The sequence below is a fragment of the Pseudorca crassidens genome, chromosome 9, assembly GCF_039906515.1.
Source record: "Pseudorca crassidens isolate mPseCra1 chromosome 9, mPseCra1.hap1, whole genome shotgun sequence".
In the NCBI taxonomy this organism is placed as follows: Eukaryota; Metazoa; Chordata; class Mammalia; order Artiodactyla; family Delphinidae; genus Pseudorca; species Pseudorca crassidens.
Window position 1 is genome coordinate 10,473,415 of NC_090304.1, and position 135,213 is coordinate 10,608,627.

Below are 135,213 nucleotides of genomic sequence, written 5' to 3' on the forward strand. Positions count from 1 at the left end.
GATCAGGGAACTGGAGCCCACATGCATGTCACAACTAAGGAGCCCACATGCCACAACTGAGGATCCTGCCTCACACAACTAAGACCCTGTGCCACCAAATAAATAATAATAAAGATTTAAAAAAAAATAGCCATGAGTTCCAAGTGGTAATATACAACACCTAATTTGTCACTGTGACAGATTGCCAATGCACCAACTCACTATTCTGAACACTGCAAGGGGGAAATAATCATCAATATGTATGCTATTTTTGTATGTAACTACAAAAAGTCGATGAAGGACTATTCATTTTAATCGAAGAATTCCAGTAATTAAATTCAGAAGAAATGGTAGAACCGGGAAACCACTGTTTTGCAACATCCCAATGAAAAAATGGATCTAGGCAAAGATCATCAATGGATGCTAAAACCATAAGGTGAAAGGTCGAAGGGGAAGTTTATAACGGATGGATGAGTTTGGCAACATCAGGACCCACTGATCAATCTCAACGTCTATCAAAGTGGGGCAACTAGAAATTATGAGCCTCTTGATGTGATGCCATAAGAAATATATGGAATTACATAAGAAATATTCGAATAAAAAGTTTTGAACTCAAGTCTAGATTTAACTACCAGTTTTCAGGGAAATACATAGATAAAGGAACAGAGAAGCAATGCTCTAAACCCAATACTTGGGAATTCTATAGGACAAACAACCCCACTTCCTCCTGCTTTTTAAACAAATAAATGGCATAAAAATGGGGGGGGAGAGACTGTTATTTATTAAAAGACTTAAAAGACAACAACCAAATGCAACATGTGTGTACATTCTCTAGATCCTGATTTGATAAATAAACTGTTAAAAGGCATTTTTTTGAGAGGATCGGGGAAATTTTAATATGGACTGATTATTAGACGTTACTTTTGTTTGGAACAAAATAGCATTGTGGTTATATATATTTTGTGACACGGTAATCTCTTCCTTAAAATACTTCAGCAAAAATGAATAAATAGTAAAAAAAAAAATGTTAAAGTGAAGGTTTAGATAAAAAAAAAAAAGATTTGTGTAGTTGCTATGGATTGAATTGTGTCCACCCCCAAATTCATAAGTTGAATCCCTAACTCCCAATGTGATGGAATTAGAAGGTAGGGCCTTTGGGAGGTACTTAGGTTGAGATGGGGTCTTGAGGGTTCGGCCCTCGTGATGGGATTAGCGCCTTTATAAGAAGAACGTAAGGTAGATAGCTAGTGGGAAGCAGCCACATAGCACAGGGAGATCATCTGGGTGCTTTGTGACCACCTAGAGGGGTGGGATAGGGAGGGTGGGAGGGAGGGAGACGCAACAGGGAAGAGATATGGGAACATATGTATATGTATAACTGTTTCACTTTGTTATAAAGCAGAAACTAACACACCATTGTAAAGCAATTATACTCCAATAAAGATGTAAAAAAAAAAAAAAAAAAAAGCTTCCTCTCTCTCTTTCTCTCTCTCATTCTTCCTCCCCCTCCCCTACCACATGTGAGGACGCAGCAAGAAGAGAGCTGTCTGCTAGCCAAGAAGAGGGTCCTCACCAGGAACCCAACTGGCTGGCACCTTGATCTGGACTTCTAGCCTCCAGTCCGTGACAGCCTGGGCCAACTAAGACAGTAATGTAATTCTTGATATCGAGGGATGAAACACAGGGTTCATGATGCTATTCTTTTTTATTTTTATGTTTGAAATCTTTTTGTAATAAGTTTAAAAAACTTCCATTTGGAAGTTTCTGTCTTTAGTGATACCCTGAGGGGCCCAAGAAAAGCAGACTTGGACAGGCCCCCAGTGGCTGAGCGGTGGAAGTCCCACCTGCTCATTACTCCAGCTCTTCTCGTGTGATCTGACCATCGCCAGCCCCCTGCCCCACACTCTGGGCTGCTTGGTCATCCAGCTGGACACTTTGATGAGCCAGGTCAGGACCTGGAGGTAGAAGGAATGAAGACATTTTTAGAAGAAATGGACTGGTCATCTCCCTCCCCGGGGCGGGGGCTGCCATCTGCAGGTGAAGGATAGGGCTTAGGTAAGGAGGGAGGCAAGGAGCGAGGCTGTGGGGTTATTTGGAAGGGAAGGAAGGAGGGATTCACAACCAAGTAACCAAGAGGAAGACAGCTTGCTTAGGACCCAGGAAGGAAGAAGCACTGAGAAAAGAATGGTACCTAGCAGAGGTCCAGATCCACCTGGGTCTTCCGGTAAAACTTGTTGGAGGTCACGATCTTCCTGCTGGAATTCCTGCTGTGGACATGGAGGTGATAGAGCCATACTCCCTGCTGGTGAGCCCCGGGAAGAGGGACAGCCACACCCAGGGGCCCTTTGATTACACTCTAGCTGTTGGCTGGACAGCAAAACGGAAGCTCATGCAAAGCGTTTAAAATGATGTCTAATTTATCTAACCTTCCTGGCATGTCTTGTACCCAGAGTTCCTTTAGGAGAGGTGATTCACCAGCCTAACTTGGGTTTCTACTGAAGTCTACAACCTTCTCATCCCACAGAACCTGAGTGGCAGAATGTTCCAGTGGGCCTGGCCCCTAAGGTCCTCCGGCTCACAGCAGCTGTGTGCCAACTGGTCTGCCACTCCCCGTTCTGAGTCCAGCATTGCCGGACATCGTCAGGCAATCACGGAACCCTGACTACCAGCTGTGGCCTCAGCATCCTCGGAAATGGGCACCTCTCAGTCACTCGTCCACTACTTGGCATTGACCTTCAGTCTGGGACAGCTGCTCTAGAGCAAGTCCAGTCTCCCCAATCCCAGAGAGGAGGAAACTGAAGCCAGGGGTGTATGACTTACCCAAAGGCTGCAGGCAAGTTAGTGAATCGCTGGGACCCAGGGCCTCTGGTTCTCAGGCTGGGAGAGCTCCGAGCAGGGAAAGATCAGAGACAACTCAGCTGCAACCCACTGCTGGGAAGCTCTCAGAAGTCTGCAGGTGCCAGAGAGGAAGCCCTTTCCCCTGCTTCCTCAAGTCTGGCTCCGCTTCTATCACCAGACCTGCCATTGTAGCAGGAGGAAAGCAATGCTGGGAGCTGGCTCTGCTGGGTGCCAGGCAGAGTGGGGGCGCTCCCAGCTGGAGTGGCACCGGCAGGCAGTCGTACAAATAACGCCCAACTCACGCCCCGCTCAGCGGCCCTCGGGCTCCCGCCTCTCGCTCACACAACACAGACCCTCGTGAGATTGGATAACATTGAACTGCGTTCACAGCGAGGAGCATTTTCTGCTCAGCCCTTTGGTAACTTAGACGCAATGTCTTACGCTTTCTTCAGGGAACACCTGGCTGAGCGAGGCTGGGCGTGCTCAGGCAAGCTCGGATTCAAGGGATTTGTTCCCTCTTTGATGCTCAGAAAGACCTTGGAGCTTCGAAGGCCTTGACAGGGGATGAAACCACTCCTGTTCTATGCGGACTTTGCTATATGGATCTGGTTGGGGAAAAAGGACAGATGCACGGGGCAAGGCTAGGCATCCCTGGGTACCAACTGACTGTGAGTTGAGTTCCAGCCACCAGGCTTCAGGGTCAGGTGCTGATTCTGGTCCCCGTGGCCACCTCTCGAGAAGGAATGGAGGAAACAGATTTTGCCCAGAGAGCAGTGTGGTCTGGGGACACCGTGATCACACAGGGGAAGGTTAGACAAGAGCGTTTACTTGCCTCTTGGCTCTCTCAGTGCCCTGGGGATTCCACCAAGGAGGACGAGCAAACGGAGGGGGTCAGAGTCACTGCTGGTACCCCTGGCATCTGATGCCCCTGGTGATAACCATCTCGTCTACACAGCCCCCAGCCCCAGAGCTGACTCAGCCCCACGACAGCTCTGGGGTTTCCCTTCTGGAGAGGAGGGAGAAGGCTTGCTGCTGGTAACTCACAAGTGAAGTGTGTGATGAGGTCATGGTTGGTGACCTGTGGCCTAGGTCCAACCGTGAAGGAAGATTGAAGGTGGAAAAGTAACCATTAATTGAGCTTGGTTACCTTGGGCCTTTGCAGTGACTATTTCCCCCATCTGGAATGTTCTTCTCCCAGCTCTTTTCATGGCTGGCTCCTTCTCAACATCTAGTGTCATTTCATATGTCCCCCCACCACCCCCTCCCGCAGAGAGGCCTTCCCTGGCCACTCCATTCTCCCAGGCACAGAGCCTGATCCGTTCGAGGAGCCCATAGACACTGACTGCATTTCCCGTGTGCTTTACGTGGGCACCTGAGAGCTTGATAGTGTCCCCAATTTACAGATGAGGAAACTGAGGTTGGGAGCGGTTAAGCATCTCCCTGGGGCACACAGGGCCTGTGAGGGGTAGAGCCAAGATTTGAATCCAGGTCTGTCTGACTGCAAATTCCAGCCGCTCTTTAGTCCTGGGCTTGGGGGACCAGGAAGCGATGCAGAGGAGACGAGAGTGTTGGGGATGGAGGGGGTAACTGGGAAAGGCTCTCATCTATTGGGAAATATTCATTCTTTCAGTGAACGCTTCTTCACAGTGCTCTGAGCCAAATCCAGAAAATCCTCGCTGCGTAGGTGCAGCCTGGAGGGCAGGGACAGCGTGTGGACTGTGCCGAGAACACAGACGCTGGGCCCAGGGGGAAGGTAGCCTGAAGCCTAGTTCGTGATCTTTTGCCACGAGCCAGTCCCCTTGGGAGCTTGTCCATCTGGAGGGCCAGCTTTTTCTGAATGGGCTCGCAGGGGCCTTGTGGTTTAGGAAACAAAACTTCAGAAAAGAAATGTGACCAGGCTGTAACGGAGACATGCTCCTGGCGTCCTGGGAAGCGGATGCCTAATGTTGCCTTGGGTGGAAAGTTAGGAAGGCTTCCTGGTGGAGGTAGCAACTGAGCTGTGTCTCGATGGATAAAAGGACTTTGCTGAGTGGGTGTGGGGAGGAGGGAATGCCCATCAAAGAGGGCGGCACTGGCATTGTACTGGACTCCAGGGATTGTCAGTCACCTGGCAAGCTTAGCCCTATGGGATACATTATATTAGTCTGGGCAATATGGGCAGTAACAAGCAATGCCCAATTTAAAAATAATAACTTTTTTTCTCTTACTCTCTCTGTCTGTCCATCATAAGTTGTCTGGGGCTCTGATTGGAGACATCTTCTCTCGGGGATGCAGACCGATGGAGACGTCACCGTCTGCCAGGTCACTGTTTGCTGTGGCAGGAGGAAGGGCGTGTGCCAATTCATGTGCTGACTATCACGAATGAAAAGTGTTGCCTGCCATATCAGCAAACAAAGGATGCTGCAGCCATCCAGCCATCACATTCCAGCTGCCCCCAGTGGTGAGTCTTGAGGGAACTCAGGATGGAAATAGGTTGCCACCATAGAGCCCTCAGCTACTGCAGCCAGCCCCCAGTGGTGCACCTAGAGGGGACTCAGGAGGTGAAAAAACAGCATACTTGCCCTAGATAGCTAAGACGCAGATCAAAGGAATGAATTCAATGAGTCCAGACTCTTGCATCTTCCCGGACATCAAAAAGCACAAAATTCCTTAACTTGAGATGTTTGGCTTCCTTTCATTAACAGTAATCCTTTGATGTTCCAACTACCTGGCTTTTGTTGCAAAAACTCCTGTATGTCCTGGCTCCTCCCGTACCTCTCCAGAGTGGTCCCCCTGAGCCATCTGAGAGGCTGCCTCCTGGGTGTGAAATCCTCAGAAAGTCTGCCAAATAAAACAGAATTCTCAACTTTTAGGCTGTGCTTTTTTTTTCAGTTGACATAAGCAAAGCATTTGCCAGGAGTGACCTGCGTCACTGCTACCTACATTTCACCGGTGTGAACAAGCCACATGGCCACACTGAATTTTGAGGGAGTATGGAAGTGTAATCCAGCATGAGTTTAGGACAAAGACTTGGAAATCTGGACACCGGCACTAATAATGCACTAATAATGCCCAGAAAAGGAGAACAAAGAGCAGGTCCCAGGGTCGGGTGGGGGCTTGGATACCATTGTCGAGAGCATGGGATTTATCCTGTGGACGACGGGGACCTTTGAGTAGGTGGGTGAAATGTTAGACTGCGGAGAATGGAGGAGAAAAAAGGAAAGAGAGGCTAAAACATCAGAAGGATACAAGAGATGAAAGACGTTAAGAGAAAGGAAGTACATTAAAAAAAAAACCCCAGAAGCTGTAGAAATGGGGTAGGGGGAGCATTTGGACACTGAGTGAAGGTCACGGCTGCTGGCTTCCAACCCTCCATTTTGGTGGGAAGAAGGGGTGTAGACAGATACTTCGGAGGGTTGTTTGTGCTGGAGAGTCAAGACTTTGGCGGGGGCATAAGGAACCACCTCAAGACTCTTTAGTGTTTCATGAAAACAAAGGACTAGACTCACTCTATGGTGAACTTTCAGAAAAGAACAAGGACAGAGGTTAAATGGGAAGAAGGCAGATTTAACTTTAATTTGATAACAACTTCTGTCTTTAAGTTACCATTGTTATTCCAACGGTTTGCCAAGCACCTTGCAGAGATAGGCGTGTGTGTGTGTGTGTGTGTGTGTGTGTGTGTGTGTGTGTGATGTTTGGAAATGTTAATTTCCTTCCTGTTCTCACAGGGCAGGAAAGAAGGAATGGAAAGGTAATACTCTAGGCCAGGAGGAGGGTGCTGGTTAAAAGCTTTGTGGTGTTCTAGAACTACACTGAAGGAAGCTCCCACCCCTGCTGGTGTTTGGAAGGCGAAGTTAAATGAAGTTAAAAGGGGAGATAGGCAGAAAGAGTAAGTAGCAGGGTGGAAGGGAGGAGGAAGCTCTCTCTGGGGAAAGAGGGGTGGTCCACCCTGAGGCTCGTTCTCCTCCTGTCACGTCTGCAGGATGGGGCAGAACTTCTGACCAGAGGTCGGTGGGTACTGTAGTCTGATCACTGAGCATGTGGCCTTCAGAGGAGCTGGTGTGATCCCCTAGGACTGGTCCTTGCTCCGGCCCAGGCCTTGGGAGGGGCACCTCTGTGACCTGCCCAGAGACAGAGGGCACTGGTGTGTCATCTTGCGGCTGGGGGATCTGATGGTGACACCACAGTGCCTGCACAAACACACACCCCCTTCATTTTTTCTTCTGACACCACAATAGTCTGGAAATCTCAAAGGATTCTATGGAGGAGTGAAAAGAGTGGGATATAAGTTCTCTCTGGCCTGGAGGGGAGAGAAAATTGAACTTGAGTTAAAGATAAAGGTATATGACATGGCTTACAAAATGAAAATGAGCAGAACATAGCACTTAAGAATGCAGTGCTGGAGCCCGATGGCCTGGGTTTAAGCCCCAGCTTGGCCATCTACTAGCTGTGTGACCTTGACAAGTTACTTACTCTGTCTGTGCCTTACTTTCCCCATATTTAAATAGGGGATAATAACAGAACCAAATGAGTTAATATGTGTAGGGTGCTTCGGTTCATGGTAAGTGCTATATGAGTTTTATATAAAGTTGTCGACTGAAGAAAAGCACGATGTGAGAGCTGTGAGTTAAGTTTTATTGGGGGCGAAGTGAGGGCTACAGCCTGGGAGACAGCCTCTCAGAGAGCTCTGAGGAATTTTGCTGAAGAGGCGTGTGTGGGGAGGAGGTCAACATATACGTGATTTTGGTGAAGGGGGTACGTGCAGTCAAGCACCCATTTTGGCAGAGACTTGCTGCTTGTCACGAGGAGCAGGTGTCTCCGTGAATGATTTTAGTGCTTTTCTAGACATGAGAAGATGCAAGAAATAGGGCTCATAAAATCTTTCCCGAAAAATATTTATCTGAAGGCTTGTTCTGTCAATTTTCCCAGAGCACAGAGTGCCTCATTCCTGAGCTCCACCCTGAACTCCTTTCAGGGTGTGTTGAAGGTCAGCGACTTCAGTGGCTAGTGACGCCATCCTTGTAGTGCCAGATGGCGAGTGACAGTCTTTAGTTGGCAAAGGTAAGCATGTATTTTGGACTCAAATTCATACCTGTTACACCTGCTTTATGTGGGGAGCTTGTCCGGGAGTCAGCAGCTGCCTCAGTGTCATGTAATGATTTCATGTAATGATTTGGAACATCTGGTTCCATCTCTGGCTTTGCAGATGAGGAATCAAGGCCTAGAGAGCAGAAGGAACTTGGCCAAAGTCACTCTAGGCCAAGGAATGTAGTGACAAAACGGGGACTGGAACTCAGGCAAGTTGGAGTCGTGAGTCAGCCTCTTGCCGGCTGTGGGATCGCTGTGCGGGGCGGTCCAGCTATGGGATGAATGGGCTGCTCTGTGGGCCTCCAGGCCTGAGTGGGAGCCGGCGGAGGCTGTCTGACCTCCATCTGGTCTGGAGGCTGCTTGGAGGAAAGGCCGTTTTTTCCTTCTGACGTCTAGCTGGCCTGAGGGGTTGGGGAGCTTTGTCTGTCCTCCTGGAGGCTTATCACAGCTGATGCCAAGGTCAGTGGGGATGAAAGTGGGGGGCAGCTGTGGTGTGGCACGAAAGGGGACCCAAACTAGAGATGGAGCTTGGCCTGTCTTGACTCAGCGCTTTATCAACGATCACACCAGTTCCTGCATCTCGCTCTTAAAAACCTTGTGCGCGTGTGTGTGTTGGGATGGGGTGGGGTGGGCAGGGATTTAAATGCCATGGTGAGATGCTCTCCACTGGGGTGAAATGCACCACTGCTCCAGCTGGTGGCTCACCCTGGTTCATCAGAAATGGTTTCCTCGAAACAGAAACAGATTCACAGTCTTCGAAAACAAATTTATGGTTACCAAAGAGGAAAGGTGGTGGCGGGGGGGGGGGGGATAAATTGAGAGTTTGGGATTAACATATACACACGACTATATATAAAATAGATAATCAACAATGACCTACTGTATAGCACAGGGAACTCTACTCAATATTCTGTAATAACCTATACAGGAAAAGAATCTAAAAAAGAATGGGTACATGTATATGTATAACTGAATCACTTTGCTGTACATCTGAAACTAACACAATATTGTAACTCAACTATACTCCAATATAAAATAAAAATTCAATTTAAGAAAAAGAAAAGGCTTCCCTGGTGGCGCAGTGGTTAAGAATCCGCCTGCCAATGCAGGGGACACGGGTTCAAGCCCTGGTCCGGGAAGATCCCCCATGCCGCGGAGCAACTAACCCCGTGTGCCACAACTACTGAGCCTGCGCTCTAGAGCCCGCGAGCCACAACTACTGAGCCCGTGTGCCACAACTACTGAAGCCCACACGCCCTAGAGCCCGTGCTCTACAACAAGAGAAGCCACCGCAATGAGAAGCCCACGCACTGCAACGAAGAGTAGCCCCCGCTCACTGCAACTAGAGAAAGCCCGCACGCAGCAACGAAGACCCAACGCAGCCAAAAATAAATAAAATTAATTAATTAATTAAAGAAATAAAAAAGTAAAGATTTCCTCTAGCGACCAGAAGGGGCTCTTTCCCCTCGAGGGATTCCTGATGTGATGCTGGAGAGGGCAGAGCGGGTGCAGAACACCTTGACATTATCTGAGATTGCGTTTTCCCCAGCTTTGGTGTGCTTTTGCTTCTAGTGGCCCCTTTGACTTGTCTTTGGAGGATCTAATACAAGGGCCGCTAGACACTGCGTGGCCATTAGTTGAAGGCTGAGAGGTAGGGGCCTGTGGGGGTGGGAGAGCCTTGGGTTAGGGCATTTTGAAGGCACAACTTACATTCTAGAGTTTGCTGGGGGAGCAGGCTGGAGCTTCCCTCTCCAAGACTTGCATGAAATCATATCCAGGCTTGGTTTCATCCCTTTTCCTATTCTTGCCTCCTCTGCGCCCTCACTGGTTTCTCTGGGAGCAACTTTGAAATAAATCACTTGTACGTGAAACCTCGCATCATGCGCTACTTCTGGGGAGGCTGACCTAAGATGGTCCCTTCTTCAGGCAACCCACTGAGACCCCAACTGATATAGGTTCCCCGCCCAACTGTTCCTAGAGCATCTTGAAGCTGTCCCTACCATGTGGCTTTGCCCTTGCTTGATTTTGAAACCCACACTGGACCACGTGTTTCAGAGGGCAGGAATCTCACTTGACTCACTTGTAAGTCCATGTAAGTAGATCTTGTCTCTATCCACCAGACTCCAATTGTCAAAACAAGGCTGACACACAGGGTAGTTATTAGGTTATGGGTGTTAGGTTACAGGTTCAACTGCTGTAATCAAAGTCTAAATAACACTGTCTTAAATATAATTTCATTTCTCCTTCATGTAATAATAGTACAGGTAGCTCCACAGTGATGGGGACCTGGTTCTTTCCTGTTGCTTTGCCATCTTCAACATGTGATGTTCACCTCTGGTCTAATATGGCTGCTCCAACTCCTGTCATTACATCTGCATTCCAGCTAGCAGGACAGAGAAGGGGAAGCAGGATGTGCCCCTTTCCTTAAACGGCATAACCAGAGGTTATAAAATTACTTCCGCTCATTTGTCTTTGGCTACAATGAAGTCACAGTGGCACTTTTAGGTGAAAGAGAGGCTAGTAAATGGACTTTTTAGCTGGGTGGCCCTAGACTAGGGGTTTAATTACCAAATGAAGAAGGAGACAATTAGGAGTGCCTGTTATACCCTCCCGTTTCAGTGAAGATAAGCTGAGTTACACTATGAAGACATAAAACCCCCAAATCTCAATGGCTCAACATAACTAAGGTTTGTTTCTCACTCACATCTCGGGTGGGTGGGCAGAGAATCCTGCTCATCGCAGTCTCTTGGGGAGGAAAGCAGATGGAGACTCCCTCTGGATGCAGGGGAAGGGAGTGTGTGGCAAATTGGACTCTGGTTCTTAAAGGCTTCCACTTGGAAGTGACATATCACCTCTACTCACATTCCATTGGCCAAAGTAAATTCCATGGTCATGGTAAAGCTGGGGGTGGTGGGTACATAGAAGGGCAGGGGCAGTGTGATCAGAATATTTATGATAAGTAACAATGGCCACCACCCTTCATTCTTGTGCCTATATTTTGTTCTTCTTTGCTTCTCCCCACCCTGCTCCTCAGCCTCTTTTGGTCTGTAGATACGGATTTGGATGAGATTATATGAGAGGACATATACTAGGCTGTTAATTAGTGGGAAAACCAAGCCAAGAAAGAAAGAAAGAAAAAGGTCCAAAAACTATAAGAAAGCATGTTTGTAATCACAATTCTGCATTTATACAAGATTAGATGTATGTGTGGTTTATGCATAAATTTAATAAAATAATAAAGGAAAGAAAAATTTAAAATATAAATTCATTTATCAAACCCAACAAAATAATAATAATAAAACTGTACCAGAGTAACCACATAGTAGTATCAGGTTTAAGTTTGGATGCACGTTACAAAAAACCTAAAAGAACCATAACTTTAACGAGATAAAACTTGATTTTTTTTTCTCCCACTTAAACAAATCTGGAGGTGGGCCATCCAGAACTTGACTGGTTTCCACCTCCAAGGTCACTTCATGGTCCAACACAACTGCAGGGGTTCCAGCCATCGCATCTGAAATCCAGACAGCTGTTTAAGAAGAAGGCGGGGAAGTCAAAGAGACTCATCTCCCAGCTGAATCAGCTCCTTTAAAGCAGCCTTCCAAGAAATCCCTCTTATACATCTGCTAATATCACAAAGTCACTAGTCATGACTAACAGCAAAGGAGATTGGGAAGTGCAGTCCTTAAGCTACTGGACACATTGCTATATAACAAAATACATTCGACTCTTGAGGAAAACCAAAAAATGGCTAATTCTGTAAGCAGCTACCAGCCTCTGCCTCAGAGACACAAAACCTTTCTGGATTGATCAGGCCAAACTACTGGGCATAGTGTGGGAGCCAGGAGGAAGGAGTAGGAGTGAGAAGCCAGCCAGATGGATCTGACTTGTGGTCAAAAAAAAAAAAAAAAAAAAGAAAGTCTTCACTGGAGATCTCCTGAAGACTGAATTGGGGGTTATACATACCACATGGCCAAACTTCTTTCGAAAACTGCTTTTCCAACTCAGTTCCCAAATCTCTCTCAATATCTTAGCTTCTTAAATATCTTGTTTTTGTTACCTCACATTCTGACCTACCTGTCTGCCATCCTTACTTTTGTTCACATCACTTCTCCATCCAGTCCACCAGCATAACAAAATCCAGTACTGTGGAGCTAAACAAACACTTTTTAGAAGTGGGTAGAAACACAATGACCATTTCTACTTTAACATTTTTTGTTCCTGATCAAGGTCATCTGAAGGACTGAGATGCCTTGGAATAGTGAGATCCCTTGTTTCCTCTAAAATCCCAACCAAGAATGTAACTTCCTTGATGCTGGAGGTGGTGTGTTTACTTTTGTATCCACAGGTCTTAGCAGTACAGGTATTCAGTGAATGTATGTGGAATGAATGAACAAGAGAAGAGAGTAAGGAGCTGCCTTCTCTTTCTCTCTCTCTCGTTTATTGCATGTATGAGGGCCACTCTGAATTATGAATGACATCGGGTATAATCGAGGCATGGTATATGGGGACATAGGTGCAAGTGATAGGGGACCAGGATCAAAGGGGGTGGGGCTAGAGCCATGGGAAGCTGAAAAGAGCCAGAAGTGGAAAATAGGAAGAAACAAGGTAGGAAAAGCAACTTTTTCTAATGCCACCTGCCTCAGATGACTTGAATCTCCTGGCACATTCCCCCCATCCCCCTCCTTTGCCCTAATTCTCTATCTTTAGTTATTCAGAAGGGCCAGCAACACCCTCCCCCTGCCCCACCCTAAGATGACTTGGCAGTGACCCAGTTGATTCAGAGAGCAGTTTGTCATTTCCTCTCAACACCCTCAGTGGAATCACTGTGTCTATCACATTCACAAGTTATTATTGTCATTGTTTTAGGAGTTTCTAGGATCTGCATAAAGAGGTGTATAAAATAGTCTTTGCCTGTCCTTATAGAAGTTGCTATCTAGAGGGAGTGAATGTTCAATTACAGAAAAATGTAGTAAATACTAAGAGAGGAAAAAAATGTTGGGTGTTTGAAGAACATACAAGGGCGGACACTTACCCAGTCTCGGGGGTACAAGAGAGGCTTTCCAATAGTGGAGTCTAAGACCTAAAGGATGTGAGTGATAGGAAACCTAAAACAACAGTGGCTTACAAAGGTGGTTTATTTCCCTTTCCTATACAAATCCAGAGGTGGGCATCCAGCAGTGTCATGGGGCATGGGGTTCCATGGTGTCAGGACTCAAGCTCCTTCTATTTTGTTGTGTGGTCAGGTATGGCCTCTCGTCTCATGGTTGCCTCATGGTTCAAGATGACTACTCTAGCTCCAGCCATTGCACCCACATTCCATGGTCCAACATAGTACCAGTAAGTGAAAGGACTGCTGAATATAAACTCAAGCTAATCCATCAGCAGGGTCTTCTAATTTTTTACCCACAAAGTAATACAAATACAGGATTAAAAATTATATAGCACAAAAGGGTTTATAACAAAAGGTTAAGGTCATCTGCCCTGGCCCTCCCCATCCTCTAGAAACAGTTTCAGCCCAGCTTTCTGGCAGCTGCTCTCAATGGGAGCCACTCTGACATTATGTTCAAAGTGAAATGTTTGTAAAACCAGCCATGGCATCCCTCAAAAGAGTTATTGGTGTCTCAGAAGGGTTAGTACCTTGAGACTGCTTTCCCCACTGATCCCTTCCGTGGTCTAACAGGTGACCTCTCGTTGGAGAAGGGTGATCACCTGACCCAATGGCCGTTAATTCTTAGCAGGCCTGGCAGCCTATGAAGAGGCAAGAAAGAGTAAACTCTGCCCAATAGGGGCAACGGTGATTATCTTAGCCAATCAGATCCACTCTCTCTAGAATTTGAAATAGAAATTTGAGACTACTGAAAGAGTGTTAACACAAAGAATAAAGAACAGAGTCAAGTAAGAAGAATGAGACCTAGAATATTGCTGTTCCTGGCACTATCACCACCCGTGGATTTTATTGTTATGTGACCCAGTAATTTTCATTTTGCAGAAGCTGTTTGAGTTGGGTTTCTGTTACTAGAGACGATGGTCTTAATTCAACATCCAAATAAGGTTTTGAATTTGGGTGGCACGGTTTCCTTGGTCTAAGAAGCTCTCGTTTTGGGGTCCCATTTTTACAAAGCTGCAATTTATGGACGCTGCTGAGAGGCAAACAGGGAATGGGCTTCATCTCTAGGCCTGGTTGTCCAGTACAAACTGCCTAGAGAAGAGAGCGCTGGCATCAGGGCCTTGCTTCAAGGTGCCACCCTCATGATTCTGCGCAAGTGAGGATGTTTAAGGCCATCTGTTATTTTTAAGGCACTACCCGTACAGAATGGACTAAATGTAACCTAGGGCCTCGGGAAACGGCTTACTTTTCGGGAAGCTACTCAAGTGTTGTTTTGAGGAGCCCACCAGTCAGTTCCAGACTGACAGCCACTGCTGTTTGCCAGGGGACACTTAGGACTGTGATCACTCCAGTCCCGGCGTGGGGGTTCCGCAGTCTGAGCTCAGACCATGTAGGGAGTCCCTCGGTGCTGAGATTCCATTTGTTTCCTTTCGGCTCTCCTTTGGGTCACTTTGAGCAGACCCCCACAAGGCCGAGCTCTGTTAAGAAAGGTGACCCTCTCCCGCCTTCCAGAGGATCAGCAGACGCTTGCGCAGGCGCACTCGCACAGGAGGCTTGGGTTCCGCCCAATGGGCGGTGTCCCTTCTGGGGGCGGGGCAATGGCCTGCGGGGGGCGGGCGTCCACCATGAGCTAGAGGGATCTCGTGGGCCTTCCCGTGGGTGTGGTCCCGGGTGGCAGCTAGAGTGTGTGTGGCGGGGACGGGAGGACGGTGTCGGGGTGAATCAGAGGCCCCCGGCGCGCACAACGTGCTGCGGGACGAGTGGCGTGGGCCCCAGCTCCCAGCGCCCGGACGTTGAAGGGGGGGTCACATCCGGCGGGAGGGGGCGGGCCTCGTGGACCCCGGAAGTGTGGGCTCCGGCTCCGATTTAACCCGCGACAGCTGTGGCGGCGACTGCGGCGGCAGGGGTAGGTGAGAGGGGCCCGGGGAGGGGCAAGGACGGGGATGGGGGCGGCGCTGGCAGTTGCTCCCGGCGCGCCTCCGCCTGCCCGCCTCACCTTGGCAGAGGCTGGTGATTGGGCGCGAGGGGCGCGTGACTCCGGCGGAGGGCCGGCGCCCCTGCCCCTCGCAGTGGGAGGGCGGGAAGGAGGGAGGCATCGCCCGAGCTCCCTGGGCAGGTCGCGCCTCCAGCACCCCACCCCCTCACCGCCACCTTTCACCCTCCACCCCCTACTTGAGCGTCCTGCTGGTCACACATTTGGTGACGTTAGAGCCAGTTTGCCCATTGTATAGGCGGGGAAAAGAAGCCTAAGAATGGGGTTTGACTTGCCAGAGGAAGTCCAGCGGCAGAACGGGGTGTGAGGGACGCTCTCAGGGCTATGCCCTTTCTCCAGGGCAGTGAGGTTGTGGCTTTTCAGCCTAGATTCTGTTCTTATCCTTTATTCCGGACCCGGACTTGGGCTGCCCAGCATCACTGACCACTCCCTATTTATGGGCCTGCTGGGTACAAAGGTCATTGGTGTTTGTGAATCTCCAGTGTGTGCCTGGTTCCTCCTGAATTTAGAGAGCAGTGGTGTGTGTGTGTGTGTGTGTGTGTGTGTGTGAGTGTGACTGGCAGAGTTGACTCCACACCTCAGGGTTTCAGTCCCTGAGACTAGTCAGTGCTCTCTCAGCCACACAATGTCTGGGCTCACTCACCCTTGGGAATGTCCACTCTTAGCTCTGGAAACTTCAAAAACTCACTTCCCTTCACTTCAGCAATATCCCAGTAGTACTGTTGCTGACTCAGGCCTTTTCCACGCTCTTCATTGGCTCCCTGCCTCTTACCCAGGAGTCCCATTTCCTACTGCTGTACCCAAGATGCTGCCACCTGACTGTCAGGCTGTGACTGGCAGCCCTAGAGCTGGAAGTGGTGGTGACCAAGGGATTTGGAAAGGAAAGACTTTCTTTGGCTATTGTCCAAAGCTGCGACCCTGGACAGGCCTGAACTCTGGTTCTGGATGGGAGTGAGGACTTGGAGTGAAATAATGGACCCTGAAGTGAGAGTTCTTGGCAGTCATAATGTCCAGAAAAGCTTTTTTCCTAGATATCTGAGAAATCCGGCTTGGTGCCTTTGTAGTTTCCGTTAGGTAGAAATTTTTCTTTGTAGATTTCATCTGGGCAGCTTCTGATGGCTGTGTTTTGTTGTTGTTTGTTTGTTTTTAAGGTAGCAAAAGCTCTGATTTCTTGCTTGGCTGCCATGTGCTATTGGCAGTGTTCTGGGGGCTTTGTGAACATACTGGATTCTGGGAACACTCAAGGTAGGTGATGAGCCCATTTTGCAGATGAAGTAAGTGGATAGTAGAGATGTTAGGTAGGGTGCTACAGCCAGTAAATGGCCAAGTTGGGATTTAACCCATCAGTCTTATTTCCAAGCTAATGTATTTGCTGGATGTTAAGAATCATCTGTGATGCTTGTTAGAGATACAGAGCCTCACCTCTGGATATTCTTGCTTAGATTCTGGAGAGAGACCCAGGAGTTTGTGTGTTTTTTTTGTTTGTTTTTTTTTTCGGTTCGCGGGCCTCTCACTGCTGTGGCCTCTCCCGCCGCGGAGCACAGGCTTCGGACGCACAGGCCCAGCGGCCATGGCCCACGGGCCCAGCTGCTCCGCGGCACGTGAGATCCTCCCGGACCGGGGCACGAACCCGCGTCCCCTGCATCGGCAGGTGGACTCCCAACCATTGCGCCACCAGGGAAGCCCAGGAGTTTGTATTTTTAACACTTGCACTGGGTGATTCTTACTGTAAGGCAAGTTTGGGAAGCACTGCCTTAAGGAGTTTGTAGATTTGCTGAGCTTGGAAGTGAAATTATTTCTAAGGCTTCTTGTTATTTTTTTGCTTATTGCTGTGTAATTTGCTAATCTGCCGTTAAAAGGGCATTGGGGTAGCTAGCTGTATGAATCATCTCTTGAACACTGTTGGCCAGTCCTAGTAGGGTTTTTCCAGACTGACCTAATCAGATCAGCAAAGACCTTGTTTTAATCCGATTGGATCTCTGTTCGGAAATTCTTTTAGTTTCTCCTCAGAGTCTGGAGTTTTCAGAAGGTTCCAGTTCATTCCTGGATAGTTGCTCCTTGACAGATCTCTGTAAAGGCAAAGGTCTGTGAGCTTTTGGGAGCTTTAAAGGCATGTTTATTTAGCAGGTGTTTCCTCCACTGCATTTCTCTCCCCTTCACTGGTTTATGTCAAAGGCTTGAGCAAATACCAAACAGCTTTGTTTATTGTGATTTAGCTGGGGCTGACAAGTGGAGTCCCTGGGGCTTAGGATGGGCCAGACAGGGGAGGAGAGGGGACCCTGAACCATGGAAGTCAAACGGATAACCCAGGTCAGTTATGCCTAGCCTTGAAGACATGTTAAGTACTGCTAATTTATCTGCTCCCTCCTGGGCAGAATTAGAAGTAGTGAAAGAGGCAAAGTCAGCATTATGCTGTTACTTTATTCTTCCTCTGTCCAGTGAACACTGATTTCTAATTTAATTTCTTTGTAAACAGAGGATGTACTTTGTATGCTTTGAACCGTTTTAATTTACTGTTCCATATATAAACATTTTGGGGTGTTATGTTCTTTTGATGAATTGGCCTCCTTTATCATGAAATGACCCTTTTAATCCCTGATAGTGTTCTTTGCTCTGAAATCTACTTTGTCTTGTTTTAATATAGCCAATCCAACTTAAAAAAAATTTAGTGCTAATGGATTGATATCCAGAATATTTGAAGAATTCCTACAACAGTGAAAATACAAACAACCTGATTAAAGTGGGCAAAGGACTTGAATAGACATTTCTCCAAAGAAGGTATACAGATGGCCAGTAAGCACATGAAGATACTCAACATCACTAGTCATTAGGGAAATGTGAGCCAAAATGACAATGAAATACCACTTCACACCCATTAGAATAACTCTTGTTAAAAAAACCCAAAAAACACCAGAGGTATTGGCAAAGATGTGGAGAAATTGGAACCCTTATTTATATTACTGGTGGGAATGTAAAGTGTGCAGCTGCTGTGGAAAACAGTATGGCAATTCCTCAAAAAATTAAAGATAGAATTACCGTATGATCTAGCAATTCCAGTTCTGGGTGTATACCCTAAAGAAGTATAAGCAGAGACTCAAACATATATTTGTGCACCAATGTTTCTGGCAGCATTATTCACGATAACCAAAAGGTAGAAGCAACCCAAGGGTCCACTGACAGATGAATGGATAAACAAAATGTGATACATGCATACAATAGAATATTATTCAGCTTTAAAAAGGAAGGAAATTTTTGACAACATGGATGAAAATTGAAGAAATAATGCTAAGTGAAACAAGTCAGTCACAAAAGCATAAATATTGCATGATTCCTCTTATATAAGGTTCCTAGAGTAGTTAAATTTATAGAGACAGGAAGAGTGATGGTTGCCCAAGGCTGGTGGAAGGGAGGAACGGAAGTTAATGTTTAATGGGTACAAAGTTTCAGTCTGGGATAATGAAAAAGTTCTGGAGGTGGATGGTGGTGATGGTTGTACAACAGTGTGAAAGTATTTAATGTCACAAAACTGTACACTTAAAATGTTTAAAATGGTAAATTTTATGTATGTTTTACCACAATTAAATTGATAGGGATTTAAAAAAATTAGTGCGGTGTATCTCTTTACATCTATTTACTTTTGGACTATTTGTGTCTTTATTTTTAAAGTGGGTTTCTTGTAGGCAGCATATAGATGAGTTTTGCATTTTGTGAAATCCAGTCTTAAAAATTCTGCCTTTTAATTGGGATGTTTAGACCATTTACATTTAATGTGATTATTAGTGTAGTTGGGTTTAACTCTCAAGGTCCTTCTACTCCACCGTCTTGCTCCAGGTAATATGTTTTAATTTAATATGAGCGTGTCACTTGGGCTGTTTCCTTTACAATTCCCTCTGACAGCTGTGCTCTGAGTCCAAGATGTGCTCTGAGTCTACTTGTTGGGTAGACATCCTGTCAGAGGTTCCTCGGTGGGGTGCAGTGCCTGAGGGGCAGGCCTTGAATCTGAGACACATGGGATGCTGGGCGCTGGGCCCTGGTGGGCTCCATCTCTGCTCTAGAGCGCAGTGTATGGGGGATCTGCTTGCATCCGGGGCCCAGGTTACGTCTCCTACCCAGGTTTGCATCTGAAGGGTTAACGACTCTAGCTGGGTTTAACTTTATCATCTTGCTGCTTGTTTTCAATCTGTTCCATGTTCTTTCTTCCCATGTCCCTTTTTTCCTGACCTCCCTGGGACTGAGCTGTTTTTATGATTCCATTTTATTTCCTTTGTTAGTTTATTAGCTGTAACTGTAACTGTTTTTTTTTTTTTTTAAGTGGTTGCTTGGGAATTCCCTGGCGGTCCAGTGGTTAGGACTCGGCACTTTCACTGCTGTGACTCGGGTTCAATCCCTGGACGGGGAACTAAGATCTGGCAAGCTGTGTGGTGCAGCCAAAAAAATAAATAAATAAAAAGAAAAGAAAAAGAAAAAGAGTGGTTGCTTTAAGATTTGTAGTGCACATCTTTTTTTTCCTTCACTTTATTGCGCTTCACTTTATTGCGCTTTGCAGATACTGTGTTGTTTTTTTTTTTCCCATAAATTAGAGGTCTGTGGCAATCCCACATCAAACAAATCTGTTGGCACCACTTTTCCAACAGCATTTGCTCACTCATTTCATGTCTCTGTGTCACATTTCGGTAGTTCTCGCAATATTTCACAGTTTTCCATTTTTATTATATTTGTCATGGTGATCTGTGGTCAGTGATTTTTGATGTTACTACTGCAAAAGATTATGACTCACTGAAGGCTCAGATGATGGTTAGCATTTTTTTAGCAATAAAGCATTTTTAATTAAAATTATCTATTTGTTATATAATATCAGCCGCTATTCTTGATCACTTCAGGCAAGAGAGGAATTCTTTTTCTTTTAACGTCTTTATTGGAGTATAATTGCTTTACAATGGTGTGTTAGTTTCTGCTGTATAACAAAGTGAATCTGCTATATGTGTACATATATCCCCATATCTCTTCCCTCTTGCATCTCCCTCCCACATAGTATGCATCTTTAACCTGTCACAGTCTATCCTCAAGTGATCTTGTACAGCACTTTACACTAACAATAGTATACTCTCATTTCCTCCCTCCTGGCCTTTATGCTGTTGTTGTCACACGTTTCACTTCTATGTGTGTTATAAATCCTGCAATACATTATTACTGTTTTTGCTTTAAACAGTGAATTATTTTGTAAAGAGATTAAAAAGAAAGGAAAAGCTCTTTTATATTTACTTTTTAATATATATTACAGTTTATCATTTCCAGTGCTCTTTATTCCTCTATGTAGATCCAGATTTCCACTTTGTTTTACATTCCTTCTGAATTGAGGACTTTTAAAAAACATTTCTTATTCTGCTGGTCTGTTGGTAATTAATTCTTTTAGCTTTTGGATGTCTGAGAAAGTCTTTATTTTGTCTTTGTTTTTGAAAGATATTTTTCCTGAATATAGAATTCTAAGTCAGTTATTTTTCTTTCAGCATTCTAAGATGTGGTTCCAGTGTCTTCTGTCTTACATTGTTCTATGAGTAATCTGCTGTTGTTCTTATTTTTTTTTTCTTCTATTCTTATGTGTCTTTTTTCCTTATGGCTACTTTTCTTTTATTACTGGTTTTAAACAATTTAATTATGATGTGCCCTGGTGTAGTTTTCATATTTCTTGTGCTTGGGTTAATTGAGTTTTTGGATCTGTGGGTTTAAAACTTTCATCAAATTTGGAAACTTTTCAGCTAGTAATTTGTCAGGTATTTTCTCTCTTCTCCTCTCTCTCTTCTTTGGGGACTCCAGTTACATGTATTTTAGGATGCTTAAAGTTGCTCCACAGCTCTCTGATTCTCAATTTATTTTTTCCCCCATCTTTTTTTTTTTTTTTTAAATTTGTGGTTTGTTTTGCGTAGTTTCTATTGCTCTGTATTTAAGTTCAATGATCTTTTCTTCTTTAGTGTCTAATCTGTGGTTATTTCCATCTGGTATACTTTTTATCTCAGACATTTGTAGTTTCCATTTCTAGAAGTTTGATTTGGGTCTTTTTTATATTTTCTATGTCTCAACTTAACATTCTCAATCTTCTTTAGCATCTTGAATATATGGAATATGGTTGTAGTAACCATTTTAGTGTCCTTGTCTCCTAATTTTCTTATCTGTATTTTTGAGTTTGTTTTACTGATTGATTTTTTTCCTCATTATGGATCATATTTTCTTGCTTCTTCGTATGTCTGGTAATTTTTGATTGGATGTCAGATGTTGCGAATTTTACCCTGTTGGGTGCTGAATATTTTTGCCTTTTTATAAATATTCTTGGCATTGTTTTGGGACACTGTTAAGTTACTTGGAAACAGTTTGATCCTTTGATGCCTCACTGTTAAGCTTTGTTAGCTGGGACCAGACCAGCCTTTAGACCAGGGTTAATTTTACCCACTACCAAGGCACTACCCTTTTCAGTGCTCTACTGATGTCCTGTGAGTTAGGAAGTATTTCCACTCTGGTGAGTGGGGACACAGATTAGTCTTGGCTCAGTTTGAGGCCCAAGGATTGTTCCCTCTAATCCTGACCAGTACTGTAAACACTCAGAAGAAAACTGGAGGGGGACTCCCTGCAGATTTCCAGAGTTCACGGTGTAGCTCTCTCCTCTCTGGTATTTGACCCTGTGAACTCTGGCTACCTTGGCCTCCCTAGATTCCCAACTCTCTCTTCCCAACTTGGGGAGACTGTCAGGCTCTGCCTTGGGTACCCCCTCCTTGTGCCATGGCCTGAAAACTCTCTCTAGACAGTAAGTTGGGGCAATTGTAGAGCTCACCTCATTTGCTCCCTGCTCCCGTCCCCCGCTCCCACCCAGGAATCCATCCTCTGCTGCTAGATATCCAATGTCTGAAAACTGTTGTTTCATTTATCTTTTCTCGTTTGTAGTTGTTTGAGGCAGGAGAGTAAATCTGGTCCCTGTTGCTCTAAGTTTGCCAAAAAGTGGAGGTTCCCGTGCAGTCAGCACTTGCTGAGCACCTTGTGTGTGCTAGGCATTGACCTCGGTGCTGGGATGCAGACATGAGTGAGACGTGCACTGGGCCCTTGGGGAGCTCCCAGTCTTGCTGGAGAAACATGCTGATTCCTAGGTAGTAATTGCTCTGTGGTACTTACAGGGCACAATGGGAGGGCAGGACGAAGTCTTTGGGAGAAGGAGCAAGGAATGCTTCCCAGAGAGCTGATGGTGAAGGATCAGCAGGCATTTTCAAATTAGAGAAGGTGTAGGAAAGAAATTTTAGGCAGAGGGAATTGTAAGAGCAAAGGCAGGGCAGCAGAGCTGGGAACTCCCAGAGGGCAGGATCCTTGTTGTATTGATCTTTATAGATGTGGAATACTTGTCAGGTGATTGGAAGCATGTTGTTCGTTCTGGGAATAGGTAGAACAGAGAATCAGGATGAAGTCTGCAGCCTGTGGGGGAGAGGAGGGAGGTCTAGCTGGAAGGAGAGGCTCGGGGTCTGCTGGTGCAGGGCCTTGTAGGCCAAGCCAAGGAGCACAAGATTTTGAACATGATCCTAAACACTGGTTTTTTTTTGTTTGTTTGTTTTTTGGCTTCACCAGGTCTTAGTTGCAGCACGCGGGATCTTTCGTTGCGGCATGGGCTCTTCGTTGGGGCGCGCGGGCTCCTCTTTGGTTGTGGTGCGTGGGCTCCAGAGCACATAGGCTCTGTAGTTGAGGCATGTGAGCTCAGTTGCGGTGCGTGGGCTTGGTTGCCCAGTGGCATGTGGGATCTTAGTTCCCTGACCAGGAATTGGACCCGTGTCCCCTGCATTGGAAGGTGGATTCTTAACCACTGGACCGCCAGTGAAGTCCCAAACACTGGGTTTTTTTTAAAAAAAGTTTTCAGCAGGGTGCAAGAGCTCTGATCGACTGCATTCTCTGGAGGTTACTGGGGGATGTGGAAGAGGGCTGGAGAGGGCTGAGTCTGCTAGAACCAGGCAGGCAGCTGCTGGGGAGGCTGGCTTGTGGTGGACGTTCTGCACCAGGATGGAAACGAGTCCAGAGCTGAGTGCGGCCGCTGGTACGGCATTGCCACCTCTAGCCTGTTTGACGATAGCCTTTGTATAGATTCCTGCCTGAGTCCAGAGTAGATCTGAGGAGGCTCAGGCCTGGTTTCTCTTTTTCTGTGGCTACACTGTTGCCCCCAACACACCTGCCTGCCTCTGCTGGAGCCAGAAGTTCGTAGGGTCAGGCATCGCTGGCAGGGGTAGGGTCCGGAGCTGCCCCACTTTATACTAGCCTAGGATGGCCCCAGATCAGCAAGAAAACAGAGTCTCATCATCTCGGACTTTGAACAGACACGCTTGAGTGACCCCGTACAGACTCCTGTTATTTGTCCTGAGTGTGTCTTTGGCTTGACCTTAATCTTGATCCTTCCTTAAGGATGGTTGAACCTATGTGGTCAGCTTGATCTGCAGATTAGAAAGCGTGGGGTGGGGTGGAGGACTGACAGCTGCAGTGTGAGATCCCTTCTGAGTCACCTCAACAGTTGGGATGGAGGAGAAACAGATGGAAGTTCAGTGGGAAGAAGCTGAGGATGGTTTTCTTCTCAAGTCAGAGCCAGGGACCAGACAACGAGGACGCTTCTCTGAGTGGCCGGGTTGTGCTTTACTGTCAGGAAGTTTCAGGAACAGGCTGCTTGTTAGATGACCTGTTTCTTGGCCATCGTCTTGATTGAAGCTGAATGCTGTTGATCAGAGTTACATCCAGCCATCTGAGTTCCGTCGCTCTGTTGACTGATGTGGTCTCTGGAGGAATCTTAAGTTTTCTGTCCTTAGTGTCCACGTGGGAGGGGCTTGAGTTGCAGAGGTAGGAATGGGCTGAGTGTGTGAGCTTAGCCATGGTGATGAGAATCATGACCCTTTATTGAGCCCAGCCTGAGAGCCGGGCATTAGACTTCCTGGGCACTAACTCATTTCATCCTTATAAAAGTCCTCTGTTACTGACGAGACCGACGAATGGAGAGATTAAGTAAGCTGCCTTTGCCCTTTCTTGCTTGTCTCCCAAAGACTCGTCCTGCCCTGTGCTCTGTGAGTCCACGTAGCATTTACTACGCAGAGCCCTCCTTCCCTCCCCCTTCGCCCTGCTGGTGAGGCATCACTGCTGGAGGAGGGGGGCTTGGGCAGGGTGTGGGGCGGGGAGTGTTGGGATTAGCAGGGGTGAGGGGTTAGGGCAGTGATTTTCCAGCTGCCTTCTGGCAAGGTGCCTCGGGGGCCCCCTTGAGGTCAAGGGGAAGACTGAGCTGGGAGAGTAGGGCTCTCCCCCTGCCCCTTCGCCCAGAGCATGGTCTCTGTGATCTGTTCCGTGCGCTGGGCGTTTGAAAAAGTTTCGGAAAACAACAGGAGTGGGCACACCAGGCAAGTGGGAAAAGAGGATGGCGGTGGCACGTCCTGACAGCATGGCAGGCTGTGCTTAGATGGCTCCCAGCTGGAGGGTCAGGGTGGGGGGAGATAAGCAGAAGAGGGAGGGAGGGAAGGAGGGAAGAGATGGCTAGCTTCAGGGAAGGTTGGAGGGAGGTGGAAGCAGTGTTTTAAAAACAATGAATCCAGAGGTGCCTGGCATATTAGAGGTGGGGAGACCCACTTGGAGTTTGTGGAAGGGCCGGGATGGAGGCACCTAAAAGACATTGGAACAGCGACTAGATAAAACCTGGTGGTGGACGTCAGAGGTGAGGAAGACGGCCTGGAGAGTTAGAAGTTAGGGTGAGAAGCTGGAGGATGCTGATGGAAGTGGAGGTTGGGAGGGGAGTCTAGTTTGAGGAGAAAAAAGTGCCCCCTGCACTTGGCCCAGTAAACAGCTCATCATTCCTGGGTCTTCTCACTTGGGGGCCTGCCTCTGGGAAAAGAGGTGTCAGATGGAGTTATTCAGTGAACGCAAGGAGGATTCGCTCATGTAAATATCAATGTAAAGATGATACTTTCCTTCCAAAAACCTTGTCCTGAGAGATTGTACATCCCTCCTGTAGATGGGCCCCCTTTATATTCGTGGACCTTCGTTCGGATTGGTGTGGAGCCCGTTTCAGAAAGCCACACCCTCTGCTTCCCTCTGGGGCCTGTTCTTTCAGTCCTCCCCCACGAGCCTAGCTGGGCGCCTGGCAGGGTTGCCAGGCAGCGTTTTACAACAGTAAGTTTTGTAAAGGTGTGAGAATGTATGAATTGATGCCACCTAGCGCTTGCTTGGTGGTTTTCCTAGCACCTCCAGAAGGTTTCATGTTTATTTCTTGTTAAGTCCTCATAACCAGCCCATGAGGTTGGTAGAGATAGTCCCATTCTACCAATCAGAAGCAGAATTAGGAGGCTGAATAACTTGCCCAAGGTCACTTATCTAGTAAAAGGTCAAGCTGGGGTTTGAATCCAGAATGTTGGACTCTCAAGCCCTGAACTCTTTCCACTGCTTTTCACACTGTCTTAACTGTTCAGCATTGGGGGCTATGGAGGGAGCTCTGACTCCCAACCCCAGAAATTCCTTAGAAAGAATGAAAACTAAAGAAGTCTCCCTCCTGGAGCATACACACCAACTTTTCAGATTGTTGCGGCAGGTTAATTCGACGGTGCTTTGGGCCAGGTGAGAAGCGCATGCTGGTTGGTTTGCTTTTATCAACTCCTGTGGGAAGTTAGGTGACTGAAGGCCTGGTTACTTGATCGCGTGGCTGGAATCATCCTGGGAAAAGAAAAATAGATCAGGTCAACACGTATTTCCTCATTACGCAGCAGGCTTAGAAAGGTTTCTGAGGCAACCACAGGTGTTTCTGACGAGAGGGGTGGGATGGGGCCAGTTCCCTATAACATGTGCAGATTGAACTGTGCAGGTTGCTATGGTAACAGCTTCTTATGCTACCATAGGGAGACGTGGGAAACTTACAAGAAACCAAAGGCCTTTGCAACTCTCCTTGCAGTGTGATTTCAGGCTTGAAGTAGCCGGCAAGGAGAGGTTGGCTGGTAACTGAGAGGAAGGGAGTAATTGGAGCCAGTGCTTTAGCTCCTGGTGGAGTCAGGAAAATGGAAGCGCCTGGCTCAGTCACAGTTCTGTGTCATGGTTCAGAGGTAGCGGTCATTTTGCTTGACTCAGTATTGAGCCCCGGGGGTGTCAGGAGTCGCCTCTAATCATCGGATTGCCCCCCCTCCAGGAGGCAGAATAATTAATACTTGTTTAGGGCGCAGGAGCTTGCAAAGCTCTCTCAGGGCCGTTTGCTCGTCCCAGGCACACACGCGATCCCCAAGGTGGGATTATCATCATGGTGCCCATTTTCCCGATGAGGAAACTGAAGTTAAGGGACTTGATCAAGGTCACACAGCTAAAAAGCTGAGGAGCCAAAACACAAACCCAGGGCGTCAGTCCTCAAATTCTGTGCGTTTCTACTCTGCACCCAGCCAGGAGAGAGCTGGCACTAATTGTTTAGGCAGAAGCAAGGGACAAGGGGCGCTGCAAGGCATCTCTAGGACTGGCACACCTTAACTCTGATCTGAGCACCCTCACACTTAGAAAATGCTGCGTTTTGCTTTCAGTCTTTACTTTCTTTCTTTTTTTTTTTTTTCTGAGTTTATCCTTGCATAGGATCTGATATCAGTTGAAACTATTTGTTGTTGAGCTGAACAGTCCGGGATAGATCCCTGTTGAGCAAGAGCCGTCAGTACCTTGCTTTCTTTTCCACCTGTTGAGGTCAGATCTGGGGGGCTGTCCTGAGGTGAGCGCTCGCCAGCATCCTCTCCCCACCGGGACATTGTGCAGCCTCCCCCTCGGGGAGTGGTGAGGAATGGCACGGCTCTGGCCTGGATCCACTAGGGGTAGTGTAGTCGCCTCTGGGCCTCACTATCTTCCACTAGATCGTGTTCGCCGTGTCCGAGGTATGTGGAGCTCGATTTCGTCAAGATAGGGTAGTGGAAAGAAGTCGAGGCCAAGAGACGCGAGCGGCAGGGGCCGGTGGCTGGAGACTTCGCGTCCCCTCCCAGCGGCGTGTGGCCTCCCAAGGCCCAGGGGCTGCACCTGGAAGCTGCCTCCTTGGCTCTGGCTGGCGCTGCTCTAGCTGTGTCAGGCCCTGCACAGTGCTCTGTGACAGAAGGTGGGCTCCGGGACACCTGCGAAATGTCTGTCCCCTCCCCCGCCCCCCTGTAGAATCTCTCCTCCTCGCATGTGTCTCTCATGGAGGGCGTGGTGTTGATTGCAGGTGAAACCGCAGCCCACCCTGTGTTTGTTACAACGTTGGATTGGTGACTGAAATGTGAAGGTGGGGCGATGTCGCAGTGATCTGGATTTCTAGCCTCCCTTGGAGACCCGGCAGGTCTGGCAACGCTGGACCCCCCCTCCTACCTGCAGGAGGTGCCCGTGCTTTCAGGAGACACGGTGTCTGACATGCCTCCCTGGCCTGTGTGGGCCTCTGGGTTTGTGACCTCTGTGGAGGTGAAAGCTGCAGAGGAGACAAAAGAAAGGTAGGAAGGAAGGAAGAAAAGAAAGAAGAAGAGAAGGAAGGAAAGAAAGAAGGAAAGGAAAAGAAAAAGAAATGGGAAGGAAATCTCAAAAAGAGGGGATATGTGTCTACGTATAACTGATTCGCTTTGCTGTACAGCAGAAACTAACAACATTGTAAAGCAACTATACGCCAGTAAAAATTAATAAATAAAAAAAAAGAAAAGCAAGTTTTTTTCCCAGGGGTTGTTAGGAAACGGTGATGCATTTTCTCTTCTTGGTGGAGGGAATGCAGATTAACACCTGCTCGTTTCCCACCTCGTCCCGGTCTCATCTCCTTAGAGTGGGTGGTGTCGCCCCGCAAAGAGCTGTCGTCGCTATACCTGTGCATGCCGTGCAGCTGCCTCCCCTTCTCAGCTGTCCTCACCCCGTCTCCGGCCTTGAGCATCTGCAGTAGCTCCCACCACGGCCCGGCTGTCACCTGCCCCCGACCTTCTGATTCCTGTCCCAGCACGAATGGCTCCAGCGATGAGGACCTGTGGGCTTCTCACGCCCCCAGCCCTCCGAGCTGACCCGCTTCCCACTTCTCACTCTGCTCTCACCTGGATTCACCATGATTTGTTGTGAAGTGTTTCATTTTTTGAAACCAAACTGAGTTCCTAGAGAGCTAGCATCAGTTTTTACATAAGGCTGTGTCTGGCACATAGTCAGAAGTCAGTAAATATTTATTTCCATCCCTCTGCTCCTATTTACCCTTCCTCCCTTTATCTGGGGCCTTGTCCTGTTCTTGGTATATAGTAATTGCTCATTAAATGTTTATTCAGTGAAGCAGGAAGAAATGAATGAAGGCTGAAACAGTAGAAGCAGCCCTGTCCTCAAGTCCCTGTGTCTTGCCCACCAGCTGACTGCCTCGTTCTCTCCCTGCCTCTGGCTGTTTCTCTGTAAGCATTTCCCTGCGCTGTCTGTGTGCCGGTCTCTGCCGGGCCCTGGAAATACAAAGGTGAACGAGAATTCTCCTTGCCTTCAAGGGGCTTGCCTCTCCTCACTTCAACTCTTCTCCCCTGGGACAGACCTCGGGTACCACCGGAGAAGTACCCATCATCCTCCTGGGCACCGTGGTAACTGGGAGGGGATCTAGCTCAGGGCCTGAGTGCCCAGGGCTGAGGTCGTTGGACTTGTCAGGCCTCCAGAAACAAAAGTGTATGGACTCTGCGTCCCTAAATAGCTTCGCAGTAACCCCCCAGTTCTCTATACTTGGTGGCATCCCTGGTGGTCGTGGCCACTTTTAGAAGCTCTGGTTTGGATTTTTTCTGCCACCTTGGATGATCCAGAAGCAGAACACTGATGGCAACAGATGCCCAGACTTTGGGGGCACCTCCTTTATGGGCCTTGGGCAGAATATTGTCCTGTTCTCACCGCCCCCAGCCCCCCAACCTGTTTTTCAAATTATGAGAAGTGCTTGTTGCTCTCAGCCTCGGGCCTCATCCTTGGGTGACGCAGGATCAGGTGATGTCTGTGAACTTCTGAAAGAAAGGCACCGGTAACGTCCAGGGGTGGACAGTGCTGTGATAAATCTTGTAAGATGGAACTTGCCCGCTCCTCGGGCCTGAGATGTTGTCAGCGGGCACAGATGTGAGCCACCTCCACCCGGGAGGCAGGCGCCGAGGAGGGCCCAGGCGATCCGTGACTTGCACGGGTTTGTAATCTCTGCATCTTGGATGACCTTATAACGAAATTCTACCCTCATCGCTCCCCTGTGTCGTTTGTGAAATCAAAATACCGGAGATGGGAAGGGACGCTGGCCTCCGGTCGTTCGACCCCAGCAGTTTGTAGGACCTTGGGCAATACAGCCGTTTATAGGACCTTGGGCAATACCCTTACTGTTTCTCTCTGGCTTTCATTTCATCGCTGAAGTAGGGGTGATTATGCCCTGTGTTCACTTTACTTACTAGGCTGATTATATAAATTAATGGGAGAGTTTGCAAAGAGGGCTTTGAGCTGTGGGACCATCAGGGTCCCATTTGACAAGTAAGGAAAATTGAGTGGGGCCCATTTGGGTGCGGGATCCTGAGCACACCTATTCCAGAAGAAAGGGGGACGGGTGGCTCTTCCACATGCCAGCAGCCTCTCGTGGAGCGGTGTGAGTGGAGGTGGCTGGGTGGGCAGAGCCTGGCGGAAGGAGCAGTGGCCGGGTCAGGGCTCCTAGCTCTGGTGTTCCCTCTCTTGTCTCCATAGGCAAGTTACATGCCACTCTACCTTAATTTCACCAACTGTGAAATGGGCATCGTAGAATTGAGAGGGATGTTGAGTTAGAAACCAGAAAAGGTGGAATAAGAAGAAAAGCACTACAGCCCACAGCCCACTATGGCCGAGTACATTTCACCTGAAAACTCGCTATATGGAAAGAGGTCCGCTTCCAGTAGTATCGAGGACTTCGGAATATGCAGGCTGACCTCGAGAGTTCATTCTAATGACCTGCATGAAATGAAGGTATTTCATACCTGAAGTTCTTGAGGCATTTCAAACATGCATGGCCTGCTTTGAAGTCTGCAATGAAAGGGAATTGACACAGGAGAGAGGCTTTTTATGACCACAGGGCTGAGATGGTCTTTCTTCTTTCTGTATTTGAGAGTAGCGCTCTTTCCCAATCAGGGAATGGCAGAGATAGTCATCCCCGAAGGGTGAGGAATGCCAGGTTCAAGGCTTTGGCGCATACCAGCAGAATGGAATCCTCTTCCCTGGCCAGGGGGCCTGATCCAGGGAGATCGTGGTCTAATTAGGGGAGCTGTGGGTTTCATTCCTTGCCCTTTTGGGGTGAGTTCTTGCTGTCTAAAAGACACATGATTGTCCAGATCACCAGGTAGATAGATGTTTCAGGGATTTTTGCCGCGAGGAGTTTATTTTTTTCTAAGCAACAGTTTGTTTCTTTTCTTTCTTTTTTTAAAAAAAATATTTATGTATTTATTTATTTTTTGGCTGTGTCTGGTCTTCGTTGCGGCTTGTGGGATCTTTCATTGTGGTGCACGGGCTTAGTTGCCCCGCAGCATGTGGGATCTTAGTTTCCGGACCAGGGATCAAACTGTCATCCCCTGCATTGCAAGACCGATTCTTAACCACTGGACCACCAGGGAAGTCCCACCACGAGAAGTTTAAAGCCATCAAACAGAACCAGGTGTGGGGCTTCAGCTGGCAGAGGAACGTTATCATTTGGGCCGGTGGTTGGAGGGGAAGGCATCTCAGGGGGCCGTGTGTAGTGGTACAGGGGGTCACACACTTCAGGACACCCTGGAATCACCTGGGGTGCTCCCTTGCGTATTTATTTCTTGATTGGCCACCATTCTTTATTGAACACAGGAAAGTCTCCTTTCTTGCTAAATATCTACAGTGACTTATTACCAGACTTTGATGAGTTACATCCTTGCCTCTGCTCCTGTCCTTGTGGAAGCAGCAGCCTCACACAGGTTTCAGCAACATCAGGGACTTTGTGTGACCTGGGACTCTCAGGCCCAGGGGGAAGGCTGGGCGGCTTTGTCTTCTCAGACTCACCTGCGGACGCCCACGTGCACTACAAGTTCAAGAAGGATGGACGTGCACACGGGACACATAGAGGCATCAGTACTACCCTTTGGTCAGCCCCATTAGTACAACAATTCAGTATGTTGTAAAATACTTGAAAGTTTTATAAAGATTTTTTTTTGGTGACTTTAATCAAAACATTTCCCTTTTGCGGGGGCGGGGGGGAAGTGGCTAGTGAAGGCAAGCCCGTCTGGAAGCCAGGCCCCTCGGGGCTGCAGGGTGGGTCCTACATCAGCACCTCCTGTGCAGTCAGATGAGCTCCCTGGGCCTTCTGGGCTGAGAGGCCCAGCGTAGACCCCCTCGGCCTCTCCCTGCCTCGGCCTCTCCCTGCCACGGCCGGCGTGCAGCGCGGCTCTCCTGGTCTGCTCGGAGCCTGACGTGGCGGGTGTGCTCGTCGTACGGATCTCCCTGTGCAGGGGGCAGAGCTTGGGCTGTCCTCTCCAGACCGTAGCCCCCACGTTCTGCTGGTCAGTCTGGACACTGTGATGGCCTCACGTGGTGGCGCTCAATGTCAGGCCGTAGGCATCTGAACGGTAGTGCATGTGGGGTCCTGGCGGAGACTTGGTAGAAACGGCACAGGGGGATTGAGCCCCCGATTCTCATCCTGCCTCTGCAGGGACTCGTTGACAAATCCCTTCCTCTCTGGGGTCTCTGCTTTTCCTCTGTCAGATGAGGCTACACCCGCCCGAGTGTCCTCAGAGAGGAAGGGGCAAGGGGACAACAGATGCTAAGCTAGCTGGACACAGGTAGCTCAGTAAAAAGGAAAACTTCATTAAAAATTAAATTAGTTAAATTATTACGCGGAGTGAAACAAGCCAGGCAGAGAAAGACAAATACTGTATGATTTCACTTATGTGTGGAATCTAAAAAACAAATGAACAGGCATAGCAAAACAGAAACAGAGACATAGATGGAGAACAAACAGGTGGTTACCAGAGGCGGGGGTGTGTTGTGGGGAGGAGAGAAATAGGTGAGGGAGACTAAGAGGTACAGACTTGCAGTTGCAAAATAAATGAGTCAACGAGTATCAGATGTACAGTGTGGGGAATATAGTCAATAACTAAGTAATATCTTTGTATGGTGACTGAGTGTAACTAGACTTACCCTGTTGATCTTTTTGAAATGCACGGAAATGAATTACTATGTTGTGTAATAGGACTAACAGTGTTGTAGGTCAGTTATATTCAAAAACAAACAAACATACAAATAAACTCATAGAAAAAGAGATTCGTGGTTACTAGAGGCAGGGGGTGGGGGAGGGGGAATTGAATGAAGGCAGACACAAAGCACAGACTTCCCATTGAAAGATAAGTAAGTACTAGGGATGATAAATAGATCATGATAAATATAATTTATAACAATTTTATAGATTTTCAGTTATAAAAATGTAATTTATAATAGAGGCAACATAAGTATAATTAGCACTGTATGTTATATATGAAAGTTGTTGAGAGAAAATCCTAAGAGTTCTCATCACACACACAAATTTTTTTCCTATTTTTAAAATTTTATATCTGTAGGAGGTAATGGATGGTCATCGTTTCATGATGTATGCAAGTCAAATCATTACGCTGTACACCTTAAACTCATACAGTGCCGTGTGTCAATTATATCTCAATAAAACTGGAAAGGAAGGAAGGAAGGAAGGAAGCTGAGAAGCTTCCTGGACTAGTTAAGGCACTGCCAATTCCTGGCCTGGTGACCTTGGGCACCTCTCAGGGCCTCGTCTGTGAGGTTGGATAATAGCGAGACTCACTGTGTAATGTGGGTTTGAGGGTCCTGGTAATGGCAAAGACCTACGTAGTGCTCACTGCGTTCCAGGTACTGCCATTTTACAGGTGGAGAAACTGAGGCACAAACAGATTAAATAACACAATTGTAAGTGGCAGAACCAGGCTTCAAATCCAGGCAGTCTGGCTCCAGAGTCCATTCTCCTAACATCTAGGCCAGTGGTTCTCAAAGTGTGTTCCAGGGACCCCTGGGGGTGTATCTCTGAGACCCTGTCTGGCCACCTATGAGGTCAGAACAGTTTCCACAACCTAAGATGTTATTTTCCTTTTTGCTCTCTTTCTCAAATGAGTACAAGGGGAGTTTTCAGAGGGTTCACGACACGACATCCTTCTGATGGCTGGTGTGTGTGCTTTCATACTGTGTTTTAAAAATCTCTCACTTTTAATTTCGATACATATATCAATAGCTAAAATCCACAGAAATGAAAACTCTTTGGGGTCCTCCGTAATGTTAGGAGTGACAGGTGTCCTAAGACCAAAAGGTGTGCCTTTGGCTCTCGAGGTTGCGCTGCCTTAAAGGTGGTCTCATCCAGCATGGATGTGGTAAATGGTTGGGGAGAGTTGGGGCCCGTCCTGGGGAACTGCGGCTCTATGTGGGGCTCTCCCACTGGGTGTGTGGTGGGCACGTCTGGACCTCCTGGGGCCCTCGCGGATGGCACTGCTGATGGTGCCGTTTGTGTGCGGCCAGCCAGCTGCCCACCCTGGAGCTTCCATCCTCAGTCCAGGGGTGTCTCTGTGCTCAGCCCTGACTGTGGGAAGGAGCAGACACCCTTCTGTGGCAGATCCCACTCTGGGTGGAGCCAGGATGGGTGCCGTTGAGGCCCAGCAAGTTTGGGCTGTGTTGGAGGCCTCAGTAACAAATCAGTGACTTCTGTGGTGTTGGATCCTTTTGCCAGCATTGTTCTAGGCCAGGCCTCACGCTGGCCAGAGCTTTGCCTGTGTCGACTGTGGCACGAACCCATTTTACAGATGAGGAGGCTGAGGCTCAGGGTGGGTCCACCGTGCAGGGCCCCACAATGGCAAGTGGCAGGGCCCAGGACTCAGATGAGGTGAGTCTGATCGAGTCCAGGCCCCTGATGTTCCAGGTCTTCAGAATGTTTCTCCGTTCCTCCTGTGTGTCCAACTCGTGGTGGACTCACTGGGTTTGCAGTGTAATAGGGTGGGCCTCCCCATTTCTGCTCCTTCCCCAGGCCCCTGCAGTCTGCCGTGCCTCTGACCCAACCTTTAGCCCAAGGGTTTTGGGAGCAGCAGAGTGAGGTGTAGACAGAGTGCAGAATTTTGACTCTGCCATTTGTAACCTTTCTGATCCCCACCTGCCAGTGGGACGGTGCTGCCCCCTCGCAGGAGTAGGAGAGACAGCACGTGTAAAACTCACGCTGCGATGCTCAGTAACCAGTGGCCTCCGTTTCACATGACTAGCAGCGAGCTGTCGTCTTTCTCAGAATCTGGCCCCGGATCAGCTGCATCGGCGTCTCTGGGAGAGCTTCTGGATTTCTGGGCCCGACTCTGGCCTACGACACAGGGCTCTGAGGGTGGGGCTGGGGCACCTGCATTCTCAGCAAGTGTCCCCCCAGGTTTAGGTGCCCATCGAAGCTTGGCATTCCTTGTCTTGGAGGTTGGGGGCGACATTCAGCCCTCAGTAGGTAAAAGAAAGTGGGGTGACCCTGTTTGGGTAGCTCTTTATCAGTAGGGTGACCGTGGAATTTGTTGTCTAAACCGGGACGCTTTATTTTATCTTTTTGGCCATGCCGTGCGGTAGGTGGGACCTTAGCTCCCCAGCCAGGGATTGAACTCACCCCCAGCAGTGGAAGCGAGGAGTCTTAACCACTGGACCGCCAGGGACGTCCTGGGACACTTTTGAGCGTGAAAAGGGGCACCTTTTATAGCTACACCGGGACATGAGGGGTAAACCCGGACCCTCCTGACAAATGGGGTCGTGTGGTCTCTGTTTATTGGTTTCTCCTTTATCTTTCTGCCGCCCTGGGAGATGCCTTCCCTTACTAGTCCAGACGAGGAAGCAGGCCTGGAGCTCACCTCTGGCTGCACAGTCATAACCCTGGGCCTCGATTCCACGGTGGCCCCTCGGCCCAGTCGTCACTCCCGCTGAGCCCTGGCGCCAGGGGTGGGGGCTCCGGGTTTCTGTAGTGTTGGCATCTTCGGAAGATTGACAGAGCCTCTGTGATGAGAAATGAGGACTATAAGACACACATCTAGAAAAGATAAAAGCATGAGAGGAGAAGATCCTGTCAGTAGAAGGGAAGCGAGTCCTGGTGCTTCCTCTTCTCGCCGGGGCTCCATCCTGGGGCCTGCTTGTGACCCCTGTGTCACACAGACATCAATCGATGTTCCTCTGGGCAGAGCGACAGGGAGAGGACTGCTGAAACCAGGTCTTCTGTCAAAGCAGGCGTCCCATTCAGGTCGGTCGATTTCTTTTCTTTCTGGTGGCTGTAGGGCCAACTTGGTGGTGATTTTTTTGTCCTTCTCTGACAAGGGCACGCATGTGACAGTCTGGTTTTTTAAAAATAAATTTATTTATTTATTTTTGGCTGCATCGGGTCTTCATTGCTGCGCACGGGCCTTTCTCTAGTTGTGGCGAGCGAGGGCTACTCTTTGTTGCGGTGCACGGGCTTCTCATTGCCGTGGCTTCTCTTGTCATGGAGCACGGGCTCTAGGTGCGCAGGCTCAGTAGTTGTGGCGCGCAGGCTTAGTTGCTCTGTGGCATGTGGGATCTTCCTGGACCAGGGTTCGAACCCGTGTCCCCTGCGTTGGCAGGCGGATTCTTAACCACTGCGCCACCAGGGAAGTTTTGACAGTCTGTTTTTGTGGCACGTGGAGTGGATGGCTGTTGCAGAGAATGCTTGAGGGAAACCCAAGGTGGTTGGTGCACGCTAAACATAACCGGCAGGGAGGCTCCTGAGCCTGTGGTGTTAAAGCCAGCAAAGCCCCCATGTGGAGGGTGGGTGTATTTAGGGTTCAGGCAGGAGTGGACACCTCCCAGAGTGTGTGCTGGCCTCAGGGCTCACAGGCGGCCTTGGGCCAAGTTTAGTCTCTGCCCCTGGCTGTCAGCCTCCCTCCTCCTGCCTCTCCTGTCTGCTCCTTGGGGAGCTTCCATCTGGCACTGCCAGGAATCATGGTTTTGCCTCTGACCGCCCAGTGCCTCCGTGTAGCCTGCTGTTCGTGGTCTGGGTGGAGGAGCAGCTTCTCGGTCTCCCTGGGGACGGGGGTGGTTGGGGGGCCGGACTCTGACCCTCCTTGGTCCTCCCTGTGGACTGGAGGCATCATTGGGAAACTCCAGTTGGTCCTTTGACAGACGATGAATATGGGCTTGGGGGTCCCTTCCCCCTGAGCAGTCCCTTCCTCACTTCAGTGTCGTTCTGTGCTCCCAGGGAAAGATGGAGACCCTGAAAGACAAGACCCTGGAGGAGCTGGAGGAGATGCAGAATGACCCGGCGGCCATCGAGCGGCTGGCCCAAGACTTCCCTGAGGTAGAGGAGGGCTGTCACGGGGCCAAGGATACAGATGGGACTGAGGCCCTTCTTTTTTAATTTAATTTTATTAATTTTTATTGGAGTATAGTTTTTACAATGCTTTACAATGTTGTGTTAGTTTCTGCTATACAGCAAAGTGAATCAGCTATACATAGACATATATCCCATCTTTTTTGGATTTCCTTCCCGTTTAGGTCACCACAAAGCATTGAGTAGAATTCCCTGTGATATACAGTAGGTTCTCATTAGTTATCTTTTTTTTTTTTTTACGGTACGCGGGCCTCTCACCGTTGCAGCCTCTCCCGTTGCGGAGCACAGGCTCCGGACGCGCAGGCTCAGCGGCCATGGCTCACGGGCCCAGCCGCTCCACGGCATGTGGGATCTTCCCGGACCGGGGCACGAACCCATGTCCCCTGCATCGGCAGGCGGACTCTCAACCACTGCGCCACCAGGAAAGCCCCTAGTTATCTATTTTATACATAGTGGTGTGTATACGTCAGTCCCAGTCTCCCAATTCGTCCCAGCCCTGAGGCCCTTCTTAAGGACACTGGCTTGTTGGGGGTTTGGGCCAAGTTTATCTGCCTGTTCTGTGGCCTTCACCCTGGCCAGGCAGAGGAGCCCCTGGGGTCTCAGTCTAGTTCCTGGGCCCTCTGGGAGTTGCGGGGGTGCAGTGCCAGGAAGTCCAGGGCCCCCGCGCCAACTCTGGCACCTGGTGCCTTCCGGGACCCGCGTGCCCCAGGAGCCCCCACACTGTGGCTCCAGCCTGGATTTGGAGGTGGTTCTAAAAGCACTGGTACCGTTTTGTAACCGCCTTTCCCCAACCGCCTGGCCGGGCCCTGCGTCTGCAGGAGGAGCCGTTCTGGGGCTGGGATTAGGCTCATCTCCTGTTTAATCCCTTCCCTATCATAACAGACACCAAACCGTCTCACTTCCTAATCGTGGTCCTCACGGGAATAAAACAACCCTTCTGAACGTGCAGAGGTTTACACTTTATAAAGGGCTCTCCCCGCCTTTTCCGGCGCCTTGACCCTGTGACTCCCCTGCGAGGTCGGAAAGGTCAGGTGACCAGACGTGGCCACAGAGCTGGACGTGCCCACGGTCCAGCCTGTCCGCGGCTCTGCACGCTGCCGCCTCCGCCCCCGATGCTTGGGAGACACGGACACAAATAATGCCAAGCTCGTTGGTTGGCCTTTGGAATGTGTTTCCATTTTTGCTGATGACAAGGGAAAAATGAAGGAGGGCAAGCTCCCTAGACTTTCAAAACCCCTTGGACTAGGTTCCTAGCACAGGCTATAAGATGGTAATTGAGTCACCATGGGATTGTGAGGGGAGATGGGAGCTCTTTGAGTTTGGGATGTGGACTTTGCTGAGAGAAAAGAGTAGGGGACCTCTCTCCATGTGGAAGAGTGTGAATATCGGGGTCTTCTGATGGGGTGCTTGAACTGTCTTATTGACTGATCAGGGGCTTCCTAGGGAACCCCTAATGGAGAAAGATTTGGGGGAGGCTCTGGGGAAAGGGGGCAGAAACGGGTAGGACCAGGTTTAGCGGAAGATGACACGGCATAGATTTACTGGTTAAGATCCAGGGAAAAGGCAGTGGAGGTATACAGAGGACATGTCCACTGAGGATCTGGGGCCCCGTAAGGGGCAGCTGAGCAGAGGGCTTCAGGCCCCCCCGCTCTGTGTCAGACACATAAGAAAAGAAAAGCTCTCCCGGCTGATGAAAGTGAGACTGGAACTCCGCAGTGCGGGCGTCCCTGAGTCAGGGTGCTTGCTCAGTGGTTCCAGAGGGTATTGGTGGCAGCAAGGCAGACAGCCCAGGAGTGGGGGCAGACCTGAGAGGCCGTGGCCAGGCCCCATGACTTCTGGTAGCCGTGGCGTCTCTCTTTCCAGTCTGGAGCAGGGGAGCAGGCTCCAGGCCCACCACAGAGCGCAGCGCTCGAGGCCCTGTGGCTGGGGACCAGCAGGATGGCAGCCCCCGGAAGCCCCCTCCTCCAGGACGCCCATGGCCTTCCTGCGTCTGACTGGGGACGAGCCAGTCAGGCTTGGCTCGCCATGTGCCGACCGTGGTGGAGAAGCTGCCCAGTGGCTCCCGCGTGGAAGCTGGTCTTGCCAAGCTGTGCCCTGAGCCCTGCTGTAGGTGCCGGTGCCACTGGTGCTGCTGGCGTCCCCGTTCCCTCAGGGGTGTGGGTCTGACTCTCTGCCCTCCTGTCAGTAAAGAGGACCCCCTGACAAATGGACAGGGCTTCAGGTGAGAGCAGGTCTGGGAAGGGTTCCCGAGGCTGCCGCCTCACCGGCTGGTGACAACAAAAGACCTGGACGAGGAGAGAGTGCTGCTCAGCTTGGGGGCGTGCTTTCAGTGGGGCACATCCAGGTGCAAAGGTTGGCATCAGAGCCTCGGGGGCCACGGGTCGCCTGTGCCGGTGGGAGTCCTCAGCTGGTCCTGGGGACTCCCCTGCGGTTCTTGGGGGCCTCTGTGTTAGCTCATCTGAGCAGCTTCTCTGTAGGACACACCTGTGGAGGAGGCAGGGACAGGTCCCTCTGGAGTCGGTGTCACGGGCTGGCCCTGGCGTTCTCACTCCTCACACTAACTTTATTTGGGGGCTTCGTTGCGTGTCTGGCCTGTGGTCAGGTCTGGGCCACATCAGTGCACCTCAGAGGAGGTCTCTTGACTCTGAATCCCGGGGGCAGGTGGTTGGGACTTGGTCCCTTCCCTCCTAGGAAGGCTCTGACTTTCTCCGCCCCCCTCCCTGGAGCTCTGCACAGCCTACGGGGGAGTCTCCTCCCGCTCGTCTTGTGGCCCTTCGCATGCATCCACCACGTAGGCTGTGGGGTTAAGGATTCGGTGAGGTGTCTGGTTTGGAGTGCTTTGCTCAGAGTCGGAACCTGGGTCTGTCTGACTCTAGTTGGGGGCTGAGTGTTGCCCGGCCCCGCCATGGTGAGTGACGGGTCCAGCCCCCTGCGAGCTGAGTGGTGGTGTGGTGGGTCTCACGGTCAAGTGTCCTGCTCTGTAGGTCCAGGACCTGCAGCTGGAGCGGGAAATGGCACTGGCCACCAACCGGAGCCTGGCCGAGCAGAACCTGGAGTTCCAGGGTCCGCTGGAGATCAGCCGCTCGAACCTCTCGGACAAGTACCAGGAGCTCCGGAAGCTGGTGGAGCGGTGCCAGGAGCAGAGGGCAAAGCTGGGTGAGCGACCGGCCCCGGGGGTGTGCACCGGGGGCGCCTCTGTCCACTCAGGGTCCCCGTTCCTGGTGGGGCTGGGGCAGCTGCTGGAGTCACGTGGAAGGACAGAGTCCCTCTCCCTCCCCAGGACAGGAAGGGGCCAGCAGTCACTGTGGGTCACCATGTCCCCAGCCCTGGCTAAGTGCTTTAACAGCCATCTGAGGGTAGGTACTGTCATCATTCTCGTGTCATAGATGAGAGGAGTGAGGCTCAGGGAGATGCAGGAACGTGGCTAGGGCTCCACAGCTACGTAGAGGCGGAGTTGGGATTTGAATCCAGAGAGCATGCGTCCTGGGCTGCTGCTGGCCACTCAGCCAGCCCCGCTCTGGTGATTTGTGGAGCTGGTCCGGGCTCTCTGTGTCCCAACCTGCCGTCTGTGAAGGTGAGGGGCTGTCCTGGTCCTGAAGGTGGGGGACTTCACGCTCAGGCAGATGAAGTAACTCCCTGAGAGGAAGAACAGGATTGGGGGGTGGGGAGGGTGGGCTCCAAAGCCTGAGGTCTCTTGCTTCCTGGGCTGGCGTGGAGGGGCTCAGCTGAGCTCCTCTCTGCTCAGGAAGGGAACCGACCGAAAGTGGCTCTGCCGCGGACCCCAGGGCGTTGGCTGGGCCCCCAGCACGCAGGACCCTCAGAGAGCCTTGCAGAAACCTTGGCCGCCACCACGGAATCCAGAGGCACTTTTGAAATGTCAACCTTTCTGCCCTTCCTTCCAGAGAAATTTTCTTCAGCACTGCAGCTAGGGGCCTTGCTGGACCTTCTGCAGGTAGAAAGCATGAAGATTGAAGAAGAGTCTGAGGTGAGCTGGCCGTTGACACCCCCTCTTCCTTGAACAGTTGCCCCTGCAGCAGGAGCCCTCGTCCTGAGCACCAGTGTCCGCAGGGCGTGGGGCCAGGGCTTTAGTCGCGGCAGCGGTGCATGGCCCCTCCACCGGAGCCCCAGTGGAGGCCCTTTTGGGTGCAGAGAACAGGAACCCAACATCACTGGCTGAAGCAGAAATGGGCGACAGACAGCACAGCCGCGGGGCAGCTGGCAGGCCTGGGTGGGAGGGCAGTGCAGTAGGAGCCCTCCAGGGCTGAAGCCAGGCCCCCAGCCCCTCCCCACTCCTGGGGCTGCCGGGTCTGTCTCCTCTGCTTCCCTCTGGGCCTCTCTTCACTCTCTGTGGGCAGACTGGCTCTCTCCACATGTCCATGCTCTGGGTGGAAGATGCTCCCCGGTCCCACAGCCCCTGGGCTGGGCTGTGCTAGTGACCAGGGGGCCAGTGTCCATGTGGCCAGTCGACACCGTGTAGCAGCTGCTGTGAGCCTGGCACGATGCCGGAGTGGGGACGGCGGTGGCCATGACAGGTGGTCCCCGCCCTCTGGGGGCTGATGGTGAGGGAGGCAGAATAAATAAACACACGCTTGTATAATATATCAGCAGTGAGAAGGGCCATAGAGAGAAATTCCCAAAGCGGGGGGCGGGCCAGAGAAGACAGGCAGCTCCTGAGCCTGGCTGGGGTGGGAGGGTCGCAGCTGACCTCTGACCCGGGGGTATTCAGGTGGCCTCGATCCCGGCAGACCCCTGTTGCCACTGGAGCTTATGTCTTCCAGGCCATGGCTGAGAAGTTCCTGGAGGGCGAGGTGCCCTTGGACACGTTTCTGGAGGACTTCTCCTCCATGAGGATGCTGTCCCATCTGCGCCGGGTTCGCGTGGAGAAGCTCCAGGATGTGATGAGGAATCCCAGGGCCTCCCTGGAGCTGGCTGGGGACGCCCCTCCTCCCCGCCCACCTCCCCCGTCTCTCCCGGGCCCCCAGGCGACGCCCGCTGTCGCTGAAGATCAGCAGGCTCCGGAGGCCCCTCCCTACCCGTTGCCCTACAGCCCCTCTCCAGGCTTGCCCGTGGGCCCCACCGCCCAAGGGGCGCTCCCGCCGGCCCCGTTCCCTGTGGTGTCCCAGCCCTCTTTTTCCTACAGCAGGCCTTTGGGTCCCCCGTACCCATCAGCCCAGCCAGGACCCAGGGCTGCCGCGGGCTACTCCTGGTCCCCACAGAGGAGCACGCCGCCCCGGCCGGCCTATCCCGTGGCCCCCACTTGTGCCTCCGGCCCTGGGTACCCCGTGGCGGGGGGCCGGGTCCCCGGTCCTGGTTATCCTCAACAGCCCCCCTACCTCTCAACAGGAGGAAAACCTCCGTACCCCACGCAGCCCCAGCCCTCAGGCCCCCTTCAGTCGCCCTATCCCCCTGGGCCTGCCCCTCCCTATGGGTTTCCACTGCCTCAGGGTCCTGCCTGGCCTGGGTATTAGGCGCGGTCCTGGCCCTTGGCCCTTCCCTACTTCCACCTGTACCACAACCTTTGGCCGCCCCCCACCGAGATTCGAGGGTCAACTGGAAGTGGAGTTGGCTCCCCGTGGACTTGTGTCATGCGTGGGGGCCTGGAGGGACTTGGCTGGGAGCACACAGGCCTGGCAAGGCCCCGGGCAGTGTGACTGGCTTGGCTGTGCCGGACGGCCCCAGTGCTTGCTGGCCTCCTGGGGGAAGGGCGCGCCTGCTTTCGGTGGCTGCCTTTGGCTTTCCTGGTTCTCACCAGGCAGGGCGTTCGGTCCTCTCTGTGGGCTGCTCACCCCCTCCCTCTCCTCTGGGATTTGGCACGTTCGACCGAGGTACCCACGCTAAGGGATGCAGCTCTCTGTGCGTCTTGGGTCCATTCAAGGATGGCCTGCCCCACGCACCATGGCAGGGTTGGATCAGGGAGAGAGAACAGAGTTAGGAAAAACACTTAATGATTTCTAAGTCACGCAAAACCATAATTGAACTCCGACAGGCTGATGTCAGTTGAGCCTGTCCTGTGTGCTGGTTTGAACGACAGCAGCAGAGCCAGTGCAGTGAGCGGGCCGGGGATTGTGGAGGCGGACCCCAGCCCTTGCTCTCCCTGGTTGGAGGATCCGGGGGCTGCCTCGGACCGTCTGGCTGGAGGAGGCCCAGGAGACTGCAGCCACTTCGGGAGCTCATTTAGGAGTGGAGGGCCGAGTCACCTCCCCGGCCACCTCTCTTGTCTGGCGTCCCCTGCTTCCGGTTGACTTCTGAGGCCCACCCCGTCCGTCTGCTCCCTTAGTGCCTTGAGTCTCGTTCACAGCAGCCCTCACTTCATCCCCTTCCTTTGGCTGCCTGATGTAACTCTTCCCCACCCCCAAAAGCCCTCCTGAGAGAGACATCAAAAGATACCCTAACAGTTTCTTCCCACGTGGTGCTTTGTAAAACTCCATCACTGCATCAGAGTCGTTTCTTTGCATCTCCCTCGTCTTCAGAACCTATAGGGCAGGGATTGTGACTCTGAGCCACATGCAGCCCCCAGCACGTTGGGGATTTTCAGTGCATTGAGTAATAAAAACGACAGTAGACCAAAGGGGGGTGTGATGAGCAAAGCATTACCTTGGTTGCTGCAGACGTGAACCAGGTCTCAAGGGCGGACTCTGGAGCTGCTATCTGTTAGGAAGTCATATGTGCCTTGACTTGTCCACTACTCAAGTACCCAGCATCTGGTGGGCCTGGGGTGCTGGGGGCCAACGAGGAAACTCGACCTTCTGGTGCCTGCCCCCCTCCCCGGCCTGCGTGCCATCAGTGGGTGCGTGTGACGAGATGCTCGATTAGCCCTGTCGGTCCCTGACCAGCTGTGCTTGCTTCTCATAAGTTATTTATACAGAGAAATCACTAAGGGACTCTGTTGGTTCGAGTGCTTCTGAACTGGATGAACGATCGCTGGTATGTTTGTATTATATAATTAGTTGCCATAATAAACTTTGATGAGTTAAAAGTGTTGTGGTTCCAGTGAATTTGAGAAGTGAAGACGTGGCTGCCAGTGGGGGGCATTGATTTTGTCAACTGAAAGAAAAATGCACAACGTAAGCCTCGTGGATTTCAGTTTTATTTGGAGACCTTACTGCAGACTACCGCCTGGGGAACAACCTCTCGGTAGCTCTGAGAAACTGCTCCAAGGAGTTAGGGGGAGAAGCCAGTACATACATGATTTCGGCTAAGGAATAGGTGCAATCCGGCACCTCTAGGTGTCACCCTAGAGTCGTTTCAGCTCTTCTGTGTGTCCCCATTTCTCCCTCTGGCAGTCTAAAACCACTGTGGGCACACAGAGAGCCCTGGATGGCCAATCCCTATGTGTGGGTCCCTGGATGAGCTAGTTTTTAAAATTAATGAGTGGGTTTCCCTATGGGACTGCTGCACGGTATGAGGATTCGCTTTCATCGCTTCCGTAAATTTCTCAGTTGCCTGAGAAAGTCGTAACTGGCCGGTAAGAGCCGTGTCCGTTTTTGGAGCCGAAAGCTCTCATCTGGTATCTTCGCTTTTGTCCTGACAAACCCTGTTAAATTGCCAATTTGATGAAAGACGTCAGGCTGGCCTCCTACCTAATCACCCAGTCAGAGCCTTCCCGGTGTCTTTCAACCGGATAGTTATTCTGAGTGTCTTTCAACCGAGCACTTTCTCTGTATCTTTCAACTGAGAAGTCAGGTACCTTTTTTATCTACTACCGAATGGAGCTCAGGATTGCCAACCAAGATGGGAGCTCTGAGACTCAGGAGGGACTCACCCAGTCGTCCGGCCTCACTGAGGAGGCAGAAGGCACAAGGGGCCTTCGTTGGTACCAGGGCTCCAGAGGATTGGAGAGTTCAGGTGGAGAGAAGTCTGCTCTGGGTCCCTCTGTGGTCACCAAAACTGTCAACTGAAAGAAAAACGCACAGTGCAAGAGCTGTGGGTTTCAGTTTTATTGAGGGGCCTTACTATATATGGACTATTGCCCAGGAAACAGCCACTCAGCAGCTCTGAGAAGCCAGCATAGATATGATTTTGGCTGGGGAGTGTATGCAGTCAGGCACACATCTTGGTTAAAAATGACTCTGCTAGTCGCGAGGATCAGACATCTCGGTTAATGATTTTAGTGCTTTTCTGTGCATGCATGGGAAGGTGCAAGAATCTGGGTGCATTAAACTTTTTTCCGGAGGTATCTCTATCTCAGGAGCTTGTTTTTCCAAAGCACAAGTGCCTTTTTGTTTTTTCATCCTGACTGCATTTCAGGGTGCACTGTCGGTCAGCGACTGCACTGGCTAATGACTTAATCCTCGTAGAACTGGGTGGTGGGCAGCGTTCTTTGTTTTGCGATTTCTTCTGTAGCCTTCAGACCTCTTTGGTTCATGTTCACAAAGCCCCATCTTTCTGAATATTGTTTCTGGAGCTGCTGCCCTCCCCTGCCCCTTCACCCCCAGGGCGTGGCTCTTACAGCATTTCCCTTTCCACTTTTGCCCCGTTTTTTTTTTCCATCTGAGGCATTTTCGCGCTGGAGCCTGCACATTTGCCTTGTCCTGGGTGGAGAGCTTGGGCGGTGCGAGGCCACAGCGCCCCACTAGCGGGCATGCGAGCCTCAGCGGAGCACAGATGGGGCCCCATTCTTGCCACCTGCTGGGCTGACCAGGACTGTCAGCTTGTCCACGAAGGACCCCCAGCTTGGGTTCGAATCTTCGCATCCGGTTTCTAAAGGCGGATGGAGGGGCAGCAGGCTGCTAAACTGGCTGTGCAAGCGGTTTTCTGCCTTACCCAGCCTGCCTCCCTCTCCAGCTCCCCCTGAGCTCAGCTGCTCATCGTGAGGCCTGGGAGGGCGTCTTGTTCTTTCAGCAGGAAGGGCAGCTTCAGGGGAGTCAGGAGACCAGGTTTCTAATGGACCCGTGAGTCAGCCCTTCTGTTTCCTTCCCAGCAAGGTGACGAGGGCAGGCTGCCTGTGGAGGATGCCCAGAGATGCTGAGAATCTCCAGCGTTGAATACTCAGCGGGGCTGCACTTTGTATTAACCTTCGATGTGCATCCTCTCAGCAGCCCTTCAACCCCCAAGTTTAAACAAGGGGAGGAGACTGCAGGTGGGTAGTTCAGCGGGTCACTCAGCCTGGGGAGGGGGGGACAACCCTCGCACCTGCTGTGATCTGGCTGCAGGGGATCCTCTGAGATGCCACTGTGGTACCAGAAATCACCAGGCTTCAGGAGGCCACAGTCCTGAGAAAAACTTGGGTAATCTGTGCTGCGAATCCCCCTGGACTCCGGTCAAAGGGTTACTGCCCTTTGCCCCCTCCTGAACTCTGACCTTGCCTTGCAAGCGTATCAGGGACTGAGAACGCAGGACACCAGGGACAGCTAGGAGACCCCTGGGCTTTGTAGGAAGAAGCTGAAAATCTCAGGGCTGGGGGAGGGGGCACAATCAAGTCAGTGCTTTGCGTTGGTCCCAGAGTGGTGGCCGGGGGTACCAGGGGCCGAAGAGAGGAAGCAGCCCTTTCTAAGCAGCTCGGCGGAGAGCTGCTCTAGCTGGTCACTCAGGGCGTGCCACCCCTGCTGCTCTGGCCTCTCTCTCCCCAGGCCCTCCCCACCCCTTCCTCCCTGTCCTGCACCCGCCACATGAAATCACTGGGCGTCCTCTGCCGGATCGCTGTGGGCTACTACTTTTTTTTTTTTTTTTGCGGTTCGCGGGCCTCTCGCCGCCGTGGCCTCTCCCGCCGCGGAGCACAGGCTCCGGACGCGCAGGCTCAGCGGCCATGGCTCACGGGCCCAGCCGCTCCGCGGCATGTGGGATCTTCCCAGACCGGGGCACGAACCCGCGTCCCCTGCATCGGCAGGCGGACCATCAACCACTGCGCCACCAGAGAAGCCCCCGCGGTGGGCTTCTTGCTGCCGTGGGGGCTGCACGGGGACAGACCCTAAGTGTCAAGTTCAGAGCCTCACAGAGATTCCTAGCGCGGTGAGAAGGGCACTTAGCTGCGGCGAGGCCGTTTGAAATGCCCTTTCAATGCCACTCGGTACTCCCAGACCCTAGCGGCGTGACAGGTTTGAAGCTAGACCCGGTCCTTGGTAGTGCGAGTGAGCTTTCCTCTTGGGGTCCCCAGTTTCCTTAACATGCGGAGAACGTGCTAGAATCAGGTTGCCCGTGAGGGTCAGGTAGGCAACGATTTAGGGGAGTGGGCCGGGGCAGATGAGTGCTGCCCTCTCTGGCTGAGGTAGAGGGTGTATCCTCCGCTCTGCTCTGGGCTGGGGGTGGAGGGGTTGGGGGCCACAGGCTGGCACGTGGCCCCAGGGGTGAGCCCAGGCCACAGTAGGGCATCCTCTGCGGCTGAGCGAGACCGGGCAGTTGCTCATCAGAGGAGCGGCGCCGACCAGTGGCCTGTGGGCTGTGTCTGCCCACCGAGGCTGGAACTTGGCAAAGGTGCTTCCGAGGCTGAGGTAGTTCCTATTCAGTTGCTTAACCAAACATCTTTTTGGAAATGCATCACCCAAGCCCACCACCACTTGCAAAACAGTTTTGTAGAGAGACTTTCTGCTCAACGCAGCTCTTTTTTTAGGGTGGTGTGTTTTTAAGTAGGTCATGGTGGCTGTGAGGCCACTGAATGGTGGCCAGACTAGAGATTAAAGAGCTTTTATCCGGAAAGGGGCTGGTGAGAGACATTTGGTGCCTCGGGCCCTTTGCGCCTCCCTGAGAGCCGCCTCCCAGTTCCCTTTTGAGGAGCCCCTTCAGTATAGGAATCTCTGCCAGGTGACTCCTGGTACCCAGGTGACTAGGTGTCCCTGTTTCCGGATTCCCTGCGTGGTCAGGGGCAGAGCCACACCCTGGGCTCTCTCGGGACAGAGTCCTGAGCAGGGAGTGGGTGAGAGTTCGGTTGGAGGGTGTCAGTGGGGCCAGAGGGCTGGCCAGGCTCTTCTGGCATGCTTGTGCCACTCCAGCTCCCCGATTCTGTGAGCAGCCCCCCTCATCCCCACCATATCCTTCTAGGAACTTCCTTTTGCTCTTCCAGAGTTGCTTCTGTGGCTTGGACCATTGATATCTCCTGGTGGATATGGGGCCAAATCGAGTGGAGCAAGGCCCCAGCCCCGAGATGTCTTCTCAGGGCCCAGCGAGGCCCGGCCAGTCCTCTCCCTTCACTAGACCCTTAAGTTCCGAGTCAGATGCCCTCCTCTGGCTCGTCGTTCAGGAAACCCAGGCACTGCAGGACTAGGTATGTGTCTAGGCTTGCCAGGGAGTCGAGGGGACTATTTCAGTTAAGGGAATTACTTAACCCACAGGAATGTTCAGTCCTGGTCTCTTACTCTCAGGTTAGGAGGTTAACTGATTGGCTGAAATGACTTGAACTTTGGACTTTTAACAGCTGTGTGAACCCAAATCCCAAATCGGCTAGGATTTACTAGGTACCCACTTTGTGCAGGGCCCTGAGGTGGCACTGGTGCCCTTTGGACTTGACAGCCAGTGGTCCCTGCTCTCGGTCAAGTGAGGGGCTGCGAGGGGAGGGGGCACAGGTCGAGGGCTGGTGATGGGGCTCTGGGTCAGGCAGCCACGCGTGCTGGCTGGTGGCTGCTGTGCTGTGTTAGGTCCTGTGTCAGTGTTGCACCCTCTGACCATGAGGCTGCAGAGCCCTCGCCCCCTGGTAGGTGCCCCTTCCCACTGGCACCCCCAGAGGGATCCACAGGGGTGGACCCTGGATTGAGGAGGCCGGGCACTCTAGTTCTCAGGAAGCAGAAAAATCATTATTTACAAAGAACATATTAAAAATGCACGAGAGAAATCAGCCCTTGCCTCCCACCACCCGCAAGGTGTGAGCATCCTCGTGGAGCCTCATGGGTCAGAGCTGGAGAAGAGAACTGAGTCCCCCAGACGGGGGAGGGCGCTGCCCGGGTCCGGACCCCGTGTGTCTCTGCTTGGGAGGGATGCCTGCTTCCAGGCTCTGCCCTTTCGCAGCTTCCACACCTGGAGGGCGGCCAGCTGAGCTGCGTTGGGGTCTTCGCCTGGGCTGGTGAAGATGTGGAGAGATGTGTGAGCTGGCCTGCCTCTGCTGGGCAGTAGGACGTGTTGGAAAGTCACGTCCATGGTCCTGCCGGGCAAGGACCTGGACCCTGTTTTCCAAGCAGTGACTGCAGAGTATTCTCAGGACAGAAGGTCTGGCTCTTGATGTTTGTTCCTGGGTCCCGGTTCTGTGTGGTGAGAAGGAAGTGTGTCGGCGGAGGAAGCCTCATACTCTGGAGATGGTTCAGGGAGGTGGGGGACAGGCCCAAAGCCCCCACCCCAACGTCAGGGATAGCAGCTTCTCCTTCCTGCTGGTGTAAGTCCATCAGGATACTCTCAGGGGTGCTTTTTTAAAAAAAGTCGAGGTATAGTTGATTTACAATATTATGTTCGTTTCAGGTGTACAACATAGTGATTCAAAAAGCTTATAGATTATACTCCATTTATAGTTATTATAAAATACTGGCTATCTTCCCTGTGCTGTACAATACATCCTCCTAGCTTATTTCTTTTATACATAGTAGTTTGTACCTCTTAAACTTCCCCTACCCTTAGGGGCTCTTTTATGTAGTCTTCTGAGATGGAGTTTTTTTTTTTTTTTTCTTTTTTTTTTTTGCGGTACGCGGGCCTCTCACCGCTGTGGCCGCTCCCGCCACAGAGCACGGGCTCCGGACGCGCAGGCCCAGCAGCCATGGCTCACGGGCCCAGCCGCTCCGCGGCATGTGGGATCCTCCCGGACCGGGGCACGAACCCGCGTCCCCTGCATCGGCAGGCAGACTCTCAACCACGGCGCCACCTGGGAAGCCCTGAGATGGAGTTTAAGGTCCATGACCCCTCTGCTCAAATGGCCAGAGCGGCTCCCGTCACCGAAATTGCTGACGCTTACTCTTTTCCTTTATAAGGGTCCAGGTGCTCGTCCCCCAGCCCCCCACCAGGTCATGGCCGGGCAGGGCGAGCAGAGGTGAGGAACCAGGTGGCTGGTTCTTATTTATCCCCAGGGCTCTGCGGGGGCCGGGCTCACCTTTTACAGCCTCTGAGCCCCGTGCAGATCATAGTCACTGTCAGAGGAGTTATCGGGCTGGGTGGAGACACGACGCAGGGCCCCTTCCAGAGCTGTGGACAGAAAGGAGGCCATTTGAGCAGGGTTATCCCTCCAGGCTACACAGAGAGAGCCCTTCAGAGCCAAGAGCCCTGCGGGGGCTGGAAGATCACAGAGACTTTCTGAGCTGCTGGCTCAACAGCCCTGAAACTTGTTGTGATCAAATCAGCTAGTGTCCTCTAACGATGCTGAACGCCAGGCTCCCCGCGGCTTAATTGTCAGTGCCAGTCAGGGAGCACTCGATACAGGGCTCTGCGGGCCACTGACGGATGCTCTGTTCTGCCTCCAAGGGATCCGAGGGGCCTCATTTATTGAGAAACAGGTCCTTCAGGTCACAGCGGTGCTGGGGTTAATGACATCCCGGCACATTCTCTCTAGCTGTATCCCTTCCATACCCTGCCGTGACCGGCTGTCAAAGGGGGGCCGTTTGATCCTTCTGCCCCCTGCTCGGCCTCCCTTCTTTCTCCAGGCGATCATGTGACCCTCTGCTCGGCCCTGCCGTCATTCCTAGGAGCGCCAGCTGGTGCTTACCTGGAAAAGCTGAGATTTGGGAGTTCCTGGGAGGCTGACTGTATTCGTTCTCCAGGTGGGAGGCCGTGGGGTTCTCAGCCTGGGACCGGACAGTCACCGTGTGGTTGCGATGGAAAGACACTGAGCGGATGTGGGAGATAGTAACATTAGACATGATGCTCTGTCCTCCTCCCCAACAGGGGCCCAACTCGAATTTCCTGTTCCCACTGTGTAACGTGGGGGTGGTGGTGCAAGGGCCCCCTGAGCTCCTTCAGTGCAACCCTTTTTCCCTTTCTTCCCTGGGAGGCTCATTGTAGCAGCGCTCAGGCTTTTAGAGCAGCTTTGGGTCAGCTGGCAAGCTGACGGGCGGGCAGGCCATCAGTCAGACAGTCAGTCAGTCATCAAACATTTATCAAGCCTGGAACTGGAACACGAGTGATAGGGCAGATATGGTCTCTGCCCTCCTGGAACGGGGGGGCTTTATATTGTAAGAAAGACTTGACAACACAGCGCCTTCTTGAAGGAATTGGCCCTTGACACACAAAGTGGGGGAGAAGGTAGAGTAGAGGCAGGAGGAGGGCTCTGGTTCTACCCACAAAGGGGGCTCTGGCTGTGGCCAGAAGGAGAGAGGATGGAGATCAGGGGTGGGGACAGGGCCGGCTGCATCCAAATGTCTTAAAACTGGCCTTGTAAATTGTTCCACGATAAAGACGTTCCATGATGAATCTAGCTTGGACAACCCTTCTTAACATACGTCCACTTTGGAGATGAACCACGCAAAAATGCCCACGAAGGTTCTGACAAGTCCTGAAGTAAAGAACCGTGTCTGGCTTTGCTTAACTCACTGATTTCCGAGTCTCTTTGATCACGGGGCCCTCTTCTCTGAGTACCACCCATTAACACCTGTGGCTACAGTCACACCTTAGATGAGCACAGGGGAGCTCAGAGGCCTCAAGGAGCCACTGACTCTGTCCACGGTCGGCAGTGACCCGTGACCCTGCTTCACGGCCTCCTTCCTGAGTCTCGTGGCTACTGACCTGGGCCAAGGGAGGATCCTGCCTCCGGGGCTACTTACTGTTCTGGTTCAATCCCGTCGGGCCAATCCACTGGCGCTGCTTCTTCTGGCGGACTGAGTGACAGACAGGAAAGGCACATGGTGGGGGGGAGGGGGGTTGAGACAGGCATGGGCAAGGGGGGCGGGAGCCAGGGAAGGAGGGAGGAGGTGGCAGGTGCATGCTGAGGGGCCGGTTCTCCAGGAGAAACCACCGCGGGGTGCTTAGAACCAGAATTAAGACCTGGGAGGGCAGCAGGGACCCAGCCATCACTGCCCACCTCTGGCAGTGGGCAGCCTCTCTAATCTCACACCCTTGTCTCCGAATGATTTCCTCCCGAGTTCTGCAAGGCCAGGATGATACCCCCTACCTTCACAAGGTCTGGGGTCGCCCATTTGTGGTATGAGGAAACCAGAGCTCAGGGAGGAAGTGGTTCGATTAGCTGCTAAGTGGTGGAGCCGGCCTGGGGCACGTGTCTTCTGGGGTCAGACCGTCTGGACCCACCACAGTCTAAAGAACGCCCATACCCTCCCTTTGGGCTGGAGTGGGTCCCAGCTGGGCCCCTGGATGTGGGCGAATCAGTGATTTTCCTGACTTTCTGTTTGTTACTTGGTGCGGAGAAAGGCCGGTGGGCGGGAGAGGGGCAGGGCTGGGTGGTGAAGCGGAGGTGCTCCCGGCCGGCTTTCTGGAGGCGGGAACCCTCCTCTGTGGGGCTCGTGGGCAACCCGTCCAGTCTCCCCACGCAGGGGCTTGAAAGGGAGGAGGTTCGGGGCACCTACACCTACATTTCTTCACCAGCTTCTTGTAGGCGAGAGGGCCACACACCACCAGCAGCATTACCACAAGCACGAGGGCCAGGATGACGCTTGCCACTGTGCCTGCACCCAGGCCCGCTGGGCGTGTGTTCTGGCCTGCAGGAGGCAGAGTTAGGTCAGCCCCAGCCTGGGAGGCATCAAAACTGTCCGTTCAGAGGGAAGCTCCTGGCTGGCTGGCTGGCTTCCCCCAGTAACTCACCAGCATGTGCGGAAGGCAGTTTTCTATCTGCTGTCTCTCCACCCGTCTCTGAAATTCTCTGCTACCCGTTCATTTATCCACCATTTACTATGTAACAGTTGATCATCGGCTATCATTTGCCCCTCCTGTGATCAACTCTTTAAGTTTCCACCCTTTTCCAGTTACTATGAGTGATCACCTTGCCATCACATACAAATAGCCAGCCAGCCATTCATCGCTCTCTTTTCTGTGTGAGTCAATTACCATTAGTGCAGCAAATATGTACCCCCCTCCCTTGCTTTTCTGCTTTCCATCTGGAAGAGCAGAAGACGGAAGGAGAGTTCTATCATTCATTAGCTGCCTGACAATGGCGGCCAGTCTCCTATTGACGGTTCGTGCTCACTGCTGCCTGAGCACTCTTGTCCCCTCTCCCCTCGTTTGTCATCCCTCCATCCTTCCCCAGGGCTCTCTCTTTAGTTCCTGGGGCCTGTTCTTCAGAAATGTGCTCATCGACTGAGTCTTAGAAGGAAAATCCAGAACTACCCTCCACCCACCACGGGCTGGGCCCAACTCACAGGTGACAAACACTCTCTTGCAGTGGGATTTTTTCTGCAGAAGCTGGTGGCACTGGGACAGCTTCCCCGGGGGACAGAAGAACCCCCCGGAGGTCTTCTCGCCGGTGTCCAGCAGCTGGTAGGAGCTCACGTTGCCGCACTGCTGCTCCCGGCACACGTCCTCCCACCTCGCCATGCCCTTGGCCGAGGAACTGTCGCACAGGGCGTCCCACTGCTTGCCCTGGCGCACCTCCACGGAGCCTTCACACGTGCCGCTGCCCCCCACCAGGCGGCTCTGCACCTTGGGCTGGAAATCTGGGGGAAGAGCAACGGGAGGTGAGGTGGTGGGCTCGGCGGGAGCTCCCTGGGCCCCGAGCTTGCATGCCTGGTCACTGGGACCCCGTGACACTGGCAGAGTGGGGGCCCTGGCAGGGCCCGGCGCTCGGGGGTCTGGGTACCACGTGGGACTGCCTTCCTTTCTGCCTTTCCCTTCTTCTGGCATCCTCTCTGGCATTTTCCCCGTCAAGCCCTGTCCCTGGCGCCTCTGGGCAGCTGCAGCAGCTCAGGCACGTTCGGTGAAGAGGCTGGCAGTGCCCGTCAGCAGCCACCAGCGGGGAGTCGTCCCCCACCCAGGTGGCAGTAAGAGAAGTGGGGAAATAGGCCCCACCTGGGTCCGCTTCCCTCTTTGAAACGTCCTCTCATTCTCTTGCTGCTCCTTGAGAGCTGGGAGGGCTTTTCAGAGAGGGGAAACTGAGGCCCAGGGATGGGAAATACCTCCTGCTCTGAGAACTGGAGATTCGCAGGTGGGATGGAATCCAGGAATCCTGCTGCCCAGGCCTCAAGCCTGGAGGGACCAGCTTTCATAACAGGGCCTGGTCCAGCAGAAACGGATTCATTTCTGCTTATCAGGGTTGGGCCTGGAGGCCCACATGTGCTCGAGTTAGAGCGAGTTGTGATCGCAGCAGCTTTGGCCAGTTTCTATAGCAACATCCATCTTCAAAGCTCTAGTAAATCTTCTATTTAGAAAAAAAAAATCCAAGGCAAGCCTTCTGGGTGTGGTTTTGCAAGTTGTAGCCTACAGGAGGGCTCCTAGCAGAGGGGTGGGTGGGCCTGAGAGCCAGCCAGGTTTTTGCATCAGGCCAAGAGATCCTTGGCGGCTGCTTCTGCCTGGAGGGGGCAGCATCTTACTAATTCACACCATGTGTCCAGTGGTTTGGGGGCATCCCTGCCTGCAGGATAGCCCAGTGGTCCAGAGCAGATGCTTCCCAGATGGGTGCACATGGGTCCCTGAGACTTTGCTGAAAGGCAGATCCTGATTGGTAGGTGGAGGGTGGGGCCTGGGACTCTGTAGTTCTAACCAGCCAGGTGAAGCCAATGCTGCTGGTCTGGGACCACACCTGGAGTAGCCAAGGCTTACACAACAGGCTCTGGAGTGATGCTGCTTGAGGGGAAACCCCAGCTAGTGCTCCATGATACTGAGGAAGAAATTTAACCCCTCTGAGCCTCAGCTTCCTCATCTGCAAGGTGGGGATAATAATAGCACCCGCCTTCTAAGCTTGTTGTGAAAATGAAGGAATGCCCTGACTAGTCCCCAACGTGATGTAAGCACTCAGGAAGTATGACTTCTTAAAGTCTGGGCTTCACTAGACCATCTGGTGATAGGAGCCCACTACGTCCCGAGGCATGCTGTGATTATCCTTATTTTGACCTGTGGTCCCTTTCCCTGCAGTTTCCCCATTGATCCTCGTTTTGGGATCCCCCAGACCGGCCTCTGGGCTCCTGGCCTCGACCACACCGGCATCGCCAGTCTCTTCTGGTTGGTGGCCTGTGACTCGGGAGCCTCTGCGGGAAGTCCCCTGGGGCCCTGCTCTGGTTTTTCTCTACCTACTGTGCCTCAGGGACCTCCTAGGTCTCACCATCGCTCCAACATCATCTGTCCCCGGGATTTATAAACTCCCCTCCTGCAAGCCTGGTCCCCTCCAAGCGCTCCATCCTGCTTGGGCCCTTGACACAAGCCACAGTCCACCAAACTCACCAGCGGACCGTGCCTCCTCCTGTAAGTCCTGCCACTTCCCCGTGTGGCAGCCGAGCCAGCGGTACATTTGGGCTTGTTCTGCGTTACTTTGCAGAGATGCCCGGGGCGTTGGGTGTGAGTGTGGCCTCCCCACCCCATGGCCGCCCTACCTCTTAGAGGCCAACGATCAGCCCTCCATGTCCCTTGTGTTCTCCGTAGCGCTAGTGCCCTGTGCTGCACGGAGGGCTTTCAGGAACGTGTGGTGACTGACCACATGGGGGCGCCCGTGAGTCTTGGCCCGGTCCCACTCACCAGAACAGATGAGGCCAAGAGCTTGGCCTCCCGCCTGGGGCTGAACTTTTCTGAAGCACTGCTCCAGGGTGGCACATCTCCTGTTCTGGATCCTCCACCGGATTGGCAAGGGACCGCTCTCTCCTGGCTCTAGTTTCCTGGCTGCCTCGGTCTCTGGCAGAGGCCTCAGGAAAGAGCCACACTGGAGGGCTGCACAGATGAGGTTCCCCAGGTCCTGGATCCCGTCCTGGGACTCGATGCCGACGGTGCCACCCAGGCTGCCGCTGTAGAACTCCACCAGGCCTGCACACCGCAGGCCCCCGGGTCGCGCCACCAGCTGCAGCCTGGGAGGAGCTGGGAGGTGGGGAGGGACCTGAGTGCTGACGACCAGCAGCAGGGCCTCTCTTGCTCTGTGGTTCTAACACACAGACGGGTGAATGACTGGCCGACGGCCCCGGGAGGTGGTGAGGTCCCAAATATTGCATGGAACATGCGCTACAACTTTTCATGCTTATCTGAAATTTAAATGTAACTGAATATCCTGTGTTCTTGTTTGCTAAATCCGACACCCTACCCCCAGGGCCCTCAGAATCCTTTTACCTGTGGGCTCCGGCGTGGTTATGGGTGGGGGGCTCGTGGGAAGTGGTGTTGTCCTCAGTGGCTCTGAAAAGAGATGCTCTGGTTAGGGAGGGGGCCGGGACCCTGGGAGGGAGGAGGGAAGAGTAGGGGGTGTGGGGAGAGTTGGGGTCAACAACCGGCCATGTTGAGAAAGACCTGGAACTCATGATGTAAGTACCACGGGCCCCATTAAGTCCACCTGACCCACACGTTGTGTCTAGGCCTCCTGCGAGGCAGGCAGTACCGGCCCGTTTTACAGTTGGGAAAACAGAGGTTAAGCGGAGACAATGAAGTTAACTGTTGGCAGAACCAGCTCTCGACCTTTTCCTTCCCCAGAAAGGTGCCAGCACGCCCTCAGTACTCCTCCTCCAGTTCCCCAGCAGTGTATGTTTCTGAGAGGGTAGTTGTAAATCGGGGACCCCTTCCACCTGCCTGCTCAAGCCCCAGATCACAGGCGTGGGCAGCCTCCTCGGGGCTGGTGCCCAGGCCCAGGGAACCCACGGGGCCAGCTAGTTACCCACCTAAGCAGATCAGGGCCAGAGGGTCCCCCTGATTTGCCTTGCTGTCGCTGCAGTTGGAGAAGGACCCCAGTTGTCCACGGCAGGTGATCTGGCTCTGGGGTCGCTTCCCTTTGAAGTGACGGAAGTGGGAGAGGAGCAAGGGCTCCCTGCATCGCAGCTCCTGGCAGAGCTTCCAGGCCCGACCGGGGTCCTCCCGGTGGAACGGGCGCAGGCCCCAGCTCTGGCTGTGCACCGTGTACCACTCGTCCTTGTAGTTGACCTCCAGATGGCCCTGGCACCGCGAGCCGGAGCCGCTTAGTCTCACTGTGAACCCTAGGGGTCAAAGAGGTGGAGGGGGCAGTCGGGCTGGAAAGGGCCCTCCATGGGGGCCCCTCCCTGCGCCTTCCCCATCTGGACCCCACCCCTAGCAAGGCTCCCGTTGCCCACGGGCTGCCTGCTTTGCTCCTCCTGTGAGCGTCGTCCTCTGGGACCTTGCAGGGACTTTCCAGAAACTCAGGCTGATGCTGCCTCTGATCTGGGCAGCCCCTTGAAACCAGGCCAGGAGGACGGGGCTTGAGACCTCAGAGCCCAGGGAACTCGGGGCAGTGAACGAGGGGCTCTCAGCGCCCACCGTCCTGCAAAATCGCCCCTTCCTGGAAATTCTGTTTCAATAGACCCCAGATAGGGCCCGGAGCCTGATCTTTTTCTCTCTCTCTAACTTTTATTCTATTTTTTTTCTGTTCATTTTTTTAATTGAAGTCTAGTTGACTTACCATTGCTGTGCCAATCTCAGCTGTACAGCAAAGTGACTCAGCTATACACACACAGACATTCTTTATTTAATATTCTTTTCCATGATGGTTTATCCCAGGAGACTGGATACAGTTCCCTGTGCTATACAGTAGGACCTTGTTCTTTATTCATTCTAAATGTAACAGTTTGCATCTACCAACCCTAAACTCCCAGTCCATCCCTCTCCCTCCCCCTTTGCCCCTTGTCTCTAACTTTTAAAATCAGTTTTATCGAGGTACAATTTACATACAGGGACATGCACTCATTTTAAGGACACTTGTTCAATGGAATTTGACAAATGTATGCACACCTATAGCCCCCGCCGTGCTCTAGAAGAGAACACGCCCATCACCTGGAAGCTGCCTCATGCCTCTTCACAGTCGATTTCCCTGAATCCAGCCTCAGGCAGCCAGTGATCTGCTTTCTGTCACTAGAGATGAGCTCTGCCTGTTCTCAAACGTTATATAAGTGGGACTGTACAGCAGGAACCATCTTGCTCGAGTTTGGAGCTAGGATGCCATTGCAGGCTTCCAGGTCCCGGCCCAGGGCCTACCAAGCCCTCTGTGGCCCCTTTTGGTTGCCAGGTAGCTTCATGAGATCCTCTCGCCACATTTGTCACCAAATACATTCAGCATGATGTTATCTCAGGAAATGTGAAAAAGAGAGGTCTGTGGTGAAGTGAGTCTGGGAACTGCTGAATCTGAAAATGCTTAACTGAGTTCCTCATTGCAGGACTTCTCGGAGCCTTTACTAGGCCAGTGTCCCCTGTTAGGAGTCTGCAGTGGGTGATGTAGTGTTGCCTACCCTTCGTCCAACGAGTTCCGTGGAACCCTGTTTGGGAAACACTAGCCTCTAGGATTAAAGTCCAACCTCTAAGGCAAGACATTTCACACAGTTTACAATCCGGTGCAGCCTCTCTCTGCAGCCCCAGCGGCGAATGTCTCTGGCCAGGGAGCATCCGGCAGGACTGGGCAGGAAAAGGACTTTGCAAGGTGCAGTTATGGCCAGTATCTTTTCTGTGCCTGGTGAGTGGGTCATAATAATAATTAGCACGACACCCAGCATTTGTGGGGTGCTTTACAGCCATCCAGGGCATCTATCTGCAAATGGGCCTCACGTGTGCGTGCACGCATGTGTGCGTGTGTAGGGGGTGTGGGCTGCACTCTCTCTCTCTCTGTAAGGTGCGATTCGCTCCGATGGAGGGATGGCAGGTCCCCCTACAGCCTGGTGGGATTGTTCCCCGCCCCCCTCTCCACGTGGCTCTTCCTTACCTTGGTCCTCTAAGTTGAGCCCTCTGAGGCCTCTGAGGCAGGAAGTGACTGCAGAAAGGAGAGAAGAGGGTCAGGAAGGGAAGTCTCTCTCCTGCTTCGCCTCACCTCTAGTCACAGCCTGATCAATGGCATTTTTGCCTCCAGCCACTGTCGTGGGCTTCAGGGGCAGGGATTCTCATACTACAGATGGCAACCCTTAGGTGGGTCATGGAACCAGTTTAGCGGGTTGCAACCATCAATTTTCCTTCTTGTTTTAAAACTTTACTTTTTATTATTATTTTTTAATTAAAAAAATTTTTTTTTGTGGTACGCGGGCCTCTCACTGTTGTGGCCTCTCCCGTTGCGGAGCACAGGCTCTGGACGCGCAGGCTCAGCGGCCATGGCTCACGGGCCCAGCTGCTCTGCGGCATATGGGATCTTCCCGGACCGGGGCACGAACCCCTGTCCCCTGCATCGGCAGGCGGACTCTCAACCACTGCACCACCAGGGAAGCCCAAAACTTTACTTTTTAAAAGAACATGCAGTAAGTTCCATTTTCTTTTAGTGCACAATTCTATGAATATGAACACGTACACAGATCTCCATAATCACCGTAACCATCAAGGCCATACAACAGTCCCATCACCTCCCAAAATTTCCTCATGCTGTCTCTCTGTAGTAATATGCAGCATTGCAACCATCAATTTTTAAAAAATCATGTAGTAACACAACCATCGATTTTTAAAAAACTGGAACGGACTAGAATAGAAATGTCAGAGTGCATCGTGTTTTGTGAGGATACGGCTCACTTTGTGTGTGTTGGGTGGCAATATAAAAACATCCTGAGTGTTGCTTTCAGTCAAAAAATGTTTGAATGTCATAGTTCTAGAGAGCTGAGAACTGAGCCGGAACGGGAACCCAGAACATGTGTTACTTTCTAGAATTCCCAAGGCAGGATAAGAATGATAGCAATTTCTCTTTAACAGCTCCCAGTTCTAGAGGAGGAAATCAGAGCTCAGAGAGGCAAAGGGGCTTGCCCAAGATCACATGGTCAGTTGGTGAAGGAGCCCAGTGGACTTGGGTCTGGGGGGAACTGGCCTCCCCTCTGTCCTGGCTCCTGCCTGGGCCCCTTCAATAGGAATGTGGGCCATTGGGCAGTCCCTCCTCCTCGAGCCTCGTGTGACTGTGGAGCAGGGGTGTCAAAGTGGCTCGTTGTCCGTGGCCACGTGTCCGGCTCGCGTGTGGCTGGGGCGGAGGTTTGATCTGGGTGGGGACGGGTCGGGTGGCACGTCTGTATGGCCTCAGAGCCCACCCTCCACGTTGGCTGCCCGGCTTTATCAGTCGTGGAGCAAGTGTTTGGTTTCCATCTGCCCCGGGCTTGCTTCTCACTTGGGAGCTGGGCACAGCATCGGTCAGGGTGAGTACTTTATATAGTAAAGGGCTGTGTTTAAGTTTCTTCTGAGAAATTGTTGCTGGGTGTAAAAAGTCCCGTTTTTGCCTGAGTGTTCTGAAGCTGGTGGTAGAATTTTAAGGGGAGTCATGCCCCACCAGCCTGCCCTCTCCCTCCAACCAAGACTCCTTGTAATTAAGTTGTGGCCTATGGTAAGTTTCTTCCATCTTGGCAAGAGCCCGCCATGGTTGCCCCGGGAGTCCTGGGCCTTGGAAGGGGAAGGTATTTCTCACACAGAGGGCATGTCGGGTCCAGAGCAGAGGCCAGAGCTCTGGCCTGGGTTGGGAGGGGGCTGGCCAGCTGTCCATCATCTGATCTATTGCAATGGGCAGGGCAGCCTCAGGAGGACATGGTGGAGATGCCCGGCTAGCTTGGTGAGAGAGGAGGCAGGGGGCCTTTGTCCAGCCCTCGCCTCTCACCCCTGACCTTCCACTCCTACCTCCCTCCGTCCCAGTTCCCACCATGAATGGGGCTGTACACCTTTAGGGATTCATTTCTTTGGCTAAACCCTGAGGGCACTTATGGGGATAGGGGACCCAAAGATCCATTCTTTGGTGCTGAATGTTGCAGGATAGGTTTTCTGGCACTGATGCCTTTCTCTGGGTCTGAATACCAGCTCTGCCACTTCCTTAGCCCCTGTGAGCCTCAGTTTCATGGTCTGAGGCTCAGTATGGGAGCAAGACAGGGACCAGCTTCATAGCAATGTTGTGAGGATGAGATGAAATAATCTATGCAAAAGACAGCCCGTGCCTTCCTGGCTGGCATTCAGTTCAACACCAGAGTTGGTGTTGCTGGTTGTGGAGCTGGCTGGGCCCGGGGCAGGGGTGGGCGGGACTGCAGGCCTGCTGGGGAGTTTTCCCGGGGGCAGGGGTCCTTGTCTGGACGCTTGGAGAGCCAGCTCACAGGGCTCGCCACCTCCCTTTCCCACCTGGGACCTCCGCAGTCCCAAAGTCACCACAGTCAACGTCCGTTAACAGCAGCTACCAATTATTGAACACCTACTGTATACTCAGCCCTGGGCGAGGGGTCCTTACGGGTATCGTTCATCTTCCGCACGGTCCCACGATTTGAGTTGAATATGTTCACAATATAGCTGTCGGGAGAGGCAAGTGCCCTGTCCCGGGTAACACCGCCAGCAACTGGCAGGACCTGGATTTGAACCACGAGCATGCCTTCCAAACCCATCTCTCTGCCTTCTGCCATCCAGCTGGGCCTCCAAAGTGTCAAGTTCAGAGAATGAACAAATGAGCAGAAATGAACATGACCTTGACCCTGACCCTGGTGCTGGAGTCCCCAGACCCTGAAGCCCCTGGGGACAGGGACTGGGCCTGACCATCCCTGCGGATCTCACACAGAACAGCCAGAGAACATTCTCAGGAAAGACTGAACAACCTGAGAACCAAGAAAAATTCTAAAAAAGAAAATGCTCTGTGGAGAAAAGGCATCTATGCATTCCAGGGCTTCGCCTCCCTCTGGGAGCCTGACTGGCCTCAGGTGAGCAGCATTTCTTGTCTTGTCCCTCCATCACCGTCACTGTCACCACCACCATCGCCATCACCACCATCACCATCACAACCATCAACACAATCACTGTCACCATCACCACTACCACCATCATCACCATCACCATCACTGTCACATCATCACCATCAACACAGTCACTGTCACCACCACCATCATCAACACAGTCACCGTCACCATCATCAACACCATCACCAACACTGGTACTGTCACCATCACTGTCACCATCACCACCATCACCACAACCATCCTCAACGCTTTTTTTTTTTTTGCGGTATGCGGGCTTCTCACTGTTGTGGCCTCTCCCGTTGCGGAGCACAGGCTCCGGACGCACAGGCTCAGCGGCCATGGCTCACGGGCCCAGCCGTTCCGCGGCATGTGGGATCCTCCCGGACCGGGGCATGAACCCGTGTCCCCTGCATCGGCAGGTGGACTCTCAACCACTGCGCCACCAGGGAAGCCCTCAACACTTTTATAGCTGTACTTTCTCCTAGACACTTTTATACATTAACTCTCTCAGACCTCACCACAGCTCTGTGGAGTTGGCACTATTATTTTGATCTCCATTTTACAGATGAGGGGACAGAGAGATTAACTAACTTGCTAAGCAACTGATGAAGAGCGGGCCCAGGACTCCAAGCCAGGCCATCTGGCACACAGTCTGTGCTTTTGACCGCTGGGCCTAGCTGCCTCCCTTCCCTTCAGAGGGAAGGCTGCCACGGCCTGCTCTGTGTTTCACCAATTCCTGCATGTCCCCGGCGTGCAAACCTGATGAAAGACAGTGAACTTGTGATTCCCTTCAGTCAGTGAAACATACTGTGGGAAGACTTTCCATGAACTTGCTGTGTGATCTTGGCAAGTCACTCAACCTCTCTGGGCTTGGTCTCCTCGTCTGTAAAGTCAGGAAGTTAGAGTCCACCCTCCCTCACCTTCCTTTCCGTTCAAACTTCCATGATCTATAATCTTCAGTTCCTGATGTAGCTCAGCGGCAGGCAGGCAGGCAGGCGTGGGCAGGTGAGATGTGTGACTGACTGGGAGCCTTCCTGGGTGCTGCTTCTTCCTGTCTGTCCAGGGATCCGTTCAGGTTTTGATTGTCCACAACTTATTTTCATTCTTTCAGCTGCTTCTCACAGGGATCAGACCAACATCCTCCTTCCATCGAACCCTGCTGACTGTGCTCGGGGTCCCTTTGACCCCCTCCCTGGCTACAGCTTAGCCCAGCCCCTGCGTGCAGCCCGAGGCCCAAGGCTTTGCTGCTGCAGAACCTGCAAACAGAAGCCTGGGGACCCATGATACCAAGAGGGACAGGAGGCACAGAAGCATCCTGCCATTCCCCAGGTTCTCATCCAACACCACACCCCGAGCAGCTGGGGCCAGGCCCCTTCCCTCCCCTGCCAACCTTTCCTTGGAGGCCCCACTATTTAGGGCTTAGACTGGCCAAGCCAGGGAACGATCAGGGCCAAAAATCCAGAGGGACAGTAGGAAGGCTTTTTCACTCTCCCCTCCCCCCGCCCATGTCTGCCTTTGTAGAGATTTAACCATTTTGACTGCCTGCCCTGATGAGGTCTCAGTGAGGAGTAAATGAATTCCTGAAAGAGGCTCTGAGACATTTACGAGCTCACCCCCTTCCTCCCCTCTCCTCTTGCATCCCCCCCATTCTGGATGGTTCTCTCTTTGGTTCCCTGTACAGCAATACTCTGGACCACGTCAGGCCACAGATGAGTTTTATTTGCTCAGCACAGTGTTATAATTTTTTTTCTGGAGCCCATTGTTTTGAAAGGTTTCTTTCTCTTTTTCTTTTTCGGGCAGTACCGTGCCGCATGCGGGATCTTAGTTCCCCGACCAGGGATCAAACCTGAGCCCCCCTGCAGTAGAAGCGCAGAGTCTTAACCACGGGACCTCCAGGGAAGTCCCTTACTTTTCTTTTTTGTAAAAAAAATCCCAAGGTCCAGATATTTTTGAAAAGCAACATGCTTTGGCCACATGGGGCTGCATCCCCATGAGCCCCCAGGGCAGCCTGTTCTGTCCTGGTTTGCCAGCACCCTCGGGGCACCCTACTGTCACCCTGCATCTGGAGAGCCTCAGCTTCAAACACATGATGGCTTCTGCAGCAAAACATATGAATTTTCACAGTAAGTGGGATGTGTCAAGATTATAAGTAGTCTCCTATTCATTCAGGTCAGGATTTGCACTGTAAACGTTTGCCAGAAATTTGCAAATTTGGGGTGGGGTTGGAATTGCAAATGAACGTTGGTGGACCTGTATTATCAGTCCCACTTTACAGCAGAGCCAGAACTTGGCCCAGGCTGCTGGCTTCAGAGCTTGTACACTTGATGCCACCTCTGACCCACTCATGGGCCTGCCTGGACCCGTGAGCACCTATGCTTGCAGCCCTACACACTGAGAACTGGAGACAAGAGTGTGGCCTGCCGAGGGTCCCGGGGGCCCCGGGATCCCAGGGAGGAGCTGGGACTTTACAGATGATAATAATAGTCACAGCGACCTCTGACCCCGTGCAGACCCCAAGGGTTTTTCACGGGAGACCCCATTTCTTCCTGACTGCCTCAATCAGGGGGGGCTGTCATCACTCTGTTTTCCGGATAAGGAAACTGACAGACTGATTTAGTGCGGTTTGGAAGTCTGATGTTCCATTTCTCCCGTTAACAGTGATTCCCTTTAATAGTCCATAACATTCTCACCAATTTACAGCAAACACAATTTGTCAACTGCCTTTTGGGGGCATTCCGGATTTTCCTTCCCTCCTCCTCTGCTGAGAGGCTGACTCGGAAGGCCAGGAACTCCGCTTTTCTGAAACGACTCTCATCAGTGGGGCTGTGTTAACCTGAGTCTGTATCAGGGCTTCAGGGAAACAAAGATCTCAAAGGGCCGAAATTCTGTTTGTCGGGTTGAGCACCAGAAGAAGTGGTTGGTTTTTGATCAGGAGCCTTTTTATGTGCAAAACTTGTAGAAAATCACACTGGGCTTATGCCAGGAGGAGCCTGGGGGCTGGAGCCTGCAGAAGGAACAGCGGATTCAGGTCTCTAATCTCGCTCACCCAGGGTCTGCGCCGATGAGCGACGGTGCGCAGCTTGTGGGCACGGTGGCCTTCGTATCTGAATTGCAATTCCACGCTCTCCCTGGTGGCCTCGTGTGTTTGATTGAATTTGCATGAATTTCACGCCACCGTATGTGACTCCACTGTCACAAGGACAAGGCCTCCTTTCTGTTCAGAGCTTCACATATCCCAAAGCCCGCACAGGGGCTCGTCCTTTCCATGCACAGCCCTGTGAAGAAGGGACCGAGCTCACCCCTATTTTCAGATCAAGAAACCAAGGTTCAGAGAGGCTCAGTGACTTGCCCAAGGTCACACAGCTCGCTGTTGGTAGGGTCGGTGAAGAAACTCTGCCACCATCACTTGACAGGGCCCCATGGGACTCTACCACTGGGAGACCCCAGAGCCCGCTCGCCCATGGTACAGAAAGGGGAAACTGAGGCCGGGGAGAGGGAGGGGCTCACTCCGGAAGGGAGTCTGTGGCAGTACAGGGGACCCGTGCTGCCTCTGCCAGTTGCCACCAATCTCCTATCCTGTTTCTACCACATCTCTCCCAGCTGTGCCCCAGGGACAAGGGAGTATCAGGGTCCCTGTGGGAGCCGTATGGGTCAAGCCCCCCCAGGGGTACATACCAATGATGAGGGCAGGGGTGGTGACAGTAGTAGTTATAGAGGAAGTGATACAGGGCCACGATTCACTGTCTGCAATTCAAAGTCTAAAACCAGAAGTCTTTTCGGATGCATTTGGCAGGAAGGCATTTGTGCCTTCAGTGTGCGAATTCGGTTTCACTGCAGAAATGGGAATGTGTTTCATTATGGCATGTTGCCCAGTCTGGAAAATTCTGGGTTCCCAAATGCATCTGGCCGGAGGCTCCAGGTAACGGCTTGTGGACCTGGAGAGGCGAGAGTTCCAGTTTCTCTCCAGGGCACTCTGCCCCCTTTCTCCTCTGCTTGGCCCCTGGGTGCCTTGAGTTCATTGGAGAAAACGCTCTGTGCTCATGGAGGCTTCCACAGCTGCCTCGCCACCAGCCTGTGTGTGACGGCCCGTCTGCCTGCAGCCGTCGTCCCCGGGTCCACATAGCATGGTGCAATCGGTCATTTCTTACATGTATTTACTCAAATATTATCTTCTCGTGAGACCCACTGCAACTTCCTGGGATACAGCATGGCCCCCGAGCTCCCAATCCCCAACCTCACGTCACTTCGTGACCTCCTAACATCCGTATGATCATTGATTTAGCTTCTGTCTGTCTGTCTCCCCATCACACCCCAACTACGATGTCGGATGCACCTGGACAGGAATTTTGATTGTTCATTGCTGTGTCCCCAGCACTTAGAACAGTACCTGGCACATAGTAGGTGCTCAGTAAATACTTGCTGTCTGAATGAATGAACCAGATTTAACGATAGCAATTATCCTTTGAGATGGGCACAGTGGTTATCCCCATTTTATAGATGAGAAGGCTGAGTCTCAGAGGGGTGTTCTTGTCATTTGTGAGTGGCCAAGCAGAAATCGAACCCGGATCTGCATTGCTCCAAAGCCCCACAGGCCTTCACACATGTCTGCACGCAACACAGGCACACATATAGCAGGTACACACACAGCACACACACACATGCTCACCAGGCACCCACAGGCACCCACATGCATGCACACAGAACAGGTGCTCAATCAATTTTGTTGGGTGGAGTTGAAGTCCCTCCCTGGTCCCCTGGTCACTGCAGGGAAACCCCTCTGAACTGTAGGCAGGCGCTGGTCAGAGTGACCAGAGGGGACAGTGCCAGCCCCTGAGCCCCCAGGTCCCTCTGCTACCCGCTGGGGGTGGGGAGCTCGGGGTTGCTGGGGGCCTGATTCTTTGCACCCAGAGCCAGCAAGGGCCTCAGCTCTGCAGCTGGGGCCGCGGGCCGGATGGCGGGCTCACACTGGGCGTCCCCTCTCCTCTCCTCTACTGTAGATGCCCAGCCCCCCTCGGCCTGTCCTGCCCGTTGCCTTCACCCTTGATGTCCTCTCTGCCTGGGACACTCCTCCTACTTTTCTCTGCCTGGCTGGTTCCTTCCATCATTCGGGTCTCAGACGAGACATCATCTCCTCAGAGAGGAGCCCCTCAGACTGGGAGCCCCTTCGAACGTGAACTTGGTTAATGAGTCTCAAACATTGCGGTTTCCTTCGTTGCGATCACGATATTTAGAAATTTGTAAATATTTCGGGTGCGCCCTCCATGAGGGTGGACCCCTGTGTGGATCACGGCTGTATCCCCAGAGTTTTACACAGAGCTGGACACCTAGTAGATGCTCAATAAATGTATGTGGATGAATAAATGAATGAATAACTAGCCTGTGCAGGAGGACTGGGGGAGAGAAAGACTGATGGCTAGGCTCGAGGCCTCCCCACCAGGTCCTGACACCTTGTTTCTTGCTGACTCTGATAATAATAATAATAAATTTATATAATAAATAAATTTATATAATAAATGAATTTATTATTATTATTAATGCTTACTGAGCACTTACACAAACCGACATTCCTATTAAAGCTCTGTATTCATTGATTCACTTAATCCTTATAAATCGCTATGAGGCAGGTCCTATTATTATTCCAATTTTGCAGAAGAGGAAACTGAAGCTTACAGAACGGGTCCATGGTCACCCAGCTGGCAAGGGGGGACCAGAATTCAAACTACCAAGTCCGTGACTTTCCCAAGCCTTAGTGCCAGCTTCCGGAGTCCCGGTGGCCGGGCCTGAGCCTCTGGGCAGTGATCAGGGCTGCCTCCACGCCCCACCTTCAGCAGGTGAGCCCTGGGCAGGTTGGAGCTCAGGGCAGCTGCAGAGGGAAGCAGGCTGTGAGCATCTTCATGTACCAAAGGTCCCCCAGCCACGGGCACAAACGTGATGGCCAGCCAAGAGGCCGCAGTGTTCCCAGGGCTCTGGCGGTGAAGCGTCTCTACTTGGAATGTCTTGAAGGGCGCCTGTGCTGTCTGCCCCCAGCCACAGCCCTGGCCCTCGGTGTCCCCAGCCCTCGGTGGCCGCCTGTCTGCTGGTGGCGGCTGTGTCCTGCAGCCATTTTCCTACTCGTGGGAGTGGCTTTGGTGTGCCTTTGCTCTTGGCTGGGGTACAGAGGAGCCCCCACAAGAGCAGAAGCACTGCACTGCGGTGGGCTCTGCAGCTCACTAGCTGCTCGCCCTGGACCTCAGTTTTCCGCACTGTAAAATGGGGACAATGGGCCCACCTGCTTCCTAGGCTGTTGTGAAGCTTTCAGAAGAAAATGGCTTTAAAAGTATTTCTTGGGCTTCCCTGGTGGCGCAGTGGTTGAGAGTCCGCCTGCCGCTGCAGGGGACGCGGGTTCGTGCCCCGGTCTGGGAGGATCCCACATGCCGCGGAGCGGCTGGGCCCGTGAGCCATGGCCGCTGAGCCTGCGCGTCCGGAGCCTGTGCTCCGCAACGGGAGAGGCCACAACGGTGAGAGGCCCCAACGGTGAGAGGCCCGCGTACCGCAAAAAAAAAAGTATTTCTTAAGCTGTGACCCGCTGAACAATGGGAATGTTTTTTATCCACCAGTTACACACACACACACACACACACACACACACACACACACACACACACACACACACACACTGGGAATCCTGTGCTCCTGGGCTTCCAGATGGTTCCCACACTCTGGTGAAGGCACTGCCTCCAAGGCTTCCTGACTCTGGGCTCCATTAGGCCTAGTCCTACCAGGAGCCTTGCCCCTGATGGGGTTCAGGGGGAGGCCAGCAGAGCAGGACTCCACCCCCACTCCCAGGGGGCTTGGCTAGACTCCTGCCCTGCTGGGGTCAGAGGCCACAGGTGAGGGGTCGGTGGGGAGCTTAGGGGCCTGGTCCTTGGAGTCTCCAGGGCCTAGGAGGGTCCCGTAAGCAGCGGGGTCCATCCGTCAGCCTCTCCCCTGGGGACAGAAGGTACTTTGTACCTCCTGCAGCTCCATGGAAGAGTAGCCGTGAGGACATGTGTGCACGTGTGCCATTGCCACATGCCTGGGAGAAGGCAAGTCTACATTTGGAGGCCATGTTTTACCCATGAAAACACACACACGTACACACACACACACACACACACACACACACCTCTCACACACACATACTCACACCTACACACCCGTTTTCTAGGAGGGACTGAGGCCCCCCACCAGGCAGGCAATGTCCCCAAGTCCTTTCCCTTCAAACTGGGAAACTGCAAGCTGCCGCCTGTTCTCACCTGTTCCCGTCCCGAGTCAGTCACCTCTCTCACCCTGCCACACCTTCCAAACCCTTGAGAAGTGGTCAGATCTTACCCAGTTCACCCCCCCTGCATTTTATAAATAAGGAGATGGAGGCCCCGAGAGGCTCGGACCTACCTGAGGTCATACCCGGCCAGGCTTGGACCCCAGGGCTCAGGTCACGAAGTACCCTCCCCTCCCCGCCCCTCCCGCTTGCTCAGGACCCTCCCCACTGGCCAGTGTCGGTGACACCCCAGCAGCAGGGCTCCGGTCCTGAACTAGCGTCCCAAGCCCTCAGGGATGGAGGACTGCCCTTTCCACCGTCTCCCCTCTGGCAAACAGTAGGCCCCAGACTCACCCACCCCAACCTTATCCCCAGACAGCTTCTCCAGAGGCCCCAAGTCAATTCTACAGTGGCCCCCGGGGAAGTGTTCAGAAGCCCCTCCTCTGGGTCTGGAGTGACAGTAGGCCCACACCTGGCTGGCAGGCCTGGCTGAGACCCCCTCTGGGATGAAACCAGTAACTAGGGACTAAGGTGTACGTCTTTGACATCTGCTCGACGGTGATCCGGTCCCCACCCTGCCCTGGCCCGCTCTGCCCAGAGCATCATCAGAACTGCCCAGGAGACGGCAGTTTCCTGCCCCTGGAGGTATCCAAGTAACGACTGGACCCTCATGGGGTGGGGGGTAGCAGCAGAGGGAAGCCGGCATTGAATGAGGGCTGGACAACTTGATTTCTAGGCCGAGAGTCTGATGTTGGCATGGATTCCACCTCGAAGGGGACAGTAAGGTCCCCAACAGTGCAAGAGAGAAGCAGAGGTGGGGCCCTGGGGGTGGGACAGGCAGGGCCAAGAGCCGAGCTGGGGCTGGGGGAGAAGACAGGGATCCTGGCGGCCCCAGCCCTCCGTGCTGCTCCAGAGAGGTGACATGCGGGCCTGAGTCAGACTGAGGGGATCTGACTCCGGCACCTTCTTCTCTGTACCCTGAGCCCAGGTACCCCAGAAGACACCCCAGAAGGGGTACTCACCCAGCAGCCCTAGCAGGTACAGGGCGGCCAGCGGCGGATGTCGAGACCCCATGGGCGCGGCCTCCTCTGCCTCCACTTCAGCGAGCTCGGCCCCTGTAGGTGAGGGTGTCTGGCCCTGTGTCTGCCTCTCCGGGAGAAGGGGGAGGGGCGGGCAGGCTCATGCAGGGGTGGGACAGGGGAGCAGGCAGTGTGGGGCCTGTGTCATCGTGTTTGAAGTTGAAACTGTCAACTTCCTCCTGGGTAAAACCATCTGCCCCAGTTCGAATGGCGGCCCTGATCTCTGCCAGCTTCCTGCCCGGGGTGCCTAGGCCTGGGCCAGTGCCCTGACCCCGCCATGCTGGGACAGGGCTGCGGCCTGGGGGAGCCCTGAGCCGGGCCGAGGGGAGGGAGGCCTGGGGGAGGGGGTTGGGAGAGACGGGGGACACGTCTCTGAGCTGTGCTGGGGTGATGAGTGAGAGGTGGGAGGTGGTGGGCACCGCCCCTGTCCTTGCAGCAGAGACTCAGTGATGAAAAACCAAACCAAACCCTCCATCTCTGCTACCGGGATGAGGTAGCAGTTGGATGTGAATCCCCGCAGGTGGCATCTTACGAGCAAGCACAGGAGAGGGCTCCTCCATGGACCCTGGGCTTGCATCAGGGTGTGTATGTGAGAGCTCAGTGTGGATGGCGTGATCTCTGTGTCGATGTTGCTGAAATAAACCCCGGGCTGCTGAGGAAGAGGAGGGGTGCTGGGCATTTTGCAAAGCAGATGGGGTAGGCCAGCGACTGACCAGGGAAAGGTTCAGCCTCTCTGGGGCCTGGGCTCAGGTCCCTCACTCCAGGGTAGACGGAGCCCAGACCCAGGCTCCTTGGGGCTTCTCGCAATCCGGGCCATGCCAGGGGTGAAGTGGCTCAGGGACATGACAGTAGCCGAATATGAAGAGTTGGAGGGTAAGGGTCTGAGCCAGGCCTCCCAGCTGCACGCCCCCCATCTCCACATCCCCTCCGCCAGCAGCTGGAGGCCCTCTAGGGCTGGGGGGTGGGGGTCTCCCTCCCTGGGCCCGTGAAGTTGTCTCAGCAGCTACCCTATAGCATCCACTCAGCTCCCAGCATCCAACACTCCCCAGCCTCCTCTAACACGGGGCCCGGGAGGGTGTTGGGGTGCTTGAATCCATTCCCTAAGGAAAGGATCAAGGCCTGGGGTCAAGCCCTGTCATAGGTGTGATCGGGGAGGCACACCCACCACCTCATACAGGATTCGGAGGTGCTTCCTCCCCTCCCCAGAGGTGACATGGAGGCTTCAGCCAGCCCTTCCTGGCCCCACGCCTTCCCACTCCCCCCACTCCCCTTACCCTCCCAACCCACCCACTCTCACATCCATCCTTCCCATCCTGTGACTGGAAATCCCAGACTTTTCATTCCTTCCTTCAGTTGTTCGTCCAGCAAATCTTTGCCCCATGCTAAGCACCAGAGATGCAGAGATGGAGACACGTGGTCCCCACTCTGCTTACACTCTGAGGACCCTCTGGATAATTTTTCTCTTAAAGACTCGGTGTTGGGAATTCCCTGGCCGTCCAGTGGTTAGGACTCTGTACTTTCACTGTTCGATCCCTGGTCAGGGAACTAAGATCCCGCACACCGCGTGGCATAGCCAAAAAAAAAAAAGACCCTGTGTTTAGGAAGCTTTTATTGGTCACACTAGTGGTGTGTATTAAGTGGCCCTTCGTGACCCTGTTACCACACTCAGTTTACATAACTGCAGCCGGGAAGGGAGAAGGGGTTTTTTTTGAGCACCTACCCAAGCTGGGGGGCGTGGCCTCTTCCCAACCACCATGGGAAATGGGTGGAGTTTTCCATTTCACAGACGAGGAAACTGAGGCTCAGAAAGTAAGGTTCTTGGCCTCAGGAGGTTAAAACTAAGATTTGAACCCACATGTCTCTCACTCCATAACCCTTGCCACTACCCTCCAACCTCACTTACTAAAAGCAAAGAAAGCAAACAAAAAATTTGGCTTTTTATTTGATCTCAGAGTCTTTGTTACAGACAAGGGTATGGTTTTTACTCTTTTCTGTTAGTTTTTGGAAAATTGAAAGCAGCTCAGGACCTCGGGTGGAAGGGATCCCGACACTCCTAAAGCGTCCATTCCCTCCCCAGCCGCTGTCCTGTTGGCGCCCCCCTCTGCCTCCTCAAGCCCCGCCCCCCTGCCGCCCCCACCACCACCACCGGTGAGCCTTCCTTCCACCCCTCCCAGGCCTCCAGGCCCACTGTTCCCACTCAGACCCCAGATCCCTGGCGGGAGTTTCCTGTCCCCAGCGCCTGTACTTTCCATGACACAAGAGGAAGTCGGCTGAGCCGGGGTTGGGTTTTCCAGGCCGCCTGGCCGGGGTGGAGGCCAAGGGTGGGGGTGGGGAGGGGGTTAGCACCCCACCCAGGGCCGTGTCAGTACCTCGTCGGCCTCCGCGGGAGAGGCGCCTGCCTGCGCTGCCCGGGCCCACACCAGGTAACCACGGGGGTTGCGTGTGTCTGCCACTCAGTCGTCCAGCGCTGCCTCGGCCCCTCTGGGCTCCCTGACTCCCCAGCGCCCACAGGATTTGCCCTCTCTGCCAGGGCAAAGGGGCCACAGGGGACACGTGGAGAAGGGGGAGGAGCTGAGGGTTGGGAGGGAGGGAGGGGCAGCGGGAGGAGATGAAGGATGCGGTGAAATGTGACTGGTGCCTAGTAGGTCCTCAGTGTTTGTTGAATGAATGGATGAATCCGTGGGGTGGTTCCCAAAGACCCGGGATGGCCCGGTGGCCAGAGGAGGTGTCTCTGCTCTGCAGTGGGCGGGAAGAGCCCTGCACATGTTTGTTTGTTGAATGACTCAGTGACCTAAATCCTCGCAAACCTGTACCTGGAAGCCTGGAGGGGGTTGGGGCACGCGGGTGGGGAGCAGGCTTGGCAGCAGCTCTCTTCTACCTCCCACCTCAGGAGGTGCACCCCTCCCCCAGCTTTGCTCCAGCTCAATCAGACATTAGTGGGGGGCCGGGAGGGGGGAAAAGGAGGGGCGTAAGATTTGATTCTGGATCTGGGTGGGCAGCTAAGGGGCATGCAGATGTGGTGGAGGGGGCCCACCTCTGCCCTATATGGCCGCTCAGAGCCTCAGCTGACTTATCTGCAAACCATGGGGCTGGATGATCCCAAGACCAGTTCTCTTGTTCTAGGACACCCCCTTCCGAGGCTGCGCCATCGCCATCTGAGTTGGAGGTGGGGGATTTGTCTGTTCTGGGACCTGGAGGGTTTGACTCTTTCTCTTGAGCGAGTAGATGTCAAGTGCCAGGGCTTTGGGGGAAGGGCCGAGCGCAGAGAATCAGAGGTTGCCCTGGGTAGGGGCATGCTGGCTCTGTAAGGTGGCTCAGTGTGTGCACTTTCCTGGAACCCCGGGTGGCCGTACAGCCTGCAGGGACAGGTCCGGGCACCCTCCCCCCACCTTTCCCAGCCCCTCCCAGGAGCCGGGTTTTGCTATCTGATGACACTGGTCTCACATCCCCGTGGTGAAACCTTGAGTCAAGGACTCAAGCAAGTTACCTAAACTCATCTGTGAAATGGGACGGTTTGAAGGTGAAGCATGTTAACCTGTGTAAAGAGCAGAGCACAGTCCTGGCTCCTGGTCAGGGCTCTGGGAACCAGAGTTGTTATGATGATCATTTCAGGGTGGAGAGTATAGGGTTTGGGGGCCCGGATGCCGACTTTCCATTCTGACTAGTTGGGTGACCTTGGGCAAGTCATTTCCCCTTTCTGAGACTGATTATCTTCTTTCTCTAAGATAGGGGTAGGGAATGAGCCCTGCATCGCAGGGCTTCTGGAAGGTTCCATTATAATGACATGAAGGGCTTGTAAACCCTAGTGCACTTGCTCCCTTGGGTAAGTGTGAGGCTGGTTAGCTCAGGCCCCGTTCACTTAAGCCTCCCGGGGCCTATTCATATTTCCTCATGGGGACCATGTGCCTGGAGGCCCAGCAGATGCCCTTGAATGAACTGAACTGCCCTTTTCACTCCCACCCCCACCGGGCCTGCTGCCAGCCTCCCCATGGTGCGTGTGCAAGAAATATCCCACAGCCCGTGGCTCGTGTGCAAATCACACATCTCGAGGACTCAGCCTTCACAGTTTCTCTTCTGTTGCTCCTATAAGTAAGATTGGACTTGTTCGACCACAGGGCATAAGTTTTGATTGAGAAAATGGGGCCACCTAGTAGACAGAGTAGAACAAGTGTTAACCGAGCCCATTTTTCAGATGAAGTAACTGAGGATCAGAGAGGTTAGGTGAATTTCCCAAGACGCACAGCTAACCAACAGTGAGGTTTGGACTGAGCCCCCAGGTCTCCTGGCCTGTGGGCGACCCTTTCCCAGCATGGCCTCTCTCTCTTATATCAGGCTGGTGCTTCCCCTACCCTTTGAGGATTTTTGCTGTGTTATAATAGAGATGATGGGGGCCTAGGAGGCAGATAGACCCAGCTGTGTGTCCTCAGCCGCAGCCTCCTCTCTCAGAGCCTCAGATCCCTTCTGTAAAATGGGCAGAGCAGAATCCCTCTGGAGGGATGTTGCTGGCCGAGTACCCCTGCGGGAAAGGCACATAGTGGGTTGTCAGCATAGTAAGCTTCCTGGTGCCAGGGTCTGCAGCCCGGTAGGACAACATTCAGCATTTCTAAAGTCCTAGCACTTGTTGGAAGTGCTTCTGTTTCTTTCATTTGTTCTCCAACCCAAGGCTTCTCTCCCAGCACTGGCACACAGCTCTTTCTTGAACAAATGAATGAATGAATGACAGGGAGGCTTTGAGCATGGGCACATGAAATGGACTGACCAGCAACCCCCATCCCCCTCCAAGAGCTGAGCTTCCAATCTAGTGGGGAGGCCACCCGACAGGCAGCTGGGACAGTGCATAAGAAGGGCTAAGCTTGCAGGAGGAGATGTGTCCAATCCAACCCCTGAGAAAGTCAAGGAAGTCTTCCTGGAGGGAGTGACAGTTTGAGACCTGAAGAATGAGTAGGAGTTTGCCGCTTTGGTGATAAGATTGGTTTTCCAGGCTGAGGGCAAAGGCTTCTGGGTCCTGTTTGCACAATAACCATGTTACTATAGGTGAGAAGGGTCTAGAAGTTGGGGGAGCTGGGTGTCAGTCCTGTCTCAGCCCTTTACTGGCTCTGTGCCTGGGGTTGAGTGTCTCCCCACTGAGATGGTCCCTGAGATTCCTCATTCTGGCTTAGGATCTTACTTAAAGAATACCAGAACCTGAAAAATCGACATAGCCTTGTTTAGGACAAAATGGCAAAAGTCACATTGTTTTAAAAAGAGCTCCTACTCAGTGTTACTTTTAGAGAGCTCTCCTATATTCCCCAGGGTGCAAGTCAATGTATGTAAGGGTGTTAGGCCACTGAGGGATAAGGAAAAATGGAAAGACAGGGCAAAAGGCAGATCAGTTTCACCCCAACTCTACTCTGGTTGGTATATGATACAGTCAAGAGACAGGATACAGATCACGGTGCACCGGCTCGGAGAGATGCCTGTTCCGCTTCGTGAAAAACACCATTTCAGGACAGTTTGTATCTTGCAATCTTTTTTTCATAAAATAAAAATATGAGTGAATTGACTAGCCAGATAAAATGTTTCTACATTCACAGAAGGAGGTTTTGCTGAATATTCATCAAAATAATGATAAGAGAGATGAAGTATGGGGGACAAGTTTTGGTTGAGGTGGAAGAGTGAGGTTGGGTTGGGCTTTTGTTTTTATTTTATGCACCTCTGTATTGTTTAGTTTATTTTTGCAAAGAATGTATATTATGAAGTTATGATAAATTGAAAAATAGCATAAAAGGGATCTGCAGAAGATCTTTTAAAGAAAAATGTCCCATGTGTTTATTTGTATAATTATAGATGACATATTTTTATTATATGACTTTCCTTAATAATAAAAAAAGCATATTTATTGAGAAAAATCAAATATAATAGAGTATAAAGAAAAGTGAAACCACCCACAATCTTACCATACAGCATGACCACCATTAACATATTAGGGCATATATTTTTCATTTTCTATTTATAATTATAATAATTATACTTTCAAAATTAGTATCATATATGATATATATTTTATATATATGTTAAAGATATGTATGTCTATATATAAGATATATAAAGATATATACATATACATATATACACAGAAATATATATATATACACATATATTTGTAACCTGCTTTTTCTCTTAAAATATATCTTGGGTGTCTTCCCAGGTCATAAGCTTATATAACATGGTTTTTGAACGGCTGTGTGCCATAGCTAATATATAAAAGTCCTGATGTTTGTTTAACTCATTCCTATTAGTGGACATTTGTGTTGTTTACTTTCTCTCTCCTTTTTTTGTTATTAAAAATAACTCTGGGGCTTCCCTGGTGGCGCAGTGGTTGAGAGTCTGCCTGCCGATGCAGGGGACACGGGTTCGTGCCCCGGTCCGGGAGGATCCCACATGCCGCGGAGTGGCTGGGCCCGTGAGCCATGGCCGCCGAGCCTGTGCGTCCGGAGCCTGTGCTCCGCAACGGGAGAGGCCACAGCAGTCAGAGGCCCGCGTACCGCAAAAAACAAACAAAAAAACTCTGTGATAAGTATTTCTGCACACACACCTTTTTTCATATCTTTATTTCCTTTAAGTAGAATTATTCGAATCAATGGTTATGGCCATTCTAAATACCAAAAGCCCTTTTAGAACATGGAGTTAGTTCTCTCCACCCCAGCCTAGTTTTAGTAAATCTGAGTGCTGACTAGCTGAATTTACTTAAAAAGGAACACAACCCAAATGGTTTATAACCACTTTCACGATCGGGGTTTTTTTTATCCTGTGAGTGGGCACTCCGGGTCAGTGAGGGAGGGGCCCAGGCACACCTCGGAGGGCAAATTCAAGATAATACTAAGACACTTTTTTTTTTTTTGGTACGCGGGCCTCTCACTGTTGTGGCCTCTCCCGTTGTGGAGCACAGGCTCCAGATGCGCAGGCTCAGCGGCCACGGCTCACGGGCCCAGCCGCTCCGTGGCATGCGGGATCTTCCCGGACCGGGGCACGAACCCGTGTCCCCTGTATTGGCAGGCGGACTCTCAACCACTGCGCCACCAGGGAAGCCCCTAAGACAGCAGATGCCCTTTTTGATGATGGACTGAGTGTCCAGGGCTGTCCTATGATGACTTCCGTTTGTCTAGTGATCTGGACCCATTGGTGGGAGGTTCTGAAGAGCTGAGGCCACTGGTCCTGTTTTAGAGATGAGGAAACAAGTCCTGAGAGATGTGGGGATGGGCCCAGGTGCAGTTAGCCTCCGAAGGGTGGAAGAGGCAGGTTAGCAGAGGCATCTGGAGAGAGATCAGCTCTGGCCTGGGGTGGAGGGTAGGAAGGTGTAGCCCAGAGCCTCCACCTGGTCCAGACCCACATGGAGCCCTCACCTGGATGTGCATCCCAGCAAGTCCCCAAACTTCAGAATGTGTTCCATGTCCTTAATTCTTTAAGCTCTGTTGAGGGCGGGGCCATCTTGGTTTGACCCTATGAGATGGTCTGGAAGCAGGTGTTTATGGGCTCTGTATGTGGTGCTCCTGGTGATGGTGATGATGATGGTTTGAAGATGACGAAGATGATGTTGGTGATGATAATGGTGTTAATGATTTCCACTTACCAAGGGCCTGCACAGTGCTAAGGGTTCTGAGTACTCAATATCTTGTTTTTTTTTTTTAACTTGAGTACGCCACCATCACTGATGTGGAGGATGATTTGAGGTGGCTTACCGATGAGCATCTTTCTCTCAATAGCTATGTGTTTGTTTTAATTTATATTAATTTAATATTCTAGAAAGCAAATAATTAGCACACCAAACCCATGACTTATGAGAGTGATGTCAAATGTTATTTTTAGATTATTTAAACTGCTGAATTAATTTAAGGGAAAAATATGAAGAGTTAGCACTTCGATAAGGTAAATATCAGGAAGGTGGAATTTAATGTATTTATTATTATTATTATTTTGGCCACACCATGAGGCAGGCGGGATCTTAGTTCCCCAACTAGGGATCGAACCTGTGCCCCCTGCAGTGGAAGCATGGAGTCTTAACCACTGGACCACCAGGGAAGTCCCAAGAAGGTGGAATTTAAATAGTTGACATTTGGGACCATTAGAGACAGAGACCATTATAATCCCTATTTTTCAGTGGAGAGAGCGGAAGCTGAGAGTTTCATTAGCCTGAGATCACGATACACAAGTGGTGGAGCTCGGACTTGAACTCAGATGCCTAATTTACAAAACGTTCTATTTAAATATAGGACACGCCTAGAATAGTGCAGATATACACACATAGCTTCAGCGACTTCACAAACTGAACACACCCATGTCACCAGCACCCAGATCAAGAAACACAACCTGACCAGCACCCAGAAGTCCCCCTCCTGTGCTTCCGTTGTCACCCACCCCTCCCCACCCAGGCATCCACCATCCTGACTGCTGTCATCATAGATTTGTTTTGTCTGTTCTTGAACTTTATCTAAACGGTGTCACACAGTTTGTACTTTTCTGTGTCTGGCTTTTTTCACTCAACATTATGCTTGGGAGATCCATCCATGTTACCATGTACAGCAAGAGTTTGTTCTTTGTTGCCATATAGGGTTCCATTGTGTGATGGTAACGCAATCTATTCATCCATTCTACTGTGAAAAAATGTACAAAGTCCACTTTTTTTTTACCCTGAAGCTCTGCTGCCACCCACAGATACCTGCACATAAAAGAGTAGACAGGACTTTCTCTAAAGAGCTAGAGACCAAGGAGGGGTGTGAAACACACAAACCCACAGTTACAGAGGCAGGTGCTTTCCTAATTGCAGAGCAGCCTTGAGGTGGCCTGGTGGTCAGTGGTTTGGACAATCTTACCGCTTCTCCTGCAGCATTGCACTTTATAAAGCACTTTTTCCTGCAGCATCTCACAGCCCCATTGGGTGGCCGGGGGCTTGTCCCCATGCTATAAATGAGGAAACCAATGCTAAGGGAAGTGACTCCAACACCACAGGGTGAAAAAGAAACAGAATCAGGATCTGAACTCGGCTCTTCTGATACTAAATCCAGGGCTATTTGTACCTCCTTCCAGTTGCCTAGTAAATCCAGGAAGCTAGCCAGGCGTGGAGACCCTCAGTAGCCTGGGGATTCCAGCTGCCTTCTGAGAAAGAGTTAAAGCCAAAACAAGTCCCTGGCTTTTTGGAGCGAGAAACTGCCTTCCTTTGAGCCTCAACTTTATTTCATTTGAAAAACAGGGGGAGGGTCCCTGCCCCACCCCACGGGAGGACTGTGGTCACCAAGCGATGATCAATAATGGTTTCTGACTGTCACTCCTCACAGAGTTGAACTTTCACATCCATTGTTGCAGACGATCTCATAACCACCCCAAGGAGCAAGGCAGCCCAGGTGACATTTGCCCCATTTTTCAGGGAGGTGACGTGACGCGCCCATAGTCACTTGGCGGGTTAAGGAACCAACAGGGACCCAGGGTTCCTGACTCTCGGCCCAAGAGAATAGCCCCCTCCTTGCTACACTGGGCCTGTCCACCAGGGGAGGCCTGCCTGTAGGCCTAGAGCGTGCACTGGGGCCTTGGGGCCTGAAACACAGGAACATGAAGGCCCAGAGATGTTAGGGGGCTTTGCCAGGAACCACAGCAAGAAAGGTCAGGCCGGGTGGGAGCCCACGGCCCCCGCATCCACTGTCTGCAGGACAGGTCTGGGTGGGGAGGCTGGGGGACGAGGGTCACCGAGAACCTCAAGACAGACCGATTCTAGGGCAGCCTCCCTGGCGGGGACATGGTGGGGAGACGGGCTTCCAGAGCCCCTTCTTATCATCTGGAAAGCTCGGCCATTCTGCCACTCACCAGCTGAGCGACCTCTGTAAAATGGGAACGATAACAGCTCCTGCCTCATGAGACTGGGAATTAAATGAGGCAAAGCAGGCAGATCTGAGAACAGTGCCCGGCATGGAGGACCCCTACCCCCAACTCTGCCGATGAAGGGGAGGCACAGGATGCCTGTGGCCCTGGGGAAGGAGCAAGCAACACACTCCCCTCCCCAGTGTTCCAGAAGGGAAGGTGTTTGTGAGACACTGGATCCAACTGGCAGAACCAGCATGTAAACTGCGATGTTCCATTGAGTCTGTGACCAGGCTGCTCCGCCGGGTTTTACAAGCAGGAAAGTAGGACTGTAAGCCATGCCCTACTTGTGCAGGTAGAGGGAGGGGGCCGTGGGGAAGCAGCTGGCCTGGGCTGTGTGTGTCTGTGGGGGCCGGGTCCTGCCTCAGGGGGACTGCGCTCAGGGCCTGCCCTTGGTGTCCCTGTGAGGTTGGTCTGCTCAGTCTGCAGGGCTGGCCCCGGCCCTTGATGAGACAGACACTAGGGAGGCAGATGCCCACGTGATGCTGGGGCAATGCACCCAGGGTGAGGGCTGGGTGGGGCTTGGGAAGGAGTGTGGGGACCGGAAGGAAGCTGGAGCTGGTCTTGCCCCCATTCTCACCCTCAGCCAGGCCCTGGCCCAAGGCTTCCTCCCCCAGGAAGCCCTCCTTGGTTTCCACTCTGCAGTGAGGTGTGAGCTGCCCCATCTCCCTCCACCTTCTTTTCTCCTCTGAGCTCTCTTCCAATTTCCCTTCTCTGACAAGGAGGTGGGACAGAAAAGCTAAAAGTCTAAAATTCGGTAATCCTGAGAGCTCGTTCCTCTGCAGGCTCTGTTGAAGGTATGGCTACCATGGCCACAGGTTGAACTGAGAGGTTCCAGGTCAAATCCTGGTAACAGATTTGGACAGGGCACAGGAGATTTAAAACGTGAATGAGTATTTCTCATGAGGGGTCCTCTGCTCAACGGGGTGTCCCTCCAGTGCCTGGATCCCTGAAAAGGGTGGCTGCGTACTCGGGCTGGAGACTGATGCTGGGGTCGGGATGTCAGGGAGCAGAGGATCTTCCCCTGCCTATTTGAGGTCCACAATGGTAAGGACACAGAGCCATCCCACAGGGGTGGGATCTTTCAGCCTGAGGACACTGCACAGCACTCAGAGAGCTGCTTTTGGGGGATCCTGTTATCCACTGACACCCCAGTCGTGAAATATTCTGAAAGGGGCAACTTTGGGGCCTAACTGAGGACCTGCCTGGCAAATCCCCGGGGCTGCTAGGCCTCCAGCCTGGTTTCTACTTCCCCAGGGGCTGCCCATGGCCAGGGCTGCCGTCTAGGTGCACCCTGAGCCTGGGGTGGGACCCAGTCCAAACTTGGGGCCCAGTTTCCGCTTCAGGGTTCCACGAGCTGCCCGATGTCACGAGTGCGCGTTTGTGCATTTTTGGGGGGAGAAGGCACATACCTTTAGTCTGAGTCTCCGTGCCTCACCGGCACCTCAGAAGGCCCCAGAACCTCTGATGCAGGACGAGGCCGTGCAACGTGGTCTCGTGTTTTGTTGGTTTGCTGGGCTCTGCTGCAGAGAATGCACCTTCTCCCCTCGGAGGAAACCAGGAAACCGCTGCCTGGGGACCCGGGCTTTGTGCTTTTTGTTTGGGTTCTGTGTGTGATCAATTGTTCTGCCAGAGATTACAGCCTGCCTGCGTTTCCCAGGGCTCCCGAGTCCTTCCATGGGGAGCCTCTGGCATGGCGCTGGCTGCCGGGGCTGGAGGTCACATGGACCCCACTGTACAGAAAAGTGGGCTGAGGCCCCCAGGTCAAGTGACTGGAACAGGCCCAAGGCCAGTGCGGAAAGGCGTCTGAGACTTCCATTCCGGGTCCCAGGCCTTTTCATCCCATTATCCCCCTAGCTCTCAGCCTTCCCTGTTGCCATGGCAACAACAGACCGGGGCTGCAGGGAGTTCCTATTTACTAGTACTTTCCATGCATCATCAGCCGTTTCATCGATTGCTCTGCAACCCTGCAAGCCCTGGATCTTTTTTTTTTTAATTGAAGTACAGTTAATTTACAAGGTTGTGTTAGTTTCTGGTGTACAGCAAAGAGATTCTGTTATACAAACATACATATATATGTTCTTCATATTCTTTTTCATTATAGTTTCTTACGAGATATTGAATATAGCTCCCTGTGCTATAGAGTAGGACCTTGTTGTTTATCTAGTTTATATATAGTACTGTGTATCTGCTAATCCCAAACTCCTATTGTGTTCCTTCCCCCCACTTTCCCATCTGGTAACCGTAAATTTGTTTTCTATGTCTGAGTCTGCTTCTGTGTTGTAAATAAGTTCACTTGTATCCTATTTTAGATTCCACATATAAGGGATATCATATGATATTGGTCCTTCTCCGTCTGACTTTACTTAGTGTGATCGTCTTGAGGTCCATCCCCGTTGCCACAAATGGCAAGCCCAGGATCTTGTCCCCGCTCTGTGGCTGCTGCCCGGGAGCGGATAAGCTGGCAGACCCCAGAGCCCCTGCATTTTCACAGCTTCGCTCTGCCTCACCACGGGCTTCTCACACTCTAGTCGACAGCCCACTCATTTCAAGCAAAATTCTAAATTCAGGGCCTCAGAAACGTGCTGGCCTGAGCAGATCTGACACCGAGCCCCAGCGGTCCCCCCTTTTGGTTGACAAAGAGCCTTCTCAGGCTTTGTCAGAGGTCCTGGGGAATTCGGGGAGCTTGGAAATCAGGGGAGGGAATCAGACACAACAGAGCTGGACCTGGGAGAGAGGAATGGCCCAACCTCACGTGAGGAGAAGGTGTTTGTTTCCCCTTACATCCTGGCCCTTTTTCAATGTTAAATGTTTCTCTTTCGTTCCCCAGGTGTGTGGCCTGGGACCTGTGGGTTTGGGAGCTCTTGAAATGATGAGGCCCCACTTTGGGGGGACTCATGGGGACAGGGTGGGGAAGGCCACTCCCAGGTTTTCAGAGGAAAAAAATCTCTAAGTGACAGAAATGTGATAGATTGGTTATCAGCTAGGTGAACTGTGAAACACAAGCTCCTCTCCTATTTGCTGTGATAGTGAAAAAATTCACAGGCATTTTATGGGAAACTTAGAAAACAAAAAGGGACCGCTTTCCAGTCCCGGTAACCTGCTGCTGTTACTCCGGTGTGTTTGCAGCTGTGCTCGGCCTGAGTCCCCGGGTGGGTGAGGGGAAAGGAGGCCTTCTTCATCCAGCCCCCAGCCGCAGACCCAGTGCGGTGCCCCTCTCTGGGGCAACTAACCCTCAGCCCCTACCCCTTAGTATTTGTCTCTGTCTGACCCAGTTTCCCTCCCCAACCCAAGGTCAGAGAGCTCAGTTTTCTTTTCCTAACTACCCTCTTTTAGATTAGAAAAAAAGAATACTCGTTTACTACCTTTTGTACAAAAATCGGAAGATACCTAAAATATATAGAAAACATTTAAATCACCACATAATCTCATCACCCTGAGATCCCCGTGGTACCACCTGGCTGGGGCCACCCTGCTAAATTCTTCACTTATGTGTCCCTGACCGCCTGGCTTAAACCTGACCTCTTTAGCACACCCAGTTAAGCTTATTTATTTCAGCTTTGTTTTTTGTTTTTAAAGCATTTTTATTATTGTAAAGACTGCGTGCTCCCTGGAGAAAATTTGGAAAGCACAGAAAGTCATTTTCTTGCTTCTTTAAACGAAGAAAGGAAACTCGTAATCCCATCTCCCCGAGGTGACCACTTGTAGTTTGGAATAGCTTCTTTTTATCTGTTCGGACTTCTAAAAGAGCCTATATTGAAAGCATATGTTTCCACAGTTGACAGCATATTAAACAGAGGACTCTAGGTCGTGGTCTGCCCCGCGATAGTGTGAATAGGCATTTCCCATGTTAGTAAAAGCAGTAGCTCTTGTGTATGGTCTGCGTGCGCTCAGGCTTTGCCCAGTTCTTTGCAGGCGACATCTCGCTTAATCTTCTCACCACCTTATGAGGCAGGGCTGGTGTTAACTTCACACGTGAGGACACTGAGACGACCTTGTCTGCGGTCAGAGAGCTATAGCCCCGCTTTGGCTCCAAGGTCCGTGCTCTTAATCACTAGGTTATCTCTCTTCCTCTGAAATTTTAATCACTTTTCTAGTTCTATAGTTCTGTATAAAAACAGCAAACGACCATTGTTAAATATTCAGAAATGCTGAACAGCGTAAAAAATATGAAGAATCCCGTGATATTTATTTCAGACATTTGACAGCACTCTGTGCATGTATAGGCCCTGTATTTTTATAGTTGATGTCATCCTCACCAGTCAGTTTTGAAAGATTTTTTTTAAAAATCTAATCTTATAGGTATTTCCCAAGTAGACCTTTCTGGAAAAACATAATTTTTATTGATAGTTTATCAGTTAGAGTGGGTGTAATCACTTCCCGGAGGCTGGGTTCTCTTTCTGAATATATAAATCACTCAGGGATAGATAACTTTCTGCGTAAAGCTCTTTCTGTATTTCTGATGATTTCTTTAGGGTCTGTTCCCAAAACTGAATTACTGGGCCAAGGGTTTTTACAGCTCTTAATTCCTGTTGCCAAATTATTTTACAATCGGTCAGTCACTCTGTACTCTTCAATGTCCAGCTTCTGCTTTCCTTCTAATTAGATGAATATAAAATGCTACCCTGGTTTAATCTGCATTCTCTTTATTCCTAATGAAGCTGAATTTTTAAAAATGTGTTGGTTAGTCACTTGTATGTCTTCTTTTGTGGAGGGTCTAAGCGCTTTCCAATCAAACTTTTTTTTTTTTTTTTTGCGGTACACGGGCCTCTCACTGTTGTGGCCTCTCCCGTTGCGGAGCACAGGCTCCGGACGCGCAAGCTCAGCGGCCACGGCTCCCGGGCCCAGCCGCTCCGCGGCATGTGGGATCTTCCCGGACCGGGGCACGAACACGTGTCCCCTGCATCGGCAGGCGGACTCTCAACCACTGCGCCACCAGGGAAGCCCTCCAATAAAACTTTTTGTGATGATAGAAATGGTCTGTATCTACACTGTTTAATGGGATTCCAATCAGCCAAATGTGGCTCTTGAGCCCTTGAAATGTGGCTAGTTTGAGTGAGAAACAGAATTTTTGGCTTGATTTAAATTTAGATTGAATTTATTTATTTGTCTTTAAATCTAAATTCATTCAAATCTAAATTTAAATAGCCACACGTGTCTGGTGGCCACCATATTGGAAAACACAAGTCTAAGCGTTTCCCTGATTATGTATTGGAGTCTCAGTGGGTGTTTTGTATTGATTTATATGAGCTCTTTATATATTACGGCTATTAATCTTTTGTCGTATTTGTTGCAGATATTTTCCCCAGGTTGCAATTTGACCTTTACTTTTTTGTTCTCATTGTTTACAGAGCAACAAAATGTTCGGTCGCCAGATCTCATAATCTTTACTTTTGTGGTTTCTCCCATAGCTTTAGGCTTAGAAAGTCTTCCCCCTCACCAAGGTTTGATAAATATGCTTATCAACTTTATGCAAGTCTTTCTGTGATTTTTTTTTCTTTAGCCCTTTAATCCACCCAGAATTAATTTTGCTGTGTGGTATGAGGTACAGCATGTCTTCGTCATCTCTGTGCCTGGCGTAGAATATGTACTCAATACATTTTATCTCAGATGAGACACTTTGGCGCCTGCAGATTGGGTGGGTGGGGAAGAGTGGGTAAGTCGGGTGAAATTAAATAGAGCATAAAATGCCGCTACTTAAAACACTGATATAGTTTTAAATTGTGATGTTTATAAAGATTTTAATAACGTAAGAAAAGGACTCCGATACAATGTTATTTTCAAGGAAAGATACAAAATCATACCTACAATGTAATATCAACTATGTTTTTAAAATGCAGTGAAAATGTTGGAAGAAATATTCCAAAATATTAATAGTAATTGTCTCTGGGTGGTTGGCTTTTTTTTTTTCCTGCTTCTTAACATTTCTATACTTCCCCAGTTGCCTACAGTACTTTGATGATCAGAAATGTTAAATCCAGCACTTGAAGAAACAATGCATGATCACTTGATACTTCTAGCTTCCCAAGCCATCATTGGCCAAGTCAGCAATTCACATGGCCAAGTTCTGGGTTGAGGGCAGGTGGGCCCGGATGGGGAAGGGTCCTACCTGCCTTTCGGTTCGGGCAAGCTGAGACTAGACTTCCTTCTCAGCTCACAGCATTTGACTGTCTCAAGTGATATAACCTGGGGCAGTTTTCTCATCTCTAAAATAAAAATAATAATGACTTTGTGTGTGGGCCTGTGGGGATACATTGTTTTGTTGTTAATTACACACACAAACACAGTATATATGTGCAATATTATACATTGAAACATATTCAAAGAACACCAACATAAACTTTTTAAAAAGCAACATTCCTTCATCTCTATCATTCTCCACCAGATGTAATCATGGCTAAAAGTTTGGTCTTAATCTTTTTTTTTTTTTTTTTTAAGGGAGGGTAACATTTATTGAGGGCTTGCTGTGTGCCAGGAACAATTTTAAATATTTATAGGTATTAACTCACTTAATGCTTGTATCAGTCATATGAAGTATAGGTACCATGAGTGCCTGTATTTTACAGGTCACAAAATGCGAGGCACAGAGAGATTAGTGACTTGACTAAGGTCTCTTGGCCATCAGGTTGCAGAGCCAGGACGTATACCTAGGTGTCGAGACTGGTACTGCCTCTGACCTGGGCTATTCTGGAGCTGCTCCGGTGGAAGACATCCTGGGACTTGCAGTGGGGTCACCCATTGGATGTCCCTCTCCAGAACTGGTCTGAATCTGTATTTACTTATTTATTTACAAAATGGGATATTATACTTGTATACATATATACCGTATAATAGCTTCCCTTTTTTCACCTCCCAATAAATCGTGAGTGACTTTCCATGATAGTATATGTGGATTATGTCATTGTCTTTAATGTCTGCCCAATTGTCTAGAATATATGTGTGCCATGATTTATCCTTCTCTTCATCAATGTTTAATCTGCTCCCTCTGTAATAAGGACAGCACAGCAAACACGTCTTTAGGCATGTGTGTTTACTGTCTTTTAGGATGGTTTTCCAGGTGTAGCATTGCTTTGCGTGTATGAACATTTAAAAGTTTGAAAGATATTGCTGATGCCAAAGTGGTTCTTTTAAGACAGTTGAACCAGTGGACGTGATTACTGTCATGGTAGGAATGCTTTGATTGTCCCCCACCTCCTCAAAGCTGGATGTTACCAATAGTTTTTTTTTTTTTTTTTTAATAGTTTTAACTTTTACCAATATGATAGGTATAAAATATCTAATTGTGTTTTAAATTTTTATTTCTTTAATTGTCAGGGAAGTTGACATTTTTTTCATATGTTTTGTGAATATTTGTATTTCTTCATTGGTTAATTATCCATTCATATTTTTTGCCTGTTTTTCTTTTAGGTTGTCTTTCTTTTCCTGGTTGACTTATAGAAACTCTTTATATATCACAGATATTAATTCTTTGTTTATTACATGTGTTGCAAATGTTTTGCCTCGGCCTGCCATTTTTTTTCAACCATTTATTTTTATGGCATCTTTCACTATTCGTAAGTTTAAAATTTTTATGTAGTCAAAATTCTTTTTCTTTCTCTTTATGGATACTAGTTTTACATCATACTTAGACCTTTTCCAAATTGAGGTTACAGAAATTTTCCCCTATACTTTCTTCTAGTATTTTTGTTGTTTTATTTTATAACAAGCTTCTTTAACCCACCTGTATGTTTTTAAGTCTGGTGTGAGATGTGACTTGTTTCAGTTATTTAAAATCTTCTTTACAGTTTTTATTTCTTAACTTTTTTCTCCAAAAGGAGAGCAGTTACTTCAACACCACTATCTGAAAACTCCACGTCCCCACCACGGATCAGAAACACCACCACATTATTGAATTTTGTTAAAAATCTGGGTCTTTCTCTGGATTCTCTCTTCTTTTCCCTTAGTTAATCTAGTCAGTTTTAATTTCTGTAAATCTGTAGATTTAACTGTATTCTCGATATGTGGAAGGACATTATTCTGCTTTCTCAAACATTTCTTAGTTATTCTCACTCATTTTCAAGTAAATTTGTCAAATCTCCCACCCCTGAAAAATCCTATTAGATTTAAATTTCAATGACTTATATGGATTGATTTGAAGTAAAATTAACAAGATTACAACCTGGTGTTAGACTAAATAAAATTTGCTTTGGGCCTCGGTATCCCCAATTGTAAAGAGAGGGGGTTGGATTTGATGTGAAATTCCTATCAGGCGCTCTAATTGAAAATTACAACAACAACAACAGTAATAGTCATTATAGGGCCTAAAGCACCACGCTGGGCACTAGGGCACAAAAATATAGAAGGCAAAATCCCTATCTGCCAGGAGCTTCTCATCTGAGGGGAGATTCAGCATGTGCAAGACATTATGGCCAAATGTCCAATTGATGTGTTTCAGATTCACGGGCAAAAGTAGATAAAAGAGAAAAAGAAAGGGACTTCCCTGGTGGCCTAGTGGTTAGGATTCTGGGCTTTCCCTACCGTGGCCTGGGTTCAATCCCTGGCTGGGTAGCTGAGATGCCGCAGGCCGCTCTACATGGCAAAAGAAAAAAAAAAAAGAATAAGAAAAAAATAAATCGATGGAGGGAGCTGCAGCTGTCAACCGGCCAACAACATCTTTGGGAACGCTTTGCAGGTGGCACAACTGTTCACTTTCTTCAGTGAAATATCAGGTGAAAAAAATGACCATTGATACCTGGATCTAAATTTTTAGACAACACGCCACCCTTTGGAGTACCTTTCTGTTTTTAGTAACCAGCTAGTTTGTGACAGGTTGATTCCCTCTGACACAGTAAGAATGAGTCCAGGCTTAGGCATTCACAGCCTCTTAGGGTCAGATGGAACCTCAGAGACCAAACTCTTTATCGTGTGGACCAGGAAAATGAGTCCCAGAGAGGGAAAGGAACTTGCCCGAAGTCACACAGTAAATTGGAGCTAGAAGAACTTCAGAAGGCTCTGAGGGTGCCTTTTGGTTTATCCTATTTCCCTCGGGTTTCTGGAGGGAAAACTCTCCTCGGGGGTGTCAGTTGCAACCCTGCCCACCCCAGCTCCAGGCTGGGTTGGAGGGCCTATGGAGCAGTGGGGCGTGGTGACTGCCCCCATGGGGCGAGCCGATACCACATCCTGCTGATTCAGGCCTCTTGGGAAGCCCTGACTTTTATCTAGAAAACTCCCCATGGTACGGTACACAGGGGGTCTGAGGCCCTGGCTTTTGATCCCGGATCGGATTCTGACTTGAGCAGGTCTCCTCCCTCTGGGCCTGAAGAAAGGGTGGGCCGAGCAAATGATATCTAAGTCCCCCACTGGGACTGGAGCCGCCAGAACTGGCCTGTCCGTGTTCTTAGCATCTCGGCCGTAGTTCAGGTACATGGCTCTTGTGTGTCCATCCTGCCGGCCTGAGTGTCACCACAGTCAGGGTGTGTGTGTGCTGAGGGGTGACGGTGGGCAGTGGCCCAATCAGGCCCCCGTGTGGCGGCGGAAGGTCAGGCTGGGGAAGCCTCATGCTCATACTGGGAAGCTGCTTTGGTTCACTAAGTGGCCCATCTCCCTGCCAGCACCAAGCCCTCTGGAATCTGCCTCTTTGATTCCCGGTGCAGGGCAATCCCAGCAGTGGTCAGTCCATGTCCCCTTCTGCCCGAGGCAAAGGCCACAGCTTGAACACCCCCAAGTCACTCAGTCTAAGCAGAGGAGCCCCTACTCATGTCTTCATCTGTTACGTGGACGCCTAAGGAGAATTAGACTTGGGCCTAATTATCCCGAACCCATGCGGCCAGGCCCTCACCCTCTGAAGGCAGGAAACTGAGGCCTAGCCCCATCACCATCACCTCCCTCCTCTGGGACTGCCCCAGGTGAGGCCCCACGTCTTCCCAGAAGCCGACTCCCCCTCCCACTGTGTGCGGGTAGGTGGGGTCCTCTGGCCGGTTCCTGTAACTGGGCCCGTGCTCTCCAGGTCTGGCTGTTTCCTTCTTCTCTCTCTTTAAAAACAGCTTCTGGGACTTCCCTGGCCGTCCTGTGGTTAAGACTCCGCGCTTCCAAGGCAGGGGGCGCACGTTCGATCCCTGGTCTGGGAGCTAAGATCCCGTATGCTGTGCAGTGCGGCCAATAAATAAATACATAAATAAATAAATAAAAATAAAACCAGCTTTTGTCTTCAGGTCATAGACGCACTTCCAGCTCCTGAGGCACTCATGAACTGAGATGCTTATTTTCAAAGCCGTGGCGTGGGTCATCTTTGTGGGTGGACCGTTCGTTCATTCATTCATACCTTCACTGATTGAGGATGCACGAAGCATCGGGCCTGTGCTGGGCACCTGCATACAGAGATGGATAGAAGGCGGTCACTTCGGTGATTCTAATCCTCCCTGCGCGAATGGGGGCAGTGGGGGATTTGGTAAGCTTCCCCCAGGCTGCTGGGGACGAGCCCACATGTTCCTTGGGGAGGGACGGGGGTCCCATCACATGCTCTGACATGCGGGTGTCTGTGGAGACCAGCAGGGGGTTCCATTTCCTGTGGCCTTGTGCTCAATCTTGCTTCAGACCACACTCCCATATTCAGACCGTGCAGAGGGAGGCTGAGCCTCCCTGCAGGGCCCCGAGTGCTGCTGGGTGTATCTCCCCTAGGGCCTGGTCTGCCTGTGGTCAACCGAGGCCACACAGAGGGCCGCACGGAGGGCCCCACTGGCCCATGAATCAGGGTGGCCCCCAGAGCTGCATTCAGTGTTCTCACTTCGGGTGGACGACCCTCCTCCCCGCCCCAGAGCAGCCACCACTACCAGCTCTGCAGGAAGTGGTTCTTTTCTCTGTTTCCCCCTCTTCAGTCACACATAGACACCTGATGCCACTAAAAAGGAGAGGCCGGGCCGGAGGGCCAGGGCCTCAGCTTAGACGGCTCTCTTCGGACGGTGCCAAGGTCTGGCTGCAGAGATGGGCCTGCGGGCTGGGCCCTTGGGGAAGCCTTTGGAGTTTTTAATGCGTTTTTCTAAAATGGGTGAATCCTTCTCTTTTATGAACTAAGAATATCAATATATACTAATTGTCAAATTATTTGTAGAAGACAGAAAAGAATAAAAAAGAGAGTTACCTCTAGGCTCTCTAACTGGAGACAACCACTGCTGACGTTTCTGATGTGAATCGTTCTAGACACTTTCCTGTGCAAATATACACACCTTTAAAAAAAACAAGAATGGGTTCATGCAACATATGCTTTTGTGCTTAGCGTCATGGCTGTCTCTCCGAGTTAGGAGATGTAGGTCCCATTCACTGTTCTCGAGGAAGTCACGATTATCCATCCCATTCCCCTGCTGGTGGACACTCGTTTTTCTCCTCTTGCCAGCACTGCTGGGATGGACATCTCTGGACAGTCACTGTGGGCGCGCCTTCTGTGATTGCCTTGCAAGGAATCTCTAGGCGGGGGATTATGTGGTCACAGGGATGTATATTTAAGCGACCAAGGGTGTTGCTTCCTGTGTTTTGATCAGTATCGGCTTTAGGTTGAGGGGAAAAAAAATTCCCTGGTGTCTTCCCAGGTTCACTTGAGCCCCTAATCCCTTCATCCTCCTCCCAGCCCCAGTCTGCTGGTTTCTGGTTGACCCGCTTTCCCTGCGGCAAGAGCCTTGTTGGTTTGCCTGTCCTCTGTCCACCATGGTCAATGTCATCCCTGTGCTGCTCTGGGGGGATCGGGTGGTAGAGACATGGCAAAACCCAGCATAGGCCAAGACTGGGGTCAGGTTAGGGGGGATCTCCTCCCTCTGACACGTGTCGTTGGGCCTTAGCCTGGGTGACAAGGATGCTGAAACCTTGCTCGGGGCTTGCGTGAAGGCTCAACTGAGACCATGATGGCAAAACTCTTTGTAAACTGTAAAAGGCAGGATAGGTATGAGGGGGCACAAGGAGGCAAAGGGCATCGTGGAGGTTGAACGGGGGTGGGGTGGGGAGGGGAAAGCCATGCGCCCCGAGGAGGGGGTTCCTTGTCCCCACCTCTGAGGCGACACAGGGACCTGCTGGAGACACACCTGCGCTGCGTGTGGGCACTAAGGGGCCAGGAGGAAGGGGAAGAGCTTTGCTGCCGAGGATGTGGCCCCAGAGGGAGGTCGCTGGGCCTGGACTCATTCATTTATTCAACAACTTTTTTTTTTTTTTTTTTTTTGTGTGGTATGCGGGCCTCTCACTGCTGTGGCCTCTCCCGTTGTGGAGCACAGGCTCCGGACGCACAGGCCCAGTGGCCATGGCTCACGGGCCCAGCCACTCCGTGACATGCGGGATCCTCCCAGACCGGGGCACGAACCCGTGTCCCCTGCATCGGCAGGCGGACTCTCAACCACTGCGCCACCAGGGAAGCCCTCAACAGCTTATTAAATCCCTGCTATGAGCTAGACACTGTTCTTGGTGTTGGGGATACAGCAATGAACAAAACAGACCCCAAACACCCCTGCCCTCATGCTTCTAACATTCTAATTTGGGGAGAGAGACAACAAACAAAATAAATAAGTAAAAGCGTATTGTGTGTCAGATGGTGAGAAATGCTAAGGAGGGGAATGAGGAATGGCGATTTTGTCTTTTTATTTTTAAAAATTTTGTTGGAGTAGAGTTAATTTACAATGTTGTGTTAGTTTCAGGTGTACAGCAAAGTGATTCAGTTATACGTATACATATATTCATTCTTTTTCAGATTCTCTACCCATATAGGTTATTACAGAATATTGAGGAGAGTTCCCTGTCCTTAGGAATGGCGATTTTAAATAGGGTTGTCAGGTCAGGTTTCCACCTAAGGTGGGGAAGGAGCCGTGTGGATATCTGGGAGAAGGGCTTTCCGGGCAGCGGATCAGGCAGTGCAAAGACCCTGAGGCAGGAGCTGTGCAGCGTGTTTGATGGCGGGAAGACCAATGCGGTAGAAGCAGTGCAAGCAGGGGAGAGCAGTAACATATGAAATTGGAGAGCCTCCAGGTCCTTTTTACAGGCTCTCGCTCTGTGTGCAGTGCAGAGAATGCACTGGACGGAGCAAGGGCAGAAAGCAGGGAGACCAGCCAGGAGGTGAGAAATGATGGTGGCTCAGACCACGTGGCTGCTGTGGAGGTGGTGGAAGTGCTCAGAGTCTGGCTACAAGTTGAAGGTGGAACCAGCAAGGTTTGCATTCATGGATTGCAGGTGGGACGTGAAAGAAAGAGGGGTCGGGGATTTTGGACAGAGCACTTGGAAGGGTGGAGGGGCCTTGTCCTGAGATGGAGCCAATCAGCTGTTTGCTTTTGGCTGTATCACCCTTGAGATGCCATTGAACATTCCAGTGGGGATGCCGAGGGGGCCGTGGGCAGTGGGAGATGTGAGTCTGGGCCCAGGAGAGAGGTCCAGGCTGGGGACATACTGGAGTCATCACTGTGGACGTGGGAGTGATGGTGGGTGGTGGCAGCAGGGTCCTGTGAAGTCACTGCCCTGCCTTTCTCTGCCCCTTGGTTGTGCCCCAGAGAAGGGCCAGACGGTTCCATCCAGAGCATCCCGCCTCCACCTGTCAGCCATTCCCCTCCCCCACCCCTCCTTTTCCAGCCACCTGTTGTCTCTGTGGGGGTGGTGAGAGGGGGGTTGCTATTTTGGGCTCCCTCCATCCCACACTGAGCAGAGGAAAGAGTTTCGGAAGCGTGGTGCCAGCCCCAGCTCGCTTGAAACTAGGTCAGCCTGGAGCCTGGAGCCTCCACGGCCGGCTCCGGCCTGTCATCCGTACGAGACTCATTTGTCCCTGCACCCAGCGGGTACCATCTGGGCCCCCCAAGGCCCTGGTCGCCCCGCTGGTCCTCCGTTCGAGCTCAGAATGTGAAACAGCCAACTCCTTCGCGGGCTCCAAGCACGGGCGGTGGGAAGGGGCATTTCTGCCGACACTGTTGCTCAGGCTGGCCGGGAGGGCTGCCCGCGGTGATCAGCAGGAAATACAAATGGGTTTGCAGAGTCCCCAGTCTCACACTTCACAGGAAGGATTCAGGCTCAGGCAAAACTGTCTTTGAGCCTTTTCCTTGGTTGGCTGTGAAACATGTATAAATAGACAGTGTTAATGACTTCAAGAACAAACACACACACAAACTTTTTTTGAGTTGCAACACACACACGCACACACAAAACCACAAGATATAGAACACCTCAAGATATAGAACATTTTCTTCCCCCCAGAAGGCTCCCTAGTGTCTCTACCCATCCATACCTCCCCTCCTCCCACCACGAGCTAAGCCCCTTTCTGACTCCATCATGATCCATTAGTTTTGCGTCTTCTTGGGCTTCATATAAATGGAATCACAGAGGATGTGCTCTCTGGTGTCTGGCTTCTTTCACTCAACGTTACGCCTGTGAAATTCATCCCTGCTTTTTTTTCTTTTTTTTTTTTTTGCGGTACGCGGGCCTCTCACTGCTGTGGCCTCTCCTGCCGCGGAGCACAGGCTCCGGTCTCGCAGGCCCAGCGGCCATGGCTCACGGGCCCAGCCACTCCGCGGCATGTGGGATCCTCCTGGACCGGGGCATGAACCCGCGTCCCCTACATCGGCAGGCGGACTCCCAACCACTGCGCCACCAGGGAAGCCTGGTCTGTACTTTTTAATTGCTATGTTGGATCCCATTGTAGGAATACTGCATCTGTTCAGTGTTCATGATGTTCCTCTAAGCAACATGAAGATGTAGATGTCATGTCTTTTCCAGCATTGTAGCCACAGAGCCTGGCATACGCTTTGGCATACAGTTTGTCCGATGAATGAATGAACCATTGTTCAAGTTCCCCTGGGCTGGACTCGAGCCATGGTGTGCTCATCACATTTGTGGACTGCCTCTCAGTCATGCTGGGATTGTCTATCAGGGACCACGTAGTTATTCATGAAAACCTCTGGCAAGGACCTGGAGTCCACAGTCCTTGTCCCTCCTCCCTGCTCTGTGGAGGTGCGTCCCCTCCTGCATCAGGCCCACCTGCCCATAGCAGAGCACCACCTTGTTCCAGTCTGGTTCTGGGGTTGCTTGAGCCCCTGATGTGACCCCTCGGCCCCCACCTTGGGGAAATGAGTAGAAACATCTGTACATCAAGTGGCCTGAAACAGTGCAGGCTGCAGAGGTGAAGTGCTCAAGGCAGAGTGAGGACACTCTGTGTGTGACCACAACCATATCGCTACCCTCTCTGGGCCCTGCTTCCCTCATCTGTACAGATAGTTTGGCTTTGTCTCATTTTGGTTCTCTTAGGGCTTCTGTCCGCTGTTACAACTGGCTGTGTCGGCCCACAGGATGGGACAGGTGGGGGAATGTTTCAGAATCTCCCTCCTCTGTTAGCTGCTGGGATGGGCTGATGGGGTTCAAAGCTGCCATCCCAGAATTGCTTCTCCAGGTGGAACGCTGTTGCTCAGCCAGGTATGTTGCTGAAAGATTGCTCCCCCAGCCCTGCCCTGGCCCTCGTTTTGATGGTGAAATGTGAAGTCAGGAAGCAGCTAGCTCTTGAGTGAAGTTGTATCAAAATGAATCTGTCAAGGCAAATGGGATCTTGATTTTTTTTCTGTTCCGTGTTTGCTGTTTCCTGAGTGGAAACATAAAAATGACAGGGTGCTTTCAATAGAGAACAAAGTGAGAGGGAGGATGGAGCACACGTTAGGTGGGAATGTTAAAACCAGGCTCTTTGTGAGGAGAAGGGCTCCTGCAACAGGCCCTGGGTCTTCTGCCTTCATACACGGAAGATGTACCTATACATCTGCATGAATCCAAATGAAAAGAGGCTAGATATTTTGCCTGTACTAGTAGCAAATGTGTGACACACATATAGCCATTCCATTCCTGTGCCCCTAACAGACATCACTAATCAATTACAGTATATGTTTCTGCCTAGTTCAAATGCAGCTTAGGTTCATTCTTAGCATAAATAGCATTTCATACCATTAGATCTGGTGTGTGAATTGAAATCTGTTTAACTCTGGTCTATATATAACCAAGCAGTATGGAAACTTGGAAACTTTTGCATGTTGGAGAGTTTTGTTTGTTTGTTTGTTTTTTGTTCTTTCCTTTGTCCAGGTCTTTGGCTTGTCTTAATCTAGACGCTCACTAGGTAAAATTTGAGAGCTCTAGAAAGAGCGACCTGAAAACCACTGTTACTGCGTCATTCCTTGAGGTACCCTTTAAAAGTAGGAAGCAGAAGGATCTTTCTGAATCTTTAGTGTGGGTTTTATAGCCCGAAAAAGGGTCTTGGGATAGCATCAGAGCTGGGGAACTTCAGGAAGGGAGATAAAGAAAGATAGCAGGCTTGACCCTTTGAGCTGACTTCTCCTTTTGGGTTGGGGTCAGCCCTGGATTCAAAATAAGTAACAACAATGACAATAACACAACAGCAACACATCCCTCACGTCTGTAGGTCACATTACAGTTTACCACATGCTCTCCCAGACCCTGAAAAGCGTCATTATCCTCATTTTAAGGATGAGGAAACAGATACAGAGAAGTTCAGCGATGTATGCGGTGACACACAGCTAAGAATAGCCCGAATTGTCCTGTGTGACCCCAACTCTCATGATCTTCCCATGGCCAAGTGAAGTGTCCTCACTGATCCCCCAGTTTTCGAATTCCTTTTCTATTTCTTCTTTTTTTTTTTTTTTTTTGCGGTACGCGGGCCTCTCACTGTTGTGGCCTCTCCCGTTGTGGAGCACAGACTCCGGACGCGCAGGCTCAGCGGCCATGGCTCACGGGCCCAGCCGCTCCGGGGCACCAACCCGCGTCCCCTGCATCGGCAGGTGGACTCTCAACCACTGCGCCACCAGGGAAGCACCTTTTCTACTTCTTACCTGACCGCTCTGTCGGCATGTCTTTGCCTGCTGCCCCGGCTACTGACTGTCGCCGAGTTGAATGCGTTCATGGCACATGTAAAGTGGAGATGTTTTTCTCCACTTTCTCCCTGGCAGTTCCATGGGGCTCGGTCCCATCTCCTTTCCTGGTGGGAGATGACTTGGGTTCTTCCCTCTGGGCACCCCCAGCCTTGTTCACAGTACTCTTCCTATGTGCTGCTTCAAGTTGACAACATAGCAGTCAGGGGAGGTCTGGGGGCTTGGGAGTGAGGTTAGGTCTGGACCTGCCCTCTGCAACTGGCTTGCTTCAGCCCTAACATGGAATCAACTTATTAAAAGCTGCAGTGCCTAAAAGTTAGCTCCCAAGAGCATCTTCCTGGTTTTTCCACTTGTCTCTAAGTTACTTTGGAATTTCTCTGTGGACCTCGGGCCCCCCTATGAAAACCTATTGCTTTCTAAGTGACACTTATATTCTGATCCCCCAGGGAGAAAATAGAGAAGAGAATCCCTGCAAAACCAGCCCCCAAGTTGGATCCTGCCTGGACAGTACTGTGTTTCCTAATCAGCTTCCCACCTCCATCCAATCCTTCTTCCAGACAGCTGCCAGAGTGATCTCTGTAAAACAGAAATCTGTTTCCTTCACCACTGCCCTCCCCCCACTTAAAGTCCTTTCCTCCAAGCTCTTTAGCCACTCCCCCATCACACACACACCAGGCAGATACTATCAGTGAACTAATCTGACCAGACTAGGGGGACATCGGAGTGCTGGGGGCTGCAGTGAACTGGAAACGGGGGGGATGGCGACTCCCCATCTAAAAAGAACCATTGCAACCCTGATTGTTGCCATAGAAGAGCACGGCTCTGTGGTCCCAGATCTTGATTTTCCAACACAACCTGGGTAATCTGTGTTTTAATAGGAAATCTCCCAATTTTCAAATGTTGGTTTATATTTTTTAAAAAGCACCATGTGGGCCACTAACAAAGCCTTTCTGGGCTTCCCTGGTGGCGCAGTGGTTGAGAGTCCACCTGCTGATGCAGGGGACACAGGTTTGTGCCCCGGTCCGGGAAGATCCCACATGCCGCGGAGCGGCTGGGCCCGTGAGCCATGGCCACTGAGCCTGCGTGTCGGGAACCTGTGCTCCGCAACGGGAGAGGCCACAACAGTGAGAGGTCCGCGTACCGCAAAAAAAAAAAAAAAAAAGCCTTTCCCACAACAAAACATACACACATGTTGTGACCTTTGCCCTATGCTCTATGCTCAGGAGATATTGGCAGTTCTCCGTAAATGCCACGGTCTTTTGTCTCTGTGGCTTCACATGTCCTGATCCACACGTTGTCTCCGTAGATCAGCTTGTCCTCATGCTGTGATCATGCCAGCTGTGTGGCTTTGGGCCAGACGAGGGAACATCTTAGTGACTCAGTTCCCTCCTCCGTAAGGTGAAAATAATAACGTCACCTACCTTGAAGAGTGATGGGGAAGGTAACATGAGTGGATGGTTGTAAAGCATGAGAAAGTGCTTGGCATATTGTAGGTGCTAAGTCAGTGTTAGCTAACTTCATCTTTATAATCATTATCATCCTTCTACTCTTGGTTGTCACCTCCTCTGAGAAGCCTTCCTATATTCCTTGAGGACAGACCATCCGCCCTCCCCGCCGGATCCTGTAGCACACGTTCCCCCCGCCATGCCAGCACCCAACTCACTGTATTGACTGTTAGCGTCTCAGTCTCCCACTGACTGAGCACCTGGAGAGGAGGAGCTGTGTCTTTCTTTCCAGACACAACTCCTAACAGCATGTGGCCCAGAAGAGGCCTCCATGGAAGCTGGCTGAATCGATGGACCTTGAATGAATGGGGGGCTGGAGGCCTGATCAACTAGATATTTCAAGCTGGCTTCTTCTGGAGGCATAGCAGGTGGGCTTGTCTGACCCCCCCCCCTCCACTTCAGTGTGACATCCATCCCTCCCAGCAGCTCCTCTGGGTGGCTGATGGAAGCAAGGAAACAGGAAGTGAAGTTAACAGACACTGACCAAGCCCCTTTCACTTCAGGTGTGAATGAAAGAAACTGAGCCCCTCGAGAGCCGAGCGGGGGTTGGGGGGTGCGTGAGTCATGGTGTGTCATAGAGATCTTTTGGATACATCTTTCAGTTTCAAAAGCATGAAACACTCTTACTACAGGTTGAGAAACTGGAACACCAAATGACTGTGTCCCAAACAGGACGCTGCTATCTGTGTCTGGTAAAGTACCTGGGAGTTTTTTTTTTTGCTCCACCCAGCGTTGGTGGCTGAGCTGTGGGACCTTACGGTGATGTTATGGGTCCTGTACAGTAGCGTTCCTGAACCTCTGAGACGTGACTAATTCTTCTGTCCTTGAGCTGGTGTTAAAAAAAAAAAAAAGAACACAAAAACCCTCTGTGGTCACAACCAAGATGTGATTGATGATAGACTCTGAGCCCTGAGAGTCTTACCAACCTACTCTGGCACGTTTTGGGGATGCTGTGAAACTCAACAGAGCTGCCTGTCATCATAAGAGAACCAAGCGAGTGTGGGTAAGAAATTCAGATCAGCTCACGAGTTCTGTTTCTCACTGGTTGTGCAGACACTTGCTGGAAGTTGCTTCAGTGGGAGCAAGGTGGAGCTTCGCGAGAGCACAGTCGAGTGTCTGCTGGGAATGATGGAGGGTTTTCCATTTTCTCATTTTCTGTTACTCGAATAGCGTTATGACCCGGGACTTTTTGTGTGGGGTCCTGGCTGAATGTTTGTGATTTTCAGGAGTTCTGGTGGGAGTCAGGTATGGCGTGGATAGGGTGAATCTGAAACTCACCTCAAATTTATTCTCCATTCATCATTATCAATTACCTGCATCTTTTTTTTTTTTTTTTTTTTTTTTTGCGGTACGCGGGCCTCTCACTGTTGTGGCCTCTCCCGTTGCGGAGCACAGGCTCCGGATGCGCAGGCCCAGCGGCCGTGGCTCACAGGCCCAGCCGCTCCGCGGCATGTGGGATCCTCCCGGACCGGGGCACGAACCCGTGTTCCCTGCATCGGCAGGTGGACTCTCAACCACTGCGCCACCAGGGAAGCCCTGTCAGATTATTTTCAAAGAGGGCCCCCAAACTGTATAAGCTTCAGGCCCCCAAACCCAGATCCATCCCTGACCATGTATCATGAATAATCGAGAGCTGACTCTGTTGCCTTAACAGTTGGAACCTTGGCTTCATCTGGGATCCAGCTAGTGACAGGCTTGTCCATCTTGTTTGTAGTTGTTATGAAAACTATTTACTTAATACCCCAGATAAGAATCAGATCCTAGGGGGACTTCGCTGGTGGCGCAGTGGTTAAGAATCCACCTGCCAGTGCAGGGGACAGGAGTTTGAGCCCTAGTCCCGGAAGATCCCACATGCCGCAGAGCAAGTAAGCCCATGCGCTGCAACTGCTGAGCCTGTGCTCTAGAGCCCTCGAGCCACAACTACTGGGCCCGCGTGCCACCACTACTGAAGCCCGCGCGCCTAGAGCCTGTGCTCCACAACAAGAGAAGCCACCGCAATGAGAAGCCCTCGCACTGCAATGAAGAGTAGCCCCCGCTCACCACAACTAGAGAAAGCCTGCGTGCAGCAATGAAGACCCAACGCAGCCATAAATTAATTAATTAATTTTTAAAAAAGAATCATACCCTAGGGACCAAGGTATGACACCTGTGTAGATAATAGCTGTGGGTAGTCCTTGCTAGAATATAAACTGTGGGTAGTCCGACGTGATGTGCCTTTGAATTAGCTTGGATGGCAGGGAAAGTAGTAAATGTGAAGGAGTTTCTCAGCTGACAGTGACAGCTGACACATACACGGACCTCTACAAGGTCTCACAGGTAGGGTTTCAAGGAGCTGACAACCCCCTGTGAGGCAGGCAGGACAGGGGTCATTATTATCCCTTTCAGCAGGTGCACAGACAGACCCAGAGGTCAAGGAGCTCGTTCAAGGTCACAATGGCACTAAGAGGCACAGCCAGGATTCAAATCCAAGTTGCTGAAACTCCAAATTCAGTGCTCTTTTAACTGCCATCATGTTGCTTTTCCAAGAGGCAGCATGCAAGAAAGACCGGGATAGATCTGCTGACAAGTATTTGCTCCTTCTGGAGAGTGACTGAACTTGAACTCTACTTGGGGCCGGCGGCAGGAGAGGAGGGTGTCGGTGAGAGTGAAAGTGACTGGGAGGGGTCAGTGTGCTGGGCTCTGTGCCCAGCAGGGTCACCAAGGCCTCTCAGTCCAGCCAAGTGCATGTTATTCTCTGGGGTTTGCGGAAGAGGAGACTCACACAGAAGGTAGATGCTCTCCCCCTCCCCCACGCCCCCTCCTTGATTGTCAGGTTCAAGGTTAACCTGAAGAGGTTGGCCGTTGCTCACCAGGTGATAAACCAAAATGCCCACTTGAGATGTGATGACCCTTTGAGTTCGTGACTCTGCTTTTCCCAGTTGACTGTTGACTTGAACGTTTGGTGTGGTGTGAGGGGAGATGGTCTTGTGTTTTGACTGAGGATAAACATTACCTATCTAACAGGTTCATACTGGACAACGAATCCAGCTGTCTAGCTTCGGTGTGGGTATACAGCAGTGCCAGGCTACGAAGACCCTAGAACGTGGCAGGACTAGAAGGGACTTCTGAATATGTCTAGTCCTAGGGCTACAAACTCAGATGCCCAAGGAGCCAGGCAGGTGGCTATGCCCTGCGAGTCAAGCCAGGGGTGGGCCGAGAGGGAGTGGCAGGGCTGTGGATTCAAATTCAGAAACTTCAAAACTCTTGTGCTGATAAAACAAAACTTGCCATTCTGGGCAGGTCTGGCTCCGTGCTGTCAGTTTGCCCCTCCAATGTGGTCAGAAATTCATTGTACCAGCAGGAGAGCTGAAGCTCTGGGTGACAGAGGCCTCCCAGCATCCAGTTAGACCATGAATTAATTCATGAGTTTGTCCTTGTAAATTGTTTTTTGGCCCTGCTTTGCGGCACGCGGGATCCTAGGTCCCCAGCGGCCAGGGATCGAACCCGAGCCCCCTGCGGTGGAAGTGCGGAGTCCTAACCACTGCACCGCCAGGGAAGTCCCTGTTCTTGTAAATTTTTTCAAAGAGCCCTTCATTTGCATGTAAGGTTTCAGAGTCTATGAAGTGTGTGGTCACACAAACTATTTTAGTGGGTCCTCAAAGTATGGCATCCACACTTCAAATACGTGGAGGTTGAGGTTCAGAAAGCTTAGCCAACTTCGACTCCGTGTTGGGTGACTGTAAATCCCGCTCATGCGGGACAGTCCCCACTTACCCTGACTGTCCCACCGTCAGTATTAATGGCTCCTTTCGCTTCCCAGAGTGTCCTGGCTCAAGGAGTAACTCACTGGCCACACTAGCAAAAGGTCCCTGGGGGCTCTGGACTTGGCCCTTTTCCCTGACCTTCTGAGGCATCACAGCTCTGGTTCCTGATTGGGTCTCTCTCCTCTGTCCTCGGAAGGACAGCAACGAGGGCACTCAAGTGGGAGTGGTGAGGCGATGCGGCTTTTAAGGAGAGCACAGGCTCTGGTGTCTGTCTGACCCCAGTTCCAATGCAGACCCTGCCACTTACCCACATAAGCTACTTCACGTCTCTGAGCCTCAGTTTCCATATCTGTGAAATGGGGGTAATCATAACAGCGACCTCACAGCCTACGTTTGAGGATTAACTGAGAGGATGCGGGAAAACCACTTAGAACACAGCTTGCATTGACATTGGTAGTTACCACGGGGCGCATGAGGAGTGTTTGGAACGGGTTAACCTTGGCGCCTGTGGGGAAACTGTCACAGTCTAAGACATTTGAGGCAGTTCGAAGCCAAAATCACTGGCCGGTGGTCATGAGACATGGACTGACCTGTTTGGAGGCCTGAAGCCCCGGACTGGCCACACGCCCAGGAGTGCTGCTGCCATGTGCCTGGGCTGCGTGGGAGCTCAGTGGGATGGGTGGGGGTGGGGAGGGGCCCTCTGCGATCTTCATGACTGCACTTGTCTCACTGAGGAGGTGGGTTTGGAGTTGAGTGGGAGGTGGCGGGTTGGCTGGGGTGCACTTTGGGATTCGGCTAAGATGTGTTTTCCCAGAAGTGCATGGCTGTCAGGGTATAGAGAGGCCTAGGGGCAAGGAGAGGAAAGCGCAAAGCAGGCGAGCTTACCGGGGCCACGGGGCCCATGGGACACGCGGGTTTGTGGGCACTGTCCACGCCACCCAGGGAGAGCACCCAGGACTCAGCCACGCTGTGGTTTAGAGGCGCCAGGACCTGGAATCTAGCCCGGCTCCCTTTAGGGCCCAGCGGCTCTCCACCTTGGCCACACGTTAGAATCCCCTGGGGAGCGTAAAAGAATCCTCTGTCCAGCCTGCACCCCCGACACTTAAGTCAGGATTCCTGGGGTGGCCGCAGACATCAGGACTCAGCACACTCCGAGCTCAGCCCTCATCCTGCAAATTATGATCAGACCCGTTTGTGACCGTGAGTACTAATTCTTCTTGTGAGCAAACGCAGATGATGCTGGAAAAGCACTTTGTGAGCCCTCAGGGGCCATGTAGGTGTAAGGTCATAACCATCAATCCATCCAACAGTACCGCATCCTGCTGACAGGTGAGTCGCATCAGGTGCGCCGCCTTGGCGTTTATTCCTTGGATAGGTCTGGTCACACATGGGAGTAACAGAGCAAGGGCAGGATGAGGAGAAACACCCTTGGGGTCTTCAGGATGCTGACCTGGGGTCTTCGCTGACCAGAGCTGGCAGGCAGTGGTGTGGTGATGGGCCTTGTGTGGGTCTCCGGCTCTGGGTTGGCGGGACAGCTCTGTCACCACCAGCCATGTGGCTTCCTCTGTCCAGGCCTCAGTTTGTCCTTGGGGCTCTGTGTGCCTGCAGGCGTGGGACCCCGTGAGAAGTCAGTGCAAGGCTCCTGCTCGACCATGCACATGGTAGCATCCGAGCCACGCTCCTCTGAAGCCCTCTCGCCAGGCTGGGGGGCGCCTCTTCATTTTTACTTTTGACACAGCAAACCGACGATCTCGTCTGATATCCGGATCTTGCTCTAGTTGCATTTCTATTTCCCTGCAATTCTGGGGCCTGATGGTTCTCAAACTTCTTAAGAATTACCTGCTACGCTTTTTAAAATGCAATTTTCTGGTTTCAGTAGGTCTGGGGGAACCTAGGAATCTGCATTTTCTCAAGTGTCATCTGGGGAAGTGTGAGCTGGATGGTTTGCATAGCCCAGAGCTCTGTTCCTTCCATCTGTCATTTATCCTGACCCGCTCACTTAACACGTCACCTCTGAGCATCTGTACTTGGGCTTTGGGATAAATGACCAGGTTTGACCTCTGCTCTGCCACTTACAGCTGTGAGACGCAGGACAAGGTGTTCTGTCCCTTTGAGCCTCAGTGTCCTTGACTGTAAAGTGGGGAGACAATGCATGGCTCCGTATGCGTCAGCCAGGGTTACATTTCTCTGTGCCTGCCTGGGTTCTGGGCACGCACAGCCCACGGCTTCCCCTGATCCTAGTGCTGGCCCCTGGCCCCTGCCCCTCGCCCCGTCTCAGACACCGCCCCATCCTTGCGTGGGCTTTCAGGCTGACCCCACATCATGGCCGGTACTTGGGGAAAAGGGAGCAGCTCTACGGTGTGCAGAGCCGGCTGTGGGCTGGTGTGGAGGACGAGAGGAAGTTCAGGATGAACGTCCAAGTCTAAGTGTAAACACAGGGGATTCTGACAGATGGCCGTGAGCTGCAGAAGGGACACTGTGATGAATAGGATGTGTCTCCAGCCCTGTTCTTGGTCTTGGGGACCTACTCGGAGCTGCTGGGATGGTAATAGAGAGCATGAGGATGATACTAAGAGATATGTTTACCGAGCACGTGGCCATTTTCGAGTACTAAGCGACTCGCGTCTCTAACTCATTTAATCTTCACACCGTGAGACTGTTACTATCTCCATTCTAGAGATGAAGGAGCAGAGGCCCACGTAGTAGGAGCTAGAGTTGATTCCAGGTCTGTTGCTGTGGTTACATCCACTCTCTGCAGTCCCCTTATTCAGAATTAGGACTGGCAGCTCATAGCACATCACAATTTTCGAAACACTTTGTATGCAAAGTGTCTGAGTTGATTCTTAGAACTAACACTCTTCCCGGAGTACTGTTTAAAAAAAGCCTTTAGTGGAGTATTATTCACACAGCCCAGAATTCACTTACTTTCATTGTACAATCGAACCCTCTTCAGTAAATTTACAAAGCTTGTGTCACCACAATCCGATTTTATGACCTTCCCATCATCCGAAAGATGCCTCGTGCCCACTTGCAGTCACTAACCATTCCTACCCCAGCTCTAGGCAACCACCGATCTACTTTCTGTCTCTGGATTTGCCTTTTGTGCATATTTAATATAAATGGAATCACATAACATGTGGTCTTTTGAGCCTGGCTTCTTCCGCTGGGCAGAATGTCTTTAGGTTCAGCCATATCATCGCAGGTGTCAGTACCTCATTTTTTTTTTTTTTTTACTGCGTATTCCATTGTACGCATTTATCGCTTTTGGTTTATCCGTTCTCCAGTCGATGAATGTTTGGCTTGTCTTCAGTCTTGCCACCAGGTTCTTGTGACATCTTACAGCTCAAGACGCCGAGTGCCGAGTTATCGCCATCTTCATTTACGGCTGAAATGTCTTACAGTTAACCTGCTAGGAGGTGTCAGAGGCAGACTCGAGCCCCGTCAGCCCAATTCCAAACGCACTTACGGTTCCCTTAAAGCCACCGGTTTCAGCTACATGCCCCGGCAGCCGCTTTCCCATTTGCTTTTGAAAGTCCCTCCTTCTTCTGCTCCTCTAGGGTTCCTGGGGAAGGGCAGCCACCTCCCATCAGCCAGCCACTTCCAGCGCAGCAGGAAGACCTTCCAGTGGCTGCTGAGGCCTGGAAATCAATTTCAATTGAGTAGTGGCTCACTCTCTCCTAAGCGACGGGCTAACTTCCTGCAGCGGGAAGGACAGTGATGTGTGGTTTGGGCTTGACCCAGCATTCCCGGCTAGGAGAGCTGGGAGTGCACTGAAACACCACCCGTGACGCTTTGATGTTAATTTTAAAAGCTCTCAGGTGCTGAGAAACTAGACCCAGAAAGAAGCCGCTCCGGGGCACACAGAGGGCATTTTCTGGTCTTCTTTTCTCTTTCCATGGAGTTAGGGGAGACAGTTCTGCTGTTCTGAGGACCGACTGCTCATACCATCACCCTGGGACATCTACCTAGGCTGGTCTCTGGCCTCAGGGCAGGAGCCCTCTAAGGTCCAGGGGTCAGGCCATGGCTGGGGAGATGGGGACAAGGCAGGGGTCTCCATCTGTGGGTCCACCACCCATAGGTCCCAGTGGTCATGGGGTGGGAGGAGGGGCAAAAGCTGGGCTCACCTTGTCCCCCCAGGTTTAGAAGGTCTGCTCCAGGGAGGCAGGGTTGGGTGGGAACAAGGGCTGGCCCAGAGCCATCCCATGGTGATGTGTGGTCCAGTGTGGGGTTCACGTTGGCGTATGTGAGTGGGCTCTTCAGTGTCATGGGGGGACCCTGGCTAGGAATGGAAGCGTGGGTGTGATAGGGGTTCCCATACCCCTCACCTCCATGCCTCAGCTGTGCTGAACTCCTGTCTCAAAGCTGCTCTCTTGGGAGAACACCCATCTCTTCTGGGGGACAACATGGGTCGGTGGAGAACATGGACGGGGACTTGGCCAGACCTGGTGGGATCCTGGCTCTGTCACCATCCATGTGACCTTGGCCCAGGTTCTACACTTTTCTGAACCTCAGTGTTCACACCTGTGGAATGGGGGCCGGACTCCTGCCCCACCTCCCGCTGAGTGTGTTCCCAGCATCCTTAGGGGAAGAGAGAGCACCCTGCGCCTCGTGCCTAAGAGGTGCGGTGGTTGCCGTGTGGCCTGCTCAGGCCTCTCATTTTTCTAGACTCCTTCCAAGGTCCTAGGAAATGACAACTGTGGGTGCCTGTAGGGCCTGGAGGAGAAGAGAAACAGTTCTGTCCAAGCCCTTGGAGTTGAAATCCTTGCTGTTTAGTTTCCTCCAGAGATGATTTATTCATTTTAGCTGGTGATTATAAATCAAAGGTCCAAATGCACAGAAAGCACTTTCATAGAGATTTTAATGCAGCCAAAGGGAGCCGGGGTGGAAAATAGACTTTACAGGGGCTGGAAGGGGGAACCATAATGATTCTCCTCTCCTGGCTGTGCCTTTATAGCATTGAAATGAGCATTTCTGTCAAAAATTAAAGACACAGTGGAATGAGTCTTATGCAACCTTTAAAACTCTTATAAGAGTTTGTAATGACAGGAAATATTATCGATATGGTGTGAAGTGACACTCAAGCTAGATGTGTGGATTTATGGTGTAATCACAGCTCCATCATATATTTTAAGTGGTAATTTATAACTTTGTACTTTTAACTTATAAAAATACTAAATATATAATGTATAAATATAATTTTAATTTCAAAAAGTATTGGTTACTAATATCTATTTACTAAAATGAATATTTATCCTTAAATATCTCCCCCTTCGTGGGCACTCACTGTGTGCCAGGTGCTGTGAACAACCCTTGCTGTGTCTCATCTTACAGAACCCTTACAACAACGTTGTGAGGCAGATCTTCTTCTCCCCATTTCACAGACGAGGAAATGAGGCTGAGGAAGGTTGGATGATAGGCCCAAGGTTGCATGGATAGGAGCTGAAGTGGCCAGAGCAGTACCAACAACTCTGCATCTCTGGCTCCCCTGCTCTTTTTTTTTTTTTAAAATTTTTTTTGATGTGGACCATTCTTAAGTCTTTATTGAATTTGTTACAATATTGCTTCTGTTTTATGTTTTGGTTTTTTGGCCACGAGGCATATGGACTCTTAGCTCCCCGACCAGGGATCAAACCCACACCCCCTGCATTAGAAGGCAAAGTCTTAACCGCTGGACTGCCGGGGAAGCCCCTCCTCTGCTCTTTACGTTACTTTATTGACACACACTTCCCTGTTCTATAGACACACACATCGTATATGTCGATGCAGAAGGAGGATGGGAAGACTTGAAAAAATGATGTAGAAATGGGGGCATTGATTATTTCGGGGTGGAGAGCTTGCTTACGGGCAGTTAAAAAAATTTTTTTTAACGTTTGTGCATTTTCTAAAATGCCAACATATGAGTATGTAGGGGAGGTTAAAAAAAAAAAGCAAACTTTATCTTCGTAGGTTCAGGACCTGGGGCCTGCGAATCAAACTGATAAAAGACAGATTAACAGGAGAAAAAGTTTATTTCATGTGTATTTCTTCACAGGAAAGAAGTGAAAACCCAAGGAAGGGGTTAGATTTGGGAGCTTAGATACCGTTTTAACAAAGGGTGATAAATTGTGGAGATCTAACCAGACAAAAGAAGGGAGGGGGCTGAGCTTCTAAGGCCACTGAGGTAAATTGTGGGAAGGTACATATATGAAGGAAACTAATGGAAGATAAAGGTTGTTTAGTAAGTTTGTTATGCAGACTCAGGTTGGTGCCTTCTCCATTGATAAGAGTCTCCAGTGACCAGTGTCATCCTCCTCTTCCGGGGATGGGAAAGAGAGACCCCTGTACAAATGGGAATTTATGTTATCTTTACAAAGGGAAATGAATGCCCTGCTTTTCGGTAGAAAAGAGGAAGGCAGAGTGCTAACTGCTTTCAGCTCGAAACAATCCTTAGGCCAAAGTGGCCTGTTCTGGCATACTTCAATCTCCTTCAACTGTGTATTAAACTTAACTCAAGAAAAATGTGATTATATTTCTTGTTTTAAATGTACTAACTTTGAGGACACGATTTAAAGGAGAAAGAGGTGTGCTTTTAAATATGTCCTCTGTGCCTAGAGACTGTCATACAGAGTGAAGTAAGTCAGAAAGAGAAAAACGAATATCGTATGTTAACGCATATGTGTGGAATCTGAAACAATTGGTATAGATGATCTTATTTACAAAGCAGAAATAGAGACACAGACGTAGAGAACAAACATACGGATACCAAGGGGGAAAGGGGGTAGGGTGGGATGATTGGGAGAATGGGATTGACATATATACACTATTGATACTAGGTATAAAATTGATAACTAATGAGAACCTACTGTATAGCACAGGAAACTCTACTCAATGCTCTGTGGTGACCTAAATGAGAAGGAAATCCAAAAAAGAGGGGACATATATATACGTATAGCTGATTCACTTTGCTGTACAGTAGAAACTAACACAGTATTGTAAAGCAACTATACGTCAATTAAAAAAAAAGAAAAAAGAGGGCTTCCCTGGTGGCACAGTGGTTGAGAGTCTGCCTGCCGATGCAGGGGACACGGGTTCATGCCCTGGTCCAGGAAGATCCCACATGCTGTGGAGCGGCTGGGCCCGTGAGCCATGGCCGCTGAGCCTGCGCGTCCGGAGACTGTGCTCCGCAACGGGAGAGGCCGCAACAGTGAGAGACCCGCGTACCGTAAAACAAACAAAAAAAGAATCCACCTGCCAGTGCAGGGGACACAGGTTCAAGCCCTGGTCTGGGAAGATCCCACATACCGTGGAGCAACTAAGGCCTTGCACCACAACTACTGAGCCTGCGAGCCACAACTACTGAAGCCCACGCGCCTAGAGCCCGTGCTCCGCAACAAGAGAAGCCACCACAGTGAGAAGCCCGCGCACCGCAACGAAGAGGAGCCCCCGCTCGCCGCAACTAGAGAAAGCTCGCGCGCAGCAACGAAGACCCAACGCAGCCAAAAAAAAAAAAGTCGATAGGCCGGGAGGTGGGAGAGCAGCTCAGGAAAGTCCTGGGATGTGACACGAGGGTGACAGAAACCAGTGAGGCCACATGGAGCAGGACCAGAGCGGGCCAGGCTCAGGGCACAGCAGTCTGTGGGTGACACAGACTGGGGCAGCGGGCTGCTTCTCTCTGCCTAGGACCCCTGCACTGGCTGTTTCATTTGTGCTGTTTTAAAACTTGGAGGAACCCAGGAAAAAAAAAAAAAAGTCAGTCAAGTCATTTAAAAAAGGACAACACAGAAAATCAAACTAAACGAATGATTTTTCCATCACAAAGCATTGTGTCATTACAAAATAAAAAAGACTAGAAAAGGTCTTCTTCCCACAGTGATGAAACTGCGGTGGTTGGTTGTACGAAGAAAACAGAATTCAGCTGAATGTGCTGTGAGAGTGTGTGAAAAATAGATGTCAAAGCCTTTGAAAAGTTCGAAGCAGTAATAACCACAGAGCATCAGCAGCTAGGATTTATTGACGCTTACTATATGCTGGGCACTGAGCCGGGAGTGACCAGAGAGATCACCCTGTGGTCACAGTAACTTGTTGGAGACGATGCTGATAACGGGATCATTATCGGTGGTGGCGGGCATCTGTAGTGCGCAAGCACTGTTCTAAGCACCTTTCACGCCTTTGCTCACTTTGAATCACAACAGCCCCGGGAGATGAGGAAACAGACGCAGAGAAGGGAAATAAACAGCTACTCCGTTGTGTGGGGAGGGTACCAGGGTTATCTCCAGTCCACCAGGTAAGAAGTGAGCCGCTGAGGCAGGTGAAGTAACTAACTCAAGGTCAGAGGTACACGCTCAGTACACGTCAGTGGAATGAGAACATAAGCACGTTGCTGGTACACGCGGTATTCAGGAGGGTAAAATAGACACGTTGCTGGTACACGCGGTATTTACGAGCGTTTCTCTAGAAGCCTCGGTTTGTGCTGCTTGGCTGGGCACTGGGGTCCATCTTAATTCGAACCACATGGACACTCAGTGTGGAGAACTTACCATCACACACTTTGCCGAGGCCGGGTCTAATGACAGCTTTGGCTGAAACTTAAAGAGGAAAGGGTGCGTGCAGACAAGCAGGTAGTTTTCCGTGAAGTCAGTTGAAACCAGGCTCGTGATTCAAGAGCAGGCAGCTCGCTCAGCTCCTATTGAGGCCGGGCCTGCGGCGGGGATGGGGCGGGGGTGGGGGTGGGGGGTGGGGACTGGAAGCACTTACCCGCCCAGCTGAGCTGAGCTTGCCAGAGAGTGGTCCCCAGGGCCTAGCTAGGTCGCGAAGGTGTCCCTGGGGGACGAGGGGCTCCCTGGAGCCTCACCTGGGGGTAGGACCCGGGGGAGGGGGTGCCAGGTGGAGAGGCAGCAAGCACAGAAGCTCAATGACCAGAAGGAAAGTGATGTTTCATACAGTCTGGTGCTCATGTGCACCTGGGGTGAATGTCTGGCTCGTGCCTGGGCAGGAGCGTGGGAACTGTAGGTGAGGGAGGGTTTTTGTTTCTTTTGTTTTGCTTTTTAACTCAGACTTTCTCTCCATCACCTTGGGGCCTGGTAGGCTGCTCATTTAAGACGTCTCATCCTAGGAGACGGCCCTTCAAGGGCAATTTTATTTTATTTTATTTATTTCAGGTTCTTAACATTTTTATTGAAGTATAGTTGATTTACAATGTTGTGTTAGTTTCAGGTGTACAGCAAAGTGATTCAGATATATATATATATATATATATATATTTCAGATTATTTTCCATTATGGGTTATTACAAGATATTGAATATAGTTCCCGTGCTATACGGTAGGTCTTTGTTGTTTAACTATTTTATATATAGTAGTGTGTACCTGTTAATCCCATACTCCTAATTTATCCCTCCTCCCCTTCCCCTCTTGGTAACCATAAATTTGTTTTCTACATCTGTGAGTCTGCTTCTGTTCTGTAAATAAGTTGATTTGTATCATTTTTTTAGTTTCCACTAAAATATCATATCATATGGTATTTGTCTTTCTCTGTCTGACTTACTTCACTTAGTATGATAATCTCTAAGTCCATCCATGTTGCTACAAACGGCATTATTTCAATGACTGAGTGGTACTCCAGTGTGTGTGTGTGTGTGTGTGTGTGTGTGTGTGTGTGTGTGTGTGTGTGTATACCACATCTTCTTTATCCATCCATCTGTTGATGGACATTTAGGTTGCTTCCATGTCTTGGCTATTGTAAATAGTGCCACTATGAACGTTGGGGTACAGGTATCTTTACGAATTAGAGTTTTTGTTCGAGGGCAATTTTAATTTACTGACGTTGTCACCTTTACCAGGTGGGGAGGGAGAATAGGTCTGCTTTGATGGTTAAGAACACAGTGTGGAGCAGTTGAAGACAGCTTGGAAAGGGCCAATGATGCACTTTGTTCTGAAGTTGCAGGGATGGGATGACTCAGATCAGCTCATCAAGGTGGCCCCCTCCTCAGGTGACCTTAAGCATCAAATGTGGGGAAGGGGCTGGGAAGCAGGGAGCCAGTCTTTTGTCCTGTCTCTGACTTCCACCATTTATTTATTCCCCTTCTTATTCCACCAAGGATATGAGACAGCAATGCCTAAAAGGAAACAGGATAAAAAAAATAATAAGAAAAGTCTGGATGATAGGAAAATAAGGATAGAAAATAAGGTGAATCTGGTGGGAAAGTCATCCACATCGTATCGTACCAAAAGGTCTGTCCATTTGGTAGCTGGTGGGGCACTGGTTTGCTTCTGAGCTTCCTGGTGGCCAAAGCAAAGAGGTAAACCAGCACCCTGAGGACCCTCTCTACTGTCTTGAAGGACATTCTCATCATCAAGATGAGCAATCAGCAGCAAGTTTCATGGGGCTGTTTCTAATGAAATCCCTCAAGGCCTGAAAGTCCGCCCCAAAGCACAGTTCAGTGAAAGCAATTCTTCAGGGGTCAAAGCAAATTAATGCCTGTGAAAGATATTTATAAATGGCTAGATGTAATTATTGTCTCAGCAGGGATTTATGTATCAGACAGAGAATTGGGTCTTGCTAAGCCTGGTTTCTAGAGTCAGAGACACTGTTTAAAGCTGGGTTTCTTGATGAGGGTCTCCCCTAACTGTCTTCAGGAACTGCCCAGTCCTCCAAAATGACTGATGCATGAAATGTGCTTAGAAAAATGTCTGGCACATGGTAGGTGCTCAGTTAAGTTTCCTTTTTTTAAAAAAAATTGAAGTATAGTTGACTTACAATGTTGTGTTAATTTCTGCTATATAGCAAAGTGATTCAGATATATATATTCTTTTCCATTAGGTTTATCACAGGATATCGAATATAGTTCCCCGTGCTATACAGTAGAACCTTGTTGTTTATCTATTCTATATATAATAGTTTGCACCTGCTAATCCCAGACCTCCAATCCATCCCTCCCCCACCCCCCTCCCCTTGGCAACCACAAGTCTGTTCTCTGTTTCTGTTTCGTATATATGTTCATTTGTGTCGTATTTTAGATTCCACTTGTAAGTGATATCATACGGTATTTGTCTTTCTCTGTCTGACTTACTTCACTTAGTATGATAATCTCTAAATCCATTCATGTTGCTACAAATAGCATTGTTTCATTCTTTTTTATGGCTGAGTAGTATTTCATTGTGTGTATGTACCACATCGTCTTCATCCATTCATCTGTCGATGGACATTTAGGTTGTTTCCATGTCTTGGCTATTGTGAATAGTGCTGCTATGAACATAGGGGTGCATGTATCTTTTTGGATTATACTTTTGTTCAGCTAAGTTTGTTTTTGATGCTCTTGGGTAAGAGCTAGTGTGCTCAGTTGAAGCCCACTTGCTACACAACATCAAAAGCTCTTTGTTAAGAAGAGGCCCATTTTAGGAACGTTTGTGGGGTTGGGGGATGGTGCCGCTGGCAGGTGGATTATTGAGAGATTTGCTGCAGAGCAAACATGGAACCCAAGACATCCTAACATGTTTGAGCTTCAAGAAAAGACAGAGTAAAGGGCAGGACTCTGAGAGTCGTGTGTAGAGAAAGAGAACTAGATGACTGGGTGAAAGGCAGGTGCCTGAGGTGCCTCTCCCAGTGATGCTGGCCTGGCTGAAGACAGAGCTGCATTCCTATGTGTGTACAGAGCAAGGTGGAGTTGGAAGTCACCTTCTAGTCACTGTGCAGATCAGGATATAGGTACCATTTAAGCCTATACTTGGGTATTTGAGGGCTTTCACTATATCTTTTGAGAGAGGAACAATATTCTTAGCTGTGCCATTTATTCTAAATTACACCAGACGCTTCCTATTCTTGAAAAATCGGCTGCCACCTCAAGAAATCAGGGAATGCTGCAGCTGGAGGCATCCCAGGATTCACCTGACATCCCCCATGTCCTCATCTTACAAAGGAGCAAGCTGAGGCCCTGATGGACATAGTGGATCGACCATAGATATGATTACTAGCCTGGAGGCTGACTCCCAGTCCAGCCCACTCATGGATATGTGAATTTCCTAGTGAAATACTGCAAACCACTTCAATACGCATCAGTAGGGGATTGCTTAAATAAATAATGGTACATCCTTATAGCCAGATGTATGGGTGGAAATATTTTAATGCAGACCATTAAAAAAGAATGAGGTAGATGGATTTTTATTGATGTGTAAGGATGTCTATGGCATATTAATGAGTGAAAGAAGCAGTTTGCAAGACAGCATTCTGTGTGTGTGTGTGTGTGTGTGTTATTGTACAACAAAATATAAGAGGTGATTATCTCCAGGTGGTAGGATCTTAGATTATTTTTACTTTCTTTTATAAGTTTTGTGCAGCATTTAGATTTTTCTTGCAATGAGTGTGACTTTGCTATAATAAGAAAAGATATGCTAATTTTGAAAACTGCTCCAATTGCTCATTTAAAATAGGTTTTAGGGAATTCCCTGGTGGTCTAGTGGTTAGGACTTGGTGCTTTCACTGCCGTGGCCCAGGTTCAATCCATGGTCGGGGAAATGAGATCCCTCAAGCTGCACGAGGCTGCCAAAAGTAAAATAGATTTTAAAAGTTATCAAAGAAATACATGCTCATAGTAGAAAACTTGGAAAACTGTTTTTTAAAACTGGTTGGAAAAAAGAAAATCCCATCCACTCCTACCGTCCAGAGTGTCACGGGCAGTTGTTTGCTTGCTGTGTATCTTGTGGGGATTTATAAAAAGAATCTCTTCTGAAAGCTGCATAAAATTCGATCTGATCTACATACCAGAATTTACTCACTGGTTTTCCCAGATGTTGGACATCTAATTCTAGTTTCTCTTCATAACACATATGGTAAAGGACAACCCCGCGCATATATGCTCGTCCACACTGTATTCTTAGCAGTTCCTAAATGTGGGTCTTCTGATCAAAAAAGTACAGGCATTGGTGCAGCCTCGGTACTTATTTCTCAATTGCTTTAAAAACAATTTATCCATTTACATTTCAATTCAAATATGGGAGAGTGCCTATTTGATCCCAATCTCATCTATGTGGTGACTGTCTTTTAAAAATATTTACTAAACTAATTAATCATCTTTGAGCTATTAGAGGTCTGTCAGGCTAAATCAGGAGGCCGGTGCAAAGCTCTGGGATGCTGTGGGCATCATCTAAAATTGGCTTCACGATCTCTTGCATCCCTTCCTTTACAAAGGCATCCCAGTACTTCCGGATGTCTTTTCATCCCCGTGCAAAGGCATCCCGAAGTACTCGAGGGAAAGACCAAGTATTGTAATTTAGAGATTAAAGGCAATTCTCCCTAAACCCATATGGTATTGGTGTATGTGGTGAAAGGGAGGGCGGAGTTAAGTAGTTTTAAAGTTCACCTAGGCTTCCCTGGTGGCACAGAGGTTGAGAGTCCGCCTGCCGATCCAGGGGACACAGGTTCGTGCCCCGGTCCGCGAAGATCCCACATGCCACGGAGCGGCTGGGCCCGTGAGCCATGGCCGCTGAGCCTGCGCGTCCGAAGCCTGTGCCCCGCGGCGGGAGAGGCCACAACAGTGAGAGGCCCGCGAACCGCAAAAATAAATAAATAAATAAATAAGTTCACCTAAAGGATAAGCTGGTGAGAATTACCAAGAAATTTTTGAAAAATAAGAGCGGTGAAAGAAAGCTTGTCCTTCCAGATATTAAGCTCTCAGTGTTCCATAAAAATAGACCTAGAAGCTAATATAGGCCAATGTTTATCTGATTTAAGGGTGAAGGAAAGACTTACTAAACACAAAATAGTGAAGGGAAGCTACAAAAGGAAAGTAGAAGTAGATTTTAAAATTCTGTAAATCAAAAAGCATATGAACAAAAATTTAAGCTCTTTGATAACTAAGAGCACATATTGGCTACATATAGGAAAAAGGGTTAATACCCTTTTTTATCCATGCATTTCACATTTATTGAGTGCTTACACTGGTTGGGGCACTGTTGTAAATGCTGGGGATTCAGTAAAGTATTAAGTACTTTGATATTTCCATAAAAAAAGATAAGACCCTAGCGGAGAAATAAGCACATGTAAGCAACTTACAAAAGAAAAGATAAAAATAAGCAAGAAGCATATAAAAAAGCCCACCTCCCTCATAATCATGAGCAGGTAGATTAATTCAACAATGAGAGATAATTTTTCACTCTAAAATAACTTAAACATTTTAGAGCAGTTCAGCTGAGTTTTGACCCATTGAAGGGTAAACTGGTTAAAATATTTTGGAGATAATTTGATAGTAGTTTTTTATGATTAAAAAATAATGTAAGGACTTCCCTGGTGGTGCAATGGTTAAGAATCCGCCTGCCAATGCAGGGGACACGGGTTCGAGCCCTGAACTGGGAAGATCCCACATGCTGTAGAGCAACTAAGCCCGTGCGCCACAACTACTGAGCCTGCGCTCTAGAGCCCGGGAGCCACAATGACTGAAGCCCGCGCGCCTAGAGCCCGTGCTCCGCAACAAGAGAAGCCACCGCGATGAGAAGCCCGTGAACCGCAACAAAGAGTAGCCCCCGCTCGTCGCAACTAGAGAAAACCCTCGCGCAGCAATGAAGACTCAATACAGCCAAAAGTAAATAAATAAATAAAGTATAAAAAAAATTTTTTTAAATGTAGTTTGATCTAGAAATTCTAGGACTTTATCCTAAGCAATGAATCAGAGGTGCAGGCAAGGTTAAACTGACAAGGACGTTTATCACAGCTTCATCATCACACACACACACACACACACACACACACACACACTCACACACACACACACGTATACAAATGGACTCAAAATATTCAATATTGGAGTAATTTTAATAAATTAAGATGCATTTATACATGGAATATTACATAGACATCAGAAAACTTTGTTTTCTGAGAACAATGACATATTACTAGGTTTAAAAACTAGGTTATAAAACCCTGTGAGTATTTAAATTCTATGCGTTTAAAAGCCCACAATGTTCCTATATGTGTATATATTTAGAGGACTGAACAGATGTCAAAAAAGTTTGGAAAGATGACAGCAGGTTGTTGACTTTGGGGAGGAGCCTCTTATTTCTGTTTTACAACCAGTACTTTATTTTGAAAAGTTTGCTATGAGGAAGTAATGCTTTTGTAAACAGGACCTATTTTAGGAAGATAGCATAAGATAAAAAGTGCAATTAACAAAACACACAGGAAGGAATACTTACTAGCATCAGGATGATTCAAATTTTGAACTGTACTTTTATTCTTGTCCATATTTTCTAAATTTTCGACAACAAATAACTGTAGCTTTTTTAGCCAGGAAGTAACCCACATCCATTACCATAAAATGCCTGAAATGTTTACGTGACCCTTCCAGTCATTTTTGCATTTCAGTGTCTCAAAACTCAGGAAACAGGATAAATTTATTTTAAACCATTGTTAGTTTCATTTCCAATCTGTTCTCTTCAATCTCTAGACACTTTTTCTCATGAAATACCTCTAAATTTGAAGCACTGTGTCCAATTGTTAATCTGAAAAAAGTGCAATAAACAATCAATATTTCATGCATGTTTCCAGACCTTCTGGACACTCTGTAATGTATTTGTTGCACTGGAGGATGAAGGAAAACATATTGAACATAGTATTTGAAATTTTAGCATGTTTAAAAATAAGTTTAGACTTCCCTGGAGGTCCCGTTGTTGGGACTCCATGCTTCCAATTCAGGGGGCGCGGGTTCGATCCCTGGTCGTGGAACTGGGATCCCATATGCCGCGTGGCACGGCCAAAAAAAAAATAGTTTAACTGGTGGGGATATAAACACATTACAACCACATTGGAAAACTGCTTGACAATTTCTTACCATACAACATGAGAATTCCACTTCCAGGTATTTACCCAAGAGAAATGAAAGCATATGTCCAGACACGCTTGCACACAAATCTTCACAGCAGCGCAGTTCAGAAAAGCCCCAAACTGTAAATGACCCAAATATTCATCAATAGGTAAAGAGACAAACTGGGGTCTGTCCATATTTCACAACAATAAAAAAGGACAAACAACCAGTAGCACAGCAACACGATGAATCTCCCAATATGGCACTGAGGGGAGAGGGCAGAAACACAAACGTATGCTGTACAGTTTCATTTTTGTAGAATTCTGGAAATGACAAAGTAAGGTGTTGCAACAGAGAGGTTGCCTGGAGCTGGGGGGAGGGGTGTGACTGCATGGGACAGGAGGGAACTTTCTGGGATGGTGGAGATTTTTTTTTTTTTTGAGACATTCTGTGTCATGATTGTGGTGCTGGTTACATGACAAATGGTGGTTACGCTTATCAAAACTCAATTGTCCACTTAAAATGGGTACATTTTATTGTATGTAAAAGTGAGTTTATTCTGTGCACGGGGCCCTTCTGCGTGTGCGGGCCTGCATGGGTCCCACACCCATGAAGCTGGCCCTGATTCTGCTTCCTGACTTTTCAGATACTTTCACATACTCTGTGTGTGTGTGTGTGTGTGTGTGTGTGTTATGCTACATAAATGGGATCTCCCTACAAACACTTTTAAAATTCATTTTCTAACTCAATAATGTGCTGAGGTCACCTCTCCCAGCCAATAAATCTAGCTGCACCTCGTTCTCCTGAGAGTACTGCCCTGTGGTGTGTCCCAGAAGGAACCATCTCCTTTTGAAAGCATTTTAGGATCTTTTCCACTTTTCACAGTATCATCACCCAGCCACCACACAGTATGGGCCTCTGTACACAAACATTTCTAGGCCTTTTCCCAGCAGCCCCGGCCCCTCCCCACATAGGACACCATCTCTGACGTGCCTAAAGATTGCCTTTTGCATTTCCCTTCCTGCTTTCTTTTTCTTGAACTTTAAATAGAGTGGGTAGGTCTCTCTAATCAGCGTTCTTCAGCTCAGAGACTTCTGCCACCCCTCCCCCTCCAGGGGCCCGTGGGACCGGATCCCTGAACCATGAACCATGCCTGAACCTGAACCATGCCTTGTCACTCCTGGGACCTTGAAGGAAGTCCCCAGGCTAGAAATCAAGGCTGCCATGGGGCTCCGGGGGTCAAGCAGTCCATGCCTCTGCCCTGGTAGGATTGTCACTGAACATTCGCTGCATTTCCCGCAGCCCTACCACACTTGGGAAGGGTTCCCAGACTCAGGATTTCCAGAATCTACCACAAGGCTGCCTTAGATCTTCACTGGGGAGGGATACGGCCACATTCAAAGTCTCAACCTATGTTTTTACCATATACAGCTTGATGCTGGTTCCCACACCTGCTGGCAAGAGCCTCTCCGGCATCCTGCCACTGGCTTTGAGGGTCTGCCGAGCCCTCAGGGTCAGAGGAACTGATGGGCGCAGCGACATCGGCCAACGTTTGTTTACAACCATCAGGGCCGTTTGACATGGAGGTGAGTGATGGCCTCTGATCAGCTTCATGGCCCCAGGAAAGTCACCTGATCCTTGGTGTCCACCTTTGTTGAACAATGACATCCCTGCACTAGGTGATCTTTAAGGGTCCCTGAGGTTTGGTCCAGGTCCTAAAATGTCAGGGTCCTGGCTCTCCACATCCAGAATGGGAGGCACTTTCCATAGCGTAGGACTTCAGTCTGTCCTGCTGGGAGGAGGAGGGCGCTCCGGTGGGCAGGGTAGGCTCTCATGGGAGCAGCTGACCCGTGAAACCCGCTGTCTGATCTGGGCTGGATGGGTAGGTCAGTGTTTACTCGCCCAGAGCATTCCGGAGAAGGGATCTCAGGCCCCATCTGGACTCAGGTCCCTCAACACTGATCACTGGTCTCTTTGTATCTTTTGGGTCCAGAACTTGCCCCACAGTGGTGATCACTGTAGTTGATCAGTGGTTCTTTGGGGGAAGGGACACGTACACTGTCAGCCGTAAGCAAAGCCGGACACTGATGGTGATAAAGATTTTATTTGGTGATAACTCCTGCATTGGGGAGGGAGTCCAGCGTTGATTAGGCTCCATGTGGATTCGCACAGTGGTGACTGGGCGATTCAAAGGGAGATTGAGGTGGAGCTTGGGGGGACTCTGGGGACTATAGCAGAGTCTGGGAAGTGAAAATACGCCCGCAGCAGGTAAGAGGGTGGGTCAGCGTCTGCGTGATTAGGCCAGCTGTGTCTGCTGGCTGGCAGTTATGGAGTTAGGTTTCTGGCCCCCCAGAGACAGGGAGACAGAGGCCCCATCCTTCCTGATGATAACATTTGAAGGAATGGCTCTTGGTCCTTGAGAGAGACACTGTAATGTGGCGGGAGATACGTGCACATCTCAAAGGGACAGAGAAAGGATTTACAGTTGTAGGTTTTTAAAATAAATGCTCTATGGAAAGGGAGGTTGGGGGTCCATCCTCAGGTGCTGGCTGGAACTGAGACAGGCTGGGACCTGGGACCCTTTGCTGCAGGGCTGCAACACTTGCACCTGGATACACCTCTCCTCAGGCAACAAAATACAAAGAAACTGTATGAGACTAAAAATAACTGCATGCATGCTCGGTTATTTGTGGCAAATTCTGGACCCCAAAGATACAAAGAGACCAAAAAACCCAACTGTCATTTTTGAAGAGCCTGGAGAAAAAACAGGGTGTCGGGAGCAAAAGCTGGGTACTGCTCATGTCCCCTTGCACACAATACCACCAGAGGGGTGGGCAAAACACCTAAGCCACCCCTCCGGCCCGACCCCTGGACACACCCCTACCCTCACCCCATATGAAAAGCAAGCTTGCCCCCCTTGGGGAGCAGGCAAGCAAGGGAACCTGTGGTTTGTTCTCTCTCCCCGCTGCTGCAGCGGGGGCCCCAGTAAAGCCTTGCCTGAAATTCTTGTCTGGCCTCTAGTCAATTTCTATTCATTGGGGAAGGCCAAGAACTCTGGTCGGTAACAACCAACAGTAAATTCTTTTGGCGCCTTGAGCTTTCCCAGACAGGAACTCAGAGTGGGGCTGGGCCGTCCCAGGGATGTGGTGCTAGGCTTCTAGAAGCCATGCTAGAGCCTGGTCTAGTCTCCTAGGGCAGGGCTTTGGACCGAGTAGTTCATGCCGTGAGTTTCTGAAGTTCTCAACACAGAGGATTTTCCTTCCTTCACCTTTGTGCTAGGCTGGTGGCCTTTAGATGGGAAGGGGCCCAGGTGGTTGTAGGGGAATCGATTTCCGGGTTCCTGATGTCCCGTACCCCTCCCAGGCCGAGTCCTTCCCATCCCCTTGCATAATTGTTTTTCTTCCACTTTACTAAAACCATGCAGACCCCACCTTTCCAGATCCTCCGGTGGGGAAAAACCACTGAGGCACCGACAAAGGGACAATCTGGTGACAAGGAAGTAAATGACTCTTAGATAACACATCATCTTACAAGTCGCATGGTTTCTAGCTTTTATTTTCAACAGCATCTTAACAATTAAGAAGTAACTTGATGCTAGATTGCTTTGTGATGTTTGGCATCTAACTTGGACACAGTTGAAAAACTTGAGTGGCATCACTAAAAACTTTCCTTTTAGTTCCATCCAGTCACTCACATCTATAAAAATGGAAAACAACGTGCTGATGCCTGTCTTGTTTGAGCAATAAATAATACCCATCCATGGATACTTCGGCTCAACGAGAGGGAAGAAATTTACACACCCCACTAAGAGAGAGAGACATTTACTTATTTATTTATATTCATTTATTTATGCCTGTTTTGGGTCTTTGGTGCTGTGCGCGGGCTTTCTCTAGTTGTGGCGAGCAGGGGCTACCCTTTGTTGTGGTGCACGGGCTTCTCATTACTGTGGCTTCTCTTGCTGCGGAGCACGGGCTCTAGGCACTCGGGCTTCAGTAGTTGTGGCACAGGGGCTCAGTGGTGGTGGTTCGTGGGCTCTAGAGCACAGGCTCAGTAGCTGTGGCGCACGGGCTTAGCTGCTCCGCGGCATGTGGGATCTTCCCGGATCAGGGCTCGAACCCGTGTCCCCTGCACTGGCAGGCGGATTCTTAACCACTGTGCCACCAGGGAAGCCCCTCCCTACATGCTTTTATAGCAGCTTGAACAAAGGGAGGTAATTGTGGAAAAGGAACTAAGCTATATGGGAGAGGAAGGAAGGTAAGAATTACAGTATTTTAACAAGATCTGTTTGTATAGAATTCTCTCCATCTCATCTTCTTGTCTTTGACGTGAGAAGAACGTTACTTTCCTTCTGGAGTAGGAGGACATCTTTCATATGGGAGTTTCATCTTCTGATTTTCTGAAAAAGAAGGAAGGTCAGAGTGTTTTTCTTGTATTTGTTGTTTTTCAAGTGCCTTTAACTCAATGTAATACTTACGCCAAAGTGGCAGATGTGGGGGCGGCGTATTCTGCCACCCTTCACCCCCCATGTTCACAGCAACATTATCACAATACCTATAATGGAGAAGCAATCCATTGATGGGTGTGAACTGATAAGCAAAGTATGGTCCATCCGTGTGATGGAATTCTATCCAGCCTTAAAAACGAAGGCGGTTCTGTCTCATGCTACAGCACAGATGAACCTTGAGGCATTACGCTAAGTGAAACCAGCCAGTCACAAAAAGATGAATGCTGTATGATGCCCTTGATATGAGATACTTAGAGTAGTTAAAATCATAGAGACAGAAAGTAGAATGGTGGTTTCCAGGGGCTGGAGGGAGAGGGGCTGGAGAGTTATCGTTTAATGGGTTTAGAGTTTCAATTTTACAAGATGAAAAGAACTAAGGAGATGGAGGGTGGTGGTGGCTGTACAACGTTATGAACGTGTTTCATGCTACTGAACTGTGCACTTAAAAATGGTTAAGACGGTAAATTTTGCGTTGAGTCTCTTTTACCACCGTTAAAAATTTGAAAAAAAAAAAAAAGAAAGGATGATGGTGGATATCAACACTAGGTTGATTTAAAAGGACGATCTAACCGTTTTCTTTTAAAATGTCAGTATTTAAAATGTGACATTGAATATGAAATGTGAGTCACATCCTGCTTCATCGGACTTTGGGTGAAACATTTTAGAAAATGACTTAAGAATGTGTGCGGGCCTGGGATGCAGCCTTCTTAAAAGCATTTCAGAGCGAGCAAACTCCCACCCTTGGGCTACGTCCGACCCGGTGCTTGTTTCTGTATGGCCTGAATGCTAAGAATGGTTTTTACATTTTTAAGTGGGTGAACAAAACTACAAAGAAGAATATTTTGTGATACATAAAAATGCTATGAAATTCACATTTTAGCTCATTCATGCTAATTCATGCTCATTCATCTATGTCTTGTCTGTGGCCGCTTTCCCATCCCTCGGCAGAGTGGAGCAGTTGCGACAGAGACCATGTGGCCAGCGAATCCTCAAATATTTACTATCTGACCATTTACAGGAAAAGTTTGCCAACTGCTGCCCTAGACCGTGGATTCAGGAAAGCCTCATTGTAACTCCAGCTCTGCTCCTAACCATGGATAAATCATTTCACCCCTTCCAGCCTCAGGCTTCTCATCTGAAAAAAAAAAAATGTGCTGCTTGGACAATGGTCTCTGAGTTCTCTTCCAGCTCTAAAAATTCAAGACAGTCTGGGAGAGCAATTCATACTCAAGTGTTAATGACTGATACTTCCCAGGAGGACTTGCCTTTACACGACACCTGAAGAGACCTTAACCCAAAGGGATAAAGCGTTAATGTCAGGATTTCGGGCACCATGGGTTGGTGGTGGTGATGTTGGTAAAGGGGCTCCTTTCAGCATCACTGGATTTCAGTGCTTTCTGTGAACAAAACAAATCAATCTGCCCAGTTACAAACACTCGCCACCTTCCCCAGAGACCAATCCTGGTCCAGCCTATAAATTTCCCGGGCCCTGTAGATGCCTCAGGGAAGGCCAGGCACAGAATAGACCAGAAACAGCACTGAGCTCTAGCTGGTCCCTGCTCTGGTGCCAGGCTAGGCGGCAGGATGGGCTCTGTCTCTGTCTATGGGAAGCTCCCCTCCTGAGCAGGCTTGCAAGGAGCAGTGGGAGGTGCCTCGTGAGTTACAGGCAGACCAGGGACGGACCACACCTGGCAGGGGAGCTGCTCCAGGTCCCCAGGAAGCATACTGTGCAACACCCCACCCACTCCAGTGAGCTGTGCACTGGGGTCTTGGCCAGAGGGAGGTGCAATAAACAGAAAGGGGCGATGGCTGAGTGTTCAGGGTCTCCCTCTGCCTCCCCCCGACTTCCTCTGGCCAGGGCACCAGCCATGCTCTGCTTGCCCACGTATCAAATGTGGCCACGCCGGCTTTTGTGGAGGGAGAAGCCCTGAGGAATCGGGAGGGGGGAGAGGGGTGCACCTAGTGCCAAGAGGGTGACAAGTTGGGTGACAAGTGGCCCTACCCCATCACAGAGGGCCACGTCTCCTTGCTGCAGCCCCAGCCGATTGTAGCTGGCTGTTGAGGTTCCAGGCCTGGCATGGCAAAAGTTTCTGATTTTTCAAAAGAAATCAGAAATCTAGAATCCTATGTGAAATCTCCTGATTTTCAAATGTTGGCGGTTCGTTTCCAAAAAATTAAAAACACCAAGCTGGCCTCCAAAAGCACATCTGTAGGTCGAATTTGGGTTCCAGGCTGCTGGTTTGAGAATCTAAGAAGGGAAATCTGAAGTTTGGGACTCAGGAGCTGGGACTCCTGTCTCAGCCTGGCACTGACAGCGCGGCCCATGGGCCTGTCACCAAAGCACCTTCTTTCTCATCTCCAAAGTGGGATCGTGGTCCCGGCCTTTGCAGGCATTTCCTGGGGTAGCACCACCTCCAGTGGTCAGGTCACATGTGTGTGTGGAAGGCCTCATGACGGTCCTTCCTTTCCTGAGTGGGAAACCTGCCAGTGTTTCCTGATGACAAGAGAAGTGAAGCTGGGGCCAGTGATCTGGTGGGTTTGAGGCTCTGCCCACCGCTCTGTTACTCGTGGCTGCTGGAAGGAAGGGCTAGACTTACCAGGGCAAGGTGCCAGCTGGCCATCTCATTTTGCCCTTGCAGGTGCTGCAAAGGCCTGTCTGGCAGCCCTCCCCCACCCAAGGAAGCCTCTCAGACCAGAGATGATCTAAATCTCCCTGATCGAGACCCTGGGGAGGGGTTGGCTGCTGAGATAGCACTGATAACCTCATCGCTCGGCACACAGACTGTTTTCTGGTTTCCATGTGGGCGTATTCCCCTCAGAGGAAAATTCAGTGTCCTTGAGTCGTCTCTTCCCTGCTGAGGGTGCCCTAACCAGTGTGAGGCCGTCCGGAGGAAAGGCCTGCAGCCCCTGGCTCGGGGCCCCATCACGAGAACCTAGCGGGTGTGGATGTAGAGCAAGGCCTTGGACCCCACGATTGGATTTTTGGATTCATTCTGCTAGTCATCGGTTGGTCCCCAAGCTTCTAAATATTTTCCATCCGTAGAAACGAGATCATAACAGTAGCTGTCACGCGGGGCTGTTAGGATTAAATGCCATCATGTAGGTAAAGTGCTTGCGTGGAGCCGGCACGTGGAAGGGCAGCCTTTGGAACAGGAACAGGATAAAGATGTGCCAATGGAATGAAAGCAAAAGCAAATGAATGAGGAGGAACATTTGTTCTAAACCATGGGTTGTACAAGAATGATTTATCTCTGCTCTCAGTGTATGTTGAGTCCCAATGCCACGCCCCACAGACTTGCTTTCTAATTGTGTTTCATCTTCTCATCTTGCTTCATTAAGAAGTAATATGCTGAGGGACTTGGCATTCAGGAGTGTCACTCACATCCCACCCAGGACTCTGTGCCGGAGTGGGTGGTCTCCTCGCCCCATGAGCAGGGTCTGGGCTCACCGACAAGCCAGAACAACCGGGGCTGGGCTGGGACTCTCAGGAGCGCTAGCAGCTCTGATGGGGGTGTGACGGGGTGTGCTGGAATGGGTGGGGCAGGAGTCTTCTCATTGCTTTAAATTGGGGCAGAAAGGAAGGGTGATGGCGACAACTTTTTACAACTTAATACAAAACCTTTTGGGGACACAGATGTTCGGCTCGCTGCATAAGCTATTTATAGAAACGCACGTCAAAGGAACGAGCACGACATCTTCTCAGACAGGTGATGAACCAAAGACCTTCTGATGCCGTGTAAAGGCTGCCAGTTCGATTTCTCCAAGGGCCAAAAGCTGGGCGGGGCCTCTTCATTCCATCCCCTCCCCAGGACAGGGAGAAACCACGCCATGGGAACAGGGGGGCTCAGGACCCATTTCAAGGATCTTCCCAGAGCAAGGGGCCCAGAGGGTTTCCACTTTGCCTTAAATGTATTAGTGAGACCTACTCTTTTCGCTACAGCTGGCCCTTTCGTGTTTCCATTTTCCATTCATCTTGACAGAGTAATGCTCTATGAAGTGTCAAAGAACGGCACAAGCCCACCACGCTAGGAAGGTGGGTGGCAGGCAGTGGTAGCGCCCATGCTTATTCATCCACTGATGTGGGTGATTCAGATTCAGCACCAGAGGGGATGTCTAGAGGTGTCTGTGGACAAGGAATGCAAGTGCAGAGGGCCTGAAAGGCACTCGGACAAAAGTTGAAGTGACCCCTCCCTCCTTCCCTCCCTCCCTCCCTTCCTCAAACATTTATTGAGCAGCTACTACCTGCCAGACTCTGTTCTGGGTACTGAGGATACAACAGTGAACAAAGTAGGCAAAAAAATCCCTGCCCGTGTGGGGCTGCCATTCCAGCCTGCCTCTCCTCTCTATATGGTCCTCTGCTTGTGATGTGTAAGTCTCGTCATTCCAGGCAGGTGCCAAGATCTTTCACTGAATGTTTAACAAGTGTTTATTAGCACCAGGAGCAACTGGAGAGTCAGCACAATGTCCTACCCATCCTTGCATCCCTAGAGACGGGCAGAGAAAATGACCCAGAGTGGCCACTCATAAAATATTAATTTTTTATATATGTATATACACATATATATATAAAGACATTGGTCGGGGGTGGGGCAGTGAGGACAGAAGGAAAAAACAGCTTGAGGAACTTATAATCTTTAAAAGAAGTTTTTTACTGAAGTATAGTTGATTTACAATATTGTGTAAGTTTCAGGTATAGAGCAGGAACTTATCATCTTGATGGAGAAAATATGAAAAAATAAGAAAGTAAAATAATATAGAGAATCGAACAATAAAGTAAATGGATAGTGGGTGGTGGGGCCTGGTTTCTTCCTGCTGGAGAGGCAGGTTATGGGTGAACAGGAGGAGGCTGGAGTATCCACGTGGTACTGGATTAGAGGTGGAGGCATTAGTGTGAGCTCACGCTTACCTTAATATGCACACAGGTGGCTGCAGGTGGATGGGTTTAGGGACTTGTATATGCACACAGGTTAGTGCACACACATACAATTTCCTTGCTCTGTCAGCTACGTGAGCCTAGAGACATCTATGCTCCGGGGGCAACGAGTACACCTAGTACCCAGTGCATAGCTTGGTTTCTAAGATTCTTCTCCAACAAGAGGAACCAGGGCTCCTTAGTGAAATGGCTGATTCTAGGACTGGTGCAGGGATTATACCAGATGAGCCTGGAGCATCTTATAGCCAAAAAGTGAGGAAGTGTTCCACAGGCAAAGAAACATACCATGATGGGGTCAGTGAAGCGGTCCTGGAGCCAATGGAAAGAGGCCCCCAGGCGCCAAAGCTGGCAGCTTTGACCAACAAAATAAAGCAGTGTTGGATTAGAGTCCAAAGTAAAAGCCCATCAACCCACACTGACAGAAATAAATGATCGAGTAAATAAATAGAGGAAAACAGACAAATCTCCCATGCAGAAAACGTCCACATAATTTATGAAGATACTTCATCCCCAAGGGGGTGAATCCTTCCTCCCCATTCCTTAAATGTGGGCTGTGCATAGAAGCTTCCTTCCAAAGAGGATGGTATGGAAAGGGGAGGAAAGAAGAACTTTACATGGAGAAACCTGACAAATACTGCTGCAGCCGGGTGATCAAGGTCAACGTCAGCAGTGATAACAGTCGTGATGATAGATGGACCGTTGATGGAGTGGGGCGCACACGGCCCTTTACCTCTGTGGTCTTCTTCTCCCAAACCCATAACCCCACTCTAAGCATGAGAAAAACGAAACACCACAATTGAGGGTCATTTTACAAAGTACCTGACCAGTATTCAAAACTGTCATTGTTATCAAAAACAAAGTCTGAGAAACTGTGAGAGTCGAGAGGAGTCTGAGGAGACATGTTGGTTCCATGTCATTTGGTATCTTGGATGGGGTCCTGGAACAGAAAAAGGGCATTAGGTAAAAATTAAAGAGATCTGGGCTTCCCTGGTGGCGCAGTGGTTGAGAGTCTGCCTGCCGATGCAGGGGACACGGGTTCGTGCCCCGGTCCGGAAAGATCCCACATGCCGCGGAGCGGCTGTGCCCGTGAGCCACGGCTGCTGAGCCTGCGCGTCCGGAGCCTGTGCTCCGCAACGGGAGAGGCCGCAACGGTGAGAGGCCCGCATACCGCAAATAAATAAATAAATAAATAAAGAGGTCTGAATAGCATGCAGACTTTAGTTAATAATAATGTATCAACATCAGCTCATTAATTGTGATACATTTGGCATGCTAATGTAAGGGGTTAATAAGAGGGAAAGCTGAGTGTGGGGTGTAGAACTCTGTACTATCGATGCAATTTTTCTGTAAATCGAAACTATTCTAAAATAAAAAGTTAATTTTTAAAAATGAAGTATGCCATAAGAAAAATGGGAAGAAGCCTTGCTTGTAACCTGAGCAGAGAGCAGGCCAGACCTAAGGAACTGGAGGAGCAATCAGCACAGACGCTACAGGCTGAGCTGGCTCCGTCTTCCTGGGTGTGATGGACTGGCGGCTGGGTCCTGCCACCTCCTTCCCCTCACACTGATGATGTTCCCCTGTTTTCACCAGCCTGAGCTGCCCCTGCTGTGTGCCCGCTCCCGGGCACCTGCTAGCCCTGGGTCGCCACCTCTGGACTCCAGGGAGCCCAGGAATGTTGGGAATTCAAGACGTGAGCTCTGCCCGGACACACTTCCATGCCAGGTTCCCCTGTAACTGTCTCTGCCCAGCTTGTGAGCCTCCTGAAGGCATCGACCCCATCCTCTCTCGGTTCCAGGGCTCCCAATGGGCCCGGCCCCAAGGGTGCCCGTTAAAATGTCATGAAATGAACATCCCTGAGCTCGTAGCCGTAAGACAGGACTCCAAACACCATCGGATCACACAGTGAGAAAGGGATGCTCTTTTAAACTCTGTGCCAGCCTTACTCTGACTTCAAGGAGAACGTCTCACTCCCACCGTCGCCCATCCCCACATGTAACCAAGAACAGGTGGGTCTTAGGCCAATGTATGTAGCAAGAGTAAGAACATTGCTTTATTTTAGAACTGCCTTCAATTTGTAGCAAGTGATACTGGTTTTCCATTTAAAATAGCAACGATAAAGTTTCCTTTAAATGTGTTTTAAATTTTAATACAATTTCATACTTAGAGAAAAGTTGAAAGAATAACACAAAGAATTCTTGGATGCCCTTCATCCAGATTCCCCTAGAGTTAATGTTTTACTGCTTTTCCCACTCTCTGTCTCTCTTGTTTGTCTGTCTGTCTGTCTCTCTCCCCTCCCCCTTCCCTGGCCCCACACGGATTATTATTATTTTTTTGTGTGTGTGTGGTACGCGGGCCTCTCACTGTTGTGGCCTCTCCCGTTGCGGAGCACAGGCTCCGGACGCGCAGGCTCAGCGGCCATGGCTCACGGGCCCAGCCGCTCCGCGGCATGTGGGATCTTCCCGGACCGGGGCACGAACCCGTGTCCCCTGCATCGGCAGGCGGACTCTCAACCACTGCGTCACCAGGGAAGCCCGGATTATTTTTTTTAACCATTTAAAAATAGGCTGTCCCTTCACTCCTAAATACTTTCATACTTCAGTTGTAATTCCTAAAAGCAAGAATATTTTCTTACATAGCTATAGCACACTTAACACTGATACAATACTATTATCTGATCTGCAGACCTCATTCTAATGTTACCATCTGTCTCAGTAATGTCCTTCATAGCAAAACAAAATCCCAGCTCATGCCTTGCATTCAGCTGCTGTGTCTCTTTTGCTCCTTTAATCTGAACAGTTCTTGAGTCTTTGTATTTTGTGATAATAGCATTTTTGAAGTGCATGCTAGATATTTTATAAAATGGCTAAGATTTCTTTATAAATAAAGTTTAAAAAACATGACTCTACTTAAAGAAAAACTATTAAGTAAGCAAGAGAACAAATCTTTCACAGATAAAGAAAAGAAAAACACACAGAAAACCGAGGTTTGAGAACTGCTGGTTTAAGTCAACTTCATTCTGGGGTGGTCAGGGCTGGCACGCTGGGTAAAGGATGGTGGGGAAAGCGTGGGACAAAGGCTGTTCCAGACTCTGGGTGTGAGCTCACCCTCGGGGGGAAGGGAGTGGGTGCTGGGCTTCTCCTGGGTGCTGGCGAGCGGCTGGGAGGAAGGTGTGCTGTCGTGTGGGCCCACGGTGCATGCAAATCCCAGCTGTGTAGGTCGCCAGAGAACAGGCCATAAAGTCAGGGATGGAGAAGAAAGCCTGACAAAGCAGCTGGAGACCCGCGTGTGGACGGGAGAAGAGGTGAGTTTCCGGAAGTGGGGGATCTCAGGATCCTTACTGGGCAGGGCTCCAGAGTCCGTGCTGTGGCCGTCACCCGAACGCTCTGGGAGGCTCCCCACAGCCGGAGATGCAGGGTGACTAGCCTATCTCTGGCCCTATCCCCAGGATAGGTGGCCTGGGAACTGACGGCCAGGAAGGTCTTCTGTGGCCCTGGACCCCGCAAGGGCCTTCTCGAGGGATGGGTTGCTCTTGCCAGAGGGTGAGTGTGGGCATGAGCCGGGTGGTCCACAGGGAGCCAGGCCTACGTCTTGGGGCTGCTGGGTGCCTGTAATGCACGAGGACAAGAGCAGAACACAGCAAACTTTGGGAAGTCAGGGCCTGCCACAGAAGGGGCCACGGGGCTGGAGGAGAAGAGGGTGACCATCACAAGGGTGACACAAAGGGTGTCACTGTGTCCAGGTTGCGCAGAAGAGCTGGGGTAGTGGTGGTTACTGACCCCTGGGTGTTGCAGCATCTCATCCTCAGATGAGAGCCACCTCCTCTGGCCTCCATGTGGGGCTTGGGAGTCTGAGTGAGGCCCAGGGGAGGGGTGGCCATGCCCCAGAGGGGAGACCGGGATTTGCCGGACTCTCGTATATTCCGGAGGGAGAGCGATACATGGCCTGGGGGCCGTGGGGGACAACGTGCTCGTGAGTGCAGGACGTAGATCATTTTTCTCTGCCCGCCGTGTGAGGGTGGAGGGGAGACTGTGGGCCTAGCTCTGCTCAGCCTGGAGGGCAGGAGGCCTCACAGGCAGGGAGGGTGCTTGGGAACCAGTCCCCCAGAAGGAAGCTGAATGTCCAGCAGAACCATGGCCCTGGGGGGCAGCTGCCCCTGCTTCTGCACTTGTGGGTGGCCGGGTGTGTGGGCCGGGGGAAAGGGAGCCAGGAAGGGGCACCTGCCTTCAGCCAGGATGGGCTGCGGTCCTTGGGTCGGGGTGGGGGAGGAATCCTCCCCCAGGAAAGGATGCATCTCGATCCTCCCTCGGCCTCCGTCCTATCCCCGTTGCTCTCCAGCATCAACCTTCCCATTTTCTTTTCTGTTCCTCTTCCCGCGTGCTGTGCACGCGGAGCCCTGCTGACTGGCTGAGAATCCGGCTCCCAGGCCGCAGCTGGGTGACCTTGAACTAGTTCCTTGACTTCTCTGGGCTACACTTTTCTTACCTGGAAAACAGTGGAAATTAGGATAGCTCACTGCCCTAGGAGGGTGTGAGGAGTAGGTGGGGCCACAGGTGTGAGGGATGCGGGACGGCGCCTGGCTCGGGGAAGCACAGATAAAGGCGGCAGCTTGGTGGGGACTTGCTGTCTGTTCCACTGTCTGCTCAGACCAGCCCTGCCTCCGCTTCTCCGCCTCTGTCTCATGACGCACCCTCTCTCTCCTCTCTCTCTGTCTCTCTCTTCTTTGTCTTCCTCTGTTGCTATTTTGGTCCTTCCTCGGTGCTGGCGGCGAGGGATGAGCCTCTTTTCATGTCAGGATGCAGAACCCCGTCAAACTGGTAAACAGCTGAAGGATGTGGTGGGAGATGAACTTTCCACTGAGGCTGCTTTGAACTCATCCCTTCCTTGATGGGTCTCCCCAGCTCCTCCCCGCTTTGGAGACTCCATCCCACCTTCGTGAAGTGGGGACAAGGGCCTGGGGCCACGGCCAAGAGGCAGCTGCGTCAACTGGCCACACAGGGCTCCAGTCCCATCTGCCCGGCTCCAGAGCCTCCGAGAGGGTCTCAGGGAGGGGCGGAAGTGGACACCACAGGTGGGGTGACAGGGAGGGACGGGGAGCTGAGCGGCGGCTCGGCGGATGTGCCTCGGAGGCGAGGCTTCTAGCGGAAAAGGTACCAGGAGGCGGTGCCCCGCCAGGGTTGGGAAGCCTGAGCCTGTGCCGGCCGGGAGTGGTCTCAGAGCCTTGGAACCACGCCAGCGCGGCCCATAGAGCGGACAGGAGCCGGGGACCCTGGTGGGGTATCCTGCCCTAGTCTCCTGCTGGCCTCATCCCTGGCTGACCCAGATCTGGAGGCCACAGAACTGTGGGCCTGAAGAGCAGTGAGATGCTCGGCTAGGCCTTCCGATTTGTAAGCGCAGAATCGAGCCTTGAGTGTGGACCCGACCACTTCAGGAGGCCGCGGGGAGTAGCAGCAGGGCCCGGCCACACCATGATGAGCTGGCAGCTACGGGAGAAACTCAGAAGCATCCCGAGACTCAGTTTTCTCCACCATAAGACGGGGACAATAATAACACCTCACAGGACTGTTGTGAGCACAAATGAGGCGGTACCTGTGTCATGCCCAGAACGGTGCCTGACGCGTTGTAGGGACTCAGGGATGGAAGCTATTATTAATGTCACTGTCCTATTACCATCGTGGCTGGAGGCTGCTGTGTTGGGAAATCACCTCCCATGTATGTGATCGCCCTCCAAATCTTAGACTCATTCCCCATTCTCCAGTCCTGGCCACCAGTGTTCCATGGCCATCGCCCAGGTAGCCTTCCTCAAACCCATCTCCACTTTGCAGCAGAGATCTTTCTCGAGCATCCATCTCATCAGATCAGTTCCCTGCCTTAGAAACTACTCATGACTCCCCAGTGTCTCTAGAACAATGACCAAGCTCCTGGGAAAGTTTCACAGACCCTCTGAGATGCTCTCAGTGACCTTTCCCACTTATGCCCTCCCTGCCCAGTCCCAGGCTTCAGCCAACATACACCACACGACTGTTCAGCAAACTCCTATACATCCTTCAATAGCCTATTCATTTGTTCCCTTTTTGTCATGCTATCTCCAACAAACTCTGGCAGTTGGTGGCTTCTTCCCCTCTGTCCACACAGCACTCTCTACAATGTGCTGGAGTCCTGAATGAGGCAGAGTTTACGTGCTTGGGTAGCACATGGGACAAAACTTGAATACGGTCAATATTACTTTTGAAAATCCCTTGAGAGGTGTAAAGAAGCAAGGCGCCTGGGAATGTGGATAGAATGCCCTTTTTTGTATAAGGATGGGTGTGGGGGGGAAGCAAGAGGTATTCCTATTTGCTGGTGTTTGCATCAGAGAAATAAGTGTTTACTTGGGGATGGGGAAGAGAGGGGAGAGGGTAGATGGGTGGGTAACAAGATTTTAATGATATACGTTTGTATGTTTGGAGTTTTGAAGCATGTGAACATATTTACTATTTAAAAGAAGGGAGGAAGGGGGGAGGAAGGAAGGAAAGGAAAGGAACAAAGGAAAGAAGGAAGGAAGGAAGGAAGAAAGGAAGGAAGGAAGGAAGGAAAAGAAAATGCAAGCTCCTTATGAAGTCTCCTGTATTTGAGTCTGTCCTGTGCTGCCTCCAACCAGATGTTTCTCCCTCCAATGTTAGAGCAGCCAGAAGAAGCAACGGGTTTGTGTTTCAAGCCCATCACATATGAAAAATGTGAATCATTAATAACCAAGATCCCATCCAGTGTGGTAAGATGCCCACTCAGTGAATGGTTCTCAGGGTCTGAGGGAACAGAGTCCCGGCTCCCATCTCTCATCTCTCTTCCCGGGTGTTTGTTCACTGAGGGGTATGATGGGCTCAGTTGTGCTTTTTCTTTCTCTTCTGCGGCTGAGTAGATACACTTAAGTTCCTGTGGTTTAAATATGCCCATGATGCGCCCCCACCGTTCAGTGTGGTGGTTTCACATTGGGCTTTGGAGTTAGGTAGAAAAGTTGTACTACTTGCCAAGCTGTGTGACCTCTGGCTAGTCACTTAACCTCTCTGGGCCTCAGTTTCCTTATTTATAAATTAGGGATGATACTAACTTCTCAGGGAGCTCTTTTGTGGATTATAAGAAATAATACATGCCTGGCACATAGTAATTGCCATTCACTGTCATCATTATCACCATCGTGGTCACCACCACCACACCCATGGAACATATTGCAGTTACTGATCTTTGTATCTGTCTCCCGCAGGGAAGAGCCAGGTTTCATTCCTCTCCGTGCCCCAGGGCCAGCATAGAGCCTGGCCACATACAAGTGCCCAGGCAGTGAGTTATCCCATCCCTGAATTTAGCATCTGAGCACCCAGAAGGTGCCTGTGCTGTCGGTGGACAGACAGGCTGGTGTCTCCAGACCTCAGAGCTGGCTGGGGCTCTGTACCCAGCAGTGTAGCTCCAGTGGGCACAGAGACAGGGATGGGTTTCCACTGGAAGTACCATGGTTAACGCTCAGACTCCAAAGCCAGACGGCACATATTAAAATCCCAGTGTTGCTGCTTTTTAGCTGTGTGACTTGGACACTTTACTTAACCGCTTTGAGCCTCAGTTTTCTCACCTATGAAATAGAGTTGGTGTGAGAATTGGCTGTCCTCAGCCTCTTCTCAGGCTGGACCACCCTTTACCTTGAAAGACACCTGGTTTCTTGCTCTGTCTTTGCTTACGCTATTCCTTCAACTTGGAATGCCCATCTCTCTCCACTCCCGTAGCTAACTCCTACCTACCCTTCACGACCCAGCTCAGGCATCACCTCCTCAGGAAGCCTTCCAGGATGGCCTGCCTCCAGCAGGGTCAGGGGCTCTTGTGGGCCCCATGCATTCCCTGTGTTTCGTTCTCTCACTGCACTCGCAGAGCCGCACAATTGCTGAAGCGCCTTCATTTCAGATATAGCCCCTCCCCCATATCAGTGTTTCCGAAATCGGGGTTCAGCTGCCACATCCATTTAACGTCTTTGTGTTTCCTCTCCCAGATCACTGAGGCGTATATAATGCAAGGTCTCTAAAGAGTGGAGGGTAAGCGCACCGCTTATGACTGTAACTCCCCTGACGGGCTTCCATTCCTTCAGGTCACAGTGATGTCATTCATCCCAGCCTCTCCAGTCCCAGCTCAGGGCCTGGCTCTGTAAGGAATGGTCTGAGCACTCTGGACACGTAGAGATGCGGGAAAGGTCTTTCCTGGGAGCAGCTCCCATCACCAGGCCGAGGAGACCTGGCAGGAGACCTTGTGGTTCAGGATGCCAGCCCTCAGAAAGTCCCCTGCCATGTGTGACCCTGGTGGTCCCAGGCTGCCTGGGGGCTGGGAGGGAGCAAGGGAGACATGTCTCAGAGTTTCCCCAATTTCTCTCAGTGTGTATGGAACAGAGGGGCCCAGGGATGGGGTGGTGGCTCTGGTGAGAAATGAGGGAGAACTCAGAGGGTGTCACCATCTCCCTGTCTGACTCCCAACGGGCAAAGGTGGGGAGGGGTAGGGCCAAATTGTGAATTGGCTACTAACTCTCTGAGTGACCTTGGACAAGTCCTTTCCCCTGCCAGGGCTCAGCGTCCTCCTCTGTAAAATGAGAGTGAGACAAACCTCCTCTAGCACCAATGTGCTAAGACCCCATGAATCGCTGTCTTCTCTTCTCCCCTTTCTCCTCTTACGGAGATCTCTTGCCTCTACTGATTCATCTACCAAT

The 135,213-nt window shown here is 50.6% G+C and overlaps 2 protein-coding genes across 12 annotated transcripts; one reads left to right on the forward strand and one right to left on the reverse strand.

Annotated features, from left to right (window-relative positions):
• Positions 1–14,591: 14,591 nt before the first annotated feature.
• VPS37C (VPS37C subunit of ESCRT-I) lies at positions 14,592–42,306 on the forward strand. 9 transcript variants are annotated; one of them, XM_067748864.1, is made up of 6 exons: positions 14,592–14,900; positions 16,139–16,232; positions 36,184–36,282; positions 39,300–39,471; positions 40,218–40,300; positions 41,094–42,306. In XM_067748864.1, the coding sequence occupies exons 3-6, from the start codon at positions 36,190–36,192 to the stop codon at positions 41,781–41,783; spliced, it is 1,038 nt and encodes a 345-aa protein (XP_067604965.1). In that variant the 5' UTR covers positions 14,592–14,900; positions 16,139–16,232; positions 36,184–36,189; the 3' UTR covers positions 41,784–42,306. The 9 variants fall into 9 exon arrangements, with proteins under 9 accessions (XP_067604965.1, XP_067604970.1, XP_067604964.1 ...); XM_067748866.1 differs by lacking the exon at positions 14,592–14,900 and adding an exon at positions 15,761–15,971; XM_067748869.1 differs by lacking the exon at positions 36,184–36,282.
• Positions 42,307–48,026: 5,720 nt separating this feature from the next.
• Positions 48,027–69,367, reverse strand: CD5 (CD5 molecule). Of its 3 annotated transcripts, none has more exons than XM_067751731.1 (11): positions 69,249–69,367; positions 57,989–58,036; positions 55,947–56,258; positions 55,408–55,470; positions 54,829–55,161; positions 52,524–52,817; positions 51,741–51,866; positions 50,979–51,032; positions 49,925–50,044; positions 49,316–49,407; positions 48,027–48,482 (listed from the first exon to the last, which is right to left on the reverse strand). In XM_067751731.1, the coding sequence occupies exons 1-10, from the start codon at positions 69,298–69,300 to the stop codon at positions 49,319–49,321; spliced, it is 1,491 nt and encodes a 496-aa protein (XP_067607832.1). In that variant the 5' UTR covers positions 69,301–69,367; the 3' UTR covers positions 48,027–48,482; positions 49,316–49,318. The 3 variants fall into 3 exon arrangements, with proteins under 3 accessions (XP_067607832.1, XP_067607831.1, XP_067607830.1); XM_067751730.1 differs by having other exon boundaries at positions 48,027–48,639; XM_067751729.1 differs by lacking the exons at positions 48,027–48,482; positions 49,316–49,407; positions 49,925–50,044; positions 50,979–51,032 and having other exon boundaries at positions 51,242–51,866.
• Between the last annotated feature and the right edge of the window lie 65,846 nt (positions 69,368–135,213).

Bases quoted from the DNA above. Each gene is read 5' to 3' on its own strand.
- VPS37C (XM_067748862.1), top strand. From the start codon at position 15,933: ATGGGAGTGAGGACTTGGAGTGAAATAATGGACCCTGAA. The intron at 15,972-36,183 runs GTGAGAGTTCTT...CTGTGCTCCCAG, and splicing joins GTGAAATAATGGACCCTGAA to GGAAAGATGGAGACCCTGAA. The intron at 39,472-40,217 runs GTGAGCGACCGG...CCTTCCTTCCAG, and splicing joins GGAGCAGAGGGCAAAGCTGG to AGAAATTTTCTTCAGCACTG.
- CD5 (XM_067751729.1), bottom strand. From the start codon at position 69,300: ATGGGGTCTCGACATCCGCCGCTGGCCGCCCTGTACCTGCTAGGGCTG. The intron at 58,037-69,248 runs GTGAGTACCCCT...TCCTTTCTGCAG, and splicing joins GTACCTGCTAGGGCTGCTGG to TCACTTCCTGCCTCAGAGGC. The intron at 55,471-55,946 runs GTGGGTAACTAG...ATCTCTTTTCAG, and splicing joins TCTGGCCCTGATCTGCTTAG to AGCCACTGAGGACAACACCA.